Source organism: Manacus candei, unplaced genomic scaffold (genome assembly GCF_025592945.1).
Source record: "Manacus candei isolate 608988 ecotype Guabito, Panama unplaced genomic scaffold, ASM2559294v1 h1tg000005l, whole genome shotgun sequence".
Taxonomy (NCBI): Eukaryota; Metazoa; Chordata; class Aves; order Passeriformes; family Pipridae; genus Manacus; species Manacus candei.
This window is the reverse complement of record NW_026138053.1, coordinates 19,888,847-20,010,742: the sequence shown is the minus strand read 5'-3', so window position 1 is coordinate 20,010,742 and position 121,896 is coordinate 19,888,847. Positions and strand designations below refer to the sequence as shown.

The following is a 121,896-nucleotide window of genomic DNA, read 5'->3' as shown; positions in this document are numbered from 1 at the left end:
GGTTATTTTATATAAGAAAGAGTGAGTGACCAGTAAGCCACTTTATATTTTTGTCTGCCTTTTATTTTGATTGTTTTTAACATAGATCTTGAATTATATGTGTAGAGAAGTTCATTTTTACACACACTTAAGATGACTCTGTTTTCTAGCTAAGCAAACAACACACAAAGAACCACAAAATAATTTATTTGTTCAACTGCTTTTAGATACCAAAAAATAACCTTATATGAGTATGTAGGGGATAAATCTGAAGGAAAAAAAAGGGGAAAAAAAAAGCATGATGAAAATACAGGCAGATCACAGGAAAGGAACGTGCCAACCTAAGTTGCCAGGCTTTTATTTATTTATTCATTTAGCAAGGTTTAGAGAGAGGTGGAAAAAAAAAATACTTGTGTGTTGCAAGAGGTTTAGGGGAAGTGACTGCTGAAATCAGAGTATAAATGGTTTGCAAGGTCAGTCTCCAGAGCAGTTAGTGAGTAAAACAGGAGTGGAAATAACACAGAGTACTCAAAATAAGTAGGGTCCAATACTGAATGTGTTTGGATGAGTTTCTGAATCTCTAGAATGTTGTTCCTGGGCTATGCAGCTCTGCTCTTGTGTTGGATGTGTTGTACTGCACAAAGAGGTAAGCTTTAATGTAGAAAAAAATCAGAGCTCTTTCTTAAAGTGTATGTGAAAATGGTATTTAAAACAATATGCAGAGGCATTGTAACCTTTCTAATGAACTTCTGACAACAGTGACTGAGATTTCTTCTGGCAGTATTTAACACATTTAGTATTTCATATCTTATCATAGGTATTACTTCACCTATTTATTTGGATAACTACTGCTGTTATTAATCTGATGCTCAAATTTTAAACGTTAGAATCACTATAAACTAGAGCCAGATGACTAATTTTTTTAAATTATGTTTGTTAATTATTCTAACTTCTAAAGCCAGTAAACAATTAGTAGAATAAGATAAAAAATATTCCATAAATGTGCATTTATTTCTGTCTGGAATAATCTGTGAGATGATGTAAGAAAGAGAAATCATTACTAAATTGACTGAAAAGCTTATAAAATATCTCTTGACTGATAGACTGTTTTTAGTCTATGAAATGAGATAGATGTATACAAGTATGCTTTTGTACATGTTTAAATAGGTAGCTAATATACTGTATATCTTTTCACAAGCCTCTGATGCTTTTAGTTTCTCTATTGAATTTATTTTTCTTTATTTGTGTTTATATTGTTTAATCTGTCCTCAGTAATTTAATTTTTCTTTTTGCTTTGCACACACTGTTGAGGAAAGGGTGCTGTGTGGTTTTGAGCTAGTGTGTCTTTGCTTGGTTCAACTTGTTTTTAATTTTGGGTGAAAGCTATGAGGACCTTATTAATCAAAACAATCCAATAGATTTTACTTTGAAAAATTGAAAAAAAATCAGGAAATTAAAGGAATAGCTTATCTTAATTAAATATTCTTATAATAAATACTGCCTCAAAGCAACTAATAAAGTCTAATTTGTTTGCAAAGAAGTCCAGAAAAGTCCTGGAACTTGAACTAAAAATTTTCCCTAATTTGCACTATGTTTTCACAGTGCTTTATTTATGCTAGGGAGATTACAAAACAGTGTGAATGTAGCAAAATTTGATTTATCCAGGACAATTATTACCATGGGTCATGCAGGATTCTTAGTTCCAGCTCCATATTGGAAGTCTGTGTGAGTTGTTCCAAGAGCTCAATTTTTGCACAAGGACAGAAAAACACTTCTACTTGGATTTGTAGCTTGTGCTTGACTTTGTGGAAGTTGCTACCAGCATAATGATGATAAGAAAGCAGCTTGAGCTATTTGTAACTGAGGTCAAGTCACATGCAAATCCTGAGTGAATTATTCCAGATCTCCTTGTCTCTCGCTGAAGGATTTGAAGGTATGCATTTAATGCTTTCAAATCTAGAAATAAAACCCTCCCAGTGTTGGTGAGTACATATGGTGAGTGCATGATGTAATTCATATAGTTTTGAAGTACATCCTGTCAGAAAAATTCTTCATCTCAAGCTACTAAGAAACTGCCTTTAAAAATATTATTACTAGCTGTAGTAGTAAATAAATAAGTATAATCTGAGACTTGATGGTATCACATGCCATCAATATCAGGGCAGGAGTGCGAAAGAACAGAGAGAGTTGATATAAAACCCAAATGGAAGCATTTCTTAGTAATGATGAAGAAACTAAGATTATCTTTCATGCTGTTTTTTTTTTTAAATGTAAGCACGGAGGAGTTGTGGCCCCATTCTGCACAACAGACAATCAAAAAATATAATACAACTCGGCAGTAAAGGAGGAACAGAGTAGAGAAGCTCTCCCTGCACTCAGTAGCCTATTTTTTTAAATCTTACATTGCAGTGTGCTTTCTCAGCTTGCAAAGTGAAAGTGCTAATTCAAACAAGGTCTAATGAAAAGTAAGTGGAATTAGAAAAATTCCTTTGCTCATCATTACAAAGAACTGTTTGGGTAAACTAAGCATTTTTAACTCGTTTCAAAGACAGAATTAGCTAGAGGATTCCTGTTCATTTTGCTTATTCCTGCATTTTACAAAACTGTTGTTAGAAAGCAAATGTGTCTTGATCTTGCTAAGTATAAGTCCCTACTTCTTTTTTATGGTAGGGTAGTACCCTCTAGTGCATAGAAGCAATAATTTTTATTCAGATGTAATTATTCAGAGGAGGGAGCAAACTAATTAAAGTAATGGGAAAAAACATGAACATGGGGGCACACTCTTCCTTTAGCACCTCAGCAGTATTGCCAAAACTTGTCTAAGTCCTCTGGCTACTTGAAACAGCCAAACTAAAGTTATCAGATCACACAATTACCATTATTTTCTTTATATTATCAAAATGCCATACAGAACATTTAAAATTATACATGTTTTTCTTGTAACAAATCTTTTTTTCCTGATTTTTACACAATTCTATAAAATTATGCCTCTAATTTGGTAGGTACTCCATTGACTGAAATAGGGAGTGCTCAAGGGTGTGTCTTTGCACAACTCGAGTATAATTCACTTTCCACATTTTGATGTGGAAGAATGAGTGTTTTTCCTGCTCACTTTGTGTCACAAATCCAGGCTACCTACTCTGTGGTTGGGATCTGTGCAGTGTAATTCAGGAAGCTGTAACTCTGCATCCCTCACATGAAAAAGGATTCTAGTTATTTTTCCTGTAGTCCTGTTTTCAAGAAGCACCTGGACAACCTGTAGGAAAGCTTCAGTGAGACTGCTGCTTTCTCAAACCTTTGGCCTTACAGCTAACTGGAGAGAGGACTTCTGTGCCAGGTCTCTGCTGCATAATGAATGTACTCACCAAGAACTTCCTTCCCTGCTGGAGAATTCTTCTCCCATTTATTTTCTATACAGAGATTTCATTTCTTTTCCAAGGCTCCATTTCTCAGTGGTTCTTTTATTTATTCCTGATGAATTCTCACCTTTCATGTTCAGATGGAAACCAGACTTCATTGAGTCTAATTGGCTAGACTGTTCAGGCTCTGTTACTCTGGGTAAAGCTTCAGCCTTCCAAATGAGTACGTTTCAGTCACCCAGGCACTGAAAATTAGTCACTGAAATTAGTTCAATAATTATAAACAACTAAAAAAATTGTTTCTTAACAAAGTCATTTAGTCTTTCATTAACAGCTTCCCAACATTTGTTTCTTTCTGCTTTAGTCTGGCTTTTCTCATTCTCAAGCTGTTGAGGAATTCCTTAATTAAATTGATTCAGGCTCATTTGTTGTAATTCATAATCTCATGGACAAGAGAAAAGAAGTTTTGGAATATCGGGTGATCTGAGCCTGGAGAGAAAGTTTAGGCAATGTAAAGGTGAGAGGAGATTTGAGAGAATTTGATCAAATGACACATGAAATTAATGTCAGTAAAGATGGTGGTGGTTGGAGAAGAAAACAGTTTGAAAAGAAACTCTACCTGGAGTTGTGCATGGAGTTGTTCTCTGTGACAGTGGAAGGACAGGCATGGAGCAGCTTCTGCAGATGGAAGGGTAGGAGGTGTCTGTGGTTAGAACCAGGGCACTAATCTCATCTCAGTCTTTGTAACTAAAATCTGTTTTTGAATCATCACAGTCCGGTGTGGTTTCTTGGCACTTGCTTGGCTATTTTCATGTCCTTCTAAAGGTCTATTCATATTCCTACAAAATGTGGATTCTTGGCAGTTTCCTATTTTGTGGTGATTAAATAGACAACCTATGTTGGTTTGATCACAAATGTCCCCGGGATTTTGTGCTACATTTTCTATTGTAAAATTGTTTTGGTGTTTGTAGCATGTGCTTCAGTCACCAATATTTTTATTTAAAATTTTTAGCTTGTGAAGAACCTCCTCCCAGGAGGGTTAAGGAAGTGCCTACTAAAGTATGGGACAAACCTCCCTATCCACATGGTACTCAAGCAACATACGGTTGTCGGCCTGGATATATAAAACCTGGACGAATTATGTTTAAGTGCGTTGATGGGGCATGGCAGCAGCAGCCCCCAGTGATAGAATGCAAAAGTAAGTATTTATGCAAAATACAAGCAAACATTTGACCTGACAGATCACATTCCTTGCCAGTGATGTCAATGTGAAATTGCCATTGTGTCTTTACCTGTAACTTACTTATTTCTGCCATCTTTAAAATATCCTCCTAAAAAGTATGTATGCATAAGGAAACATTTTTTGAAGTTCCTTTTCTTGAGATCAAAAGATTTTTTTTTTTTTCTTGAGAGAAGATCTTACCCTAGGCCAGCCTTATCAACCCAATTTATGTTATTAAGATCAGTTATTGAATTCTTAGAATCTTGCTTCCAATATTTTACTAAATGTCTAATACTGATGAAACTTACAGTCTAAGCAGAAGAAAGCACTATCCTAGCTTCTGGATGCAGTCAAGAGACAGTTTATTCAACTAGTTCTATAAGTGATATAATTTCTTGAAAGTGGGGTATTATTTTTCCCTGCCTTTTCTTTTAATCTGTAATTCACAATTAGGATGAGAGCTTCTATTTTTTGTCTCTAGTTTACTGTGCTAAGAGTTTAGAAGTATCTCACAACCTCATATAGAATTCATTACTGAAGAAATTGAAGTTTATTATTATTAGTCAGCAGATACTTCTTTTCTGTAATACCTGAGTTTTAAACACAAAGGAATTTTAGAAACATGAGGAGTTTTTCTTGCTTATCTAACATACAAAATTTTTGATAGTAGAATGTAAATGTTTGATTTAATAATATAAATTTAAGTTCCAGGTGTCATTCAAACAGAGATTGATACAAATCATAAGTAAGAGTTAATTAAGAAAGTTGCTGCATTTTTTTTACATTTTTTATTTAGTCACCGTCTCAACTTTTAGATTTCTTTGTTTAACTACTCAGTGAACATGAACTTATACAAAATTTGGTGTAGTTTTAAGTATCATGTTTTAGCAAATACTGCCACCCAGTGAGCAGCTACTGCCACAGGCAAGGTGGGTGGGAAGAGAGAAGGGATGCTCTGCCACAGACTAAGGGAACACATTCCTTTTCCAGGATAAGCCACAGTAGACAGAAAAACTGATCATGAGTTTTCCATTTTCTCTGAATTCCACTGTAGTGGATGTAGGGCCTACTGAAACACCTCTTGGTTGGAAAAAAACCAAGGATGTTGATATGCCCTAAGAAATGAAATTGCCTTGATCAACAGGGACCAGGAAAGACTTCAGAGAAGGGCTGATAGGTTTTAACTGTGCAGTTTATTTAGCAGTTCATATTATAGCATCAAAAGGGGATGAATGAGAGGGATGGTATGTTCATCTCTGCCACTCTTTTGGGAATCCAGGGTAAAGAGTTAAGAATGCCCTATGGGGAACTTGGAGCAAAAAGCACTAAGGATCAAAATACTCCGGTGACTTTAGATCACCTCTCTTTCCTTAGCACATTCCCCATCAGATTTCATTTCCAATCATGGATGGATTCTCTAATGGAAGTTTTGGACAAGTTTATGTCACAAATTGCATAAAACTGTGCCATAAATTTGTCACAAAGCCTAAGATGCACGCAGCCTTTTTAAAGGTATAAAACCAGCTAATTTTGGGGTTGGGTTTGGTTTTTTTTAAAGAAGCACATGCATACTCCAATATGTTCTCATTGAAAATAGTGATAAAAAAGGGGGGCACTAATGAAACTAATGCTGAGCATTTTTGAATTTTTGAAAGGCCTGTACTCACTACTAGTTACTGAAAAAATGCTGTCTTTTACATTTTCACATTCCTATGTATGGTGTAAGTACATTTTTTTTTTCCTCTTCATCATCATCATCTTCTTTTCTTTTTTTTTTACCAGATAAACCCTGTGGGCATCCTGGAGATACTCAATTTGGTTCCTTTGAACTTACTGCTGGAAGTGAATTTGTATTTGGTGCCAGAGTTGAGTACAGATGTAATGATGGGTAATATTTGTTTAATTCAATGTATGGCAATTAACATAAGGTGTTAATTATAGTGTCAGTTATAGATTTGTTCTCTGTAATGCAGCTGTAAAGCATCTTACTGATATTCAATACTTGCTTATGGTTGAATTTGAATTTCTGCCATTACAGTAAATACTAAAGATAACTCGTTCTCTTGTCTGGTGCTACTGGAGTAACTGAACTCATGCACTTGATGCTTCATCCAAAGTGTCTAAAATACGTAAGGCTTTATCTAACTTGAAATCACGGCTGTTGAGTAGCAAACAAAAATAGTGGCCTGTCTGTAAAGCTGCATCATGACTCCATGAGCCAGCCAGTTCAGATGGAAGTGCAGGTCAGTATGCTGGAGTCTGTGCTGTCAGTAGGTAGCCAGGATGCAGTTGTGTTAGAGAAGTCATTAGGCCATATAACAATCTCCTCTTCAGAACCACAACTCGCCAGTCCTACTTCAATCATTTTTTACATTATGAAGTAAAATGTATTGTAAAAAATGTTTGAAGGAAGACATTTCTGGTAGACTCACTAGTGTGTCTGCACTGAACGCTTGAAAGAAATTCTTCTCCCTTCCACCTCTATTTACCTTCTCCAATGAAAACTGCAGCAAGTTGAATACATGGTATTGTGCTTAATTAAGTGTGCCTGTGATTGGGTTCTTTCCTCTTGAAACACAAATCAGCTCTCAGCATGGTACTGTGGTTTAGCCATGATTTTACTGTTGTTATATTACTGGAATCTAGTCTGAGTTTCACAAAGAGAGCTCCATAATCAATATTCTCCTTAATCCTTTAACTTCCATTCCTCACTGTCATTTCAGACTATCTATACTTCCTCTGACTGCCTTTCAGACCAAGCAGAAGCCATGGCATTGTGGCCATATTGCCCTCAAACTTAAGATAATACTTCCTCATAAAAACATGACACATATGGTTTGGATTAAGTCCTATGTGGATGCTGTCACATGGCTTTCAGCCATACTAGAAGAGAAGGAACAGGAGCTTTATTCTCCTTGCTACTGACTGTGCAAATTGCCCCTAGATTATTTATTATGTAGCCAGAGCTTGCTATCTCTGTAATGAAGAAGCCTTCTTACTAATTCTTTTCTACTTTCTGATTTTATTTTATATTTTCACATATGCAATTAAGGGAAAACAAATAGGAGACATGCAGATCAAAAAACTACTCTGTTTTGTCACATTTTGATTGTTCTGTGCTGGAACATCTGACACCTACTTCCTTTGCTTCAAGAACAGCAGCACTGTTGTTTCTGTCACATAATGAAACTGTATTTTAGCATTGTTTACTTTTTGTTGGGTAAGTTACCAGATGCTCAGCCAAAGAAATTACCGTGAATGTCAGGCAGATGGATGGAGCAATGATATCCCTCACTGTGAAGGTAAATGGAGTTTTATTCTCTGTTTAATTCATTTATTTATTTTTTTTTTTTAAATTTACTTATTCGATTGCACTTAATTCTCTATCAGACTGCCTTTTTATCGGTCTGAAACTATCTAGAGCTAGTCTGTGATCATTTACAGGTATTAATTCACATACATATAAATTCAAGTTAGGCAGCAGTGAAACCCTTACAATGACTGCTCAACCAGTTTGGTCCAAGAAGCTTTTGTTAAAAACCATTCACGAAATGGAGTCCTGTTACTTCCAAAATGATTTAAAGCTCTGCCTCACCTAAAGGCCCTGATAGAGTAGCTGCCTGTAAAACATGGCTGCAAAAGATATTTGGGATGCTGTGCTTCAAAGGAGTGTGAAGGCATGTGTGTTTCTAGCTAGTTCCCTCCTCCACCCTTGTGAATATGCTAACCACTCAGATTTTATTACAAGGTCTTCTCCCTGTTATTAGCATACTGTGAAAGATGTTCAGTCAGTTAGAGTGAGAGCAAGGGAGACTCAGACATCAAGACTTAAAAGACTGGATGGCTCAGATGATGCTTCCCTGATGTTTGATGATATAATTTTTAATTGGTCTATTTTTAATATATGTGGGCAGCAATGACATTTTCTCTGATGTCAGGAAAAGGTCTCTAAGTAAAGAATCCTAAAAGAAGGTAGATATCTTTCTCTTGTCTAGAGTTTGTTGTCTGTGTTCTGACATTTCCTTGGATTTAGATACGTCCCATTTAGTGTAATGGATTTTGAGCATCCTCAAAATTAGTCATACAGGTCTATCTGCACAGTATAGAGCAAGGGTTTCCAACTTTTTTTGTCATGTGTCACCAAGATACTGCAATTTTAAAGTCCTCCTAAGATAAATATTTCTTTCATGGTTGACTTGTCACTGAAATACGATTGCCTATGAAAGAAAGTATTTGTATAATGTCCAAAATGTGAGGAACCTAGAAGACAGAATATGGACTCACAAAAAAGGCAGATGACTTACAAGATGGTGAATGCTGTCAGAGAGAAGTGGGAGCTCTGGTAGACAAAACACAAGCCACTTTTTTACCTGCTCAGGGATGTCTATGTGAACGTTTAAGATTGAGTTTTGATAGTAATTTTCCCCCTCAATACAAAATATTTGATGACATATGTTGACTCTTCCTTTTTTCTGCAGGTACAAAATTGGGAGATGCTAGAGGTCTAAATTAGTGGCTGACACTGTGTTTGTTTACTTTAGTAATATAATTTCTCTGATAACCTTAGCTAGGATTTTAGTTAATAGCTGAACTGTTCTAGTCAGCCTGTAATGCAGCACTCTTCCAGATATCTGTCTATAGCAAATTCAGTTTGGCACAGCTCTAAACTAAGTCAACCAATTCTGACAAATTTTAATGGCCCCGTGTGACAGTCAAGGCTCATCTGACCATCCATAGAATGCACGAGCTTATAGTATAATTTAGATTGGGTGTGAGACCCCAGGAGGCCATGTAGTTTAGTGAGTGCTCTGTCTTTAGCCTTCAAGGGCAGACAAGAGGATGATGAGAGACCATCTATAAGCTTCTTCCTGTGTCAGTCTGTCTTTTTCCTTAGGCGGTTGTATTATATCTGCTGAAAACGGTATCTGAATGCAAAACTAAAGAGTATATTTTTTAAATGTGTAAGGAAATTACAGTGAGTTTTCTGTATTTTCACTTTTTTGTGTGTTAATTTATTTTACAGACTAGATCTCAAAATTACTTCTTTTTTTCCTTTCCTTTTGTTTTGTTTTATTATTCCAGTGGTAAAGTGTTTACCTGTACAGGCACCAGAAAATGGAAGAATAATTATGGCTGGTGCATTTGAGCTAGACCAAGAATATGCCTTTGGCCAAGTTGTAAATTTTGAATGTAATGCAAAATACAAGCTTGTTGGAGCTAAAGAAATAATTTGCTCATCTAATGGAAGATGGAGTAATGATGTGCCTCAGTGCCAAGGTAAAAAGGACACTACTTACAATGTGTAATTAAGAAGCTTTATTCTCACAGACTCCTAAGGACTGGTTACCACATGGGAAGCTACAAAGCTTTTACTTTATTTCACAGCAATTAAACATAGTTCGTCTGTAAACAATCTCTGTTGCATATATGAAGAAGAAGTAGGATAAGAAAGAGAAATGTGATAATATTGGATGCTAATATAATCATAATAGACCATCTGTTTGTTCCACATTTTCACTACAAGCTGAATGTTTTGCCAGACTGCAGTCAAATTCTTTGAAAATAACTTTGATATGTCTACCAGAAATTCAATCACTTCAGTGTTAATTTAACCAAAGTAACTAGAAATGATTTTGAATCTATGTGAACCAAAAATAAACAAGTAGGATTTTTAATCTTAGGGTATATAGAATACAAAAAAAGTCCTGATGGGTTTTTTCTTTCTTCACGCTAAGGTGTTTTTACAAGTTAGAAGGTTCATGTTTAGTTTTTACAGAACCACAGAATCACAGAAGAGGCAAGGCTGGAAGGGACCTCTGAAGAGCAATTAGCTAGGGTGAGTTGCTCAAGAGTATGTTCAGTCAGCTTTTGAATATCTCCAGCAACAGAGACTCCACAGCCTCTCTGGGTAACCCATTACAGTGTTTGAACACCCTTTAGTAAAAATATTTAAGTGGTATTTCCTGTATTTCAATTCATACCCATGTTTCAATTCATTGCCCCTTCTCCTAGTATGGCTGGCTGCCAGTGAGAGAGGTCTGGCTCCATCATCTTTACTTCTGCCTCCCCACAAAAGTCAAGAATTTACATATATAAAAAGAACCCTTCCTTGCTCACCCCAAACCTTCTTTTTTCTAGACTCTCTTAAATCTCTTTTAATCTGTCAATTTTTCCAATTCCTTAATTATCTTCACTGGATTTGCTCCAATATGAGGAGTTTGGACCTGGGGAGATGTAGAGGGAAAGCATCACCTCTTTTGATCTGCTGGCAACACACTCCCCAGTGGAACCCAGGATACTGTTTTCTTCGTTTGCTGCAAAGGCACATTTCTGGCCCCTCTTGAACTTGTCCATCAGGATCTTTTTTTTTCCTGCAAAACTACTTTTCAACCAGTGGACCCCACACTGCCCTGCCTGCAGCTTGTACAGGTGGATGGAGTTATTCCTTCCAGTTTGAGGACAGAGATTGTATGGGATTGGATTATCAGTATGTAAGAATGAATCTCAGGAAGATTATGGTAACAAACACTTAAATACTCAGACTATCAAGCTTCTTATATTATTTATATGTTATCTGATCAGGAAGCATGTATTTAGAAGAGCAGAGTATGTCTATCAACATGGCAGATATATGTATGGTTTGTTCACAATTTCAGCGCTGCATTTTGCTGCTTTGAAATCCCCATTTATTATCATTTATAGCATAATCCCAGATCAAAAGTGGAATGAAACATGTGTGCTTGTAACATTTGCAGAATCTAGTGAATTTCATTAAACAATGACAGTTCCAATGAGCTATATTTCATCCTAAATACAAAGTAAATTCAGAAAAGGAATCCAAGAGAACTCTTGGGTGTTCTGCTCTGTGACCGAGGAAGCAAAGTCTTGAATATTTTCTGGTTTTCTGAACTCAGTTTTAGGAAACTGCAAGATCTTGGTGGTTTTATTGGGTTTGGCAAGGAGCTGGCATTGCTGATGTTCTTTCATAGGTAGTTAAGCATTCTAGTGTCAGTTTTCCAGATCCTTTCATTCTTTTTTCCTTTTGATGTAACGATTTAATTAATAATCTTCTGGCTATGGGAGCACACTAGGTTTTCTGGAAACTACAAACAAATTATCTGAAAAAAGGAAAATCCTAAATTTCAGCTAATGTAGTTTCTGATTTTGGAATATATTCTGCATTATATATTGATTCTGGGATCCATTAAAATCCAAAGCAAAGCCCTGCAATCTGTCTCATGAATCAATTTGCACCTGATGCTGTGCTACTTTCTACCTGGAATCCACAATCAGGTCACTGAAGAGCTCTCAAATAAGTTTCAAACAGCTTCCAAATGCAAAAGTTTTTGTGAATTCAAATTTAAAAAAACCCCCAAACCTAAATTTTATTACAATAGGATTTTATGCTTAGCAAGTAAAAATAAACCAGAATACATGGCTTTTTGTCTTTCTCTGTTTCAGATATTAGCTGTGATGTGCCAGAAATTCCAAATGGATATGTACATTCTCCAAAGCAGTCATACAAGGAATCGGAAATACTGCGGTTTGCCTGTAACAATGGATACAGCTTTGGTGACAGATCAGATGCACTATGCACTGAAACAGGATGGAATCCACCTCCCTATTGCACTGGTTAGTCTTGCCTAAAGTGGTTTTACACATTTGTTGGGTTTGGAAGTAATTTCAGAGATTAATCAGTTTATTCGTAACAAAATAAATCCTTCCACATCTAACCAATATCCATGAAGATCTGGAAGGATTAAGTACTAAAGGGACCAAGCAACTGGATAAGAGTTTTCCATGGAGAGCAGTAGCAAAAGAAGTTAGTTCAGGTTTGTTTTTCTTTTTTTACTTGAGTGTAGATTGAGAGGTCCACAAAGCAACAATTGCTCCAGTATTCTACATAATCAAGATTGATGCTAAAATACTTCATGCAGCATTGGTAGCTGCATTATAGTTGTTATTATATTGTATTTTTATATAATTCTGAATTAGTGGGAAGAGCATATGAAAAAGGTTTCTTGAGTTAGAAAAAAATCCTAATTTGGACAGATAGGAAGGATAAAGCTGAATACCTTCTACAAAACACAGTGAGAATGTTTTCTCAAAGGAATAGAAAAAAATCAGACATGAAAAAGAAAATTTAAGCAAGCAGGAAAAAAAGTATTAGTACCAGAGAAATTCAAACTGCCCTAAGAACCATGGACATAAAGTGATGTATAAACAGAGACCAAAGGACCATGGGATGCATGAATCTTGCCCTTGTCGATGACCCTTAGTCTAGGATGAAGACAGCAATATGTTTAATGTCATCAGAGCTGTAATTGAACAGCCACATTATCCGCACCGTTCAAACTTCACAATTGTCTGAGAATCTCTACAAATTAATATATTTACAATGCTAAAGCTCTCTATTGCTTTTTAACTCTCAAATGCCTTCTGGGCAGTTTATGTGACAAATCCGTAATTTTTGAGGCTAGTCCTGTTTGACATCAGCCCTCTGGGTCATGGATTTTACTTTAGTTTAATTCAGTTACAGCATTTACAGACTATATTTAAATCTCTAAATCCAGCAAACAGAAATATGCATGTTATATCCCAACTGAAGCAGTTTGATGTAAATTTTGGGGAAATTATTAGTGCCTTGAGTTGTCTTCAAGAAATTGCCGAACTCTTGAGACTGGAAAAAAATGTTGGCAACAGGGCAACATTGTAGGATCTTATTTACCACCTACCTTCCTGGGACCTCTTCCAGAAAGACTCCTTTAGAAATAAAGACTTGTCAGTTTTGGGGCCCACTCAGTTCTTGACCTTTCTGCTTCAAGATTAGTAATGGTACTAATTAATATGCACCGCCTACATTTGAGCAACATACTGCTTTTGAGGAGTGCCAAACAAACATTCTTCTAGACACCAATATACTGGGCTCTGATACTTGGGGCATATTCAAACAGTGGTTCTGGATCCTACTTGACTTATCACTGAACCTAGATGATTCAGCAGTACATGCATGCAACTGATTCACCCACCTTCACAGCAGGACCAACCCGTAGTCATTCCCTCCCAACCCTGAGAGTGCTGGTGGTTTTTTCTGAATTGGAAGTAGAATACAAGAAATCTAAAGGACAGATTCTGTTTTATAAAGAATACATTTACCTGGCTTCTCTGAGCCTAAGGATACCATGAGTTTTTTAGAATAAGATTCTTGACCTTTTTCAGTTGTCGAAATACTTCCAGTGTCAGTGTAAGTCCCTAATCTTAGTCACACAGCCTTTGAATGATCAGTTCCTAGTTGAGTGTAGATATTTCCCCCTTTAGGACCTGCTAGTGACACTGCCCTACTTTGGGACAGTGTCCATAAATGAGCCCAGCATAACCCAGCTGCAGAAAGACCTCTTGGAAAAAAATAGTCAGATTCAGTTTGATTTCCTCCGGTTCTTCTTTCAGCCATTCCCTTTACAATTTAGTTTTAAGCTTCTACTTAATATGACATCAGTAACAGCTGTCATTCTTCTCTTACAGAACTATAAGAGTGGGACAGGAATGTAATCTTTTCTTTATCCTAAGAAACATCTTTTTAACAACTTAAGCAATACATTTAAACATATTCTTCATTTTTTCTCTTTTTATTTAGAAATTGTATGCTCCCCTCCAGTAGTTCGCCATGGGAACTTTAGACCTGACAAAGGCAGCTACAAAGCAGGTGATACAATCACGATACAGTGTGACCTTGGGTATCATTTTAAAGCATTGACTGGCGGAAACACAGCTGAATGTACCGGGAATGGCTGGGTGCCTGAACCAGCTTGTGTCTGTAAGTAGCTCTCATGGATGAAGACACAAAATGTAGAGTTGTTAGAAGCATCTGAGAGAAAAAGAGGTCAAGAGCAAAACTCAAGGAGCAGTAGGCATGGGAGTAACTCATTTTTTTTCTTTGTGATGTAAAGCTTAATGTGATGGTTTAGAAAAATCACCTATAAAACAATGGTTTAATCAATATTTACATTATGTTTATTAACACAGGTATTATCTATTACTATATTTGTGAATTTGTTAAAATGTGCTATAGTCAGCTCACTTGTGCCCCACCCAAGGAGCATCTTAGTCAAGATAAGAGGACATCATGAGTGTTTAAGTACAAACTATAGGTAATGGTTGGCAGATGTCTTTCCTCTTAGCTGTCAGAGCTTTAGATTTTTACTTGGAGTTGTAAGTTGGCTTTATGAATAGTTGTATGTATTTCTATCTGTTATAACCTGTCAGATAACAAAACAAGGTATTCTTGATGGTTGATGAGTTCTTTATTGTCTTAAACTTCCCATAACTACAATGATAGTTTTGTCCAGTAGGCACGATAAAAAAATTAATATATAATTTAGCAATTAATTTCATAATCTAGCAGTCTTTGATCTTTGGTCATTGACAATAAAAGAAAAACTTAGAACAGATTGTGAGAGAAACCCTGATGAAATCAGTCTTCTAAATAAACCTTTGGATAAGTTGATTTGAGCTGTTTCTGAAAAGTGCTCTGTTAATATCTGTATTAATGTTTTCTCTATATTAGTATGAGTTCCAAAATTCAGGTATCATTCTGAGACCATTTCATTGATTATTGAATGGTCTGTCCAGTGAGTGGTCTGCCCTGCCTCTGCAGGTAGGCTCTGGATCAGAGCATTTCAGGTAAACTTGAATGAAAGCATGTGGGAATCTCCTCCTTCAATCCTTGACTTCTCCCTGAGAAAGGTCAGTTCTTTTGAGGAACCAAGAGAACAAAATTACAATTTTAAAATAAAATTTTAAAATAAAAATGAGAAGAGTAAGGAAGAGCTTTTCGTGCAGGGTCCCAAAAGTTACAAATGGAAGTGGTAACAGGAATCATCTCAATTTTAAGATTGTACAGGTCAGTTTCTATATCTGAACCACATGTCAGGGCTCCCATCATGTTCAACATAGTAAATTTAGTCAAGACCCTCTACAAGGACAATGTCATCTCACTGTAGAAAAATATTTACATTTAGTCTCATGAATCAGCCTTCGGAGTCTGCTGAGAATATTTCCTGGATTTCTGTTGATTGCAATGGAATTGGGGGAAATGACAGAGCTATAAGCACTGCCAAAGACACCAGCAGCACAGTGCGATTGTTCCCACACTCCTGAGGGGTGTGCCAGGGTGGGCAGTCCTGGTTCTGTCTGTTTCTGAAAACACCCAGATGATGAGGCTGAATCTGAATTAATTGTGTGCTAAACTTTTTATCATGCATGTGTTGACATTGTTGCTCTTAAATTCTATTTCAAGCTAAGCCGTGTGACTACCCAGTTATAGAAAACGGCAGGTTAAGTAACGCATATGAGAACCACAGATACTATTACTTTCCAATGAGATTTGGGCAGAGTGTTGACTACTACTGTTTCCAAGATTATTCAACCCTCACTGGAAATACCTGGGGTCGAAGTTCATGTTCTGAAAGGGGCTGGTCTCCAGCACCAAAATGCCTGAGTAAGTGCATTTCCAAGATATACTCAATTCTGTTATAATTATGAGAGGTCTGTGCAGCTGAAATTGTTCTGATGGAACACAAGACAAAACAGTTTCTTAGAGTCGAACTGCTTTAGCTGACCCCTGGAACTGCATCCAGACTGTCATCCTCTCTGCAGAGCTCAAAGTGTCAGCTGGAGACACTCTGAAATGAGTAAGGCTGAAATGATGCTTTTGGATTTGGGAGATTTTTTACTCTTCATGAGATTAAGAAATATATGGGAAATCTTCTCTGGCTTCTGGGTAACATGCAAGCATATACTTTCCTCTGGACACACAGCTGCACATGCAAACAGAGAGTTTCTACTCCTTGTCAATATATTCTCCCTTCCATGGCTTGGGCACTTTGTCTAGACGTTCCTCTCTGAGAACCATTGCCTGGTCCCTTTGGAAAGCTTTTGGAGCTGAAAAGATGTCACACTCTTGGAATAAGCTGAAAGTGATCGTGGCATCAGCAAAAGAACCAGATACACTCCTTAGATTTAAAATGAATTAGACTTCCATTTAAAGCAGCAAGGTGAGATCTCCTCTCAGACAGCTTCAGTCACAGCAAAGTTCCTGCCTACTGGTAGGACTGGAAAGCGGATTACAAAAGGTTGATCTTTCCTTGATGCCCTCAGTGGAGTGGTGCTCAGTGCAGGAAAGGAATGGAGCCCTGCCTGGAGGAAAGGACCAGTTACTCAGATAAAACACTGTAACATTCCTTCAGCCCATGTCTGGGCTCTTGGGGTGCAGGAGGCCATAGAGCCAGCGTGCCAAGCTGTTGCTAAAATCTCTAGACCTGCTTTGAGAGGCTGATACACTTCCACAGAGATGATAAAATCTCCAGGAAGCAAATGCTGAAATTCACTCTGTGCAGACACCAACAGTTTAGAGACAAAGCAGACCAAACTAGAACTGGTGCACATGAACAGTAAGCAAGAGATTGTGGTTACTAGACCAGTTCTTTTTGCTTTATATAGTGACTTCCACTTCTGTTCATGTGATTCATTAACCTCAGGGCAGTGCAATAAAGCAAGCTTTCATTCAGGTTTGCACACAAATGTCTTTTTGGGGAGGAAGGCTACAGAAATGTGCTTGGAGGCCTGTTTCTTAGGAACTGTCTTCCTAAGAATTTTTTTACCTCAGTTCTTGCTGTAGAGATTACTGTCATTAAATGTACTTCCTTCTTCTTTAGAAAAATGTACTTCCTTTCTTCTTTAGAAAAATGTTATACCAGGCAGCTGATAAATGGTTATTTCCCAAGACACCAGATGGATTTTTACAAAGAAGGTGAAACAGCTACATATGCCTGCAACAATGATTACCATGCTGAGCATAAAGAAGTCACATGCACAAGGAGTGGCTGGTCCCCTCATCCCAGATGTATCCCTGAAAGTGAGTGTGCTTGTATTTTGTTGAGATTTCTGTCTAACAGCAGTAAACACATCATCACATGACCCATCACCACGGCTTAGTAACTCTAAGTCAAGGTGCTGTACAATGGAAAGGTAGTGCTGTGATTGTCTCACCTGTCCTCCACAGCTCTCGTGTCCCTGTGCTGCTGAGGTCAGTCACTAAAGACATTCAGAGTGTACCCCTGTAAAACAGCCACACGTGGCTCCTCCAGATACAGGATGTGAGCTCTGGGATGGGAGTCATAATCCCTTTGTCTTCCCTAGAGAAATCTTGTTCTAGCATAGCTGTGCAGTTGTAAATAGCAATCATTTCCCTTGCACAGACTCCTTTCAGCCTCTCGCTGTGCCACCTGATCCTTGTTCCTCTTGCTTTCTTTCCCATTGGCATCATACTGGCAGGTGGGAAGAATAGGAAGGTTACCTCTCCAGTTCATTTCCAGCTTCTGTTCCTGACTTGCACCAAGCCTGAAATTGCTCTAATATCTCAGAAGAGCTTTAAATATTTAGACAATTATTTCCTATGGACAAAGAAATAATTCAATATAACTTTTCTTGGACTGTAAGAATAGATTTTTAGGAAACAATTCCACACTGATAGAGACTCTTACCATCTAATGTTTTGGATTGCCCCCCATTGAGATTTTGACTTAGCATTGAGCAAGAAGAATGAAATTTTCTGATTCCTAGTGTTAGGCAATTCTGGACATCACTGTGAAATTTAAACTTTTGAAGGTGTTGCACTACAGTATCATTAACCCTACTCCCAACGATAAATACATCCTCTAGTGTTCTTCAAAGTGCTTTGGATTTTAGGGGTTTTTATATCTTTGTTTACTTGGCTCTCTAGTATGAAAATATTTCTATTTGTTGTAGGGTTAATTTCTTCAAATGAAGACACTCCTTGACAGAATGATTAAGTAGTAAAGAATTTAATACTCTGTGCATGTTTTCTTTCAGAATACAGGACCAAAACAGCCAACCAAGGCAACTGATTTCCATCCATTGAAAAAATGTATTAAACATTATATATTAACAATGGATCAAACATTCTCTAAAAACAATAGATTAAATTAATGAGGTAGTAAACAATATATTAAACATTAATGGTTAGGTAATATTAAATGGCTTAAAGAATGTATTCCAAGTGACAGGAAACTGGTTACAACACTGGGTCTGTCTGCACTAGTGTTTTATTGTGCAAGAAGGGGGCCTTTGGTAGAGATTTGCTTCGGTCCTGCAGTCTGTGCACTCTGAATGACTTCTCCGTGGCAGGACTGAGGTGACACCTGCCCACTGCAGTGCTGTGCCCCTGCCTTGCAGTATGGACAGGAGGTGCTCTCCGTGCATGCACAGTGCTGTGCAGGCCCAACAGGAGTTTCATTTCTAGTGAAGACCAGATGTGGACATGCAGTTTGGGAAGCTTGCAGGATTGCTGCAAATCAAACCCCTGTCTATCCCCGTTTGTGTCCCCCAAGAAGAGAGCTCAGTGCCAAAGTAAAACTTCATGTGTTCTTAAAATTAAATGGCCTAAGTCCTAGAATGCTGCTGCTTTTGTCTTCCTTCTGCTGTGATTTATAAGCATGCAGTTTAGCAGTATTTCACTTGCAAGAAATTTTGTCTGTCTCTTTCAGAAAAATGCCAGTATAAGTATTTTGAGAATGGTTTTTTCACCTTGTCAAGAAGAGAGTTCCGTTTAAGGGAAGTGGCCCCGTATAGATGTTATCCTGGCTTTGTAACTGCAGAAGGACAAGACGAAGGAGCGACACAGTGCCAAGAAAATGGCTGGACTCCACCTCCAAAATGCATCAGTGAGTACCTAAACGTGTCAGAGCTCCCTACCATTGTCACCGTCATAGAAATGGTGTCCTGTGGACTCAGAGTTTTGCCATCCAGATTGGTGGAGTTTTCTTACTGGGCCGAGACTCCAATCTCTCATCCTTCAGAGGTTAATCATTCTCAGGCTCTAGGATATACAGAGAGAAAACGTAAAGGTATTGAGTAAGGTGGGGGAAATCTAGTGTCTTCTTGGTGACCTATCTTTTTGGATCTCTTTAGCATTAAGTAAATGGTAATCACTGGGTGTTCGGTGATTCTTACCTGATAAAAAGTACCTTTGCCCAAATTTACTCCCAATGTATGAAGAAATGCCTGTGAACCAAGGCATTCTGCCAAGAACTTTCTTTAAATGTGAACCAAACTAGAAACAAATAGGATTCTTTATTTGGAACTTCTTTCCTCTCCTGAATAGCGGTGTAGTATAGTAAAAGACTTTATTTTCCATTGTTGGGATACTGAGGCTCATAATATTGACCAACTTCAGCTGCCATTTTATCTTGTCCTTTTATTTCACACTGTCTTTACCTAGGACTTTGTGGCTTCTTTTCTGACCCCTCACAAATGATCACAAGGAACAGGAGTACAAACCATTTGCTATGACACCAAAAATAATAATAATATGTAGCAGAAGGAAATAATTAAACCTAAGCAAGAAGTATTTATGTTAAATATTACTTCTAGACACATATTTCCGAAGATTAATGCAATAGATAATATGTGAACATACTGCATATTCTACATGAATATTCTGGCAATGCAGAATTAGTAATGCTTCAAATATACCAACGGGGATGATGCTTCCAAAGGGCAATGTTTCTGGATAACAAAATGCACTTTGTTTTACTCTACAGAATTATGTAAAGCACCAGAGGACATTTTGATTCACCATACAAATAAAACTGTGTTCATGCCTGAAGATACAATTGAGTATTCATGTTTGGAAGGATATAAAACTGCAAATAACATGCCAACTGATACCACAAGGTGTGGCATAAATGGTGAATGGAGTCCAGCACCCGAGTGTCTCGGTGAATATTTTTGTGTTTGTTAATTAGCATAACTCTGTATGCACTCTGTGAACCTTTTTTCTTTAAGACTTTCTTTGGTTTTGTTCGAATCAGTAGCATTTCATGTACTTTCTGTAGGGTGTACATTATATATTAAAATATTTTGTCTTTGTAGTAATAGAATGTGCAATGCTGACATTGCCCAATGGAGATTTTTATCCCAAGAAGGGTAAATACCCCAATGGAGATGTTGTGAAATTTACCTGTGCAAACCAATTTGTAAGAGTGGGACCTGCCTCTGTTCAGTGCTACTCCTTCGGATGGTTTCCATCACCACCAGTGTGTAAAGGTAATTCTTCTGTGTGGTAGTTTGGTCCAGGCCTTCCTTGGCGACCAGTTTGTAACCAAGGAAGTGCCCATATTTACCCAGTATTCCCTATGATTTTTACATAAGCCCGGATTATAAGAAGAAAGGAGGAAAGACCTTCGCTCCCTTTCCTTCCGGCGGCTGGGAGGTGTGGGTTTCCCTTTCCCATTTCCTTGTGAAATTGTATATAATTGTATATATATATATATATATATATATATAATATTTCAATTGTATATAACTGTAACATAAGTGTAAATATGTTTATATATATTGCTTTAGCTGTCTCTCTCTCATTTTGGTTTTTCTTGGTTGTTTTTTTCCCCTCTTGTCCCTGAAGTCTGGGGGGGGGAGGACTTCTTGTGGTAAGGTTTGGAGACTTGGCAGCAAGCCAGCTTCAAACCATATCATTCTGTTAACATTATCGTAGTAGGAAATAGAATCATAGAATCAGCCAGGTTGGAAAGGAGCTCTGAGATCATCAAGTCCAACCCTTCATTTTTTTTTGTTTTTGAAATCCGGTTTGTGTTTTCCCCCATTCCGTACTCCAGAAAATGCAGTCCGGGTTTTCCTCCATTCCATACTCTGGATAAAATCCAGTCCGGTTTTCCCCTCCCCAACCCCCCCCAAGCAGCCCCAGGTCCCCCTGACAGAGGCACCTCAAGGTACCAACCCCCCAAGGAATGAGGATGCCTTGGTCCTAAACACTTCTGCAGACACCTTCTATAAGCCAGTCTTGCTCCAAAAGACAACCATCCCGCCTTTATCTCTAAAAGGCCAAGAACTAGGCCTCTTGGGATCATTTCATGGCATTTTTCTATTTTGTGTGAAAGATTCTCAACAGCTGAGCTTTCAGTGTTGGAATTTCTGCTAGCTTTGATTATGCAATATGAAGTTATTAAGTTCTGTAGTAACTGAAAGCCAGTTGGCAAATGGCTTGCACAAGATAGTAATCAGGTTATTGATTGTAATGTTTGAAAAATTATTTATTATACAGAAATACATAAATAATGTGCAATATGGCAACCAGGAGTGATTCATTTGAGTAATGTCCTCTCTTACTATACCCTAAATGTCCTAAGTTTTGCCACTGCCTAATGTTGATACCCTTCAGATATTGTATCCTATGTTCTTTTTTCTAATCACATGATATTGAAGAAAAAAAGCTAGGCTGGAGATGACACAGAACTGGACCCAAGCAAAAGAAATCCAGTGAAGGATTTTCCTGTGAAATTCCTTAGCTTCATCTAGTAGGATGAATAAATTCATGCCAGAGGAAAAATATATACCTCTGTACTTATCCTTTTTAAGGAGGAGTACAACTTACTGGCCTCTGAAAAGAGTTTCTTGTGCTGGTGCTACGCCCTTTCATGAGGCACATGGGCTTTCATGAAGCTTGAGAGGATGAAGGGACCTCATATTTCTGACTTCCCTTTCTTCCCACTCAGTCAATTCCCTTAATAGGAGTTCCATTCACTCCATCCAAACTGAATTCCTTTAATATGCCCTATATATATCACTTGCTATGTGATTTTTAGAACATAGGTTGTTATTACTTGCAGAATGGTCAATTTTTATTTTTTTTTTAAGAATACTGAAGTTACCGTCCTTGTAACACATTTTTTCTCTTAAAACTGGGTTGGTTTTATCAAGCACTTCTTTTATCATAGCTGGCATTGACAGTGCATGGAAGTAAGAGACAAGAGTGAGCCAGGATCACATTTATCTGTTTGTGATCTCAAGCCCACCATGAATCCAGATATTCAAAGGCATAAATCAATGATCTGTTTAACCTGTTCCACTGATTTTTTCTTAACTTTAAACCACAAATTCATTGTGTTTTATGTTGTACTTTATTGTGCTTGAAGTACTGAGTTCAGAGCATAGATTTGACCTCTTGATTTCAGTGAAGGCCAGAGGCTGTGGACCCCCCCCTGAAATTACCAATGGAAATATTGCTGGTGGCTCTGAGGAACAGTATCAACATGGGGACAGAAAGCAGTATGAGTGTAACATGGAATTTAAATTGGTTGGATCAAAGGAAATAGAATGTGTTGATGGACAGTGGTCACCTCCTCCCTCTTGCATTGGTAATCTACTTTAACACTACTTATGAGAAGTCTGTAATTCTCTGTAAGCTAATACGTCACAGATATTTTCACAATTAACATTACATATTTGCAGATATGATATGCTATGTTCAAAATCATGTTGTGAATGAAGAGTCAGGAAAAACCATTACCTTTTCCTGTCACTACCACTGCATGGTAGTGACAGGAACAATGACAGCCCAAAGCAGGAAGTGCTGTTCTCATACAGAGGTGACAGCACTGCAGTCCTCTAAGGGACACTACAATGGATTTCAGTTCTTGTACTAATTCTGACTGAAAGTGTACATTAGAAATGTGTAGGTGCATAATCAATTATAATTTTGACTGATGAGAATCAAGGATTCAGGTGACTTGGATTAATTGAAGGTTTCCTTATACTTTAGGGTTTATGTATCAACAGTTTGGCAAAGTAATGTTAGCTGAAATTACTTGTGGGTCATGCTACAGTGTTGGAAAAGGAGGGGAAAAGACAGAGAGGGATTTAGTAAACTGACTAAAAGATATACACATACTCCAGTTGTGTTCAAGTTTAGTTGTTACAATTAATGGGAGTAGGCTTCGCTCACCAAATGCAAATACAGTTATTTTTAAGTTCTTTCAGCTATTCATATGTAACTCCACTATTATTGTGGAATACTTCTGCTCTTTTCAACAGAAGACAAAATGCCCTGTGAATCACCTTCCTCTATTCCGAACATTGCCCTATATCAGGCAGACCAGACCCAGTTTTCACATGGTGATCAAGTAACTTGTGGATGTAAACCAGGCTCTGGCAATTCTAAGCAAATGAAAATAAAATGTCTTAATGGAGAATGGAAGCCTTTACCTCTTTGTGCTGGTAATCTCTTTCCATGCTATTTTCATAGTATTTCAGATGTGTGTGAGATAGTTCTGTTCAAAATGTCAAGGATTTCAGCAATCAGTATGTAGCTGGACATATTACAGTTTCATGCATCAAAACTAAGTGGGTTTTATTTACTCCTCTTTTAAATGGCAGCATGTTCTTCATCCTGGAAAGACTCTGCACCTACAGCTTTGTAAGCACTATGGCCAGATCAAAGTCATTAAAATCAAGTAATAAAAGGAACTAATGTTAATAGCCACAGTGTGTTAGGCTTATCCCATCCTCACCATTTTTATGTGCATTAGTCCTTTTCACAGAATCCCAGAATGGGTCAGGCTGGAGGGGACCACAGTGGGCCATCTGGTCCAACATCTCTGCTCAAGCACCCGCAAAGTAAAGTTTTTCCTCATATTCATGTGGAAGTTCCCGTGCATTAGTTTCTGCCCATTGCCTCTTGTCCTCTTGTTTGGCACCACTGAGGAGAGCCTGGCTCCCTCCTCCTGATATCCTTCAGATATTGGTAGATCCTGGTAGACATTGCTGAGGTCCCCTTCTCTTTTTGCTCATTTCACAGCCTTTCTATAGTTTTAGGGAATAAAACGTTGGTGAGGTTTTTTATTATTATTATTTGCTGCACTCAGCAAAAGGGATCCTGTCAACATAAAAAAATTGCTTGGGGACTGAGAACAGTCTCTGCTTTAGGTGGCTGGGAAAAAAAGTGTTTGTTTCTGTAATCTAGGAGTCTTAGGCATCACTTCATATTACAGTAAATAAAAACCCACTTTCACATGGACATGCATTAAGAAATTGATGATATCTTCATCAGTACATATTATCTGAACTGAATCTATTTTTTGTTTAGCTCTTTTTGTTTATTTTTTTTCAGATCCATCTCCTCAGTGTGAACTTCCAGTGGGTGTTGAGTTTGTAAGCTCTGGTGGACATTCCATGTCAAAAAGGAGGACTGGGTTTTATAAAGTTATACGTTACAGATGTACATCAACTGACAAAAATATTAAACAGGCAACTTGTGTGTCTGGAAATTGGACACCAGAGATTGAATGTCCAGGTATGTTTTTAGATTTGCATACCATTTCTTCTTTTTATGTAGGAATGATAAATGATTGTTATTAAAGCTTCTTAGTGTTGCTGTATAGTCTGAAATAGAAATGCTTACATGCTTATGTATATGTTAAAGGGTAGTTACAACCATCATTTGAGCAGTTAACCAGGTTTAGAGAAGCACTACTTCAGTGAGGCAGACAATAATCTCTAGTCTGACAATTAGAACAGTTGTCACTGTCACTTCTGATAAATTTAAGCTCAGTTCTTCAAAAGGACTTTACCCTGATGAAAATGAGAGAGCACATAGCTCAAGCTCCAGTCAAAGTTCCTTTATTTCCTGTAAACATTCAAAGCTTTTCAATTCCTGATTTTTCTTTTCTTCCATTTTTTCCAATTGCTTCCTAGTGAAATAATGAGAAAAATGCTGAGTTGGCCGATTCAAAAGCACAGACCTAGAGGAGACTGCCCTCATATAACACACACCAAAGGCTGAATGCCTGCAGGACTGCCTTTATGTATGGCAGAGCAGGATATTACTCATAGAAAGCAGGACTGTAAAACAATCATTGCCTCATGTCCTGCTTTGACTATACCAGATTTATGGGAAAAGATGCATGGAAATGGGAGAAGCACACAGCACACAATCCTCTGGGGAACATTCCCTTTCAAGACCAACTGTCTCTACCTTCTCAGTTTTCTGGAACAACAAGAGAAGCAACAAACCAAGCTCTGCAACTCTCCTCAGATCTCCCTCCTAGATCCACCTACTTCCCTCCTCTTTTCTTTCCTGTGGCAGGAAGAGCCTTTCATTCCTTGAGTGGCAAATTTGAAGCCTATTTCTTTGCTTCTGTTTGTGATTCTCATTTAGCTCTGTCAACTAAGTCTGAAGAAAAACAAAACAAGAATTCCGGAAGTTGGTTCAATATTCCTAAAACAGTTCACCATAGAGAGAGGAACAGGGCAAACACATCAGAGTGTGCAGATGTGTGAAGGGGTAAGAAGCTCCAGCTTAGCTTGGTGTGGGCAACTGTGACAGTCTTTTCTATGACTCTGAAAGCATATGAGCATCTGAAGGCAGCTCTGGTGTTTCTGAAGCAGAACAAAATGGTCGTTTTATTAATTAAAGCTTGAGATAGCTACTGGAGAGTTATCCAACATCATGTTTTCTTGGTTCTTTGTGTTTTAATCTGTGATGAACTACTATACTTTATCTTATGTTCTATTATAACATGAATATATGTCCTTAGCTGAGGAGGGTGTGTGCCCACCTCCACCTCAGGTGTCTGGTGCTCAACAGACAACAGCTGGAAGAAATTACAGGCATGGGAGTAAAATAGCTTTTTCATGTGCCAATGGTTTCCGGCTCATCGGTGCAAAAGAAATAACCTGCATAGAAGGGAAATGGCAATCACCACCTCAGTGTGTGGGTCAGTACTGGGATAATTTTTTCTATTTATTTTATTATGACTAACCATGTTATGCATTTGCAGTTATCGTTAGCAGGAGGATGCTGTTATTTACATAAGATGATCGTGAACAGGTAACTGCAGTAAAGCAATAGAACATAAGTTGCTAAAGAAAGTGTAGTAAAGCAACTGCAGTCTTTTTATTTACACAGACTGATCTAAGATGGCATAGAATACTTTCAGGTAGTCTCTCAAGAGCTGTGTGCTTATTTGTTTGTGTACTATATTGCATAATGGAGTCTCAGTTTTGACTGGAGGCCTTAAATAGTATCCCATAGTCTGTAAATCAGCATTATTTATTACTTAGTTGCAGTTGCAATATTAATTTTCTTGCATTATTGTTTATCTTTGTTTTCTGCATTTTTTAGAAAGACCATGTTTGCCACCACAGCCTGTAGAATGTGCTGATGCTCCCAGGCTGGAAAATCCAAACTTAAAAATTGAAATAGAAGGGAAATCAATTTATCTGACCGGTGCTAAATTTAAGTATATTTCTCGTTCTGGATACATGTTAAATGGAACAACTGAGATAACTTGTTCTATGGGAGAATGGACTTCAGCTCCTGCATGCTTGGGTAATATAAAAAAATACCTTTCTTTTTTTTTAAGTGTATTTACCAATAAAATGGAAAGACTTTTAAACTGAAGCTTTATTTTACTGTGGAATGTCTTCAGAGCAATCCTGATTGGGTGCAAAACTGACTTTCTGGATGTAGCTTAGTTTTTAAATATTCCTTTGTATTCTTAAAATCTTTGTTCAGTTCATATCTCTGCCAGGTGAGTCCTAGGCATATCCTTATAATCCAAGGACCTGTTTTCTCGAGAGTCCAGTAGTGACTAAGAGTTGCTTTGGAGTCTCAGTGGTGGAAATCACTTCAGTATAGTAAGGGACAGAAGCCTGTAGTCAAATTTTCTGACATGTTTAGAAACAGGATCGAAATATTTTGGTGACTGAAATCTGTACCAGTTTAGGGGAATAACTTATTTAGTCTTCACTATGCTATCTTTTATGTAATTATTAGTTAACTATAATTATATAATCCACTGTCAGCAGATGACTATGCTGATGTTAGAAATAGCTCACTAAAGCATCTGTTTGGTGGAAAAAGTACACTCCTTTGATGTGTATCCCATTAGCACAAGCATCAGATTTCTGTTATCTTTTCAGAAATGTCATGTGGAAGTATTCCAAAAGTTGCCAATGCTCAGTTTGAAGGCAGAACCAAGGAAACTTATGAGCCTGGTGAAACAATTCGCTACGAGTGTGATGCAGGGTTCCTGATTGTTGGTTCCCCTGAAATTCGTTGCAGAGAAGGAAATTGGACAGCACCGCCCTTCTGTGAAGGTATAGGTTCTACTTCTAAGTAGTCCTTCTCAATATTGCATGTGAATTAATAGAATTTCAACTCAGGCATGCAGGTGAGTCAGGCCAATAGAGCCAACAGGTGACTTGCTTTGAATGGGCTGCTAAAACACCTATTTTTCTGACTCTTGAGAAACAAAAAGCAGCGTAGATCAGCAAAGCAATAGTTTCCTTGTGGGCTGAAGCTAGTAGCTGAAACTTAGCTGTCTGCTGAAATCAAGCAGGCAGGTGGTTATGGAGGAGTGCATCTTGGCTGCAAAGGAGAAAATTAGTAGGGTAATGTATCTTATTTTCACATCACTAAAAATGTCAGCTGCTGACAGTTACCTTCAAATAGTAAATAAATCTCCTCACTCTCCAGCCCATTGGTACACAATGCCTTACAGCACCAATCTGCACAATTGGCTGATCTCTGTGACTTCTTTTCTCTTTTTAGTCACTTTAGGCAAAAATAATATTGCATGGTGAAGAATTGCAGAATAAAGACCAAATTATCTTCTTTTTCTACCTGTAGAAAATGATCTGCATTACACAAACCATTTTTGTTCATCAGGAGCTCTGGAATGCAATGTTCTATGGTTCTTATATTGCTGTACTGCAGTCTTTACATGCACCTCTCTTTTCAGATGTTAGCTGTGGACCTGTACCTGAAATCCCCAATGGTCATGTTGCAGGCACTCAACAGGAGAGGTATCTGCCCAGTGCCAGAGTGCATTATCAATGTGAAAGCAATTTTCAAATGATAGGTGGAAATTTCGTCACTTGTTTAAATGGTGAATGGTCACAAGCACCAGTGTGCAGAGGTAGGAACCTGTGCTTTCACCTTGCCTGTTAGCATAGAGGGGACTGTTTCTCTACCTAAACACTCTGAAGACTTCACCTTTTCTACTTCTGTTTTCTTTGGGTACCTCAACTTTGTAGTTTCTGTTGCTTGCTTGCACAGCACTTTAATTTAGCTCGATGCTTCTAGAAATACTGGGAATATTTCCATCAACAGCAAAAACGTCTTGAAGCAGCAGGGCCAAAAATGTGCTGTACTGTCATTCTCCTGCATGTTATTGGTATTGCTCCAGTGTCCACCATTTCAACAACCTTCAGTGGAAAGACATGTAAGGGCTCCTGTCTTCTGTTCAAAGCTGTCAGGAAGTTCAAAGGAAGCAGCAGTAGGGGAGAGAAGAAACTCCAGGGCTCCCCTCTGACCAATGCAGATCCCAGCAGAGACCCAGATCTAAACCATGTGAGGTCTGCCATGGCCATAGAACTGGAAAGATTGTTCCTGTGACAAGGAATGGCGATGAGCTGTGCTCCTGTGCCCTGCCGAAATCTGTGGCTGCAGGGTGAACAAGTGCTACTTGGCTTTCACACAGCTCCTTGGAGCTGGCTGCATTCCCCCATCCCTGAGCAGCACAGGCTGACAAGCTCCTCCAGCACTGCCAGTCCTCCAGAGCTCTGCACTTCAGCACAGTGTCAGTTTGGCTGTTACCTCTGCGGTTTCCAGGAATGCCAGGGCTCCCTAGGGAGGGACATGGGCGTGTGGGAAGGCTCCTGCGTCTTCTGTGACATTAAGTGTAGCTACAGAAACATTGGCTTTTTCTAGAAACTCTTATTGACCCTGCCCATCTCCTGAGAGTCCCAGATCATTTTCTGCTGCCACTGTCACACCTCATTGCTTTCTCCATGGTGTGACCCACCTGAGACAGAAAATCTGTACAGAAATTGTAACCAGATTGATTCCTTTAATTTTTGGTTGTATTGATGAACATCTCAACAACTGCAAAGGTGACTGTAGTCGTGTCTCTTTTCAGATGTGACATGTGAACCTCCTCCAGAAATTGCTGGTGGTAGAATTAATATTAAAAAGACAAAGTATCTCCCTGGGGAGACTGCTGACTATGAGTGCTGGCAAGGTTTTAAGATGACTGGGACTTCCACTGTAGTGTGCCAGAATGGGACCTGGACAGAGCTGCCAAAGTGCAAAGGTAATTTCTCTCTCTCTCTCTCTCTCTCTCTCTCTTTCTCTCTCTCTTCATACAGTCGCCTGTCAGAGATTCTGTAATGAGGCTGACTCAGTGGGATTTACTTTTCCAAATTTCAGTACCCTTATCATGCACAATTGCAATGTATATGGCACACTCAGGAAAAAGTAATTTTCCCAGGAATCTGTTCAGATGAGTTTACCAGCAAAGTGACCCAGGTGGCTTCACTCAAGAGGGCCAAATGCCACTCTGTTCTGCAGGACAAGATGAAGTCCTGCAGACAGCTGCAAGCACTTCAGCTGTGGTCAAATGGGGTGAACTGGTAGTTGTGAGCCCGAGGGCTGGAGAAATGGGAAACTCTTGCTCTGTTTCACCTGCCAGGTATTTGATTTTCTCTCTGTTTTCCTCTGGTTCTCTTAGAGTAATGCCAACATTCTGTGGGGTAGCTGGTCACATTTGTGACCAGACCTCCATGGCAGTTAAACTCTTGTGGTTTTTGTCTCTGATTGGGCAATTTCTTTCAGGAAAAGGTGGGAAATGTGGCCCACCTCCAGCTATTGAAAACGGAGAGCTTCTTTCCTTCCCCAGGCCAGAATATCAACAAGGTACAACTCTGGAATACAAATGCCCAAGCCTGTACGTCTTGAAAGGATCTCAGTATATCACTTGTACTGATGGGCAGTGGTCAAGCCCCCCTGTTTGCCTAGGTATGTGGAAGCATGTGCTGGGTGGCCAAAGGCTGTGTGACTGCTCCTCTCTTCTTTTTCTCAGACTCTGAGGGTAGAACTTGTGCAGCAGCATTTGTGCTGGGGCTGTGATGCTGGCAGGGCAGAACAGCAGCGAGTCCTTCTTTTATCCCCAAAGAGTTTCTCTGAAAGTTAGCTCGTGTAGTCCTTTCTGCTGCCAGGAGCTCTGCAAGGAGAGGACTTTGGCTGAACCCCCCTCTGTGAGGGGATCTCCACCTCTGTGCAAAGCTCCTGAGGGCTCCCAAGCTGGGGATGCTGCTACAGGCAGCAGGCTGTGAACAAGGAGGAGTGATCTGAGTGTGTGGCAGTTCTGGGGACATCCAGGCTTGCATCTGTGACATGGTAATGAGAAAATAAATTTAGGGAAGTACAGAGCAGAAGGGAAGGATCTCGAAAAACATGTGGTCAAGTTCATTGGTGCCTGGTGCCTTCCTCACCTGTGCTTCATTCTTGCTGTGTGACTGTCAGACTGAAAAGGCTTCTCCACAGCTGTGTGGCATCTCAGCCATGGTCTTTTTTCCCTTTTAGGCTGGCTGTGAATGTCTTTTCTGTGGCAAGTAACAGAGGATGAGAGCAAATAGCTGGAAGGATTTTTTGATGCAAAGAACTTCTGTAGGCTCTAGGGGCAAAACAGTTACCTGTGGTGTGTCTGTATGAAATGCTGACACTCTTCTCTTCAATTTTTCAAGTGGCCTGTACAGCATCAGAAGAAGATATGGACAGAAACAATATTGAGCCTAAATGGTCCAGAGAAACCAAGCTGTATTCCACATCGGGTGACTATATTGAATTTCGTTGTAAAGCAGGATATGTGAAAGAGCAAGAGCCTTCCCACTTCAGAGTCCAGTGTGTGGAGGGGGTGTTGGATTACCCACGATGCAGGCTGGGCAGTAAGTCATCTCCTCTTCAGCCACAGATTAGCTGCTGTGGTGTTGTATTTTTAGTGCTGAAAGGGAAGCAAAAAGCCTTTCCCTTTCCTGGGGAAGTGCATGGAGAGGAACCAGAGTGCAGAACCCTGTTGTAAGCTACAGGCAGGGAGGGGCAGCAAGAAGCCATTGGCCAGCATTCCTGAGCTGGAAGGACTGCTGGGGAAAGGGCACAGTGGTTTCACAGCATCAGTTGTCCCGTGTGAGATCTACAGGCAAATAATGAAAGTCCTTTTTTGCAGGGAGCTGTACAGTGAATACAAACCATACAGAAAGCAACAATATTCAGCTACAGTCACACCAATCAAGAATTTCCACCTATCGCTCTGGGGATTTTATTTTCTTTGAATGCAAATGGTGGCACAAACCAGTTTCAAGAGCTGAGAAATTTAGAGCACAGTGCCTGGATGGAGTGATTACATATCCTACATGTCAACGTAAGTGCACAGTGCTGAGGACACAGGGTGGGAGTTGTAGGAGGCAGTTTTGATGGAATTGCCTGACCAGTGCTCTGAGGAGCCTCTGTGGTGCCTGAGGATTGGTATTCATGACTTTCCCCCTTTTTTGTCTTTACACTGCAGCGAGGTTTGGATAAATGGAAATGGCATGAAGGAGGCCAGCTGTGGAAATGCAAGAGCCCTCAGCCAACCCAGTGATTTGAGCTCAGTTTTTCCTGGTGTTTCCCATTTTGTTGTGCTCTGTTTGCAGCTTAGCCAATGTTCTGCCTTGGAATTTGTTATATTATTTTTATGATTGGATGATTGTGTTTGCATATTATCCACATTTTATCCATTTTTGTAAATGTATTTACATTTTGTCCATCCAAATGGCTGTGCTTGCATTTTATCCATTCTATACTGATCTCACTGTTATTTTTATTAACAATTGTGTCCTGAAATAGGCTGGCTTTGGTGGCATACTGAGACAAGAATTAAAGCTTGTGAGTAATTTGATTCTCAGCACTTGTCTATTCCTCCTTTCTTCTCCATGTGCTTGCCTGGAAACTACCCTGGGGTCACAGCTGAGGTGAGTGTCCTGAGTACCTGATCAGGAGGAGCAAGTAAGTGGAGCCCACAGCTCCATCTGCTCTTCACAAACAAGGACAAAGTGCTTGTGGAAAGCAGCAGCAGCCTTGCTGTGGTAACTGTGTACTAATGGAGTTCATGATTCAGAGGGGAGAGAGGAAAGCAAGTAGAGTACAAATCAGGCCCCCTAGGAGAGCATGAGTTTGACTGTTTTAGGAGACTAGTAGGTGGGATTGCTTGGGAGTCATAGAGAAATCCAGAGAAGCTTACAGTCTTGAAGGACAGAATCTTACAAGCACAAGAATATTCCAGTTTGGTCTTCAGGAAGAAAAACACATCTACCAGGACTGGCTTGATGAATTTGGGACTTCACATAGATCTCTGAAGCAGAAAAGAAATCGATGTACAGGAGCTTGAGGCAAAAACAAGTGCCGAGCGCCACTTGGCTGGGGGAGCCGCCTCGCCCCCCGAGCTGCCTCCTTTTCTATCACCTGGGGCTTCCTCGGGACCACTTTGCTGCAGGCCCCGAAATTGGAAAAAATGGGGTGTTTTACCTTGGGTAGCCTTTAGGTGGCCTGTGCACAGCCCCCCGTGTTCCTGCTGGTGGCTCATCTGAGCACAGCTGGGTCTGTCTCTTGCTCACCTTTAATCGGGCACACCTGGTTCGTGCCAGCTCTTCTGGAATCCCGGGTGCAGTGTAGGAAGCGTTCGGTCACTTTCTGCGCTCAGTCAGTTGGGGGTTGTTGTACAGAACAGGTGGCGCAGGCCCTGTACGAAAACACAGGGAGGTTGGATTATTCCCATGATTGAGGTTTGTGGGCAATACCTAAAAGTGGGAGACACTCCAGAAAGTATTGTAATTCTGTACATGACTGATGAAGCACATAATGCCAATAGGATTTGATTGATAGTGAATTGTCACAGACAGTGAATAATGCTTTTAGATCTGGTCTTAAAGATCTGCTTTTATCTAGACTGTTGCACTAATCACCTCATGCCCCAATTGTAGTAAATATAAACATTTCTAAATTTTTTGCAGCCTATCTTGATTTGCTTTTGCAAATTAGTGAAATGGGAGCCAAACCTAAAAGAGTTAACTGAGATATCTTGGCCTGCTAAGTAACTCCAGTACCTGTTTTGCTAGAAGAACATTTTAGGAGCACTGGTTAATATCATGTTCTGTTCTGCTCCCTGGACCAAAGGCCTTATTATAGAAAGGAGTTGTATGCACACGGTAATAAATTAGGTAAACTAGATGTTTGAATAAGATATAGAAGGCCCAAAGCCAGGATTTTGCAAGCTTGAAGAATTCAGGCCACCTAATTGAAGAGGTCAAATTGAGGAAGACGTCCATGGCAAGCACCAGCGGGATGAAGGCTTGAGGAGAAGACCCCTACAGTAGAAGACTGCGCACATCAGGAAAGACTCCACCCAGAGACTAGCCTACTTATTAATATGATGTAACCACGTATCCGAAGTGTATAAAATGGCTTAGTTTTGCACTTTCAAGTCAAACAAGTTTGTCCAGCGCAAGCTGGCTTCTTCCCAATGTTGAATAGACAAAAACCTTGCTGCTTAAAGATACAAAAGTCTCTGAGAAGTTCTTCATACTGAGGTTTTTCAGCATCATTAGGTCTTCACCTAAACTCTTCAGTTGTAGCACTCCCTTCCTAGAAAGAAGTCATACAGACTCTTAACATGGTGCAGTTTTTTAGATTCAGATTTTGCTGCATCAGGGACTAAGTGATAAACAAGAATTTATTTCCTAAATGTGGTTTAAATACCACATATTTAATAAGGGGCATGCATGGATTGAAGAGAAAACCTTCTATTTTCTGTTTAATTAGATTTCTGTGTAGAAGGTAAAGCTAGTTAAAAGTTGGTGTGCCACATACAGTATCACCTTAAGTATGCCAGCCTGGAGTGTATCACATTGTTATGTGCCCTGCTGAGAATCCAGCTCTGAGCTTCCTGCTGTGAGGCAAAGATTTCTGTCACCAACAGGTAGTCCAATCCAGGACTAGGATTATCACTGCTGTTGTTACAGTCAATGCATCTTCCCTTGTTCTTTAGCACAGAGCTCTTAAGCATAACTTCTGTGACTGCTGTTTCTTTACAGAGCTGCAATGTAGTTTCCCAGGTCCTGTAAAACGCTGGGATCAGTGGAGTATGATGCTTACCCTTTTTCACAGCTTGCTGCATTCTGCATTTACAATGTGCTTCTCAGAAAGGCTTGTTTAAATGAAGCAAAACAGATGCACATGTATGGCAAGAGTTCAAAGGTAACTTGCTCTTTTTTTGGCTGATATGGGAAATAAATAAAATAGTGAATTATCTTGCCAGTTTTACCATACTGTGTTCTGGGGTCAGAGCTCTATAAAAGTCTAATTAAAAAAAAAAAGTCCAAGATCTTTCTTCTTTAGAATATTTGTTATATACTGCCCATTTTTTTCTTTAATTCTCAGCTGCTTCTCCACTTGAATAGGCTATCTCTTGTAAGAAAGCATTGTATCCTCTCTCTGGCTGGGTGTTTTTTAACCTTGCCAAAATTCAAGGTGGGGTGAAGCCTGTATATTATAATGCTTTGCTATAAAAGCAAAGTAGTTAGGCTACTGTAGTCCTTTTCTGAAATCTACGAATCACAGATCAGTTGGGAAATTAACAGTGTTTCTACTGTATCTTCTAGGAGCCTCATTAAATTTTCCACCTGAATTGTTTAATTTAACATGTGTTTTCATACTTCAGAAACAGTAACAGACTGAACTAGCCCAAAGTGAGAACAAAGTTTTAAGGTCACTGTAAAGCTGCAAAGGTAGGGCAGAAGGAGAAATGGGAGGGATTTCACATTTGATAATTCTTCTGAAAGCATTGTAAGGTTCAGCACAGGCACACATTAAGAAACCACATCTCCTACAGGAGATATGCGTGAGAGGTAGACTGTGTGTATAACCACGTGGTAGCATGTGGATGATTAGAACTTTGGGAGATTAGTGAAGGAAGGTTCTTTAGAAATTTGTTCGGTGCTTAGAAGCATTTTGTCTATTAACAGTGCCTTGTCTGTTGCATTGCTGACATGGAACCTGAATGTATATCCCACTGATTGCCAGTTAATTATGTTCTATTAATAAATCAATAAGCCAGTTTGATTTTGATTTAGTTTAAACTAAGTAAACTGTGCAGTTTTCCCCTCTCACACCTTTATGTTGCGATTGTAGATATTACATGATGTGAAATGCCATTATGAGTTATAGAAGTTGTGTGACAGTGGGAGAAAAGGCAAATGTTGATGATGAAAAGATAATCTTACTGTTAATACAGTGGGACAGCACATTTTCATGAAGATTTTTGGGCAAGACAGTGACTGGTTCTAGAATTCTGTGGGCTCTAATGATATCATTAAACTCAAGTGTAACAGGAAGAAGGCTGTTAGGACATGCTGAAATTATACTGGTCAGAGATGCTATTTCAGCAGTGGCGAATTAAGCTTCTGTTACTAGTCATCATTAGTTCCCTATGGAATACTCTGACTTCCTCAGATCTGTCTTCCTAACACAACATGGCTTCCAAACACTGATCTCCAAGTTATTCAGGTTTGAACAAACACTCTGAATGTTGATGTTAAGCCTCCACACTGAGCAAGAAATTAACAAAAACTTCAATAACTTATTCTGACCTTATACTGATTCTACTTTGTGCAGGAGTATTGGACAAGATAACTTCCTGAGCTCCATTCCCAGCTGTACTTTCCTAGGCTCTTATATCTTGACCTGCACTTTTTCTCGTGCTGATATTTTCTCTGGGGGTGATATTTTGGCTGTCTGGCTGCATCCACAGCAATATGTGAGTGTGGTCACACCAGTTCTCAAAGCAATAGCTCTGCTTCCTTAGATAAAATCCAGCTGTCTTTGGCTGCATAACTACTTTTCTGCCTTTTTTTATGAGTAGGAAGTTAGGGTACTCTAGAGATGGCTTTTTTCTGCCTGCCTTAGAGGTCCTGAGGCACAGTTTGCCTATGCACTCTGTTTTGTTAGAGGCTGAAGATGACTAAACAAAGTCAGACACGATTGAAGACATTAGTTTTAAATTGATAGCCCATGGAAGAGGTAAGGAAGGAAAGCAAGTTTAAGTTCCTGATTTTATTTCCATTTAGTTAGGTAAGTTTAATCAATGGTTTAAGAAGATCACAAACACAAGACCAGAAGGGACTGAGTCTGGTCCCTTGATTTGTGATTGAAGATGATTTCTTTGTATAGGCCTACATTACATCCATACAAACATTGCTTCACTAGGTTAGGTGAGTCTTCTAATTTTTAGCTTAAATTTATTCATAGGAGTTGTGGTTTTGCATGCTGATGCTCAAAGAGTTTTAGCATTGCCTGTATTTGTAGACAGCAGTCAGGAAAGTTAAAGTACCATTTTAATTCCAATTGTGGTTGAGCTGTAGCTGAAGTTATCTTTGACTGTGTTTCAAGCCCATAATTATTTGGCAAGTGGTTTAACGACCCAAAAACAGTTTGACAAGACCCGAAGCAGTTAGAGCTTCATGACATCAGAGGATAAAACATTTAAAATTGCAGAAATTTTAGAACCCATGCCTCCAGTAAATATTTTTACAGCTAATTGGTTTGAGCCACTGTGTCTGGGTTGAAATCCAAGCCTTTTTATGCTGTTTCAATGTTTTTCCAGCTCTCTGAGCTTCCCATATGAGTTAAGGAATTGGAAAGCAGCAGTGTCACTGTGCTGCTGTGACAGGGAAGGTAAAGCCATCCTAAGTTCCTCACCAGTGCAGGCTGCTGCAAGATTTTGCACCGGTACAGAAGCATATGAATACCTATGGTAATGTGGTAAGATTGGTGCAGAGGGACAAGTGGGACTGTCCTGGTGCTGTCAGAGCACGTCTGTCTGCAGCAGCAGCACAGGCTTCAGTGCCACAGAACAAAAGGAACTATAGATCTGGGCAGTGAATTTCTGTGAGGAGCTGTTTTCTTGGAGCTTGACTTAGGTGCAAAAAATATCTTTTCAGTGGTCAGGTATTCACCAAGAACTGCAAAATGGATGCAGATCGATCCTCACAGGGTCATGGAGCAGGGTGAGAGTTCATTTTCCACATATGAGTCATTTGTCTAGGAAAGGGGAAGGAAGAGATATTATGCTGCCTAAAGAGTTCTTGTGGGTGAAACAGCTGAATGCCAGTTTTCAGCAAGACCAAGTTCTTAGAAACACAGCCCAAGTTAAAAAAATAATTCCAGCTGCATTTTAAGAAGACAAGAAGTTTTAACTGCTTTAAATGCTTTGGAATTCAGGTTTGATTTGAGATCTGCTCTGTAGACACACTACATTTATCCTAGAGCAGTACAGCAACCAAGCCAGTCATTTTAAGGATATGTTGTGTGTTTCTTTGGGAGCATATACAAGACAGATCTGTGTATACTCCATGCCAGTCAGACATCACCACTGTGGGGTACCTGGTCTGCAGCTGTTTTATGTCCATCTCATATAGGCACTTCTGTTACATATTTTTCCCTGAATTCTCAGTCTCAAATAATTCTCTTCATCTGATCAACATTTCCAATGGAGTGCACTTATAAAGTCAAGACATATCATGAAACTATTAAGAAGACTGTTGCTTCTTTTTGCATAATCTTTATATTTCTCTTTGGAAAGTCCATTCTCTATCTTGCAATTCATTCACATCTTCTCCATCTTATTTCTCATGTGAAACTGAAACAAGTGCTTCAGCTTCACCTAAGTTTATTTAATCAAGAATTTGATCAAGTATATTTCCTTTGCTCTGGGCAGTTGGTTATTTTATATAAGAAAGAGTGAGTGACCAGTAAGCCACTTTATATTTTTGTCTGCCTTTTATTTTGATTGTTTTTAGCATAGATCTTGAATTATATGTGTAGAGAAGTTCATTTTTACACACACTTAAGATGACTCTGTTTTCTAGCTAAGCAAACAACACACAGAGAACCACAAAATAATTTATTTGTTCAACTGCTTTTAGATACCAAAAAATAACCTTATATGAGTAAGTACGGGATAAATCTGAAGGAAAAAAAGAGAGAAAAAAAAAAGCATGATGAAAAAACAAGGAGATTGCAGGAAAGGAATGTGTCAGTCTAAATTGCCAGGCTTTTATTTATTTTTTCCTTTGGCAAGGTTTAGGGGGGGGGGTAAAGAAATACTTGTGTGTTGCAAGAGGTTTCGTGGAAATGACTGCTGAAATCAGAGTATAAATGGTTTGCAAGGTCAGTCTCTGGAGCAGTTAGTGAGTAAGACAGGAGTGGAAATAACACAGAGTACTCAAAATAAGTAGGGTCCAATACTGAATGTGTTTGGATGAGTTTCTGAATCTCTAGAATGTTGTTCCTGGGCTATGCAGCTCTGCTCTTATGTTGGACGTGTTGTACTGCACAAAGAGGTAAGCTTTAATGTAGAAAAAAAATCAGAGCTCTTTCTTAAAGTGTATGTGAAAATGGTATTTAAAACAATATGTAAAGGCATTGTAGCCTTTCTAATGAACTTCTGACAACAGTGACTGAGATTTCTTCTGGCAGTGTTTAACACCTTTAGTATTTCATATCTTATCATAGGTATTACTTCACCTATTTATTTGGATAACTACTGCTGTTATTAATCTGATGCCCAAATTTTAAACATTCGTATCACTATAAACTAGAGCCAGATGACTAATTTTTTATTAATTATGTTTGTTAATTATTCTAACTTCTAAAGTGAGTAAACAATTAGTAGAATAAGATAGAAAATATTCCATAAATGTGCATTTATTTCTGTCTTGAATAATCTGTGAGATGATGTAAGAAAGAGAAATCATTACTAAATTGACTGAAAAGCTTATAAAATATCTCTTGACTGATAGACTGTTTTTAGTCTATGAAATGAGATAGATGTATACAAGTATGCTTTTGTACATGTTTGAATAGGTAGCTAGGATACTGTATATCTTTTCACAAGCCTCTGATGGTTTTTGTTTCTCTACCGAATTTACTTTTCTTTTTTTGTGTTTATATTGTTTAATCTATCCTCAGTAATTTAATTTTTCTTTTTGCTTTGCACACACTGTTGAGGAAAGGGTGCTGTGTGGTTTTGAGCTAGTGTGTCTTTGCTTGGTTCAAACTGGTTTTAATTTTGGGTGAAGACTATGAAGACCTTATTAATCAAAACAAACCAATAGGTTTTACTTTGAAAAATTGAAAAAAAAATCAAGAAATTAAAGGAATAACTTACCTTAATTAAATATTCTTATAATAAATACTGCCTCAAACCAACTAATAAAGTCTAATTTGTTTGCAAAGAAGTCCAGAAAAGTCCTGGAACTTGAACTAAAAATTTGCCCTAATTTGCACTATGTTTTCACAATGCTTTATTTAGGCCAGGGAGATTGCAAAACAATGTGAATGTAGCAAAATTTGATTTATCCAGGACAATTATTACTATGGGTCATGCAGGATTCTTAGTTCCAGCTCCATATTGGAAGTCTGTGTGAGTTGTTCCAAGAGCTGAATTTTTGCACAAGGACGGAAAAACACTTCTACTTGGATTTGTAGCTTGTGCTTGGCTTTGTGGAAGTTGCTACCAGCACAATGATGGTAAGAAAGCAGCTTGAGCTATTTGTAACTGAGGTCAAGTCACATGCAAATCCTGAGTGAATTATTCCAGATCTCCTTGTCTCTCGCTGAAGGATTTGAAGGTATGCATTTAATGCATGCTTTCAAATCTAGAAATAAAACCCTTCCAGTGTTGGTGAGTACATATGGTGAGTGCATGATGTAACTCATATAGTTTTGAAGTACATCCTGTCAGAAAATTTCTTCATCTCAAGCTACTAAGAAACTGCATTTAAAAATATAATAATTAGCTGTAGTAGTAAATAAATAAATAAATAAATATAATCTGAGACTTAATGGTAATGCATACCATCAATATCAGGGCAGGAGTGGGAAAGAACAGAGAGAGTTGTTATAAAACACAGATGGAAGCATTTCTTAGTAATGATGAAGAAACTAAGATCATCTTTCATGCTTCTTTTTTTAATGTAAACACAGAGGAGCTGAGGCCCCATTCTGCACAACAGAAATATAATTATAAAAATATATATAAAAATATAAATATATATAAAATTCACTTTCTACATTTTGATGTGGAAGAATGAGTGTTTTTCCTGCTCACTTTGTGTCACAAATCCAGGCTGCCTAGTCTGTGGTTGGGATCTGTGCAGTGTAATTCAGGAAGCTGTAACTCTGCATCCCTCACATGAAAAAGGATTTTAGTTATTTTTCCTGTAGTCCTGTTTTCAAGAAGCACCTGGACAACCTGTAGGAAAGCTTCAGTGAGAGTACTGCTGCTTTCTCAAACCTTTGGCCTTACAGCTAACTGGAGAGAGGACTTCTGTGCCAGGTCTCTGCTGCATAATGAATGTACTCACCAAGGACTTTCCTTCCCTGCTGGAGAATTCTTCTCCCATTTATTTTCTATACAGAGATTTCATTTCTTTTCCAAGGCTTCATTTCTCAGGGGTTGTTTTATTTATTCCTGATGAATTCTCACCTTTCATGTTCAGATGGAAACCAGACTTCATTGAGTCTAATTGGCTAGACTGTTCAGGCTCTGTTACTCTGCGTAAAGCTTCAGCCTTCCAAATGAGTACGTTTCAGTCACCCAGGCACTGAAAATTAGTCACTGAAATTAGTTCAATAATTATAAACAACTAAAAAAATTGTTTCTTAACAAAGTCATTTAGTCTTTCATTAACAGCTTCCCAACATTTGTTTCTTTCTGCTTTAGTCTAGCTTTTCTCATTCTCAAGCTGTTGAGGAATTCCTTAATTAAATTGATTCAGGTTCATTTGTTGTAATTCGTAATCTCATAGATAAGAGAAAAGAAGTTTTGGAATATCAAGTGATCTGAGCCTGGAGAGAAAGTTTAGGCAATGTAAAGGTAAGAGGAGATTTGACAGAATTTGATTGCAATGGAATTGGGGGAAATGACAGAGCTATAAGCACTGCCAAAGACACCAGCAGCACAGTGCGATTGTTCCCACACTCCTGAGGGGTGTGCCAGGGTGGGCAGTCCTGGTTCTGTCTGTTTCTGAAAACACCCAGATGATGAGGCTGAATCTGAATTAATTGTGTGCTGAGCTTTTTATCATGCACGTGTTGACATTGTTGCTCTTAAATTCTATTTCAAGCAAAATTGTGTGACTACCCAGTTATAGAAAACGGCAAGTTAAAATATGACATCCGCTTTCACTTTCCGAAGAGAGTTGGACAGAGTGTTGACTACTACTGTTTCCAAGATTATTCAACCCTCACTGGAAATACCTGGGGTCGAAGTTTTTGCTCTCTAAGGGGCTGGTCTCCAGCACCAAAATGCCTGAGTAAGTACATTTCCAATATATACTCAATTCTGTTATAATTATGAGAGGTCTGTGCAGCTGAAATTGTTCTGATGGAACACAAGACAAAACAGTTTCTTAGAGTCAGACTGCTTTAGCTGACCCCTGGAACTGCATCCAGACTGTCATCCTCTCTGCAGAGCTCAAAGTGTCAGCTGGAGACACTCTGAAATGAGTAAGGCTGAAATGATGCTTTTGGATTTGGGAGATTTTTTACTCTTGAAACTATTCATGAGATTAAGAAATATATGGGAAATCTTCTCTGGCTTCTGGGTAACATGCAAGCATATACTTTCCTCTGGACACACAGCTGCACATAGAGAGTTTCTACTCTTTGTAAATATATTCTCCCTTCCATGGCTTGGGCACTTGGTCTAGAGGTTCCTCTCTGAGAACCATTGCTGGTCCCTTTGGAAAGCTTTTGGAACTGAAAAGATGTCACACTCTTGGAATAAGCTGAAAGTGATTGTGGTATCAGCAAAAGAACCAGGTACACTCCTTAGATTTAAATTGAATTAGACTTCCATTTAAAGCAGCAAGGTGAGATCTCCTCTCAGACAGCTTCAGTCACAGCAAAGTTCCTGCCTACTGGTAGGACTGGAAAGCGGATTACAAAAGGTTGATCTTTCCTTGATGCCCTCAGTGGAGTGGTGCTCAGTGCAGGAAATGAATGGAGCCCTGCCTGGAGGAAAGGACCAGTTACTCAGATAAAACACTGTAACATTCCTTCAGCCCATGTCTGGGCTCTTGGGGTGCAGGAGGCCATAGAGCCAGCGTGCCAAGCTGTTGCTAAAATCTCTAGACCTGCTTTGAGAGGCTGATACACTTCCACAGAGATGATAAAATCTCCAGGAGGCAAATGCTGAAATTCACTCTGTGCAGACACCAACAGTTTAGAGACAAAGCAGACCAAACTAGAGCTGGTGCACATGAACAGTAAGCAAGAGATTGTGGTTACTAGACCAACTCTTTTTGCTTTATGCAGTGACTTCCACTTCTGTTCATGTGATTCATTAATCTCAGGACAGTGCAATAAAGCAAACTTTCATTCAGGTTTGCACACAAAGGTCTTTTTGGGGAGGAAGGCTACAGAAATGTGCTTGGAGGCCTGTTTTTTATTAACTGTCTTCCTAAGAATTGTTTTACCTCAGTTCTTGCTGTAGAGATTACTGTCATTAAATGTACTTCCTTCTTCTTTAGAAAAATGAACTTCCTTTCTTCTTTAGAAAAATGTTATACCAGGCAGCTGATAAATGGTTATTTCCCAAGACACCCGATGGATTTTTACAAAGAAGGTGAAAGAACTACATATGCCTGCAACAATTATTTCCAGGCCGAGCATGATGTTGTCATGTGCACAAAGAATGGCTGGTTCCCTCATCCCAGATGTATCCCTGAAAGTGAGTGTGCTTGTATTTTGTTGAGATTTCTGTCTAAAAGCAGTAAACACATCATCACATGACCCATCACCACGGCTTAGTAACTCTAAGTCAAGGTGCTGTACAATGGAAAGGCAGTGCTGTGATTGTCTCACCTGTCCTCCACAGCTCTCGTGTCCCTGTCCTGCTGAGGTCAGTCACTAAAGCCATTCAGAGTGTACCCCTGTAAAACAGCCACACGTGGCTCCTCCAGATATAGGATGTGAGCTCTGGGATGGGAGTCATAATCCCTTTGTCTTCCCTAGAGAAATCTTGTTCTAGCATAGTTGTGCAGTCGTAAATAGCAATCATTTCCCTTGCACAGACTCCTTTCAGCCTCTCGCTGTGCCACCTGATCCTTGTTCCTCTTGCTTTCTTTCCCATTGGCATCATACTGGCAGGTGGGAGGAATAGGAAGGTTACCTCTCCAGTTCATTTCCAGCTTCTGTTCCTGACTTGCACCAAGCCTGAAATTGCTCTAATATCTCAGAGGAACTTTAAATATTTAGACAATTATTTCCTATGGACAAAGAAATAATTCAATATAACTTTTCTTGGACTGTAAGAATATTTTTAGGAAACAATTCCACACTGATAGAGACTCTTACCATCTAATGTTTTGGATTGCCCCCCACTGAGATTTTGACTTAGCAGTGAGCAAGAAAAATGAAATTTTCTGATTCCTAGGTTAGGCAATTCTGGACATCACTGTGAAATTTAAACTTTTGAAGGTGTTGCACTACAGTATCATTAACCCTGCTCCCAACGATTAATACATCCTCTAGTGTTCTTCAAAGTGCTTTGGATTTTAGGGTTTTTTATATCTTTGTTTACTTGACTCTCTAGTATGAAAATATTTCTATTTGTTGTAGGGTTAATTTCTTCAAATGAAGACACTCCTTGACAGAATGATTAAGTAGTAAAGAATTTAATACTCTGTGCATGTTTTCTTTCAGAATACAAGACCAAAACAGCCAACCAAGGCAACTGATTTCCATCCATTGAAAAAATGTATTAAACACTATATATTAACAATGGATCAAACATTCTCTATAAACAATAGATTAAATTAATGAGGTAGTAAACAATATATTAAACATTAATGGTTAGGTAATATTAAATGGCTTAAAGAATGTATTCCAAGTGACAGGAAACTGGTTACAACACTGGGTCTGTCTGCACTAGTGTTTTATTGTGCAAGAAGGGGGCCTTTGGTAGAGATTTGCTTCGGTCCTGCAGTCTGCGCACTCTGAATGACTTCTCCATGGCAGGACTGAGGTGACACCTGCCCACTGCAGTGCTGTGCCCCTGCCTTGCAGTATGGACAGGAGGTGCTCTCCGTGCATGCACAGTGCTGTGCAGGCCCAACAGGAGTTTCATTTCTAGTGAAGACCAGATGTGGACATGCAGTTTGGAAGCTTGCAGGATTGCTGCAAATCAAACCCCTGTCTATCCCCGTTTGTGTCCCCCAAGAAGAGAGCTCAGTGCCAAAGCAAAACTTCATGTGCTCTTAAAATTAAATGGCCTAAGTCCTAGAATGCTTCTGCTTTTGTCTTCCTTCTGCTGTGATTTATAAGCATGCAGTTTAGCAGTATTTCACTTGCAAGAAATTTTGTCTGTCTCTTTCAGAAAAATGCCGGCCAAACTATGTTGAGAATGGTCATTTCACCTCGTCAAGAACCGAGTTCCGTTTAAGGGAAGTGGCCCCGTATAGATGTAATACTGGCTTTGTAACTGCAGTAGGACAAGAAAAAGGAGAGACACACTGCCAAGAACATGGCTGGGCTCCACCTCCAAAATGCATCAGTGAGTACCTAAACATGTCAGAGCTCCCTACCATTGTCACCATCATAGAAATGGTGTCCTGTGGACTCAGAGTTTTGCCATCCAGATTGGTGGAGTTTTCTTACTGGGCAGAGACTCCAATCTCTCATCCTTCAGAGGTTAATCATTCTCAGGCTCTAGGATATACAGAGAGAAAACATAAAGGTATTGTATAAGGTGGGGAAAATCTAGTGTCTTCTTGGTGACCTATCTTTTTGGATCTCTTTAGCATTAAGTACATGGTAATCACTGGGTGTTCAGTGATTCTTACCTGATAAAAAATACCTTTGCCCAAATTTACTCCCAATGTATGAAGAAATGCCTGTGAACCAAGGCATTCAGCCAAGAACTTTCTTTAAATGTGACCAAACTAGAAACAAATAGGATTCTTTATTTGGACCTTCTTTCCTCTCCTGACCAGGTGTGTAGGCCTGGTTTTTTAATAACTGTCTTCCTAAGAATTTTTTACCTCAGTTCTTGCTGTAGAAATTACTGTTGTTAAATGTGCTTCCTTTCTTCTTTAAAAAAATGTACTTCCTTTCTTCTTTACAAAAATGAACTTCCTTCTTCTTTAGAAAAATGTACTTCCTTTCTTCTTTAGAAAAATGTTATACCAGGCAGCTGATAAATGGTTATTTCCCAAGACACCCGATGGATTTTTACAAAGAAGGTGAAACAGCTACATATGCCTGCAACAATTATTTCCGGGCCGAGCATAATGTCGTCCTGTGCACAAAGAATGGCTGGTTCCCTCATCCCAGATGTATCCCTGAAAGTGAGTGTGCTTGTATTTTGTTGAGATTTCTGTCTAAAACCAGTAAACACATCATCACATGACCCATCACCACGGCTTAGTAACTCTAAGTCAAGGTGCTGTACAATGGAAAGGTAGTGCTGTGATTGTCTCACCTGTCCTCCACAGCTCTCGTGTCCCTGTGCTGCTGAGGTCGGTCACTAAAGACACTCAGAGTGTACCCCTGTAAAACAGCCACACGTGGCTCCTCCACATATAGGATGTGAGCTCTGGGATGGAAGTCATAATCCCTTTGTCTTCCCTAGAGAAATCTTGTTCTAGCATAGCTGTGCAGTCGTAAATAGCAATCATTTCCCTTGCACAGACTCCTTTCAGCCTTTGGTAGAGATCAAACCCCTGTCCATCCTTGTTTGTGTCCCCCAAGGAGAGAGCTCAGTGCCAAAGCAAAACTTCATGTGCTCTTAAAATTAAATGGCCTAAGTCCTAGAATGCTGCTGCTTTTGTCTTCCTTCTGCTGTGATTTATAAGCATGCAGTTTAGCAGTATTTCACTTGCAAGAAATTTTGTCTGTCTCTTTCAGAAAAATGCCGGCCAAACTATGTTGAGAATGGTCATTTCACCTCGTCAAGAACCGAGTTCCGTTTAAGGGAAGTGGCCCCGTATAGATGTAATACTGGCTTTGTAACTGCAGAAGGACAAGAAAAAGGAGAGACACACTGCCAAGAACATGGCTGGACTCCACCTCCAAAATGCATCAGTGAGTACCTAAACATGTCAGAGCTCCCTACCATTGTCACCATCATAGAAATGGTGTCCTGTGGACTCAGAGTTTTGCCATCCAGATTGGTGGAGTTTTCTTACTGGGCAGAGACTCCAATCTCTCATCCTTCAGAAGTTAATCATTCCCAGGCTCTAGGATATACAGAGAGAAAACATAAAGGTATTGAGTAAGGTGGGGAAAATCTAGTGTCTTCTTGGTGACCTATCTTTTTGGATCTCTTTAGCATTAAGTAAATGGTAATCACTGAGTGTTCAGTGATTCTTACCTGATAAAAAGTACATTTGCCCAAATTTACTCCCAATGTATGAAGAAATGCCTGTGAACCAAGGCATTCAGCCAAGAACTTTCTTTAAATGTGACCAAACTAGAAACAAATAGGATTCTTTATTTGGAACTTCTTTCCTCTCCTGACCAGGTGTGTAGGCCTGGTTTTTTAGTAACTGTCTTCCTAAGAATTTTTTACCTAAGTTCTTGCTGTAGAAATTACTTTTGTTAAATGTGCTTCCTTTCTTCTTTAAAAAAATGTACTTCCTTCTTCTTTAGAAAAATGTACTTCCTTTCTTCTTTAGGCATATGTTATACCAGCCAGCTGATAAATGGTTATTTCCCAAGAGACGGGACGGATTTTTACAAAGAAGGTGAAAGAACTACATATCACTGCAACAATGATTACCATGCTGAGCATAATGTCGTCACGTGCAAAAGCAATGGCTGGTTCCCTCATCCCAGATGTATCCGTGAAAGTGAGTGTGCTTGTATTTTGTTGAGGTTTCTATCTAACCGCAGTAAACACATCATCACATGACCCATCACCACGGCTTAGTAACTCTAAGTCAAGGTGCTGTACAATGGAAAGGTAGTGCTGTGATTGTCTCACCTGTCCTCCACAGCTCTCGTGTCCCTGTGCTGCTGAGGTCGGTCACTAAAGACATTCAGAGTGTACCCCTGTAAAACAGCCACACGTGGCTCCTCCACATATAGGATGTGAGCTCTGGGATGGGATAATCCCTTTGTCTTCCCTAGAGAAATCTTGTTCTAGCATAGCTGTGCAGTTGTAAATAGCAATCATTTCCCTTGCACAGACTCCTTTCAGCCTCTCGCTGTGCCACCTGATCCTTGTTCCTCTTGCTTCCTTTCCCATTGGCATCATACTGGCAGGTGGGAGGAAAAGGGAGGTTACCTCTCCAGTTCATTTCCAACTTCTGTTCCTGACTTGCACCAAGCCTGAAATTGCTCTAATATCTCAGAGGAGCTTTAAATATTTAGACAATTATTTCCTATGGACAAAGAAATAATTCAATATAACTTTTCTTGGACTGTAAGAATAGTTTTTTAGGAAACAATTCCACACTGATAGAGACTCTTACCATCTAATGTTTTGGATTGCCCCCCACTGAGATTTTGACTTAGCATTGAGCAAGAAGAATGAAATTTTCTGATTCCTAGTGTTAGGCAATTCTGGACATCACTGTGAAATTTAAACTTTTGAAGGTGTTGCACTACAGTATCATTAACCCTACTCCCAACGATAAATACATCCTCTAGTGTTCTTCAAAGTGCTTTGGATTTTAGGGGTTTTTATATCTTTGTTTACTTGGCTCTCTAGTATGAAAATATTTCTATTTGTTGTAGGGTTAATTTCTTCAAATGAAGACACTCCTTGACAGAATGATTAAGTAGTAAAGAATTTAATACTCTGTGCATGTTTTCTTTCAGAATACAGGACCAAAACAGCCAACCAAGGCAACTGATTTCCATCCATTGAAAAAATGTATTAAACACTATATATTAACAATGGATCAAACATTCTCTATAAACAATAGATTAAATTAACGAGGTAGTAAACAATATATTAAACATTAATGGTTAGGTAATATTAAATGGCTTAAAGAATGTATTCCAAGTGACAGGAAACTGGTTACAACACTGGGTCTGTCTGCACTAGTGTTTTATTGTGCAAGAAGGGGGCCTTTGGTAGAGATTTGCTTCGGTCCTGCAGTCTGTGCACTCTGAATGACTTCTCCGTGGCAGGACTGAGGTGACACCTGCCCACTGCAGTGCTGTGCCCCTGCCTTGCAGTATGGACAGGAGGTGCTCTCCGTGCATGCACAGTGCTGTGCAGGCCCAACAGGAGTTTCATTTCTAGTGAAGACCAGATGTGGACATGCAGTTTGGAAGCTTGCAGGATTGCTGCAAATCAAACCCCTGTCTATCCCCGTTTGTGTCCCCCAAGAAGAGAGCTCAGTGCCAAAGCAAAACTTCATGTGCTCTTAAAATTAAATGGCCTAAGTCCTAGAATGCTGCTGCTTTTGTCTTCCTTCTGCTGTGATTTATAAGCATGCAGTTTAGTAGTATTTCACTTGCAAGAAATTTTGCCTGTCTCTTTCAGAAAAATGCCGGCCAAACTATGTTGAGAATGGTCATTTCACCTCATCAAGAACCGAGTTCCGTTTAAGGGAAGTGGCCCCGTATAGATGTAATACTGGCTTTGTAACTGCAGAAGGACAAGACGAAGGAGAGACACACTGCCAAGAAAATGGCTGGGCTCCACCTCCAAAATGCATCAGTGAGTACCTAAACATGTCAGAGCTCCCTACCATTGTCACCGTCATAGAAATGGTGTCCTGTGGACTCAGAGTTTTGCCATCCAGATTGGTGGAGATTTCTTACTGGGCAGAGACTCCAATCTCTCATCCTTCAGAGGTTAATCATTCTCAGGCTCTAGGATATACAGAGAGAAAACATAAAGGTATTGGGTAAGGTGGGGAAAATCTAGTGTCTTCTTGGTGACCTATCTTTTTGGATCTCTTTAGCATTAAGTAAATGGTAATCACTGGGTGTTCGGTGATTCTTACCTGATAAAAATACATTTGCCCAAATTTACTCCCAATGTATGAAGAAATGCCTGTGAACCAAGGCATTCAGCCAAGAACTTACTTTAAATGTGAACCAAACTAGAGACAAATAGGATTCTTTATTTGGAACTTCTTTCCTCTCCCGAACAGCGGTGTAGTATAGTAAAAGACTTTTTTTTCCCTTGTTGGGATGCTGAGGCTCATAATATTGACCAACTTCAGCTGCCATTTTATTTCACACTGTCTTTACCTAGGACTTTGTGGCTTCTTTTCTGACCCCTCACAAATGATCACAAGGAACAGGAGTACAAACCATTTGCTATGACACCAAAAATAATAATAATATGTAGCAGAAGGAAATAATTGAACCTAAGCAAGAAGTATTTATGTTAAATATTACTTCTAGACACATATTTCCGAAGATTAATGCAATAGATAATATGTGAACATACTGCATATTCTACATGAATATTCTGGCAATGCAGAATTAGTAATGTTTCAAATACATCAACAGGGATGATGCTTCCAAAGGGCAATGTTTCTGGATAACAAAATGCACTTTGTTTTACTCTACAGAATCATGTAAAGCACCAGAGGACATTTTGATTCACCACACAAATAAAAATGTGTTCATGCCTGAAGATACAATTGAGTATTCATGTTTGGAAGGATATAAAACTGCAAATAACATGCCAACTGATACCACAAGGTGTGGCATAAATGGTGAATGGAGTCCAGCACCCGAGTGTCTCGGTGAATATTTTTGTGTTTGTTAATTAGCATAACTCTGTATGCACTCTGTGAACCTTTTTTCTTTAAGACTTTCTTTGGTTTTGTTCGAATCAGTAGCATTTCATGTACTTTCTGTCGGGTGTACAGTATATGTTAAAATATTTTGTCTTTGTAGTGTGCAATGCTGACATTGCCCAATGGAGATTTTTATCCCAAGAAGGGTAAATACCCCAATGGAGATGTTGTGAAATTTACCTGTGCAAACCAATTTGTAAGAGTGGGACCTGCCTCTGTTCAGTGCTACTCCTTCGGATGGTTTCCATCACCACCAGTGTGTAAAGGCAATTATTTTGTTAACTTTATCGCAGTAGGAAATATAATCATAGAATCAGCTGGGTTGGAAAGGAGCTCTGAGATCATCAAGTCCAACTCTTCATTTTTTTTTAATGTTTTCTTTTTTTTTTTGGAAATCCAGTCCGGGTTTTCCCCCTTTCCGTACGCCGGAAAAATCAAGTCTGGCTTTCCCCCCATTCCATACTCTGGCTAAAATCCAGTCCGAGTTTTCCTCCATTCCGTACTCCAGTGGAAATCCAGTCTGGCTTTTCCTCCACCCCCCCAAAGCAGCCCCAGGCCCCACCCCCCACAGAGGCACCTCAAGGTACCAACCCCACAAGGAATGAGGATGCCTTGGTCCTAAACACTTCTGCAGACACCTTCTGTAAGCCAGTCTTGGGCCAAAAAGCAACCATCCCGCCTTTATCTCTAAAAGGCCAAGAACTAGGCCTCTTGGGATCATTTCATGGCATTTTTCTATTTTGTGTGAAAGATTCTCAACAGCTGAGCTTTCACTGTTAGACTTTCTGGGAGCTTTGATTATGCAATATGAAGTTATTAAGTTCTGCAGTGACTGAAAGCCAATTGGCAAATGGCTTGAACAAGATAGTAATCAGGTTATTGATTGTAATGTTTGAAAAATTAGTTATTGTTCAATGATGCATAAATAATGTGCAATATGGCAGCCAGGAGTGATTCATTTGAGTAATGTCCTCTCTTACTATATCCTAAATGTCCTAAGTTTTACCACTGCCTAATGTTGGTACCCCTCAGATATTGTATCCTATGTTCTTTTTTCTAATCACATGATATTGAAGAAAAAAAAAGCTGGGCTGGAGATGACACAGAACTGGACCCAAGCAAAAGAAATCCAGTGAAGGATTTTCCTGTGAAATTCCTTAGCTTCATCTAGTAGGATGAATAAATTCATGCCAGAGGAAAAATATATACCTCTGTACTTATCCTTTTTAAGGAGGAGTACAACTTACTGGCCTCTGAAAAGAGTTTCTTGTGCTGGTGCTACGCCCTTTCATGAGGCACATGGGCTTTCATGAAGCTTGAGAGGATGAAGGGACCTCATATTTCTGACTTCCCTTTCTTCCCACTCAGTCAATTCCCTTAATAGGAGTTCCATTCACTCCATCCAAACTGAATTCCTTTAATATGCCCTATATATATCACTTGCTATGTGATTTTTAGAACATACGTTGTTATTACTTGCAGAATGGTCAATTTTTATTTTTTTTTTAAGGATACTGAAGTTGCCATCCTTGTAATACTTTTTTTTTTCCTTGCAACAAACGTGGGTAGAGCCCTTCCCAAATCTTCGTTTGCAAAGCCTAGCCATGATGATGATGAATACTTTTTTTCTCTTAAAACTGGGTTGGTTTTATCAAGCACTTCTTTTATCATAGCAGGCATTGACAGTGCATGGAAGTAAGAGACATGAGTGAGCCAGGATCACACATATCTGTTTGTGATCACCAGCCCACCATGAACCCAGATATTCAAAGGCATAAATCAATGATCCGTTTAACCGGTTCCACTGATTTTTCTTAACTTTAAACAACAAATTCAATGTGTTTTATGTTGTACTTTATTGTGCTTGAAGTACTGAGTTCAGAGCATAGATTTGATCTCTTGATTTCGGTGAAGGCCAGAGGCTGTGGACCTCCCCTTGAAATTACCAATGGAAATATTGCTGGTGGCTCTGAGGAACAGTATCAACATGGGGACAGAAAGCAGTATGAGTGTAACATGGAATTTAAATTGGTTGGATCAAAGGAAATAGAATGTGTTGATGGACAGTGGTCACCTCCTCCCTCTTGCATTGGTAATCTACTTTAACACTACTTATGAGAAGTCTGTACTTCACTGTAAGCTAATACGTCACAGATATTGTCACAATTAACATTACATATTTGCAGATATGTTATGTTCAAAATCATGTTGTGAATGAAGAGTCAGGAAAAGCCATTACCTTTTCCTGTCACTACCACTGCAACAGTACTATTTATTTTATTATGACTTACTGTGTTATGCATTTGCACTCATCATTAGCAGGAGGATGCTGTTATTTACATAAGTTTATCATGAACCGGTAACTGCAGAAAAGCAGTAGAACATAAGTTGCTAAAGAAAGTGTAGTTAAGCAACTGCAGTCTTTTTATTTACACAGACAGATCTAAGATGGCATATAAAACTTTCAAGTAGTCTCTCAAGAGCTGTGTGCTTATTTGTTTGTGTAGTATATTGCATATTGGAGTCTCAGTTTTGACTGGAAGCCTTAAATAGTATCCCATAGTCTGTAAATCAGCATTATTTATTACTTATTATTTATTACTTAGTTGCCTGTATGTCTTGAAAGGATCTCAGTATATCACTTGTACTGATGGGCAGTGGTCAAGCCCCCCTGTTTGCCTAGGTACGTGGAAGCATGTGCTGGGTGGCCAAAGGCTGTGTGACTGCTCCTCTCTTCTTTTTCTCAGACTCTGAGGGCAGAACTTGTGCAGCAGCATTTGTGCTGGGGCTGTGATGCTGGCAGGGCAGAACAGCAGCGAGTCCTTCTTTTATCCCCAAAGAGTTTCTCTGAAAGTTAGCTCGTGTAGTCCTTTCTGCTGCCAGGAGCTCTGCAAGGAGAGGACTTTGGCTGAACCCCCCTCTGTGAGGGGATCTCCACCTCTGTGCAAAGCTCCTGAGGGCTCCCAAGCTGGGGATGCTGCTACAGGCAGCAGGCTGTGAACAAGGAGGAGCGATCTGAGTTTGTGGCAGTTCTGGGGACATCCAGGCTTGCATCTGTGACATGGTAATGAGAAAATAAATTTAGAGAAGTACAACGCAGAAGGGAAGGATCTCAAAAACATGTGGTCAAGTTCATTGGTGCCTGGTGCCTTCCTCACCTGTGCTTCATTCTTGCCCTGTGTGACTGTCAGAATGAAAAAGCTTCTCCACAGCTCTGTGTGGCATCTCAGCCATGGTCTTTTTTCCTTTTAGGCTGGCTGTGAATGTCTTTTCTGTGGCAAGTAACAGAGGATGAGAGCAAATAGCTGGAAGGATTTTTTGATGCAAAGAACTTCTGTAGGCTCTAGGGGCAAAACAGTTACCTGTGGTGTGTCTGTATGAAATGCTGACACTCTTCTCTTCAATTTTTCAAGTGGCCTGTACAGCATCAGAAGAAGATATGGACAGAAACAATATTGAGCTGAAAGGGTCCAGAGAAACCAAGCTGTATGTCTCATCGGGTGATTATATTGAATTTGACTGTAAAGCAGGATATGTGAAAGAGCAAGAGCCTTCCCACTACAAAGTCCAGTGTGTGGAGGGAGTGTTGGATTACCCACGATGCAGGCTGGGCAGTAAGTCATCTCCTCTTCAGCCACAGATTAGCTGCTGTGGTGTTGCATTTTTAGTGCTGAAAGGGGAGCAAAAAGCCTTTCCCTTTCCTGGGGAAGTGCATGGAGAAGAACCAGAGTGCAGAACCCTGTTGTAAGCTACAGGCAGGGAGGGGCAGCAAGAAGCCATTGGCCAGCATTCCTGAGCTGGAAAGACTGCTGGGGAAAGGGCACAGTGGTTTCACAGCATCAGTTGTCCCGTGTGAGATCTACAGGCAAATAATGAAAGTCCTTTTTTGCAGGGAACTGTACAGTGAGTACAAACCATATGGAAAGCAACAATATTCAACTACAGTCACACCAATCAAGAACTTCCACCTATCGCTCTGGGGATTTTATTTTCCTTGAATGCAAAAGCGGGTACCGACAAGTTTCAAGAGCTGAGAAATTTAGAGCACAGTGCCTGGATGGAGTGATTACTTATCCTACATGTCAATGTAAGTGCACAGTGCTGAGGACACAGGGTGGGAGTTGTAGGAGGCAGTTTTGATGAAATTGCCTGACCAGTGCTCTGAGGAGCCTCTGTGGTGCCTGAGGATTGGTATTCATGACTTTCCCCCTTTTTTGTCTTTACACAGAATCGTGGTTTGGATAAATGGAAATGGCATGAAGGAGACCAGCTGCAGAAATAAGAGAGCCCTCAGCCAACCCAGTGATTTGAGCTCAATTTTTCCTGGTGTTTCCCATTTTGCTGTGCTTTGTTTGCAGCTTAGACAATGTTCTGCCTTGGAATTTGTTATATTATTTTTATGATTGGATGATTGTGTTTGTGTATTATCCACATCCAAAAGGCTGTGCTTGCATTGTATCCATTCTATGCTGATCTCACTGTTATTTTTATTAACAATTGTGTCCTGAAATAGGCTGGCTTTGGTGGCATACTGAGACAAGAATTAAAGCTTGTGAGTAATTTGATTCTCAGCACTTGTCTATTCCTCCTTTCTTCTCCATGTGCTTGCCTGGAAACTACCCTGGGGTCACAGCTGAGGTGAGTGTCCTGAGTACCTGATCAGGAGGAGCAAGTAAGTGGAGCCCACAGCTCCATCTGCTCTTCACAAACAAGGACAAAGTGCTTGTGGAAAGCAGCAGCAGCCTTGCTGTGGTAACTGTGTACTAATGGAGTTCATGATTCAGAGGGGAGAGAGGAAAGCAAGTAGAGTACAAATCAGGCCCCCTAGGAGAGCATGAGTTTGACTGTTTTAGGAGACTAGTAAGGTGGGATTGCTTGGGAGTCATAGAGAAATCCAGAGAAGCTTAGAGTCTTGAAGGACAGAATCTTACAAGCACAAGAATATTCCAGTTTGGTCTTCAGGAAGAAAAACACATCTACCAGGACTGGCTTGATGAATTTGGGACTTCACATAGATCTCTGAAGCAGAAAAGAAATCGATGTACAGGAGCTTGAGGCAAAAACAAGTGCCGAGCGCCACTTGGCTGGGGGAGCCGCCTCGCCCCCTGAGCTGCCTCCTTTTCTATCACCTGGGGCTTCCTCGGGACCACTTTGCTGCAGGCCCCGAAATTGGAAAAAAGGGGCTGTTTTACCTTGGGTAGCCTTTGGTGGCCTGTGCACAGCCCCCCGTGTTCCTGCTGGTGGCTCATCTGAGCACAGCCGGGTCTGTCTCTTGCTCACCTTTAGTCGGGCACACCTGGTTCGTACCAGCTCTTCTGGAATCCCGGGTGCAGTGTAGGAAGCGTTCGGTCACTTTCTGCGCTCAGTCAGTTGGGGGTTGTTGTACAGAACAGGTGGCGCAGGCCCTGTACGAAAACACAGAGAAGTTGGATTCTTCCCATGACTGAGGTTTGTGGGCAATACCTAAAAGTGGGAGACACTCCAGAAAGTACTGTAATTCCGTACATGACTGATGAAGCACATAATGCCAATATGATTTGATTGATAGTGAATTGTCACAGACAGTGAATAATGCTTTTAGATCTGGTCTTAAAGATCTGCTTTTATCTAGACTGTTGCACTAATCACCTCATGCCCCAAGTGTAGTAAATATAAACATTTCTAAATTTTTTGCAGCCTATCTTGATTTGCTTTTGCAGATTAGTGAAACGGGAGCCAAACCTAAAAGAGTTAACTGAGATATCTTGGCCTGCTAAGTAACTCCAGTACCTGTTTTGCTAGAAGAACATTTTAGGAGCGCTGGTTAATATCATGTTCTGTTCTGCTCCCTGGACCAAAGGCCTTATTATAGAAAGGAGTTGTATGCACATGGTAATAAATTAGGTAAACTAGACATTTGAATAAGATATAGAAAGCCCAAAGCCAGGATTTTGCAAGCTTGAAGAATTCAGGCCACCTAATTGAAGAGGTCAAATTGAGGAAAACGTCCATGGCGAGCACCAGCGGGATGAAGGCTTGAGGAGAAGACCCCTACAGTAGAAGACTGCGCACATCAGGAAAGACTCCACCCAGAGACTAGCCTACTTATTAATATGATGTAACCACGTACCCGAAGTGTATAAAATGGCTTAGTTTTGCACTTTCAAGTCAAACAAGTTTGTCCAGCGCAAGCCAGCTTGTTCCCAACATCGAATAGACAAAAACCTTGCTGCTTAAAGATACAGAAGTCTCTGAGAAGTTCTTCATACTGAGGTTTTTCAGCATCATTAGGTCTTTACCTAAACTCTTCAGTTGTAGCACTCCCTTCCTAGAAAGAAGTCATACAGACTCTTAACATGGTGCAGTTTTTTAGATTCAGATTTTGCTGCAGCAGGGGCTAAGTGATAAACAAGAATTTATTTCCTAAATGTGGTTTAAATACCACATATTTAATAAGGGGCATGCATGGATTGAAGAGAAAACCTTCTATTTTCTGTTCAGTTGGATTTCTGTGTAGAAAGTAAAGCTAGTTAAAAGTTGGTGTGGCACATACAGTATCAGCTTAAGTATGCCAGCCTGGAGTGTATCACATTGCTATGTGCCCTGCTGAGAATCCAGCTCTGAACTTCCTGCTGTGAGGCAAAGATTTCTGTCACCAACAGGTAGTCCAATCCAGGACTAGGATTATCACTGCTGTTGTTACAGTCAGTGCATCTTCCCTTGTTCTTTAGCACAGAGCTCTTAAGCATAGCTGCTGCAAGATTTTGCACAGGTACAGAAGCATATGAATACCTATGGTAATGTGGTAAGATTGGTGCAGAGGGACAAGTGGGACTGTCCTGGTGCTGTCAGAGCACGTCTGTCTGCAGCAGCAGCACAGGCTTCAGTGCCACAGAACAAAAGGAACTATAGATTTGGGCAGTGAATTTCTGTGAGGAGCTGTTTTCTTGGAGCTCGACTTAGACAGGTGCAAAAAATATCTTTTCAGTGGTCAGGTATTCACCAGGAACTGCAAAATGGATGCAGATTGATCATCACAGGGTCATGGAGCAGGGTGAGAGTTCATTTTCCACATATGAGTCATTTGTCTAGGAAAGGGGGAGGGAAAGGAAGAGATATTATGCTGTCTGAAGAGTTCTTGTGGGTGAAACAGCTGAATGCCAATTTTCATTAAGACCAAGTCTTAGAATCGAGGACTGAAAACACAGCCCAAGTTAAAAAAAAAATAATTCCAGCTGCATTTTAAGAAGACAAGAAGTTTTAACTGCTTTAAATGCTTTGGAATTCAGGTTTGATTTGAGATCTGCTCTGTAGACACACTACATTTATCCTAGAGCAGTACACCAACCAAGCCAGTAATTTTAAGGATATGTGTCTTTTTGGGAGCATATACAAGACAGATCTGTGTATACTCCATGCCAGTCAGACATCACCACTGTGGGGTACCTGGTCTGCAGCTGTTTTATGTCCATCTCATATGGGCACTTTTGTTCTGTTACATATTTTTCCCTGAATTCTCAGTCTCAAATAATTCTCTTCATATGATCAACATTTCCAATGGAGTGCACTTATAAAGCCAAGACATATCATGAAACTATTAAGAAGACTGTTGCTTACATGAACCTGTGACAAGTTCCTCTGTTAGCCCAGTTTGCCATATACTTCTTTTTGCATAATCTTTGTATTTCTCTTTGGAAAGTTCATTCTCTATCTTGCAATTTATTCACATCTTCTCCATCTTATTTCTCATGTGAAACTGAAACAAGTGCTTCAGCTTCACCTAAGTTTATTTAATCAAGAATTTGATCAAGTATATTTCCTTTGCTCTGGGCAGTTGGTTATTTTATATAAGAAAGAGTGAGTGACCAGTAAGCCACTTTATATTTTTGTCTGCCTTTTATTTTGATTGTTTTTAACATAGATCTTGAATTATATGTGTAGAGAAGCTCATTTTTACACACAGTTAACACCACTTTGTTTTCTAACTACAAACAAAGAACACACAAAGAACCTCAAAATAATTTATTTGTACAATTGCTTTTAGATACCAAAGAATTAACCTTATATGAGTATGTAGGGTATAAATCTGAAGGAAAAAAAAGAGAAAAAGAAAAAAGTATGATGAAAAAACAAGCAGATCACAAGAAAGTAACGTGTCAGCCTAAATTGCCAGGCTTTTATTTATTTGTTTATCAAGGTTCAGAGAGGGGAGGAAAAAAAAAAAATGAAATACTTGTATGTTGCAAGAGGTTTAGGGGAAGTGACTGCTGAAATCAGAGTATAAATGGTTTGCAAGGTCAGTCTCTGGAGCAGTTACTGAGTAAAACAGGAGTGGAAATAACACAGAGTACTCAAAATAAGTAGGGTCCAATACTGAATGTGTTTGGATGAGTTTCTGAATCTCTAGAATGTTGTTCGTGGGCTATGCAGCTCTGCTCTTATGTTGGACGTGTTGTACTGCACAAAGAGGTAAGCTTTAATGTAGAAAAAAATCAGAGCTCTTTCTTAAAGTGTATGTGAAAATGGTATTTAAAACAATATGTAAAGGCATTGTAGCCTTTCTAATGAACTTCTGACAACAGTGACTGAGATTTCTTCTGACAGTGTTTAACACCTTTAGTATTTCATATCTTATCATAGGTATTACTTCACCTATTTATTTGGATAACTACTGCTGTTATTAATCTGATGCTCAAATTTTAAACGTTAGAATCACTATAAACTAGAGCCAGATGACTAATTTTTTTAAATTATGTTTGTTAATTATTCTAACTTCTAAAGCGAGTAAACAATTAGTAGAATAAGATAAAAAATATTCCATAAATGTGCATTTATTTCTGTCTTGAATAATCTGTGAGATGATGTGAGAAAGAGAAATCATTACTAAATTGACTGAAAAGCTTATAAAATATCTCTTGACTGATAGACTGTTTTTAGTCTATGAAATGAGATAGATGTATACAAGTATGCTTTTGTACATGTTTGAATAGGTAGCTAGGATACTGTGTATCTTTTCACAAGCCTCTGATGCTTTTTGTTTCTCTACCGAATTTACTTTTCTTTTTTTGTGTTTATATTGTTTAATCTATCCTCAGTAATTTAATTTTTCTTTTTGCTTTGCACACACTGTTGAGGAAAGGGTGCTGTGTGGTTTTGAGCTAGTGTGTCTTTGCTTGGTTCAAACTGGTTTTAATTTTGGGTGAAGTATATGAGGACCTTATTAATCAAAACAAACCAATAGGTTTTACTTTGAAAAATTGAAAAAAATCAAGAAATTAAAGGAATAGCTTACCTTAATTAAATATTCTTATAATAAATACTGCCTCAAACTAACTAATAAAGTCTAATTTGTTTGCAAAGAAGTCCAGAAAAGTCCTGGAACTTGAACTAAAAATTTGCCTTAATTTGCACTATGTTTTCACAGTGCTTTATTTAGGCCAGGGAGATTGCAAAACAGTGTGAATGTAGCAAAATTTGATTTATCCAGGACAATTATTACTATGGGTCATGCAGGATTCTTAGTTCCAGCTCCATATTGGAAGTCTGTGTGAGTTGTTCCAAGAGCTGAATTTTTGCACAAGGACGGAAAAACACTTCTACTTGGATTTGTAGCTTGTGCTTGACTTTGTGGAAGTTGCTACCAGCACAATGATGGTAAGAAAGCAGCTTGAGCTATTTGTAACTGAGGTCAAGTCACATGCAAATCCTGAATGAATTATTCCAGATCTCCTTGTCTCTCGCAGAAGGATTTGAAGGTATGCATTTAATGCATGCTTTCAAATCTAGAAATAAAACCCTTCCAGTGTTGGTGAGTACATATGGTGAGTGCATGATGTAATTCATATAGTTTTGAAGTACATCCTGTCAGAAAATTTCTTCATCTCAAGCTACTAAGAAACTGCATTTAAAAATATAATAATTAGCTGTAGTAGTAAATAAATAAATAAATAAATAAATATAATCTGAGACTTAATGGTAATGCATACCATCAATATCAGGGCAGGAGTGGGAAAGAACAGAGAGAGTTGTTATAAAACACAGATGGAAGCATTTCTTAGTAATGATGAAGAAACTAAGATCATCTTTCATGCTTCTTTTTTTAATGTAAACACAGAGGAGCTGAGGCCCCATTCTGCACAACAGAAATATAATTATAAAAATATATATAAAAATATAAATATATATAAAATTCACTTTCTACATTTTGATGTGGAAGAATGAGTGTTTTTCCTGCTCACTTTGTGTCACAAATCCAGGCTGCCTAGTCTGTGGTTGGGATCTGCGCAGTGTAATTCAGGAAGCTGTAACTCTGCATCCCTCACATGAAAAAGGATTTTAGTTATTTTTCCTGTAGTCCTGTTTTCAAGAAGCACCTGGACAACCTGTAGGAAAGCTTCAGTGAGAGTACTGCTGCTTTCTCAAACCTTTGGCCTTACAGCTAACTGGAGAGAGGACTTCTGTGCCAGGTCTCTGCTGCATAATGAATGTACTCACCAAGGACTTTCCTTCCCTGCTGGAGAATTCTTCTCCCATTTATTTTCTATACAGAGATTTCATTTCTTTTCCAAGGCTTCATTTCTCAGGGGTTGTTTTATTTATTCCTGATGAATTCTCACCTTTCATGTTCAGATGGAAACCAGACTTCATTGAGTCTAATTGGCTAGACTGTTCAGGCTCTGTTACTCTGCGTAAAGCTTCAGCCTTCCAAATGAGTACGTTTCAGTCACCCAGGCACTGAAAATTAGTCACTGAAATTAGTTCAATAATTATAAACAACTAAAAGAATTGTTTCTTAACAAAGTCATTTAGTCTTTCATTAACAGCTTCCCAACATTTGTTTCTTTCTGCTTTAGTCTGGCTTTTCTCATTCTCAAGCTGTTGAGGAATTCCTTAATTAAATTGATTCAGGCTCATTTATTGTAATTCATAATCTCATGGACAAAAGAAAAGAAGTTTTGGAATATCAGGTGATCTGAGCCTGGAGAGAAAGTTTAGGCAATGTAAAGGTAAGAGGAGATTTGACAGAATTTGATCAAATGACACATGAAATTAATGTCAGTAAAGATGGTGGTGGTTGGAGAAGAAAACAGTTTGAAAGGAAACTCTACCTGGAGTTGTGCATGGAGTTGTTCTCTGTGGCAATGGAAGGACAGGCATGGAGCAGCTTCTGCAGATGGAAGGGTAGGAGGTGTCTGTGATTAGAACCAGGGCACTAATCTCGTCTCAGTCTTTGTAACTAAAATCTGTTTTTGAATCATCACAGTCCGGTGTGGTTTCTTGGCACTTGCTTGGCTATTTTCATGTCCTTCTAAAGGTCTATTCATATTCCTACAAAATGTGGATTCTTGGCAGTTTCCTATTTTGTGGTGATTAAATAGACAACCTATGTTGGTTTGATCACAAATGTCCCTGGGATTTCGTGGCACATTTTCTGTTGTAAAATTGTTTTGGTGTTTGTAGCATGTGCTTCAGTCACCAATATTTTTATTTAAAATTTTTAGCTTGTGAAGAACCTCCTCCCAGGAGGGTTAAAGAGGTGCCTACTAAAATATGGGACAAACCTCCCTATCCACATGGTACTCAAGCTACTTGGACTTGTTGGCCTGGATATATAAAACCCGGACAAATTTTGTTTCAGTGCCTTGATGGAGCATGGCAGCAGCAGCCCCCAGTGATAGAAAATAGTAAATTTAGTCAAGACCCTCTACAAGGACAATGTCATCTCACTGTAGAATAAATATTTGACACTATACCGAGTCTCCCGTAGCCTCAGCTGAGCCAGAGGGGCTCACTGGCCCCCTGCCTCCTCGTGGCTCAGATCATAGCTACCCTCCTTCTACACTATCTTCACTGCCTTCTCTTCCGTTTCTGTGGGCATTTAATTTCCGTAGGGCGCACGTGGACTATTGATTGGTCCAGTAAGAGTATTATCAGTGGGGCAAACCATTACTACCTCAAAAAATTCAAACCACCACAGTTTCAAACAGTTTCCAAATGCAAAAGTTTTTGTGAATTCAAATTTAAAAAAAAAAACCCAAACCTAAATTTTATTACAATAGGATTTTAAGTTTAGCAAATAAAAATAGACCAAAGAACATGGCTTTTTGTCTTTCTCTGTTTCAGATATTAGCTGTGATGTGCCAGGAATTCCGAATGGATATGTACATTCCCCAAAGCAGTCTTACAAGGAATCGGAAATACTGCGGTTTGCCTGTAACGATGGATACAGCTTTGGTGACAGATCAGATGCACTATGCACTGAAAAAGGATGGGATCCACCTCCCTATTGCACTGGTTAGTCTGGCCTAAAGTGGTTTTACACATTTGTTGGGTTTGGAAGTAATTTCAGAGATTAATAAGTTTATTCGTAACAAAATAAATCCATCCACATCTAACCAATATCCATGAGGATCTGGAAGGATTAAGTACTAAAGGGACCAAGCAACTGGATAAGAATTTTCCATGGAGAGCAGTAGCAAAAGCAGTTAATTCAGGGTTTTTTTTTTTACTTAAGTGTCGATTGAGGGATCCTCAAAGCAACAATTGCTCCAGTATACTACATAATCAAGAGTGATGCTAAAATACTCATGCAGCATTGGTACCTGTTGTTATTATATTGTATTTTTATATAATTCTGAATTAGTGGGAAGAGCATATGAAAAAGATTTCCTGAGTTAGAAAAAAATCCTAATTTGGACAGATAGGAAGGATAAAGCTGAATACCTTCTACAAAACACAGTGAGAATCTTTCATCAAAGGAATAGAAAAAATCAGACACAAAAAAGAATATTTAAGCAAGCAGGAAAAAAAGTATTAGTACCAGAGAAATTCAAACTGTGGAAGGAATCTGAAATTTTTAATGGCATGGAAAAATTAAATATTGAAACCACCTTCTTGGAAAAGTGGTAAAAAGTCCTATTTCTTTACCTAAAATCTTGATACCTTCTTAAGTGTGTTTAACATGGACACAACTGGTACAAGTCAGAGACTGTGCTGTAAGTTGGAAGATTGAGTAAAGAAATATTTGTTTGATACCATAGGAATAGCAGCAGTATGAATAAAAGTGAGAAAAGCTAATAGTCCTAGCTTGATGACCTCCTAACGAATCACAAGCAGTTCTTTGAGGGAGAGATAGAGGTTAATGCATCTTCAGGTCTTCCATGTTCAGGTATTTGAGATGCTGTGTCACCATAACCAAGACTCTGCTCCTTGTAATCAAAGGACTAAACACTCAGTAAAAGACCACTCAGCATCTCTGTGAACATTTGAGACAATAGAAGTTTGCTTGACTTACTGAACTGACCTTTGCATTTTTTCTGAGTGTCCTGATGAGTGTTACTCACGAGCAAACTGAGCACCTGGTTGCCAGTCATTATTCCACTCTTTAAAATCCCAGACTACTAGTTCTGATCAGCCAGTTCCAACCAAAGAGAAACAATTTAAAAAAGATCCGTAATTCACTAATGGACCTTCAGTAAGAAGTTGTTGGTATACTGTGCAACCTTTCAGAAATGACTGGCAATTACAACAGTAAACATCTTGCAAAGTATGTTTCAAATTAAAATCCTGACTGAAGTTTGTAAGCTGCCTTTCAAGAGCTATTCTGACATAGTAGGAACCTAGGTAAACTTGAATGAAGGCTTCTGGGAGTCTTCTCCTTCTATCTTTGACTTCTCCCTGAGAAAGGTCAGTTCTTTTGAGGAACCAAGAGAACAAAATTACAATTTTAAAATAAAATTTTAAAATAAAAATAAGAGTAAGGAAGAGCTTTTGGTGCAGGGTCCCAAAAGTTACAAATGGAAGTGGTAACAGGAGTAATTTCAATTTTAAGATTGTACAGGTCAGTTTCTATATCTGAGCCACATGTCAGGGCTCCCATCATGTTCAGCATAGTAAATTTAGTCAAGACCCTCTACAAGGACAATGTCATCTCACTGTAGAATAAATATTTACATTTAGTCTCATGAATCAGCCTTTGGAGTCCGCTGATAATATTTCCTGGATTTCTGTTGATTGTAACGGATTATCAGTGTGTAAAATGAATCCCAGGAAGGTTATGGTAACAAACACTTAAATACTCGGACTATCAAGCTTCTTATATTATTTATATGTTATCTGATCAGAAAGCGTGTGTATAGAAGAGCAGAGTATGTATATCAACATGGCAGATACATGTATGGTTTGTTCACAATTTCAGCGCTGCGTTTTGCTACTTTGAAATCCCCATTTATTATCATTTATAGCATAATCCCAGATCAAAAGTGGAATGAAACATATGTGCTTGTAACATTTGCAGAATCTAGTGAATTTCATTAAACAATGACAGTTCCAATGAGCTATATTTCATCCTAAATACAAAGTAAATTCAGAAAAGGAATCCAAGAGAACTCTTGGGTGTTCTGTGACTGAGGAAGCAAAGTCTTGAATATTTTCTGGTTTTCTGAACTCAGTTTTAGGAAACTGCAAGATCTTGGTGGTTTTATTGGGTTTGGCAAGGAGCTGGCATTGCTGATGTTCTTTCATAGTTAAGCATTCTAGTGTCAGTTTTCTAGATCCTTTCATTCTTTTTTCCTTTTGATGTAATGATTTAACTAATACTACACTGGCTATGGGAGTGCACTAGGTTTTCTGGAAACTACAAACAAATCAAATTATCTGAAAAAGGAAAATCCTAAATTTCAGCTAACGTAGTTTCTGATTTTGGAATATATTCTGCATTATATATTGATTCTGGGATCCATTAAAATCCAAAGCAAAGCCCTGCAATCTGTCTCATTAATCAATTTGCTACTGATGCTGTGCTACTTTCTACCTGGAATCCACAATCAGGTCACTGAAAAGCTCTCAAATATGTTTCAAACAGTTTCCAAATGAAAAAGTTTTTGTGAATTCAAATTTAAAAAAACCCCCAAACCTAAATTTTATTACAATAGGATTTTAAGTTTAGCAAATAAAAATAGACCAAAGAACATGGCTTTTTGTCTTTCTCTGTTTCAGATATTAGCTGTGATGTGCCAGAAATTCCGAATGGATATGTACATTCCCCAAAGCAGTCATACAAGGAATCGGAAATACTGCGGTTTGCCTGTAACGATGGATACAACTTTGGTGACAGATCAGATGCACTATGCACTGAAACAGGATGGAATCCACCTCCCTATTGCACTGGTTAGTCTTGCCTAAAGTGGTTTTACACATTTGTTGGGTTTGGAAGTAATTTCAGAGAATATTTCCTGGATTTCTGTTGATTGCAATGGAATTGGGGGAAATGACAGAGCTATAAGCACTGCCAAAGACACCAGCAGCACAGTGCGATTGTTCCCACACTCCTGAGGGGTGTGCCAGGGTGGGCAGTCCTGGTTCTGTCCGTTTCTGAAAACACCCAGATGATGAGGCTGAATCTGAATTAATTGTGTGCTGAGCTTTTTATCATGCACGTGTTGACATTGTTGCTCTTAAATTCTATTTCAAGCAAAATCGTGTGACTACCCAGTTATAGAAAACGGCAGGTTAAGTAACGCATATGAGAACAACAGACACTCTTACTTTCCCATGAGATTTGGGCAGAGTGTTGACTACTACTGTTTCGAAGATTATTCAACCCCCACTGGAAATACCTGGGTTCGAAGTTTTTGTTCTGAAACGGGCTGGTCTCCAGAGCCAAAATGCCTGAGTAAGTGCATTTCCAACATATGCTCAATTCTGTTATAATTATGAGAGGTCTGTGCAGCTGAAATTGTTCTGATGGAACACAAGACAAAACAGTTTCTTAGAGTCGAACTGCTTTAGCTGACCCCTGGAACTGCATCCAGACTGTCATCCTCTCTGCAGAGCTCAAAGTGTCAGATGGGGACACTCTGAAATGAGTAAGGCTGAAATGATGCTTTTGGATTTGGGAGATTTTTTACTCTTGAAACTATTCATGAGATTAAGAAATATATGATAAATCTTCTCTGGCTTCTGGGTAACATGCAAGCATATACTTTCCTCTGGACACACAGCTGCACATGCAAACAGAGAGTTTCTAATCTTTGTCAATATATTCTCCCTTCCATGGCTTGGGCACTTTGTCTAGAGGTTCCTCTCTGAGAACCATTGCTGGTCCCTTTGGAAAGCTTTTGGAACTGAAAAGATGTCACACTCTTGGAATAAGCTGAAAGTGATCGTGGTATCAGCAAAAGAACCAGATACACTCCTTAGATTTAAATTGAATTAGACTTACATTTAAAGCAGCAAGGTGAGATCTCCTCTCAGACATCTTCAGTCACAGCAAAGTTCCTGCCTACTGGTAGGACTGGAAAGTGGATTACAAAAGGTTGATCTTTCCTTGATGCCCTCAGTGGAGTGGTGCTCAGTGCAGGAAAGGAATGGAGCCCTGCCTGGAGGAAAGGACCAGTTACTCAGATAACACACTATAGCATTCCTTCAGCCCATGTCTGGGCTCTTGGGGTGCAGGAGGCCATAGAGCCAGCGTGCCAAGCTGTTGCTAAAATCTCTAGACCTGCTTTGAGAGGCTGATACACTTCCACAGAGATGATAAAATCTCCAGGAGGCAAATGCTGAAATTCACTCTGTGCAGACACCAACAGTTTAGAGACAAAGCAGACCAAACTAGAGCTGGTGCACATGAACAGTAAGCAAGAGATTGTGGTTACTAGACCAGCTCTTTTTGCTTTATGTAGTGACTTCCACTTCTGTTCATGTGATTCATTAATCTCAGGACAGTGCAATAAAGCAAACTTTCATTCAGGTTTGCACACAAATGTCTTTTTGGGGTAGAAGGCTACAGAAATGTGCTTGGAGGCCTGTTTTTTATTAACTGTCTTCCTAAGAATTGTTTTACCTCAGTTCTTGCTGTAGAAATTACTGTCGTTAAATGTACTTCCTTCTTCTTTAGAAAAATGTTATACCAGGCAGCTGATAAATGGTTATTTCCCAAGACGCGGGACAGATTTTTACAAAGAAGGTGAAACAGCTACATATGCCTGCAACAATTATTACCGTGCCGAGCATAAAGAAGTCACATGCACAAGGAATGGCTGGTTCCCTCATCCCAGATGTATCCGTGAGTGTGCTTGTATTTTGTTGAGGTTTCTGTCTAAAACCGGTAACTACTGGCAAATAAAATCGTCACATGACCCATCACCACGGCTTAGTAACTCTAAGTCAAGGTGCTGTACAATGGAAAGGCAGTGCTGTGATTGTCTCACCTGTCCTCCACAGCTCTCGTGTCCCTGTGCTGCTGAGGTCGGTCACTAAAGACACTCAGAGTGTACCCCTGTAAAACAGCCACACGTGGCTCCTCCACATATAGGATGTGAGCTCTGGGATGGGAGTCATAATCCCTTTGTCTTCCCTAGAGAAATCTTGTTCTAGCATAGCTGTGCAGTCGTAAATAGCAATCATTTCCCTTGCACAGACTCCTTTCAGCCTCTCGCTGTGCCACCTGATCCTTGTTCCTCTTGCTTCCTTTCCCATTGGCATCATACTGGCAGGTGGGAGGAAAAGGGAGGTTACCTCTCCAGTTCATTTCCAGCTTCTGTTCCTGACTTGCACCAAGCCTGAAATTGCTCTAATATCTCAGAAGAGCTTTAAATATTTAGACAATTATTTCCTATGGACAAAGAAATAATTCAATATAACTTTTCTTGGACTGTAAGAATAGTTTTTTAGGAAACAATTCCACACTGATAGAGACTCTTACCATCTAATGTTTTGGATTGCCCCCCACTGAGATTTTGACCTAGCAGTGAGCAAGAAAAATAAAATTTTATGATTTAGGCAATTCTTGACATCACTGTGAAATTTAAACTTTTGAAGGTGTTGCACTACAGTATCATTAACCCTGCTCCCAATGATAAATACATCCTCTAGTGTTCTTCAAAGTGCTTTGGGTTTTGGGTGTTTTTATATCTTTGTTTACTTGGCTCACTAATATGAAAATATTTCTATTTGTTGTAGTGTTAATTTCTGTGTATAGTGGACGTCCTAAGCGTCCCTCTGCCCTAATTGGCCACAAACTGTCACATCTCGGCACCGACATTGCCCACGAACTGTCACGTCTCAACACCGACATTGCCCACGAGCTGTCACGTCTCAACACCGACATTGCCCACGAGCTGTCACGTCTCAACATCGACTTTGCTGCTCTCAGTGGAGTTCGTCGCCATGAGGAAGGCAGCGGCAGAGAACATGGTGCCGGTTACACACGCTTTTCATCAGGTAAACCCAGAACCAAAAGGCATCTCTCAGGAGTTGGCTTCATGATTAAAAACTCTATTGTTCCTAAACTTGAAAATCTGCTGACAGGTCACTCTGACAGCATTATCTCCCTACGCCTTCCACTACACAACAAGCAACATGTTGTCCTCTTTAGTATATATGCCCCAACTCTCCAAGCTGACCCTGATGAAAAAGATAAATTTTATACCAACCTGTGCCACCTTACCCAAAAGGTTCCTGCAGATGATAAGATCATTGTCCTTGGTGATTTCAACGCCAGAGTAGGAAAGAACTCTGAAGCCTGGAAAGGAGTATTAGGCAAGCATGGTGTTGGAAACTGCAACGATAATGGTTGACTTCTGCTAGAATTCTGTGCAGAGCAACAGCTCACCATCACTAACACTATCTTTCAGCACAGTGAAATAGTCCGAAGACAACCTGGATGCATCCTAGATCTAAGCATTGGCACCTCATTGATTATGTCTTGGTGCAACAGAGAGATGTCCGCGATGCCCATCACACCCGCGTGATGCCTAGTGCAGAATGTCAAACAGACCATCAACTTGTGCGCTGTAAACTTAACTTCAATCTTAAATTCAAACCAAAAATGGGCAGTATCCCAAGGAGGAGACTCCAAGTTAACAATCTTCAATCAGCCACGGCGAGAGACAGATTCCAGGTAAATCTTCAAACTAGGCTCGAAAATCATTCTACAGATTCTGTAGATCCCTCTCCTGAAACGCTTTGGCACCATATTAAAACCAGCATCCTGCAGTTCTCTGAAGAATCCTTAGGGTTCTCCTTCAGGAAGAACAAGGACTGGTTTGATGAAAACAATCAAGAAATCCAGGACTTGTTGAGGAAGAAGAGATCTGCTCACCAAGCACACCTTGCACTGCCATCCTGTCATGTAAGAAAAGCAGCTTTTCATCTTGCACGCAGCAAGCTCCAACAGAAGCTCCGTGACATCCAGAACAAGTGGTGGATCGATCTAGCTGAAAAAACTCAATTATGTGCAGATACAGGTGATCACAGAGGATTCTATGAGGCCTTGAAAACAGCATACAGGCTTACATACCAGGTCCAAAGCCCTCTACTCAGCGCTGATGGTCAAACACTTCTGACAGACAAAATCTCCATTCTGAATTGTTGGTCTGAATACTTCCAGACTCTTTTCAGTACCAACCGTGTAGTCCAAGACTCAGCAATTCAGTCTATCACACAACAACCGGTGAAGAATGAATTGGATATTGCCCCCACTTTGGGCAAAACTCTCAAGGCCATACAGCAGGTGAAAATTGGCAAGGCAGCTGGGGTTGATAGAATTCCACCTGAAATATGGAAACATGGGGGCCAAGCACCCCATGCTAAATTTCATGAGTTTGTGGTGCGCTGTTGGGAACTCGGTGAACTACCATCTGACCTTTGTAATGCAGTCATCATCACTTTGTATAAGAAGAAAGGAGTTAAATCAGACTGTTCAAATTACCGTGGCATTACTCTGCTCTCCATTGCTGGCAAAATCCTGGCAAGAATATTTTAAACAGATGAATTCCCGCTATAGCAGAAGGAATTCTACCTGAAAGCCAGTGTGGTTTCAGAGCCAACAGGAGTACCACAGACATGGTGTTTGTTCTCAGACAACTGCAAGAGAAGTGTAGGGAACAGAACAAAGGTCTCTATGTAACCTTTCTTGACCTCACCAAGGCTTTCGATACTGTGAGCAGAAAAGGTCTATGGCAGATTTTGGAACGTTTAGGATGTCCCTCCGAGTTCCTTAAAATGATCATCTCACTTCATGAAGATCAGCACAGCCAAGTCAGATATGGTGATGCACTTTCTGAGCCCTTTCTAATAACCAATGGTGTGAAACAAGGCTGCGTTCTTGCACCAACCCTATTCACACTCTTTTTCAGCGTGATGCTCCAAAGGGCCACTGCAGACCTCGAGGATCAGGACGGTATCTACACTTGATATCGTACTGATGGAAGCCTTTTCAACCTAAGGCAACTGAAGGCCCATACTAAGACCTAAAATCATGTTATCTGGGAGCTGCTTTATGCTGATGATGCCACCCTTGTCGCCCACACAGAAGCAGCTCTGCAGTGTTTAACATCCTGCTTTGCAGACGCTGCTGAGCTCTTTGGACTGGAAGTCAGCTTAAAGAAGACTGAAGTTCTCTATCAACCGGCACCTCAGAAAGTATACCACTGGTGAATCAGAGCTCAAGTCAGTCCAGCAGTTTAATTACCTAGGTAGCCTCATCTCCTCGGATGGTAAGATTGATGGAGAGATAGACAACAGGTTAGCAAAGGCATATAGTGCTTTTGGAAAACTCCATAAAAGAGTTTGGCAAAATAAACACCTGAAAAAAAGTACCAAGATCAGTGTTTACAGAGCCATAGTGCTGTCTACTCTTTTATATGGATCTGAATCACGGGTCATCTACCACCACCACCTGCGTCTCCTACAACGCTTCCATCAGCACTATCTCCGTACAATCCTAAACTTCCACTGGTCAGATTACGTGACTAATAAGTCTGTTCTAGAACAAGCAGCAGTCACAAGTATTGAGACCATGTTGCTGAGAACACAGCTGCGTTGGGCAGGACACATCTCCAGGATGAAGGACCACCGCCTCCCTAAGATCCTGCTCTATGGTGAACTTGCCACCGGCTGCGGCAAGAGAGGAGCCCCGAAGAAAAGATACAAGGACTCCCTGAAACATCCTTGGCCATATTGATCACCATAACTGGTCTACTCTGTCCTCCAATCAGGAGGCCTGGTGACACACTATCTATAACTAAGCTGATGCTTTTGAGAAAGCACGCAGGATCACTCTTGAGGAGAAAAGACAATGCAGAAAGAATCGAGTCTTGCAGAACTGGACGTGCCTGTCTCGTATTGGCCTTTTTAGCCACCAGCGCTTGTAACAAAAGAGGGTAGAGCCCTTCCCAAATCTTCGTTCGAGAAGCCTAGACATGATGATGAGTGCTAATTTCTTCAAATGAAGACACTCCTTGACAGAATGATTAAGTAGTAAAGAATTTAATACTCTGTGCATGTTTTCTTTCAGAATACAAAACCAAAACAGCCAACCAAGGCAACTGATTTCCATCCATTGAAAAAATGTATTAAACATTATATATTAACAATGGATCAAACATTCTCTATAAACAATAGATTAAATTAACGAGGTAGTAAACAATATATTAAACATTAATGGTTAGGTAATATTAAATGGCTTAAACAATGTATTCCAAGTGACAGGAAACCAGTTACAACACTGGGTCTGTCTGCACTAGTGTTTTATTGTGCAATCTTTGGTAGAGATTTGCTTCGGTCCTGCAGTCTGTGCACTCTGAATGACTTCTCCGTGGCAGGACTGAGGTGACACCTGCCCACTGCAGTGCTGTGCCCCTGCCTTGCAGTATGGACAGGAGGTGCTCTCCGTGCATGCACAGTGCTGTGCAGGCCCAACAGGAGTTTCATTTCTAGTGAAGACCAGATGTGGACATAGAGTTTGGGAAGCTTGCAGGATTGCTGTAAATCAAACCCCTCTCTAACCCTGTTTGCGCTTCATGAGTTGGTAACTCTGAACTCTGATTTTTTGCTTTCCAGTTTTCCCCCAGGAAGAGACCTCAGTGCAGAAGCAAAACTTCTTGTGCTCTTAAAAATGTTCTGAGTCCTAGAATGCTGCTGCTTTTGTCTTCCTTCTGCTGTGATTTATAAGCATGCAGCTTAGCAGTATTTCACTTGCAAGAAATTTTGTCTGTCTCTTTCAGTAAAATGCCAGTATGTGTATTTTGAGAATGGTCATTTCACCACATCAAGAAGAGAGTACCGTTTAAGGGAAGTGGCCCCGTATAGATGTCATCCTGGCTTTGTAACTGCAGAAGGACAAGACAAAGGAGAGACACAGTGCCAAGAAAATGGCTGGACTCCACCTCCAAAATGCATCAGTGAGTACCTAAACGTGTCAGAGCTCCCTACCATTGTCACCGTCATAGAAATGGTGTCCTGTGGACTCAGAGTTTTGCCATCCAGATTGGTGGAGTTTTCTTACTGGGCAGAGACTCCAATCTCTCATCCTTCAGAGGTTAATCATTCTCAGACTCTAGGATATACAGAGAGAAAACATAAAGGTATTGAATAAGGTGGGGAAAATCTAGTGTCTTCTTGGTGACCTATCTTTTTGGATCTCTTTAGCATTAAGTAAATGGTAATCACTGGGTGTTTGGTGATTCTTACCTGATAAAAAGTACATTTGCCCAAATTTACTCCCAATGTATGAAGAAATGCCTGTGAACCAAGACATTCAGCCAAGAACTTTCTTTAAATGTGACCAAACTAGGGACAAAAAGGATTCTTTATTTGGAACTACTTTCCTCTCCTGACCAGGGGTGTAATATAGTAAAACACTTTATTTTCCATTGTTGGGATACTGAGGCTCATAATATTGACCAACTTTAGAATTTAATACTCTGTGCATGTTTTCTTTCAAAATATAAGACCAAAACAGCCAACCAAGGCAACTGATTTCCATCCATTTAAAAAATGTATTAAACATTACATATTAACAATGGATCAAACATTCTATATAAACAATATATTAAATTAACAAGGTATTAAACAATATATTAAACATTAATGTTTAGTTAATATCAAATGGCTTAAACAATGTCTCTGTGGTGGAAATCACTTCAATATAGTAAGGGACAGAAGCCTGTAGTCAAATTTTCTGGCATGTTTAGAAACAGGAACGAAATATTTTGGTGACTGAAATCTGTGCCTGTTTAGGGGAATATATTTATAATTTATTTAATCTTCCCTATGCTATCTTTTATGTAATTACTAGATAACTATAATTATATAATCCACTGTCAGCAGATGACTATGCTGATGTTAGAAATAGCTCACTAAAGCATCTGTTTGGTGGAAAAAGTACACTCCTTTGATGTGTATCCCATTAGCACCAGCATCAGATTTCTGTTATCTTTTCAGAAATGTCATGTGGAAGTATTCCAAAAGTTGCCAATGCTCAGTTTGAAGGCAGAACCAAGGAAACTTATGAGCCTGGTGAAACAATTCGCTACGAGTGTGATGCAGGGTTCCTGATTGTTGGTTCCCCTGAAATTCATTGCAAAGAAGGAAATTGGACAGCACCGCCCTTTTGTGAAGGTATAGGTTCTACTTCTAAGTAGTCCTTCTCAATATTGCATGTGAATTAATAGAATTTCAACTCAGGCATGCAGGTGAGTCAGGCCAATAGAGCCAACAGGTGACTTGCTTTGAATGGGCTGCTAAAACACCTATTTTTTCTGACTCTTGAGAAACAAAAAGCAGCATAGATCAGCAAAGCCATCATTTCCTTGTGGGCTGAAGCTAGTAGCTGAAACTTAGCTGTCTGCTGAAATCAAGCAGGCAGGTGGTTATGGAGGAATGCATCTTGGCTGCAAAGGAGGAGAAAACTAGTAGGGTAATGTATCTTATTTTCACATCACTAAAAATGTCAGTTGCTGACAGTTACCTTCAAATAGTAAATAAATCTCCTCACTCTCCAGCCCATTGGTACACAATGCCTTACAGCACCAATCTGCACAACTGGCTGATCTCTGTGACTTCTTTTCTCTTTTTAGTCACTTTAGGCAAAAATAATGTTGTGTGGTGAAGCATTGCAGAATAAAGACCAAATTATCTTCTTTTTCAACCTGTAGAAAATGATCTGCATTACACAAACCATTTTTGCTCATGCATAATTGCAATGTATATGGCACACTCAGGAAAAAGTAATTTTCCCAGGAATCTGTTCAGATGAGTTTACCAGCTGAGTGACCCAGGTGGCTTCACTCAAGAGGGCCAAATGCCACACTGTTCTGCAGGACAAGATGAAGTCCTGCAGACAGCTGCAAGCACTTCAGCTGTGGTCAAATGGGGTGAACTGGTAGTTGTGAGCCCGAGGGCTGGAGAAATGGGAAACTCTTGCTCTGTTTCACCTGCCAGGTATTTGATTTTCTCTCTGTTTTCCTCTGGTTCTCTTAGAATAGTGCCAACATTCTGTGGGGTAGCTGGTCACATTTGTGACCAGACCTCCACTGCAGTTAAACTCTTGTGGTTTTTGTCTCTGATTGGGCAATTTCTTTCAGGAAAAGGTGAGAAATGTGGCCCACCTCCAGCTATTGAAAATGGAGAGGTTCTTTCCTTCCCCAGGCCAGAATATCAACAAGGTACAACTCTGGAATACAAATGCCCAAGCCTGTACGTCTTGAAAGGATCTCAGTATATCACTTGTACTGATGGGCAGTGGTCAAGCCCCCCTGTTTGCCTAGGTACGTGGAAGCATGTGCTGGGTGGCCAAAGGCTGTGTGACTGCTCCTCTCTTCTTTTTCTCAGACTCTGAGGGCAGAACTTGTGCAGCAGCATTTGTGCTGGGGCTGTGATGCTGGCAGGGCAGAACAGCAGCGAGTCCTCCTTTTATCCCCAAAGAGTTTCTCTGAAAGTTAGCTCGTGTAGTCCTTTCTGCTGCCAGGAGCTCTGCAAGGAGAGGACTTTGGCTGAACCCCCCTCTGTGAGGGGATCTCCACCTCTGTGCAAAGCTCCTGAGGGCTCCCAAGCTGGGGATGCTGCTACAGGCAGCAGGCTGTGAACAAGGAGGAGTGATCTGAGTGTGTGGCAGTTCTGGGGACATCCAGGCTTGCATCTGTGACATGGTAATGAGAAAATAAATTTAGGGAAGTACAGAGCAGAAGGGAAGGATCTCAAAAAACATGTGGTCAAGTTCATTGGTGCCTGGTGCCTTCCTCACCTGTGCTTCATTCTTGCCCTGTGTGATTGTCAGAATGGAATGGCTTCTCCACAGCTCTGTGTGGCATCTCAGCCATGGTCTTTTTTCCTTTTAGGCAGGCTGTGAATGTCTTTTCTGTGGCAAGTAACAGAGGATGAGAGCAAATAGCTGGAAGGATTTTTTGATGCAAACAACTTCTGTAGGCTCTAGGGGCAAAACAGTTTCCTGTGGTGTGTCTGTATGAAATGCTGACACTCTTCTCTTCTCTTTTTCAAGTGCCCTGTACAGCATCAGAAGAAGATATGGACACAAACAATATTGAGCTGAAAGGGTCCAGAGAAACCAAGCTGTATGTCTCATCGGGTGATTATATTGAATTTCGTTGTAAAGCAGGATATGTGAAAGAGCAAGAGCCTTCCCACTTCAGAGTCCAGTGTGTGGAGGGGGTGTTGGATTACCCACGATGCAGGCTGGGCAGTAAGTCATCTCCTCTTCAGCCACAGATTAGCTGCTGTGGTGTTGTATTTTTAGTGCTGAAAGGGGAGCAAAAAGCCTTTCCCTTTCCTGGGGAACTGCGTGGGGAGGAACCAGAGTGCAGAACCCTGTTGTAAGCTACAGGCAGGGAGGGGCAGCGCTCCCAAGAAGCCATTGGCCAGCATTCCTGAGCCGGAAAGACTGCTGGGGAAAGGGCACAGTGGTTTCACAGCATCAGTTGTCCGGTGTGAGATCTACAGGCAAATAATGAAAGTCCTTTTTTGCAGGGAACTGTACAGTGAGTACAAACCATATGGAAACCAACAATATTCAACTACAGTCACCCCAATCAAGAACTTCCACCTATCGCTCTGGGGATTTTATTTTCCTTGAATGCAAAAGCGGGTACCGACAAGTTTCAAGAGCTGAGAAATTTAGAGCACAGTGCCTGGATGGAGTGATTACATATCCTACATGTCAATGTAAGTGCACAGTGCTGAGGACACAGGGTGGGAGTTGTAGGAGGCAGTTTTGATGAAATTGCCTGTCCACTGCTCTGAGGAGCCTCTGTGGTGCCTGAGGATTGGTATTCATAACTCTCCCCCTTTTCTGTCTTTACACAGAATCGTGGTTTGGATAAATGGAAATGGCATGAAGGAGGCCTGCTGCAGAAATAAGAGAGCCCTCAGCCAACCCAGTGATTTGAGCTCAGTTTTTCCTGGTGTTTCCCATTTTGCTGTGCTTTGTTTGCAGCTTAGACAATGTTCTGCCTTGGAATTTGTTTTTATGATTGGATGATTGTGTTTGCATATTATCCACATTTTATCCATTTTTGTAAATGTATTTACATTTTGTCCATCCAAATGGCTGTGCTTGCATTGTATCCATTCTATACTGATCTCACTGTTATTTTTATTAACAATTTTGTCCTGAAATAGGCTGGCTTTGGTGGCATACTGAGACAAGAATTAAAGCTTGTGAGTAATTTGATTCTCAGCACTTGTCTATTCCTCCTTTCTTCTCCATGTGCTTGCCTGGAAACTACCCTGGGGTCACAGCTGAGGTGAGTGTCCTGAGTACCTGATCAGGAGGAGCAAGTAAGTGGAGCCCACAGCTCCATCTGCTCTTCACAAACAAGGACAAAGTGCTTGTGGAAAGCAGCAGCAGCCTTGCTGTGGTAACTGTGTACTAATGGAGTTCATGATTCAGAGGGGAGAGAGGAAAGCAAGTAGAGTACAAATCAGGCCCCCTAGGAGAGCATGAGTTTGACTGTTTTAGGAGACTAGTAAGGTGGGATTGCTTGGGAGTCATAGAGAAATCCAGAGAAGCTTACAGTCTTGAAGGACAGAATCTTACAAGCACAAGAATATTCCAGTTTGGTCTTCAGGAAGAAAAACACATCTACCAGGACTGGCTTGATGAATCCGGGACTCGACATAGATCTCTGAAGCAGAAAAGAAATCGATGTACAGGAGCTTGAGGTAAAAACAGACTGTAAGCTGAGCTGTCCATGGCATTGACTTGGCATGTATGGATAATGTTAGGAAAGCTGCAGCTGACCTAGTGACACCCACAGGGACATCAACGGTCAGAAGAAGATATTCTACTGCTACACTAACATTAAAACAATAAATACAAAAAAGGTGGTGTGTTACTAAAAGGGGTGATTTAGTGACAGCAGGCTCACATGAAGCTCAAGTACTCGAAGCATTCTCAAACTTCAGTAACAAGATGCTGTCTTCATGTCTGCAGTCTGCCTCATCCTGCCCTCTGCTAACAGATGCACATTTAGCCTATTCAGAGGAAGTGGCAGGCGGGGGTAAAGGAATTCTGCTTCCAAAAGACGTTCCAGCAACTGACTTTTAATCCCTCTCTCTCTCTTTTCCCCAGTTTGCTCTTTAAAGAGAAGGGTATTTTTACATTTAGTAAATATTCTTATGCTTCATCCAGAGCTTCTCAAAAGAAAGGAGTCTGGGTATCAAGCCCACCAACTTCATTACATGAAATATTTTAAAGCCAATATAAGTTGTTGAAACTTCCCTGGGACACAAGCTTACCTCGGTTAAAACAGGCCAGTCTGAAGCAGCACATCCAACACTCAAAACTTGAACTGTTACAGGAATTGCCCTGATCTATGAATTTATACCAAGACCAAAGTCAGATTCCTCAGTTATGTACCACAGAAATGAGAACTTAACTGGAAAACAGAAATTACAATCTATACAGGGTTTTGATTAAATAAGCAGAATTTATCTATTTCTCAAATGCTTTAATTTCTTTTTTTGTTTTATTTATTCATGTAACACTTGGAAAAACCTTGGAAACCCATACAGAACACTATGCATGCACTGATTTCACAGACAGATGGAGTTTAGACAAAAAATACAGAAGAAACCCTTATAGTGGCTTTTTTATTAAAACCAACTAAAATGGATGCAAGGCAAACATTGTCCACATTCCTGAATTTTCTTCATATCTTCAGTCACACATGTTCACAGGCAGAGCCTTAAGGATACCCATATTTAAGTGTCATAGGAAATCATACAAAGTAGTTGGATTGGATATTTTAATATTCTTAATTATCATTCTTAATATTTTAACAACTCAGTAAAATATTATTATGTTTTAAATGGTTTTATAGATCCCTTAAAGAATTTTTTTTAATACTTTCTGGTTTATCTTGTTCCTCAAGCCTTGTCCTTTAGAGGCTCCTTACCTGTGAAAGGAGACATGGGGTGCTGTTAAGATGTACAAAGTAACAAGCCTCTCCTTTCTCACTGTCAAAGTACAGCTAAACATACATTTGAAGGGCATGAAATTAAATCTCCATTTAGGCATACTCTGTAGTCACAAAATTGCTCATGCTATCAGTATCCTCACAAAGGGCACTACTTTGCTCAGTGTCTTCTTGTCATGGCTCAAGTCCTGCAGATTGTGATACATCCCCAAGTTGAACACTGTAGGGCCTTGTAAAACTCCTTCATCCCAAATTTTCCACGTGTATGCCAATCTTGCATCCTTCTGCTGCACTGCTAATCCTCACAAAGCACTTGCACTTCCCCCCCCTTCAGCTCAGACCCAGCAATGCCACTGAACACTCATTTCTCAAAGCTGACTGTAGTGTTCTTGAAAATATAGGCCATCTTAATTCAGCTGGGAACAGTAGAAAAAGAACATGTACATACCTTTCCTATAGGCTTTCCTGGAGTCCAGACTTATTTCCCTCTTTCAACACACCTCGGATACGTCAGCTGTCCTCTCTTACACTGTACTTGAAATAAAGTTGTACCAGATTCTGCTCCAAAATGGTTCTGTTTACAGTAAAATCCAACATAATCCCCATGATAAAAGTAAACCTGATTTGCATAGAAGCCTTGCAGCAGCACATTATTTTTCTCCATTTCATTTTTTGACAAAGTACATGGCTCTAAAGGAAGAGAGATGAAGACAGACTTTTTAGTATGGGCTGTAGCAATAAGACAGAAGGTAATGGTTTTAAACTAAATCCAGCCTAGACATAAGGAAGACATTTTTACAATGAATGTTGTAAAACACTGGATCAGCTTTTCCAGAGAGGTCGTTCCCCATCCGTGGAAACATTCAGTGTCAGGCTGGACAGGACTCTGAGCAACCTGATCCAGCTGAAGATATCCCTGCTTATTGCAGGGGGGATGGACTTTAGGGGATGGCCTTTACAGGTCACTTCCCACTTCTGAGTCTATGAATTATATAGAGAAATAGGAGCTGATTTATCTTATCGCACCTACCTATACAAACTGGTGGCAAAGTCCACTGCCCTTTAGAACAGTAGATTCTCTCAGATCCTTCCAAAAAATGATAGTCAGAGCAACTATACTGAACTGAGGAACCACTGTCATACTGGGTCAGTGGTGGGAGAGTAAGAGCTCCATTTGCAATAGATGGTGGAGAGTCACATTTCTCTGTAGGAGCTGGAATAACGTGAAAAACAATTGAGAAACATTCAGCATAAGAAACTAACCAAGCAGCAGCTTTACCAGAAATTGGGGGCACACAAAGGATTTCTTTTTATAGTTGTCTTTCTACAGAGCTTTCAGTCCTCTGGGCTTGAAGAAGAGGTTCTCCCCCCTTTCCACAGCCTTGCCCATCACAGGAATGTGTATAATTTTCCCATGCTTGGATGTATTAAACAACAGAGTTGTCTTGTGCAAGATATCTGTTCATATCTGTGTTGTTGAAGCCTAAACATGTATTATTTACAACAGACTGTAGGCCTGCACTGCCAAAGCAAATTGTTTCTAAACAGAGCTAAGACTGATTCATTAAAAGGGAAGGCAATAAAAAATTATTGTTTTACCTTGCATAACACATTTTGGATATTTCAGTCTGCCATGGTCACACTGTGTCCTCCCAGGAGACAGAATGGTAGTGTGGAGAAAATTATATCCCTGTTTACATTCAAACTCTATGAGATCTCCATGTAGGAAAATTAACTCTTCCTGTCTCCATTTCAACTCTATGTTGTTGCTGTCCATATCAGTTACATTAAGAGTGCATGGTTCTAGGAAATAAAAAACAACCTTTAGTGATTTCTTAGCTCCGTTTTGGAGGAGCAAAGAAAGAAATCCAGATAATTGGTTCTAAAATGTTTCACAATCTTGCAAGAAAAAGAAAAGAACTATTGATGCATAAAAAATACAAATCTAAAGAAATGGGTTGATGTAGCAAAAAAAAACCCATGCAAAAGGAAGTCTAAACTGGGAACAGTAAATCACAGAAAACACATGCTTATGACAAAATTTGGATTTTACATACATTTGTAAAGATATGGCAGCATAGGTTTACCATTGAAAAAGAAAAGATCTTTACTGTAATTGGAAAGGACTTTTTATATGAAAATAGCCGTCCATCAAAATTAACCTCTCAGATTTGGCTGACAGGTTTGGTAAGCCCTTTCAGGATAGTAGTACCTGATACACAGTAAGTTTACACTGCTACCCTAAAGAAGTGATTTGACAATTCCCTTTTCTTTGCTTTTTAATTTGTCTTGTCTCCATGAAAAGAATTTAGAGATCTTCCAAAAATATTTTGAAAATTTTGTGTTCTTCTTTGGGCTTTTTCAGGTTATTCAAGGTCAATATTGCTTTGGGTACTTTCTGACAGGTTTCTTAAAACTTAGTGCCAGGATCACATCAGGATGACATCAGCTTCCCCTTAGATGGTTAACCTCGTTCACTTCTGAAACCACTTCAATAAAGCCTGACAGAGGGTCACTTACAAATTTCTACAAGTTCCATGAGAATCACTGGCTGATGGAGGCCCTTACTAATGCTTTGCTGAGGAAAAGGCAAGGAGAATTCAGGTATTAGGCGGTCTGGTGACTGCACCGTAAAAATAAACTGGAATGGATATTTTCCTGAACCTAACTACAGCATGTGCTCTTTCTGGGCTGATTAGGTGAGGGTTGAAAAGAAATCTCAGAAAACATGGAAAGGATGATGTGGCTATTTGGATGCTTAGGAGAAAAATAAGGCTCACAGGATTTCGTTATTTCACAGGATTTGTTAAATTTGAGTCTTCAGATTAAAAATGCTGACCTGGGCCTTTCAATCAAGACAAGGTAAATTTTATTCATTTAGAAATAAGTAATTAAAACTGAACTGGTTGTTTATTTTCATTTTCCCAGTAGATTGCAAATGTAAAAGGGAGACAATTTAACAAAGCATGTTAGTAAAATAGAATTATTTCACTACAGGAGGGAAGGAAAGATAAACAAACAGCTCTAGTATATCACCAGAAGCAGTATTCCTGCTAGCATTGGTAGATTTCTAGTGGGAGTTCTAGACATTGTTTTGAACAGCATTGAAAGACAGAAAGAAATTAACTGAATGAAGAATATGGAAGAAAGAAATTGGAAAATCCTCCTAGGTAACAGAGATAGTTGTGTTCTAGAAAAGCTCACTCAGGAAAACAGGGGAATCTATTTTAGTGGGGGTTTTAAGAACAGGCCAGAGGACACCTTGCATGAGACACCTTGGTATATTTGGTTTGGTTCATCCCTCTATTTCTGGAATCTTTATTAACCCAAATAAAAGAAAAAAGGCGGTAATGAAAAGATTATTTAGAGGTTCTTTCCAGTTTTCCATTTCTAAATTACGTGTGACAAAATTTGCTTTTTCTTACAAGACTTACCTAAGCAATTTGGTTGTTCTGTCCAGTTTCCTTGATTGCAGTAAACAGTTCTAGGTCCATCCAAAAAGTGGTAATACTGACAACCATATTCTACTGAGGAACCATTTTTGTAACTTGCCAATAATGGACCAAGAACAGCACCATTTTTAATCACAGGTGGAGAGGTACAGTCTTGCTGCATTTCTGAGATGAGGTAGGGAGATAAGCAATTAGATCTTGGTTAGATTAGAACAGTGTTAACACTGGTAAAAGTATTAGACCAATACTAGAGTGAGCCAAAAAACTGCATACAAGTAAAATGTAAAGCAATAAAATTTCTTTTCCAAATTTCATTTTCAGAAAGTCTGAACTTGCATTACTGAATTACAGACATGCATTTTATTTCCCTCTGCACGCTTCATTTATGTCTGCTTTTGACTCTGCCTGATTTACATTCAATACGGATTAGTTCTTTTTCTGTGATGAGACCATCTATTTGTAACTTGAAATGTTTCACCCATGTGTGGTTCAAAATGAATAAAAGAAACCCCACCGGAACTGTTAATCAAAGGAACACCAAATTTGCATGTTCAAATAATATTAATGGGTAAAAAAATTATTGAAAGCAAATGCTAATGTATGAAATAAAATTACAAATACAGAACAGGCTTATTGTAGTTTATAATCATTACAAACAAGCAACAATTTAATTAGTTGAGACTGCTACACTGACAGCTGTAGCACATGCAAGCATTTTCAAGACCGAAGAATTGTCTTATATCAAAAGAGTAGTGACAGTAGTCATAAAATGCCTATAATAGCATTGGAGAGTCCTTTTTGAATAGAAAAGCAATGTTCACCTACTCATTTCTCCATTTCCATATGTTTTGTTTGCCCTTATTGCTGCATCTGACTTCAGTGACGGTGGGGCCTCAGACTCCTGTTTATCCATAGCTCCTGTAACCAGAGCAGAAGCACAGAACCAGTTTTCTCAGAAACAACTCATTTTCAAGTACAAAAACAGAGAGACACTGATGCCTTGTAAAATGTAATAAGCCAAATCTTCCAGGGAGGTTGTCACAGATGTCAGATGAATTCACCTAGCTCATCCTTTCTCTGTAACCTGGGAACCACAGACTAACTGCAAAATATGCAGCACTTTACCTCTCAAGCCTTTTAACAGAGGAAAACAAACAGTTTTGCAGATATGGAAACTGGGGCTCTCCAGAAAATTAAAGCACTGTTTGAAGAATCATTTCTATTCAGTTGTCATTCTTTCACAAAAGTACTAACCAATACAAATAGGGGGTGGTGTCCATTTTCCTTCTTCACACCGGATTTCCTCAGATCCTCTTATTTCAAAGGTCCTTTGGCACTGTATACGAACTTTGTCTCCATTATGATATGTTCTTCTAACTGTGGTGATATGGCCATGAGGAGGAAGTGGGGGTGGAGGACATTTATTTTTTACATCTGAAAATAAAAAATGCATATTCTTTTCTCACCAAAACCATGTACACAATCAAGTTTACTAAACACCATACAAGCCGATCACTCAAATGGCATTTTTGGCTGATCCAGAGTAATTTCTTACTCCCATTTTCTTAATAAAATGGGAGACCAGACCAAAAAAGTAATTTTATGCTCAACAAATATAAAATAGAGGTACTATGCTATTGTACTGCTATAAAGAAATTTGTAATTTCTCTGCATAGACTTAATAAAAACGTTCTTTAAAGGACTTCAGGAAATAGAGATTTCCTTTACTCTCCATTCATATAATATTTAAAGCAGGTTATGTATTAATTCTAATGCTACAGGAGCAGCAATAATCATAGCCCATTTCCTATCCCCAAATTAAGTTTTCAATTACTGTATCCTCACAACTAGATTTAGGCCTTGTTTTCTTCCTCCTGAGCATCCCTACCTTCTCTGCACTCGCTCAGGAAAAGTTCCTGCTGTGTCATCAGAATAAATACAGGGCTGGGGTCTAAGCTACTCTAAATGTTGATTTCTACTGCTTTCTGCTTTATATCTCATCTGGTTCACTAGATCTTTCATTCTTTTGAAAGTTTCTTTTCTGAGACTCCATTATCTCCCAATGACTGGAGAACTGATAGCAATTGCTAAAGGTGTGTTTCTGTCTTCAGAACAAATGATCTTTTAGTCAATTCTGTTGAAAACACGTAAAGTTTGGTGAGGCTGTACAACTCTGAAAAGTACCACAACCTAAGGAGGAACTCGTTATAAATTTTATTTTTAATTCCTCTTTAGAGGCATGTTCCCATCCCACAGGGCAGGATTAAGCATGCTTGGTTAAACCTTCATGTAATTTGAACACAGTTAAGTGAGCTTCAGGGCTAATAAATTCCCTGTAATTGTTGGTTCCTGCTTCTCCAGGATATAACATAGAGAAACAACAGTGAGAGGCAGTATCTGCTGGGTTGCTAGAGCCCACTGAAAAGTAATTCCAGTTATCACTGCTTCCCTTCCTACTACCCTGGCTCCCTGCCCTTTGGCCAAAACTTGGTTTATATTTAGGCTAGGAACTGGTACAAAACCCGTATTTTTATTTTGGATTCATAAAGCATCTCATGTAAGAAGGTGTTAGTTTTTCATAGTAAAACTATAAAAATAAGGTACCTTCACATACAGGAGGGTCTGGATGCCACCCAAAATAATAACATTGAATTAAGTCAAATTCAGTGACAGAATAATGTTTGTCACAGAAGAAGTGAACTACATCTCCCTCTTCATAGATTTTCTTCACAGGATAGAAACCTCCATGAGCTACTGCACTCAAAGAGGAGCAAGTTATTCCTAGGAAGAAAACACAGCAGTGAAAACCAGCTGAGGAAGGCTTTCCACCTCCAACGGCTGCTAAAACAAGTCTCTGTTGTTAACTTGTAGAATAAATCACATTCCAAACCAAATTATTTTGCAGGCCATGACCTACTGGTGCAGTTTGGAGTAAGGGCCCACCCATATGTCAGACACACTGCTGCCTCTGTAGCGCTCCCTCCCGCCGTACGATATCCCTCGTCGCACCGGTACAGCAGCGTTTCGTTCACTCGAAGCTCCTTCTGGGCTGTGAAGTAGCGGCCGTGACGTAAATTGGGTACTTGACATGACTCTTAAATAAATAAAGCATATGCATAAAATTACTTGCTCAAATCGTTTCAAATAATTAATCTAAAATTTTTCTGAGATACGCTTTAAAAGGAGTCATATCCCACGCGAAATCTTGGCAAACAATAACTACAAATGCAGTTGTTTACACGAGTTTTCCAGTCATCATTTGGAAAGAAAGTTTGTAGGGCAATGGATTTATTTGAAACAATGTGATTTCATCTATACCGATTCCATCCACACATAATTGTATCTAAACAAATTCACAAAACTAGCAGCATGTGAAATCTGACAGCTTCTTTCCAAGAGGTACAGCTGAGAACTTGCTTTAGTACTCCAATGACAACCTGATACAGGCACTTTGACCCTGCAGCTACAGCAAGGACAGCGGAATTATATACATCTACAACTGATTATATAGGAGAAAAAATGCAGAATCCTACCCAATTTTTCAGTACAGCTTGGCTGGAAGGACCATCCTTCTGGCTGACACTGTACTGTATCTTCAGTACCACCACTTGGAGTGTGATAGCCTGGATTACATTTGTATTGTAATTTCTCATGGATTTTGAAGTACATTTCTGTGCCATAAAAAAAGCCATTTTCCAAAAGAGGCTTGCTGCATTTTCCTGAATGAAAGACAACAGCTTGGTTAGAAAGAAAGAATGGAACATCTTTCTTCTCTGGTAATGAAAAGGAGGGCTTTCCAGCTATACTGAGCTGATCTTGTTCTCTTGATCTATTGAAGAAACTCTGCTTTAATCATCAAACAACACATCAAACCAATAGTAATAACATGGAATACAATCAAGGAATCTAGAGGTAGGAAAGCCTCGAAAGGATATACATCTAAGGGACAACTATTTATTAGTTTTCCAAAACTAAGGAAACTGGGCATCTTTCTTGATGTTCTTATAGAACATAAATGGTTAAAAGCCCTTAAAATATATATTATTGTAAAAATATTCCATATATAAACTTATGTAGTTTGTATACACAAAGGTTTGATTTCACCTTGTCCTAGCTTTTACAAATTATCCCTTCTGCTATGTGGCTTCTGTTCCTGTATTTTCCAGGAAAACCAGCAAGAAAATTTTCCTGCCAGAAGCACGAGGAGGTGAATAAAGCTAACTCACTGTAGCATCGTGGCACTGGAGACCATCCTTTTGCTGTACAGGTTATTCTTCCATCTTGAGTCCCGGTTTCAGTTGTGTAACCCACCATACAGGAATAGGAAAGCTTTTTGTCTTTATGCATAGGGAAATAATAACTTTTGAAACTGTAATAGTACTGGGCAATCTTCCCATTTTCTATGTGTGGCAAATCACAAGGTTTACCTGCAAAATGATAAATATATTTCTCACTAAATATTGCAGCCCAGATATTAAATAAGTTAATGCAAAAATGTTCATATCAGTTTGACTGATTCGGGCTTTCAAACAAGGGGAATGAAATTCTGAATACTTACAAGAATGAGGAGCCTTTTAAGACTTGATGAAATTAAGATATATTACAGTTTTATCAGCTTTTGTTCTTTAGGTTCACAGGAATATCAGCTGTAGATTGAAACTTCCTAATGTGAACTGGGCAAAACTGATGCAGGACACATTTATTTTATTCTTTATTTCATCCAGAAGCATGAGTATCCTTTGCTGCACAAACATACCAATGCCTACTGTAAAATCCAGTGAGACCAGCGTCGAGATTAGCTGTGCCCTGGCTCCTCAATTCTGCAAACATTATCAGAAAAGTAGGACAAAGTGCCAGGAGACAATACAGGAGTTAAACATGCTTAAGAAAGGGAATTTAAGAACAGTCAAGAGAAAAGAAAGAAGTGGAGAGTAAGCAAAGAACAAGCAGAATGGCAATAAAAAAAACCCCCAAACTGGTAACAGAAGAAAACCTTTAAAAAGAATAGTGCTGAATATGACATTAAGATACTTAAGAAAACCAAAATAATGAAACCAAAGCAACCAAACAACAACAAAAACTAAACCAAACAAATAAAACCTCCCACCAACCAGAAAACAAACTAACAAACAAAAAAGAACAAAGCTAAACTTACAGATTTCTCAAAATTTTTTCCTCTGGGTCTCAAAAATTCTCTCCAAGGCAATATAATCTAAAGAATTCAGTTTTAAAAACGGATTTGCCACCTATGAATCTCATCGTAATTGAGTAGAATTTTCCCACAAGTTCCCACTGCTACATTCACCTGACACAGAACCAAAAATAAAAAACTATTGCTCCCTCACTCAATGCCACTTGAATTTACTACATTTGTTAGAATTTTCTGCAAATTTAGTGGTTTTAATAAATAGAAAGTGCCCAGATAATTTTTTTAATAGTTACTTTCCTCACACAGCCACAGCATCACATCTAAATTAAAAAAAAAAAAAAAAAAAGAAAAAAAAACCCTAACCTGAGGGTAATTAAGATCTGCACATAATTAAAACAGACATGGTTGCTACCTACATACCTTTTGACTTTCTAAAGGGCATCAGTTTAATTTCAACTGCTTTGCGTAAGCACAAAAATCTGGTGAAGAGAGGTAATTGCAACAAATATGTTGCAGTTCAAGTGGCACGTAAACTATATAAACCCAGGAATCTTCATCAATGCTGTAAAAAGGCATAGGAAATGTAGAACCACCCCACATTAACTTCTGCATGTTCCCTTTAACTTCCATTGGTTTGCTTTGTGGCAAAGGGAGAACACTTCAATCACCCAGACACTTTGATATACAAAATGTTTTAATAGTACAGAATTCAATTTTTGTAAGTGCCTCAGAACAGCTCAAAGACATTTCAAAAGAAACCTCTTCTGAACTAAAGTCTGAACCTTTCAATATTACAGCTTTGAAGCTTAGGTAGGAATCAGCAACAGCTGAATTGCGATCATCAGCCATGTCACAACACTGCTTTAAAAAGCAGTGTTTACTCAGTAAAGAGATGAAGGATACTGCACTTAAGTTACCTAGAATGCATATTCTAGATTCAATGTATTTTAATAACAATAGAATTCAGTGTATTTACCTTCTGCAAAGAGTTTGCCTGAACATATCGTGACTAGGATGAAAAAACAGCTTTTAAATCTCATCTTCTTCACTGTCTCTATCAACAGTTTCTACTACCTGTGAAAACTCCCTAAGTATTACTTTTGTAAATAATTAACTGACTTTTCAAAGGTATTCAGCAAATACCTTAGTGTCTATGGTATTTTGCAACAAGTTAATTCGTTGAAAAAAACAGTTTTCATTTCTTTTAGTTCTCCAAACACAATAACGCTAGACTTGCAGGATTTTACTTTCATTTGACATAGTTTACCATCAGTAAAGAGAGCAGAATTTATCATTTTACAGTGAAATCAGGCAACAAGCTTATGGAACAATTTAAACTTATTGAACACTGTTCCCCTCACAAACTCCTGAGTTCCAAGTTTAAAGGGCATTCTGTTATCAGATTATTTACCTTGGTTGAAATAAGAGGAACTAGACAATTCCGCCATCCTCCAGCCTACCCCCCTGATAAACCAGACAATTGTATTCTATAGATATTATTAATTCTGGAGTCTCTTACATTAAGAACATAGCCACTATCATTATCTGTCTGTTGAGTTTTGTTGTACACAGCTAGCCTTTTTCAAGTATTTTTTAAAACAAAATAAAAAAAAAATAACTTCATTTACAACGCATTATCACGTGACTGATTAATGGCATTATTGGAGATACGATGCTTAAATTTGGGAGTGAGAGTGTATAATTTTACAGTTTGCATTTTCTTAGCCTTTCTCTAAGAAAACACAATTCCAAGGCAGAAGTGAACAGAATTAAAAAGGATGCTGTGATGAACACCATCTCTTCAGCCAGACGAGATGCATGCCTGTATGTATTGTGCACTTGATAGGAAGAACAAACTCACAAATCACCTCCCTTAAAATATCAGGTCAGAATTTCTAAATTTACCCTTAAAACATCCTATTGTTCCATCACAATCTTGCAATGTTTAAAAAAAAGAGGAATTATAATTTTTTTCCTGCTGTCATACATGATCCCTCAAGACCTTACAAAAAAATAGACTCAAACTCACCCAAAACAGCCAGTTTTGAAATTCTGTGCCTGTGCCTCCCTTCTTACGCATGTCTCTAGATCAGACAAGACATTACTATCCCACACAAAAATTTGTTTTTAATAGAATTCTACAATACTTATTCAGAGTGAAGAATCCCATGCTATTTGTAATATCCACAGTTGTGTAACAATGTATTACTGCATTAATGAATCTTCCAGTAAAATCCAGTAAATGATTTTATTGCAAAATGGCTTTTGGTAGTACAAAACAGGGTTTCAAAACTGTATACAATACAAAGAGTTACCAAAATACTAACCACAATTTGAAAATACATTTCCAAGGACAGCTTGACACTTATTTGCTTTCTTTTAAAATCATTTAGCCAACTACTAACACATACATACTGTACAAATATATTTTCCTATACATCATTTACATTTCAGTAGCAGGCAATACCAAGTGTGTCCATCACCATCAGAATTGCTTGCAGAGGATCCACGATTTCTCGCATGTTATCTTTCCTCAAGACCCAATCCGGTTTAATTCTGTGAAAACATTAGCGGCTTGTCAATAAAATATTACATTGCCACAGCAGAAACAGAAGACTAAATTTTTTAAGCACTTACTTTGAAACTGTTTTTATTCTTAAAGGAGTTACTGGAACATAACAACTTCCACCTAAGACAGTGTTTGTTTTCTGCTTCACGAGTGTTCTCTCTGCATCCATTCTGTGTTTCCGAGCTGTAAGTTTATACAGGCTTTGAATGCAAGGAACAGTTCTTGGCATGCCTCGGATTTCCTGAGAAGAGGTGAAAACAGCACACAGTTACCACCACAAGTTCAAAAGCAGCTTCACAAATCAAGAAAATATGAGTGTTTTCACCATCTTGGAAAAGCTTTTTTTTTTCTTAAACCAGAGTTTAGTTATAATAGCCCTAATAGGTATGGCAGAGAGAGAAAGAAAAAAAATTACAAATACCACCAAAAATATGTAGGAAAAGTATGTTAAATCAAACCATTAAACCCAAAGCATTTAAGTCTTACCAAAGCTCTTTTTGAGTCCTTCGAAAGGATGGCCAACAAACAACAGGTCTTTGTGAAAATGCTTCCTCCTTTCTCTGAAACTTTGTCCCCAGCTTTCCCTCTGTACATTTGCAGGAGGTCTAGTAAAGTATCTATAGAATTTTCTGCATCATAAACTGCTTGAGTAGTTCTTTCATACTGTTATATAAGAAAGAGACAAGAAAACTTATATAGACAGACCTCTAAAACATCTTTTTAGAAGTTAATAATTAGAGGTTAAAGAAAAAAGTAAAGTCCATATTCTCCCCTAGAATAAATTTGTAGTTAATCTGGCATCCAAGCAATAAAAATCACTTCTGTATGTTACACAATTGTAACATGTTATAAGAAGGTACCTTTCCCAAGTACTACGATAAATAAGCCTACTGCTTATAACTCTGCAAAAGAAAATATTAAATTACCTTTGAAACATTAAGTAGAACCTGAACTGAATATCTGATCACATCCATGCATGGAACACTCCGGTTGCAACTTCGAATCAGAACAAAAATACTGAAGATTGCTCTGCTCTGGGCCATATTTTCACAACACAGTGAGGACAACCTAGTAGCCACCTCTGTGACAATTAAAGGGGAAAAAAAAGTAAAGAAAACTCTGAAGTTCAAGCAATTTAATTGGAAACCAAGATTTTCTCTATTTTTAAGTAGAAGTGCAAAGAAGTAAAAACTTCACTTATTGATTTAAACAAGTATTTCTAAATCAATAGTTTTGATATTCCAGACTAAAAACTATGCAGACAAAATGATCCACAGAAAACATACACTGATAGTAAACATAATAATAAACTTATGTAAGGTATAGCATTACTAGGACTGACAGGAAATTAGAGCAATCATACAGGATTTCCTTTTCTGCATAGCCATTTAAATATTGTTATGAAATTAATAATCTAATTTCAGACTGGAAAAAGCCCCCATTATAGTCTCAAACATGTTCACATTTTAGAATCATGCAGAAAGCCTAAATATCATTATGAACTCTTCTCAGTTGAAAAGCTCTAGTGCCTATCATCCTGGAAATCTATCAGTTATTAAGACAAAATACTGACCAAGATGCTTTAATGCTGCAAGAATGTAAGAGAGATGTTTGTATTTTAGAAGGTATTCAATTGCAGTTGCAGTTCTGTTGCACAGTTTGTTTTCTTCTCTGCTCTTTTCATTAGCCTTTTCTAAACTGCGCCGTAAAGCTTTAGTTTTTGCTGTGTCATTAGTCTTTCTCCAAGAATATCCTCTCCACAATGCCTACAGAAAAGGAATTTCCCAAAAAAGAAAAAAGTAATGAACAAGAGACAATACATGAGAACTTCCATTACCACTTCAAATCAGTTTTACACAAGTCTGACAAAGTATTTCAATGATCTTGGGTATTGAAATTTATGCAATTACCACTCAGTGTTTAATCGTTCAAATACTGGATTTTCAAGACAAAAGGCAAAAAAACCCCTGTTTATATACACTCCACACACATTCCCAGCAAAAGCACTGCAACCAGTATCTGCTTAATATTACTTAATAATCTGTTTGCCTTTAGCTTTCATGTCTAAACAGAAGCTAACTTGGCTTGCAATTTAACTGATAAATTCATCAACCAAAGTAAACGTTTTTTCCTCTCACCAAAAACCCACGAGAGAAAAATCAGAAAATAAAAACAAGAATTACATAAGTGTCATTTTCTTACAGGAGGTATTTACCTGAAATTTAATTATTCCAACTGCAAATTTTCTCCTACGTCTGCAAGCAAGGAATCTTTGCACATTTCGCTGGATTATGGTTGCTGCATCGTGTCTGTGATTTAACCAGCCTCGAATGGCACGTTGTAATAGAATGATTCTTTGATAATCTCTTAGAAATCTCTTCCGTTGCATTTTTGCTCGGAACCATCTCTGTTTAAAATGAAAGTACTTTTTTTTTTTATTTATTACTTTTCCCCTAAATCCCCTTTTCCCATCCTAAATGAGCATTGATAAAAACTGAGGAAGTGTTTTAACATGAGCTTTGGCAGATGCAGGCACTACAAATGTCCCTAGCACACATATAACCTCTATGATTCTGATTGGCCTTGGGGTAGCTGAAATGCAAGACTTCAGAATGAAATCTTAATTAGGAGCTCTTAGGGAAGAATTCTGAGGAGAGAAAGGTAGAGAAGGAAGGGTAGAGATGTGGATAGCTGGAATTGTTTTCAGTTAGAAGGGACCTACAATCATCATCTAGTCCAACTGCCTGACTACTGCAGGGCTGACAAAAAGATGAAGTATGTTATTAAGGGCATTGTCCAAATGCCTCTTTAACACTGACATGCTTGGGGCACCAGCCACCTCTCTAGGAAGACTGTTCTGGTGTTTGATCACCCTCTCAGTAAAGAAATGCTTCCTAATGTGCAATCTAAACCTCTTCTGGTGAAGCTTTGAACCATTTCCATGTGTCCTATCACTGGATTACAGGGAGGAGAGATCAGCATCTCACCTTTCCACTTCCCCTCCTCAGGAAGCTGTAGAGAGCAATGAGGTCAGCCTTCTTTTCTCCAAACTAGATAAACCCAAAGTTCTGAGCTGCTCCTCAGAGGACATGTCTTTCAGCCCTTTCCCCAGCTTCACTGCCCTCCTCTGGATGCATTTGAGTACCTTCACATTCTTCTTTACTGAAGAACTGCACATAGTACCCCAGGTGAGGCCACACCATCACTGCACACAGCAGGGCAATCAGCTCCTCTGAGGGCTGTCATGCTGTGCCTGATGCACCCTGAGATGGGGTTTGTCTTCTGGGCTGCCAGGGCACACCCACACTGAGCAACTGTCAACCAGCCACCCAGATCCCTCTCTGAAGAGCTGCTCTCCAGCCACTCCCCTCCCAATTTATGCTTGTATCCAGCATTACTATGACCTAGAAGCTTGCTTTCTCTTGGTTACCTTTTAAAAACATCACTCCACTTTACTAATTTACAAAGAAGGGAGACAGGGTTCCCTGTGCCAAATCAGAGCAAAAAAACCCTCTTCCACCCATTTTCTCTAGCCCTAAAGGGAAAATCTAACTTATGGGGAGAGATAACAGATTTGTATATATGGAGGAGCAGTGGGGCAAAGTTTGCCATAAGATCCTAGACTAGAGAACAGCTATTTCAGGGTTCCCATTTCAGCCTCTCCATTTAGCCAATGCTAACCTTCCAGTAGTGGAACTATGCTAATGGTCAGTTTGGAGACATGAAGATAATTTTTACAATTATATAGTGCTACAATACAGACCTGATTTTTGATCTCGTTTTAGATAAGTAAAACATGGTTATATTAAAATGCTGCAACAGGCTTTGGTAGCCCTAGAAGATGAGAAACATCCAACCAAATAAATCATTGTATCCCAGGGGATTGTTCACGTAAAGAGATGCTCTGCATTTCCCAAACCTTACAGGTTGTTGTGTCTGATCTTTCCTACTTCCAGTAGGATGTAAAGAAATAGGCTAAGACAGCACTCAGATTCCTTTAGCAAGCTTGAAGGTCTGAAGGAAAGAAACTTTCCAATCCATCCTTAGCTTTAAAGTGCTGCAGAACTTGCTGAGACCCATCCTAATATGGTTAGCTCGGTATAAGCATCATTATTTAATAATAATTATTTAGTAACTCCATAACTTAGCTTTATGTTCACGTGCAAAGGAACTACAGTGTCTTAGTGTTACAGCTTAGCTCACAGAAAAGAAATTAGACTACATTACAGAAAAGCATTTGGCCTTAGACTAACCTGTATTATAAGAACAGATGAGATCTGGTTTTGTGCAAGTTTTAAGGTGAGATGAATCCTATATGCCCTTTGAATTTTAATTGCAGAGAGATGATGATATGCAGCTGCTGTAAAATGAAGTAGTCTCTTTTTTTGTTTCTGTTCTGAAATCTGTAGAAGGAAAACAATACAAGGATTATTAATTTTTATACTCTGAGGTAGCTGATTGCCTATACAAAGAACATAGTACACAGCAATATACTATTAGATGCTGGAAAATCCCCTTGGAGATCATTACCTCAGAACTAAAGCAAGCTAGCTTTCTTCAGTACTAGATCTCTAATCTAAATGATAACACAGAAGGGATTGTAAGCAATAACATTAATACATAGCAGAGAACAATTTCGTTGTAAGCCTGTATGTGCAGAAGTATCAGTTATAGGTAAGCCACAAAAGACCCAACAATGAAAACCTACTTTAGTTCTAAAGGATTGTGAGAAAAGGATCAAACTGTGTTTTGATCTATTTTGATGCACCCAATACTCAAAGCAGCCAATAAGAACTCGATTTCAACAAGAAATCAGGTTTTCCTCTTCTTGCCAGTCAGAATTAATGCTGCTCTAGAGGTATTTTACATCAAAAGCACAGTTTTAATTTGAACTATACCAACCTTTTTTCTGACCAAATAACCCCGTATAAATGCTTGCAGTTTAATGACAGCTCTTCTAGTCTTATTGTATTTCATTAATTGAAGCCGGCCTTCCTGCCAAGCCCGCAGATGTTTTTGGATAATTACAGCAGCAGTTTTTTGTTGAACAAATTTCCTTCTTGCCTTGAAACCTCTATATGCTTTTTGGATCAAACATGCAGCCTGAAGCTTCTGAAAGAGATTTTAAAGAACGAGTTGATGATTAAACTTCTGTTCATTTGTGTCATGATCAATATATATATTTATTTTTAGCTCTGTTTCTTTTTTTCCCATCATAAGAACAAAAATGGAATAAGAAATACCAGCAAACACATAAAGTACTGGTTCATATCAAAATACACTTTCACAATTTGGAAGGTCTTCACCTAAATGGGGTCAAATATGAGCAACTGAACTTAATCCTTTGTAAATAACAAAGCCAGCAAAAATTTTGGCATTTTATTTTGGTATCAGTATAGTAAGGGGTAATTCAACAACTGGTACTGTTCAAAACCAGGAATCAACCCTGTTACTTAATACAAAAAGGATATTTAATATTTTGAAGATTGAACAGTTTTGGTTTGAACAATCTTTGTTCTGGTCCCAACTTTTCTATTATTCTGCACATCATTGACAAAAATCACTCAAATATATGGAAAACTTTTAAAGCAACCATGACATATCAGAGTGCAAGTGAAAACATACCTTTCTTAGTAGTTTTCTAGCCCTGTACTGTCTGTATGCCAGCTGAATCTTAACTGCAGCATTCTTAGTTGCCAGAAAGTGATGCCGAATCACTCGTGCCGTGAGGGTTGCTCTCCATCTTCTTTGGATGGTAAGCACACAGAATTTCATTTCCAAAAACCTAAAACAAAAAATGCAGTTTTAAATAAGAAAACAGTGATGGCTTACAAAATCATTAAGATAGATATTGTGAAAGCAGAGCCATTATCAACCAAATCTTAGAACACCAAAAACCAGGGGATACCTAGAAATGTTGGCAGGAAGACTGATTTTGAATAGAAGATACTTTCAATTTTACCAGGTAAAATTTATTAGGTACTTCTGTAACTTGCTTTCAAAGGAGACAGCAGCTTGAAAGCATTGGACAGACTACATACTACAGGTCTATGAAAGAATAATAGGCAAGGATGTTTAAGAAGCAGGGATGCTGAGGGAGGATCTGGGAAAGCAGAAAGTGGTCAGGTTAACATATCCCTAAACAGCATCCTCTGCTGCTACTGGCATGGGACATGGTTCAAAATGAGATGAGCTGTCAGGCTGATCTAGTAGAGCATTTATCATAAAAGCATCTCACAGCAAAATAAACATAAATTGAACTATTCCATTATGGAGTGTACTGAAAGAGCTTTTCAACTTATTAGTTTTATGCTGGAATTTTAACAACATTCAGAACATCCTTCTTGAGAAAGAGAAGTGAAAAAAAAAAAAATCAAGGTCTACTCTTTTCTAGATCCACAATAAACAAAATTTAAGTTTGTGAGGGAGCTTCCATTCCAGAAAAATAATTAAACATAATGAAAATCTCGCACAAGAGAATAACTCCACCTGCACCAAGAGGTGCAATAATTATATAATAAAAGCTTTGAAAGTAGAGAAATTGATATCAAATTCAGTGTTACCAAGTCCGCAGCTGCTTCATCCTGAAGTGACTCTGAATAACAAGTGCAGCTTTTACCACAGCTGCATATTCCTTTCGTGCTTTGCGACCTCGAAACCAGGCTTGGATTACTTGTGCTGCTCTCATTTTGTTAACCCACTGCCTGGCTTTATATCCTCTATATGCTGCCTATTAAACATATAAAAAGAAAAAAAATATATTCAAAACTTGAGGGTTTTATTTGTTTAAGGGAACAAACAAGATTAAAAGGAAAAAAGTCACGGCACTGTGAACAGCTTTCGGGATTCTCATTTCTACAGTATTATAAATATCTAATTTCTCACAACTAGATGACTTTGAAAGCAAGTGAAACACATTCAGGGAAAATCCACTAATGCAACTCTCTTAAATGTCGGCAAAAATAATTATATTGTGAAGAAACAAATACGAGAGATTTAAAAAAGAAAAAAAAAAAACAACCAAACCAAAACCCAACAAAACCTGCTTTTATGATTACCTGAATTCTAGTGGCAGCTCTTTTCATTTGATGGTATCTTTGTTGTTCAATATGTCGCATCCGGTGGGCTCTGTAGTGCTGCTGTATTAGTACAGCAGAAAACTTGCACCGAAGGTATTTCTTTCTCTCAAGAAATCCACGGAAAAATGCCTTAAAAGAAAAAGACATAATTCTTAGAATATTTAACCACTTGCATGGTATTGACTGGGAGCATTTTCATATTTTTAAGTAGAGCTGTACTCAATGACTTGTTAGAAAAACATTATAATACATTTCTGATTTCACAATGGTTTTTTTTTTTACTTTTTAAGCAAAGTAATCATATTTACATTGTTCAGGATACATAAGTTAAACATTCAGAAAAATAAGCAAGATGCTACCAATTTCCCCCAAAACATGGAGATAAGGAAAGCACACCTGTTTTCTTACCTGTTAAGCACAGCATGTGCTTTCCAACAAGATAATAATAGCAACCTAAGAAACTGTCAGAGAATTATTTCGGTTGGAAGGGAACTTTAAAGATCATCTACTTCCAACCCACATACCATGGGCAAGGATGCCATTAGATCAAGTTGCTCAGAGCCCCTTATTATTGTTATCATCACCATCATTTCCCTTTCCTCCCTGATTTGAGGGAATTTCTGTCCTTAAATTCCTCTTCAGAATGTTACCTAGGCACTCAAATTAGTCTAGGGACATTTAATAAACCTAGAAGGACTAACATGATTGATTCATGTCTTTCTAAAGGGAAGACATGAAGTCTTAAAGAAGACTAAGTCTTACAGAAAGTCTAAAGTAAATTTTTGTCATTTACTTCACTTTATACTCACTACCAGTACCTTCTCATTTCAATACATCAAGACAGCTTTCATTCATATTCTAATCAAATAAAACATTCCCTAAGCTATCAGTATACAGGGGAAAGTCAGTTCTGACCTAAAGAACCTTATCTCTGTGCACTGTGGCAGTAAGCTTTATACATCTGTCATGTAGTACACTTCAGAAATTGATTCTTCTTGAGCTTTAAACTGTGGTTTGCAAGAGCAGTAAATCTTAAAAGCACCCACAAATTAAGAAAACCACACCCAAACCCCATGACTATTCATTCCAAAGTACCTGAATTTTTATTGTGCTTTCTTTAACTTTGTGAAACCTCTTCTTTTCAATGAATCCTCTGACTCTAGCCTGCACAATGATAATGTTCCTCCGGGTTTGTAAGTAAGCCATTCTTTGGTGTTTCACAGTCAAGTGGGATCGGTAGCCCCGTTGTAAGACAACTGCTGCTTTTTTATAGCTTGTATACTGTGATTGAGTTTTACGCATTAAGTAATAGGCTTGTAACGTAATAGCTGCTCTTCTAAGTTGAACATATTTTCTACGTTGCACAGTCATCCGAAGAAAAGACTGGACCTTTCTTGCAGCTCGTAGTTGCCTTGCTATTTTTCTTGCTTTCAAACCACGGAAGGCAGACTGAATAATGACTATTGCTTGTCTTTGAGCCAAATACTCTGCTCTCTGTAAACGAGCCCTGTGACACGATCTGTACCACCTCTGAATAGCAATTGCTGAACTCCGGATCAATTTATAGCGAGTCCTTGTTCTTTGGCATCGGAACATTGACTGGATCGTTATTACTGCTGACTTCTTTTCAAGAAAACGTCTCCTGTCTCTGCACATTCGTAAGAATGACTGAATGCACTGTGCGGCAACATTGGCTTTATACAACTGCCTGGCTTTTTTAGCGCGAAAAGCAGCTTGAAGGCAGATGACAGCCTTTTTCATTTTTGCGTAGTTTTTCACGTCAGCTTCTTTTGCCATTTTGGCTCTGAACCTCTGCTGTATGACTCTGACAGCCTGGCACAACTGTTTGTAATGCCTATGCTGTATGTACATGCGATAACTAGACTGTATTACAGTGGCTGAAACATGCATGACTTTCAGTTTCTGCCGTGCCTTCATGCCTCTGTATGATGCTTGAATAACAAGAACAGAATTCTTCATTGTCAGATATTCCTTCCGTTGGTTCTTTCCTTTCATGTAGGATCGATAGTAGCTCTGTATAACAATAGCTGCAGTTCTCATATTTTGATAGGACTTTCTATCCCTGTGCATTCTATAGGCTGACTGTATTGCACTGGCAGCTGAATGCATGTGCTTGATGCTGTTCCGCACCCTGATACCTCTGTACACAGCCTGTATACAAATAGTTGCTCTACGAAGAGAACGATATTCTGAAGTATGCTGTCTTGACAGAAGCAAAGCTCTATATCTTCTCTGAAAGACAAGTGTAGCTGCTTTAAGAGAGAGGTATCTCTGACGTTCTCTAAAAGCTTTAAAATTTTTCTGAACAACAGTAGCAGCACGGTGCATTTCTTGCTGTTGTTTTCTTGCTCGCATGGCTCGAAAGGCCTTCTGGATACAAGCTGCTGCTTTCCTTAATGAAGAGTAACGCTGTACTGCAACTTTCCTTAGCTTATTGGCTCTGTATCTTTTCTGTATTAGCTGGGCTGCCCACTTAAGTTTTCTGTAATGACAGCACTGCCTATACATTCGGTAGTTTCTCTGTATTGTAAGTGCTGCCTCATGTCTTTTCCTCAAGAAGCATCTTGTTTTCATTCCTCTATAGGCAGCTTGAAGTACTAAAACAGAATTGTACAGTTTTAAATATCTTTCTCTCACATGCTTCCCTTCCCTGTAAGCTCGATAATGTTGCTGTATGATTAGTGAAGCACGTTTGACTTCTTGATAAGAAGTGTAAATTTTATGCATTCTTAACATTGCTTGAATAACTGTAGCAGCTTGATGCTTTTGCTGCATTTTTTTCCTTACCACAAATCCTCTATAAACAGACTGTATGATAACAGCAGCATTAAGGAAAGAGAGATATTTTTGATGCTGAATTTTTGCCAGTTTTGTTGCTCTGTATTTTCTCTGAATTACAACAGCGGCTGCCTTAATGGAAAGAAAACGTTTCCTTTCAAGAAAAGTTCTAAATCTTCTTTGAATAATCACAGCTGATTCACTCATAGTTCTGATAAGTCTTCTTGTTTTCATACCACGGAACGCAGCCTGGATGCGTAGTACAGCATTTTTCACCATCATATACTTGTGAACTTGTGCATTTCTCTCCTTACAAGCACGGAACCACTGCTGAATCTGCTTAGTTGCCAGCAACAATTTTCTGAAATCCCTCTGTTGTCTGTGCATTCGATAATAAGACTGTATTACTGCTGCTGACTGATGCATAGTTTTTAAGTCTTGTCGGACTTTCATGCCTCTGCAAGCAGCCTGAAGGATTATGATAGACTTCTTTAGTTCCAAGTACTTTTTGCGCTGTACTTTGCCTAAACAAAATGCCCTATACTGTCTTTGAATTCTAATTGCTGCCATTCTCATTGACCGGTATTTTATGTTCATCTGATGCATCTTAAACGTGGCTTGGATGCAAACAGCTGCTTGATGCATATGCTGCACTTGTTGTCTGACTCTTACACCTCTGTAAATCGCCTGCATTTTGACTGTGGCTCTTTTTAAAGACAAATATCTCTGCCTTTGACATTTAGCATAAATAACTGCACGATAACGCCTTTGCATAGCTATAGCTGCAGATCTAAGTCTTTCATATTCCTTCTTGGCCAGGTAAGATCTGAAGGCAACTTGTATAGTTGTAGCAGCTTTGTTTAGTTTTTTCAGTTGTTTTCTCACAGTCATTCCACGGTAAGCAGACTGCAAGACTAACACAGCTGCCTTTGTTTTTAGATAAATTGCACGTTGGGTTTTTTTCATACAGTAAGCTCTGAAGTATTTCTGAATCACTAGAGTGGCTTGTCTTAGTTTCTTGTATTTTAGTTGATTGACATGCATCCTGTAATAGGTCTGAATAACTGTTGCAAGATTGTTCTGCTTCTGAATTGTTTTTCTCACAGTTTTCCCCCTCCATATTGCCTGAAGACGCATTACAGAGTTACGCAGCTGAACGTATTCTTGCCGTTGTTTCCGGCCCATAACACTGGCCCTGTAACGCCTCTGAATAGTTAGCACAGCATGGCTCACGAGTCTGAACTTTTTCAGAGCCATGAATTTCCTGAAGGCAGACTGTATCACAGTAGCAGCAACATGCTGTCTTCGAATCTGCTTTCGAACCTTCCAGCCACGAAAAGCTGCTTGTAAAGAAAGCACTGCAGCTCTTGTCATTAAGAAGTTCTGTCTTTGCCTGTTACCAGTCCTACAATTTCTGTACCACCTCTGAATCACAACGGAGGCTTGAACCACTGCTTTGTGTTTCATTCGTGCAGCATGAACTCTAAAAGCAGTCTGAATTTTAATAGCAGCTCTATATTCAAGTTTAAGCTTTTTGCGTGTTTTATAACCCCGGTAGGCTGCCTGTAAGCACACAGCTGCTTTTTTAACTCGCAAGAATTCCTGCCTCTGACACCGTTGTTTTTTGTATGCACGATAATGTTGTTGAATGACAATGGCAGCCCTATAGATGGTTAAGTACCGTTGCCTGTCCCTTCTCATTCTGTAGCAGGCCTGAAGAAATACTGCAGTCTCCCTCCACCTCTGTATTTGTTTCCTGACAAGATAGCCTCGGACTACAGCCTGAATTCTTAAGCAAGCTCCCTTCAATTTCATAAAATCTTCTTTAAGTTGAAGAGCATATCTATGAGACCGATACCTTCGCTGGACGTAAAGTGTTGCCTCCCTTAAAGCGCAATAATATTTACGTGCTTGCCACATCTTTACAAAAGCTTGAATCTTTACTGTCGCACCTTTCAAGTTTTTAAATCTCTTCTGGACGACATAAGCACGGTAACTTGCCTGAATTTTGATCACAGCTCTCAACATGCGAGCCTCTTTCCGAGCTTCCATCCCTCTGTAGGCAGACTGGAGAACAATGGCAGCCAGGCGCATTCTCTGGAAAGAAGCAGCTGCTTTTTTAGAGGCGATATGTGCCCTATACCGAGTTTGAATTACAGAAACAGCATTTTTAATCTCTTTGTATCTTTTCACTTGCTGGTATTTCCTCACGTGTGACTGCAATGTAGTAACAGATTTTTTTAATCGCAGAAATCTTTGTTTCTCTTGTTTCATTCTCCACAGAGATTGAACAACACAAACTGCTTTTGTTTGCCTGTACAGCTTACGTGCCTTCATGCCTCTAAAAGCAGCTTGGAGAACTATCACTGCTGCATGCTTTTGTAAATAGTGCTCTCTCTCAGTTTTCCCTAGTTTATAAGCTCTGTAATACCGTTGAATTATCACTATCTTTGCCCTGTGTTCCCGGTAAACACGTCTGGCCAGCTGACACCTGTACCAAGCCTGAATCTTGATAACATTTTGCCTAATAAATAGATATTGTTTCAGGTCTCTGTGCATCCTGTACCAAGACTGTATGACAAGGGCAGCCCTCCTTCTCTTATCCAGTTTTGAAGATTGCCATTTTCGGAAGTAAGTCTGAAGTACTAAAGTTGCTTTAATTTTCTGTTGAATTTTGTGTTTTCTCCATCTTCTGAATGCAGACTGAATAGTAAGTGCTGAGGACTTTAAGATTTTGTATCTCTGTCGATCTTTTTTTGCCAACTTAGATGCACGCAGATGACTCTGAAGTGTAACAGTAGCCCAAACAATTCGCTTATATGCAGCAACAGACTTCACCATCCTTATCCTTGCTTGTACAAAAATGACATAGTATCTTAGCTGTAAATATCTTTTCCTAGCAGAGTATCTCCTCCAATAAGCCTGCAGGAAAAAAAAAAGAAAATTTTGTATTTTCTTTATAGTATCTCAAGTTAAGCCCGAATTTGAGGACAATCATCTTCAGACTTTTTAAGATTTCTTTATTCCTACTTAATCCCTAGGAAGGTAAACCCAGAAATCTACATTACAAACAAAACAAACAAAAACCAACCAAACAAAACCACCCCAAACAAAAACAAACAAAGATCCAAAACCAAAAGCCACAAAACAAAAAAACAAACAAAACCTCCAATAGTAATAATGATTTAAAAAAACCCCACACCACATCAAAACAAAAAGCAAAAGCCAAGTGCTTGAATCATTGGGTTTTTTTAAAGCATCTTAAATTCTCAGAAAAGACTAAATTTGCCCTGCCAACACTAGATTCCCTTTTAAACTATTTGATATATCAGTGTTTCTTTTAACAACCATTCTAAAAAGTCTTAAGAGTGTAGTGTTTAGCTTTGGGTAATAGTGGTAAAAGTATCTTGAGAAACTGAATTAGCTGTCCAACTACCATTGGTAACTATTGTCTGCCAGTCTGAACATGCCCACTGCAGGTAACACAACACTAGGAGAGCAATTTTTAATTTTCTGTAAAACCCCGTTTAAGTAATGTTCAACAGCTGCAAAGAGGAAAGCCAACACAACCTGATTAGTCCCTTGACACTGACTAGTTTAAGGCCCAGTGTTTTAATGTTTACGGTGTTCCAAAATATTCACTAAGAAGGAGCAATTTTTAATTTAATGACATATTACTATCTCTCCCTGAAGAGAGAAAGTTATTAAAACATCTCAAAAGTAGAGGGGGGGGGAAGTAAAAAAAAAAATATTGCACTTCATGAAGGCATCAGTTGCTGCAAGCTGAACAAATGGTCCTCAGCAAGACTCTTTCTCAGAAGTTTCAAAGAGGTTTCCTTGTTGTGTAGCTGTGAAATCTAACTTTAAATTGTATTACCTGAATGACTGTGGCAGATTTACTTCTGGCTTCCTCCAGTTTTGCCTTTTTCAGATTGAATAAAGTCATCCTGGCCAAGTATCCTCTCCAGTGCTTCTGGATGGAAACGGCTGCATTCACTCTCTTCAGGATGTGTCGACGAGACAAGAAGTTTATTGCAAATTTCTGAATTATCCGAGCAGCTCTGTCTCTTTCCTACAAAGAGCCATTTCCACCGAACAGTTAGGATTGGAATTTTCACTCAAATTTTTGATGTGATTAACAATCTAGAGCAATCTCTTAAAAATTAGGCTTGTTGATACACAGTTTTACTTCACTATAGTAAAGGAATATTTCTGAGACAGAACATTTTATTTTGATAATTGTAAAAGGCTGGTATCGCTTAAATTTGCATCCTCCTGCCTTCATCATTCTTCTTTACAAAACAGTTTTTAAGCATTCCTATGTAACCCATTGTTAAGCCTCAGTTTTAGTTCTCATTCATAACAGTTTAAAATACCCTCAGTAATGGAACATGGCGGAGTGCTCTCTAGCTATACTTAAATAATATAAAAGAGTATAAAGATAGTCAGACTGGCTCATGTCCATCTACCCCAGAGTTTTGTTTGCTCAAACCAACCAGCATTTTTGTTGTAACCCAGAGATTGCAGTAACAAACTGGTGCACATCAAAGTAAAAGAAGCAACTAACAAATGTAACACATCAATATTTAGATCATTCCACTACTAGCCTATCCTACCACAGTGCAAAGCATATGTGAGTACACTGTAAGATTATTTTAAAAAAATAATGCTGTCAATGCCTAAGTGGTTTTTATTCCTTCTCCCCCTACCAGCATCTTTACTATTAGTTATTTCAAAAGACTTGCAAAGGGAATGTTCTGTCATCATTATTAAGGTTGTGTAGATTTTAAAAAGTAAAAAAAAAAATAAAATACCTGGAGATGAAAAAGTCTACATAAATACAACCTTTATCCCCTGCTACACCAGAGATTCTTAGAATATTTCACTTCAACACTTTTCCAACATCAAATAATATCTATCTCAGTAAGACACAGAGGTGGCACTTATCAATCTTAATGGCGTCATACTTTTAAAAGCCTCAGAAGTTCTGATATAACTATCAGAAAAGCAAGAAACAAAATACCAGAACTCATGAAATTCAATTCAAAACACTGGTGAAGTTTAGCTCCTAAACAAATATAGTAAATCCATGTAGAAGTTTAATTACTCTTCTCATCTTGTAGACATGAATAGGAATTAAAAATTAACTACTCCCTTTTTTGTGTTAGTAATTACACCACCAAGAAGGCCGCATGTTTTGATGATAAAAATGGTACTCATTCATTTAAATGCCAATATTACTCCAATAAACCTGTATATCCCAGTTAACTTATATCCTTTATTTATTATTTCTCAAAGTAGAAGGTATGAATATTGCACAAGCAAAGAGTACCTGATAAAGTTTCAGTTCCCTTTTCAGCCTGTAATTCCTCCAAGCAGACTGAATTATTCGTGCAGCTCGAGTTTCGTGCCGCAGATCAAGAAGCCGCGAACACAGGAATGACAGGTAGGTAATAACAATCTATACAGACACAGAACACAGCAAGTTAAGGGCTATACAGAAGAGCAGAACATGTTCACAGGAGGGCAGAACACATTTACATCAACTCTAAAAGCATTTTACCTTCTCATCAGGAATTGTATTTGACATGTCTGAGTGATGAATCATTGCTGGTATTCCGCCTAGGTCAGAAACTGCAGCATTGATCAGTTGGAAGTTTTTCTTTTCGTTGTCCAGGAGTTCCTTGTATAGGACTGAGGGAGTTACAGCTTTGTAAAGAGAAAACATAAGCCAAATCAAAATTGTGCATAAACCAAATAGATTTAACATGAACTTCTGTGCATCAAATAACTCACTTTGATCAAACATTTCTTCCATAACATTTAGAGAAGTATCTGACTCTGATGAGGAGGAAGAGTTTAGTCCCACTCTAACAGTTCTTGAGCATTCCACTGTTTGAGTTGTTCGCTGGCACACAGCTTCCAAAGGCACGTAACATGGATGATAATGATGAATCAAATGACATAATACTCTCCCATCTGAGAAACACACTGTGAAATTTTCAACCTATTAAAATAAAATATAGCAAGATACAAATTCCTTCAGTTTCTGTTACCAGTAACCGGAAATAGAGTTTGTTCTTTGTACCTTTGAAGGTGGCTAAGTGCAAATTATCTTTGACCAAAAAAAAATTTGGAACTAGTGTTTCCTTTGAACATTTGCTGTACCATAACATACAGCTGTGAGAAACCAGAAACAAAATAGATGTGAATCATTATATAGTAAATCTACAAGGGAAACATTTAAGAAACCAAAGAGAAACCAATCTTTCTAGAGAAGCATTCCCAATAGACTTCTTTAGATACCTTTACACTAGGTTTTTAATGCAGAAATAAGTTCTGAACTTGCATCAGTCCTAAGTGCTCTGTTTTACCCTTTATTAAAACTAGCAGCTGTGACTGTATTCCCATCAGAGACACGTGTCCGACCAGTGCTTCCCTTCTTGGAGGAAGTAAACATGTCCTTTCTAAACAAGTATCTCTGAGGAGAGGAATTGATCTTATCCCTAACATCAGTTTAATTCTCATAGTTCCTATAAACAGTGAACATTCTATGAACAAATACTTGTACAACAAATACTTATTAAAAATACACAAACAACTCTCATTCCAGCAAAAAACCTTCTAGTTTTAAAAGGTAATTTTATGCATAAGACTAACTGGAAGGGGAAATCCTTTTCCTCAAATTTGTTTAAAAAGAGAGCTGCAGCTAAACTCACAGAATGATGGTTATTTCAAATCAGATTAAACAAAGTCCAGAATGATATTTAAAACTAATTATTATTGGTTGCTACTACGTATTTGATAGTTTGAAGAACTCTGTTCTGTGAAGAATTATGACAGCACAGGATGTACTTGTTGAAGTACACACAAAACTACTTACCTTGATATTGTAAAATCCACAAACGGCATTAACCCATGCCATCAGGAGCTTTACATTTTCACTGTAACTCTGAGGTGAGGAGTTATCATTGCCTTCTTGTATTCTAACAGAGTTTGGAAAAGTCTTGAGAGCACTTAATTGTGCTTTTCTCTTGTGTGAGTTATTCAAAAACTCAATTTCTTCTTTTAACTGTTCCACATTCAGAAAAACATCCACCTAATAGAAAGAAAAAAAAAATGACACGTCAGCAATCTGACATGTCAGGCATTGCAGCTACTGGATGCAGAGGCTTCAGCCGGGGGATTGTAAAGAGAAACCACGCTTCCTACTTAGCAGTACTTGCTACACAGAATCAGCAGAGGATAATCTGGACTTTCCAGCATAGATGGCAGCAAAAAAAAGCCCTAGAATCTAGCCTCCCACTGTTCTGTGGGAGAACAGTTACTTCATTAGTTAATAGCTGGGAGAAACAGGGGAATTTTCCCTGAAACAGCCTGTGTAATTTCACCAGAGTCTCAGAGGAAACAACAATTTCAGAGTCTCATCTGCAATTCCACTGAGCCCACGCACCACTCCTCCTCATTTAAGGGATTCTGAGAGGACTTCAGCTGGTGTTGTAAGGGTGTGAGAAGATTTGGAGAACAAGTGGCTTTATCCACAGGGCTTGGATAAAGCCACTACTCACTGAAATTATTTCTTCAATCAAAAGCAATTCAACTATGAGTCATGCATCAGGAGAACTAACTCAAGGAAGGTAACTACTCAATAGTGTAAAAGTAGTTAAGAAAGAAAATAATTACATTTGATTTTTATGATGTTGTCTGGCTTACTGATAGTTCTGTGTCTATACTCTTTCATATTCTTGTTTTACATATAGTTAATTGCACTTATATTTCTAAATACTTAGTGGTGAATTTCTACCTCAACTTCTATCTTATTTTACCTTCCATATGTTATGTTCCTTCCAGCTGGATTTGTCAGCTGCATACTTATTTTTAAAATACCATCCAACACAAGTTAACTCTTAAAACAGTTTAAGAAAACTATTTTTGCTTCCTCTATTATTTTTTGTCAGTGGTTTTGAAATGCCATTGCAGTAATGCCTAAGGAATCTTCGCTCTTATTTCAAGAATGTTTTATATGAAACAGTCAATTTGATGAATGAAAAAAAAAGCAGAAGAGCTATAGCTTCAGAGTTTACTCTATAAGCTCAAAATGTCCTTTTCAGTTAGTAGGAGTTTACTAGCACTTTGAGATTAACATTATTTTACTTTTAAGTATCAATTTTGCTAGTATACAGCATAAACTCAGAAGTTCATCTTTTTTCCAAAAATTGTATGAATGTATACAAGAAAAACCACAGCTAAAACGTTATCCAAGCTGTACTGTTAGGGAACACTTAGCAGTTCAGCCAAAGCTTGCATGGAACTTTGAACATTTAGAGCAAATAATTTCAGTCTAAAATTTGATTAGTAGAGGTTTTCACAGACAATAAATACTCCTGAAAGACTGGTTGTTTTCATTATTGCTTGTTTGTAACTGGTACCAAACAAACAAAATAAGTAATTGAATAGTACCTGGAAGGCAAAGACAATTTTCCACAGGAGTGCTAATGTTCGTTCTCTGTGTCTATCCACAATATCCCTGGAGTCAATTGAAGCACCTGTCAAATAAACAAAGGGATTGGAATGTGCACTAGTTGCCTGATGCACTTGGAATAACCCTGATTTCTAGGCCTTACCATTTTCATCTTTCAAGTGTATTCCTTGCTCTTTAAGGACATTGAGAACAATATCAACGTTATGCATTTTCTGTAGACGACTTATTGCAGGAACTCTCAGTTGTTTTGAAAGATTCCAGTTTCTGGTCAGAAGCTCCACCGTTCTCCTAACAAAGGTAATTTCACAGTTTAATGCCTTTGCTGAGCTCACATTCGGTATTTTATATAAAAGACAATAAGTATTTCAAAATAATTCTGTATCAACGCACACAAGACGGATGCCACACTGTAAGTCCACAGCCAGATTTGTTACAGCAAAATCAAATTCATCAAGTGGAGTTTGAATATGGCAGACAGGTAGTCCTAGGAAACCGAGATGGCGGGAAAGGTCACCTTCACCACTCAGGAAGTCCCGGGAAAATGCAAGCAAAAGGTCTTTGCTAGCCTAAAATTAAGAAAAAAAAAAGAAAAATAAGATAACCTTAACACTGTGATATTTGTCAAGCAGAATTTCTCCCAGACTGCATTTCATGTTTCCTTATCTAATACTTAAAATTATATTTAAAAAAAAAAATCTATTTTTGGCCAGTTCACACAGCTTTAATTGTCATCATACCTGGCTGCCATGTCACTAAAGCACCACCAAATTCAGGAATACCTTTTTCTCCGTCTGTCTGTCTACACAGTACAAATGTAACATTTGTTAATCAAAGCCTTTGTATAACAGATGTTCCATAGTCTTTCTTATCACAGCAAAATAACAGAAAAAACAAAGAGAAGAGTCCATCAAACTGACTTGCAGCTTAAGGTCAGCTGCAGCATCCTAGAGTAATATTTAAAAATAATGCAGAAGCTCAGATTCAGAGAGGGAAGTTGAATAATGCAGGACAGTGGAGTCCTTCCTACAGAACCAATACCTCAGAATTTTCTTGGGAATTCCATTACATGACCATGAGACGGTATGTTGAGAATGTTCATGCAAAAGGCTGAACAGTCAGGACTTGTTTAAGTACATAGTCAGATTAAAAAAAAAAACCAACATTCTACATGGAGTCTTAATACAATATTGGAGGGAGATACCAAATCACAGCTCTCTTACCTTGAACTCTGCATCCTTACAAAAGAGGCAAGGGTCATGTTCAATCATCCTGGACCGTTTGGCACAATCCAGAAAGCAAACTAACAACAGCAATTTTTTCAGTGTGAATTTTGACAAAGCTTCCTCATGACCTAAAAAGACATAACCCACTAAGTGATGGTTTAAAAACTAAATGCTAAAAATGAATTATTCTGGAAGCAGTAATTACCCTCTCGGTAAAGGTGAGGCACAGTGGGATGTCTGTATTCAGCTGCAATGTCAGGGTTCCAGAGCAGGCGATTAAGGATAAATATTGCTAAACCCGTAACATCACTATTACTCTCCAATGCTATCAGTTCTCCATAAACAGTCTAATAAGAAAGGAGGGGAAAAAAAGCAGAAATTACTAAAATTATGTTAAACACTATGGAATTTTTTTAATAATATATATTATTGAAATTCAGAAGTAGTAAATGGTAATTAGTCTCTAAAAATCCAACAGTTTTCAAATGAGTCACTGAAGGGTAAAGCCAAAGGACATTTCAGAAGATCAAATCTTATTTCAGAGTATGTATAATCATCTACATCTTAGGAATCAATCAGGAACTTCTTTAAGACAACTCCACTCTTCTTCAGTTTAGTAGACTGAAACTGATAGGGAAATGCTTTTGTGTTATTGGTCAGGGAATTAACGTCTACTTTCCTTGATTAAATATTTTCCTTCCTAATAAGGTAAACACTTTTTCAAAGCAAGTATCTTGTAACACTTTAAAAGATATGTAAATAAGCTATAACTGAATTGAACCTACCTGAATTAGTAAGAGAGAAAATACAAAGAAACCCAAACCAACCCCAATTGCTAGATGTCCTTTAACTTAGATTATAGACTATACACAGTGCACTGACCTCCAGACCTATACGCAGCCATAAAGGGTTGTAAGACAAAAGCCAGTTGAGCACTTTCTGCCTCTCTCCTGCAAGAGAGCATCTTGTAATATTAGATTCAGCAAACATTTCGTATTAATGCAAAAATTTCTATTAATCAATTTTAATTTAAATCAAATTAATGTGCAAATAATCCTTTTTCTACTTACAAGAAAAGAGAGAATGCCAAGCTGTAGTACTCCTACCTATATCTTTCCAGAGGTGTCTGTCTCTACGAACTAGCAAGCGTCTAGTTTCAATCTCAACTTCCAGTTTCTTAATAGCTCTGACCATTGTTTCAGAGGTGAACAAACGACAGGCTTCACGGCGCAGCTTATTCAGCTTCCGACGAGCCGTATAGGCCTTTAGAGATGCTTCATCTTTTGTTGGTGCTTTAGGAAGGCTCATTTTGTGATGGTTCTCTTCTCCCAAGATAAGAGCGGCTGCATTTACTGTTTTAACACACACAAAACGTATGTATTTACATCTCAAATAAAGGTAGCTTTTGCCCACTTCTCAGTAGACTTTTTGCTATTTTCCTTCTGACTAATGATTTATCCCTCAGAAAGCTTGTCAGCTGTTGCACTAAACATATACTGCCATGTACAAGTGTACTAGTCAAGTATTTAATATAACTGCTTATTTCATAAGTGAGCAGTGCTAGAAATTCAGTTTTAAGATCAATGGTATACTCTTAATTTTCTTCAATTAAAGCTAAAGATAGAGGAAAAAGTAGGTTACCATTATTGTAGTAAAGTGTCACCTATAATGTTTGCCAGCAGGGAGGATTCCTCACCCAACATCCACTGAGGAGAGCTGCAGCCACATATTCCAGTGCATTCTCCTTGCAGAGCACACTCCCCATGCAGGTGTGTGGTGTGCTGTGCTTGCCATAAGCAAGTGTGCCATCCAGTTATAAGAAGGGGAAAAATATGACTCTGAAAAGGTTTAGTGTGAAGCGTGTACTACTACTATTCATCAATATTAATAAAGTATGTTATATAATGTTTAAGAATATTAAAAGAAAAAATGAAAATTCTTGTACTCTTACCTTGTGAGGTATTTGTTTTTACACTGAAGTCATCTGGGGTAAGTACAAAATTTAACCACCAAGTAAAACCTCGTTGTTGCTTCTCCTTCCAACGTTCATCATAAAACATGTTTTTAGCTGCAAAAGGCATTGGGTGCCTAGGGATGACTTTAAAAAAAACAAACAAACAAACTGTAAGTCTTTGCAGTTCTTGAAATATTTGATAACCAATGTACATTTCATTGTGGAAAGGATTAATGTTTGACATTCCATTTAGCACTATAGCAGAAAAAAGTGGATTCTTGGAATCTTTGGTGACTGCAGAACAGCCACTATTAAATAAATTTCAGCCAAAAAATGTGGATTGAGTTATTAAAGCACTAGAACTAAGACAAGATATCTAGAACCCAGGCCATTTGTAATGGGGCAAATCCAAATTGAGCTGGCTTACAACCAGGAAGAACCATTGTATAGATGCATTTTTCTCATCAGATCAACTTAATATTAACTTAACTCTGAAAAATTATTATCTTGCTGGTAAGAAATTTTTTCCTCTTAGGTATTCTGCTGTTGTCTTAAAATGTTGTCAAGTATGGAAGAGGCATTTAATTGATAACCATCAGTAAGCTGCAATGTAGCTTTTAGATTTACAGGCAGAACTGGAAGAAAGTAACATTTACCTTCAGCTGGCTGTGTGTTGCAACCAATTTTGAGTAGTCAAAACAGATCACAAAAGGTTACATATATTATTCTACTAAATATTGATTGATTTTAGGTACAATCTTCCATTTCATCTCAACTGTAACCAGTTAGGTCTTACCAGACATTAGCAGTACCACAACTGTGACATTTGGTTCAGTATATACTGTTTTACTAAATACCAGGAGTCTGCCTACCTGTTTTCTGTGGTTTCACAAATGTCAGGTGAGACTGGGCCAATCCAGTGACAGGTTTACTAATTCTCTTGGTAGTTTTAGATGCTTTCTGAAGTGAATAACCTACAAGCATTAACACACAAATATCAACAGCCAGTATGTCTGTGAAAGTTACTGTATTAAAGTTCATGTCACTTCTAAAGCACAGAACTAGAGCAATTCCCCATGAACCCACTCAAAATACCAATAACCTCCTGTTATTGGTGGAAAGTTAGACAAACCAGTTTGGCTACAATTAAAAGGGAAAAACGGTTAAGAGTAAATAAGTGCTCTTGTATGTTCTTCCATTTACTAAGGAAATGTACTGCTTGAATTTCATTACCAGGTCTAGAAAAATCTACACAAGGCTGACAACAAGCTAATTACAGACAGTAAAAAGCACGTAGAGTGAACAAGACATGGGAACTACTTCACTGAAAGGTTGGTCAGGCATTGGGACAGGCAGCCCAGGGAAGTGGTGCAGGCACCATCCCTGGAAGTGTTCAAAAGGCATGTGGATGTAGCACCTGGGGTTATGGTTTAGTGGTGAACATGGTGGTGCCAAGATAATGGTTGGACTTGATAATCTTAGAGGTCTTTTCTAACCTTAACAATTCTATATTTGAAAACATGGGACAACAGTAATGGAGTCAAATATTCACAATGGTAAGTGTACATAAGACAAATACTGTGCAGTAAGTTTCTAGTAAATTAAAATTACATAACAAGGGCTCTGCTGAAGAACTGCCAGATACTTTTCCTGTTATTGTCATCAACAAATTTACACAGGAATAAAGTAAATTTGAAGCCAATGACATAGCCAAAACTCTAACCTACTTTTCAGATTTTTAAAGTGCAGATGTCTAACAAATTGCAAAGACCCACATTTCAGAGATATAAAATATTTCTGACTGTTACCAGACAGTTCAGTTTGCTATACACATTTCATAATCAAAGGCATCTTTCAGAAAATGGTAAATGAAAGAAATACTGCTCACTCGCTTTCTTTCTCTGCCCTGTTTTCTCTCGGTTTGTGGGTTTGAAGGCTGATGGTCTCACAGTCGTATATGTCCGATTGCCCGTGCTAGATGTAAGAGCTCTTTTTCTTTCCACTTCTTCCACATACACTGGAGCTGTGACTCTGCTATTTTCTACATAGGTTTCACTTTTCCTCTTACGACACAAAGAAGTTGATCCAGTAGGAGATGAATTTACTTTGTCATTGTGACACTTATTTTCAGCTGAAATGGGACCTGCAACTGGCACGTGTTCAGATATTTCTGCTTCTGTACGTACAGGCACCACATTAGCACATTCTATTATTGCTTTATTAAGGCATTTTTTAGATTTTGGTTGGCAGGTTTCCGCTCTCGTTTCTTCAGTAGCACCAGGCTTACTTTTTATGACAGTGGCAGAAAGAATTGGACGTTTTTTTGTTTGTTCTCTCCGAGAAGAGTTATCAGTCTGAGGTTCCTCTGCAGAATGAGAACTGCAGTGATTTTCTCTGGGTTTATCATCATGAAGTGATGTTACATTATGTATCTCAAAGACTTCATGTAAGTTGTGTTCTATGCAAACATGAGTTTCTGTCTCTACATCTCCATCCTTTCTCCATTTTGAGGGTAGAAATCTCTTTACCACATAAGTCTCTGTGGTAGATGATATTAATGCTGCCTCAGGTTTAGGAGTCTTTGATTCCTTATCTGACAAACTGTCTTTCACAAATTGCTCAGGTGACAGAATTGTAAAAGGTTGCTCTATTGTGTCTATATCCACTTGATAATTCCCATTTACAAAAGCATCTGGACTTAAAATCCTCCTTGTACTTAAAGCAGGTGCAGATGCTGAGTGTTCTGGAGTGCAAACTGGTGAGAGTGTACAATTAAGAACTTCTGCATTGTCTGAAATTGGTAGTTGTGCTAATCCAGCAGAACTGTAGACACTTTCAGATTGCAATTCGTTGTGCTCATTAACACATCTCTTGACATTACGGCTGTCTATCTGAGGCAATAATTCCTCATTTACAGAGGCAGCAATATCTGCAAATGTAGTAGATCTTCTCATTGCAAGGGGTGTGCTAACAGTACTACGATGTTCCTCTGGCACTGGTGCAATAGGAGATGGAGGTAATTGATTTTCTGAGCCAAGAAGAGTGTCATTTCCTGGGGACATATTATTTTGCACTGTGCTCTGATTTTCACACGCCTGAAGTGGATGTCTAAGTCTATCCACCTTCTGAGAAACTTGAAATGTTTTATCAACATTTTTTATTTCTGAAGTACTCTTTGTAACTTTTATTGCAGCAGAGGTTTCTGAAGAGTTTTTCTTTTTTAATTTATCCCAAAGACTCCTCTGAAAAAGAACCATAAATAAAAGTTAGTGTGCTGACTTCCTAAATACTTCTATGTGTAAAAGTGAACATTACTAGCATATTTATTCAAAGTTTAAAAATACTATAAAAAGAACACCTAATACAAAATTCACAATATGTTATTTCCAGCCTTGAAAGCAGTTTATTTGGTCATGTTTTAGTTTTATTCTCTAAGCTGTAATGCATAAGCACCTACTTTCCAATCCAGCGGAAAAAAACTGAGAACAATGGGCATTTCCACAGACAGCATTATTTATCAATTTTTAATTCTCCTTCACTGAATTTTCTAGTAATAAAAAACAATATCTGTGTCAGCTATGCCAAAGTAACAGAATTAAGACACCATAAACTCACCTTTTTCTTCGGGGGCTGCTCAGCAGCACCGAGGAGCACAGCTTGGTGTTTTACAATGCCATTAACAACAAAAGTTACCAGCTCTCTGACTTTTCCTTCTTCTAATGGTGTCCATGTCACAGAAACAAAGATTCTTTGTCCTGACTGTTAGAGAAAAAGAAATGTTCAGTACCTAGCATTTAGGTACACTTACATAACACTGAAGATCAAGTAATCAAACGAGGAGCAATATATAGAAGTAACATATATTTTGACAACATGAAATGATACACAACTGTTAAATGTTTAAATACCAGTTTTCCCCCTCTGACATGTAAATTTAAGCAATCACTATCAAAAATTTCATATAACTAAAAGGACATATGCCTCTTAATGAAACTGCAGTAGAGAAGAAGCAAGAATATGAATAAATATAACACATAGAAAGACAAGATTTGAGTAAAGGTAAGTAGAAGAAACTACATAATTTTTTTGCATATATTAACCAAATAAGTCCTCTAGAGTAATTCTGAGAGAATTATAGTGGGACTAATAATCGGAGGTTAATTTTGAGGACCTTAGCTGGCCCTAAATAGAAGTGTCAAATTTTTTAGTCAAATGACGTGCAAAAATGAGATTTGACATACAAGCTCTTTGAATAAAGAATAAATAAAGACACTGCAAATGATCAAGGACCTTACTATTCATTGATTACTACAGGAACCTGTTACTTAAAAATTCATACCAAGACTCCAGCCTGGTTTTATAAACCCCTTATTGCAAGAGATCTCCAAAGCGTTTCTTCCTCTCTCATAGACTCTGGACACCTAGGTGACCGTAGGTATATGTTTGTCTAAACTGTCCTTTTAAAAACTGGCACTGATTGGACTAACCACATAAATATTTACGATGAGAATCGTAAATATTTATTCCTAGCTTAAGCCTGCTTTGCTCTCTATTGTGTCATTTAATTAACGTGCAGAACAGTGTATTAGCATCCTCTTCAAAAGCTCTCTCAGCCTTTTTCCTAAACATGTATCCTCCAACTTTTTGACAGGTCACTGTTTAAGCACCTCTAATTCTTCCGTCTCTGTCTTTAAAACCAGATTCCCGGAGAACAGTTAATTTCACTTTGTTTTTCGCACCTTGCCGCACACATCCCTCTACTGAGCCGGGATGCGACGCCTTCGCAGCCTTGACAGCCCCCCCCCCGGCTCCGAGGGCTCGAACTCCTTTTGGGGCGAACCGCGGGACACGATCGCGGTACCCACAGCCACCACCCACACCGCCACCTACAGCGGGGCGCAGCTTTCGGGTACCGGCTGCCCAAAAGCCCAGGAGACGCGTGGATCCCCCCGGGGGCAGGACACGCCGCAACCGGCGCCTGCCCCGCTCCTCCCTCGCCCCCCGCCCCCGCAGGGCACGGCTCGGGGTCCCCCCGCGTGTCCCCGCTCAGACATCCGGCCCCGGCCCCGCACCTGCACAGCGAAGCGGCGATGCTCGATGCTGAAGCCCTTGGCCGGGAAGCGCTCGACCACCACGTCGGTGTGCTCCTCGTTGGGGTTCTCGACTCCCAGGAGGAGCGTGCGGGAAGCGCCCACCCGCAGGCGGCCGAAGCTGAGGAAGGGCGGCCGGGAGAAGTGGCTCAAGACCAGCACGGCTGGGCCCTCGTCCGCGTCCTCCTCGGCGCCCCATCGTCGCCGCCGCCCGGGGTTGGCGGCGGGGCTGCACTCCCAGCGCGCCGCTGCCGGGACGGAGCCCGCGGCCATGGCCGGGCAGCGGCTCCCGCACAGGCCGCGCTGCGCCAACCGCTGCGCCCGCCGCGCGCCCCTTCAAACCCGCGGCTCCGCCAATCGCCGCGCCCGCCGCGCCCCGCCCCCCGGCTTCTCCGCCAATCAGCGCCCGGCGCTTCATTTAAACGCCCGAGCTCGGGGCGCACGGCCCGTGAGGGCTCGGTTGGGCTGCGAGATGAAATAACAAACAACGGGCTTTGGCGAAGCTCCATGTCCCGGAAATCTCTTCACATTAAAAAAAAAAAACCAACCACCAACTAATAAATCAAGCAAAACCAAGTTGTCGGCTTTTTTTTTCCTAAATAAATTTAATTTACAAAATATTTTAAACTCAAAAGCAGAATGAGACGCACAAATTTGATCAAAACATCGCCTCGTCTGTTTCTCTTTCATGAGCTTTAAAATTGAGAGGCATACAGAGTACTGTGTTTCCATGCTGTTTAAAAAGAGAAAAAGGGTGGGCAAAAATCAAAACTTATCGCAAGCAGCCCTGTAGTAAATCCTGTGAAGCACACAATGTTAAGACAAAAGAACTTTACTTTTCCATAGCAAACAAAATTACACGTAGGACTGAGTACTTCTACATTTACAGTACACTTCCTAGCTTTTCCTTACAGCAAAGGATTTCCCCTAAAAAGACAACTTTAAAGACTCCCATCTAAAATACCAACCTGTACAGATCACATTTAAAACACATTATCTCATATACCAGTGACAAAATATTGAGTTCTTTTCACCTTATTCTTTCATATAAAAGGACCAACATTTAAACATGATCAAAATGGTTATGGGGGTTCAAAAAAATTTTGCCATTTTTACCTTTAATCCATCAAATAATTTTAAACCAAAACATTTCTTATGAACCATGAAAAAGACCGTATATGGGCTTAAGCAAAATGACTGCCCCGCATTACATTCTGCCAGTGACATTCTTCAATGCACACGATGAAACAACCAAATCACTGAGACCATATTGTAGAGAAAGATCCCACGTGACAGCAGTCACAAGGACCTACAGATAAATGCACTCTATTTCCTTTTAGCTTCAGGCATATGGGGAACACACTCTGCATCAGGTAGGCATGTTATGTTCAATATTTCACATCTTTTATATTCTCAGGAAAAAAACCCATATTCATCTACAACAGCCTTCTCACAATTCATTCATAATTCTACATTCATGAACTCCTACACAGGAATTATTTTAAATTTAAAAACTTGAGGGTTACTTATTTCATTTATTCCTTAGCAGTCCATAACACATTTCATGTTCAATCAAGCACACTGTGAGGCGACTCCTTGGAAGCATTCTTCAGTTCTGGATACTCTTTGACATTCATTACTAGGGAAAGGAGCTTAGCTCTTTGATGATACCAAATAAATCTTTTGTCATTATGGTCTGGCACAACCCATCTTTAAAAACAACTACCCAAATTATAGTCCAGACTAAAGTAGCACTATAGTTTTAAGGAAACCACAGCCTTACACAAGATATATCATCACCATTACAATGACTGATGTTCAGTGTGAAAAGAATCCATGAGAGACATACCTTTTTAAGAAAAGTGTCAGTGCTCAAATAAATAAACTGAACATAAAATTCACTAAAAGAATTAAAGGCAGTAACCCAGAAATTTGTATAGCAAAAAATACAGAATTCAATGTTTAAACAGAATGAGTACAACAAGTTCTCAGAACCACACACAGTTTGGAGTACCAACATGGACTCACTCTTCTTTCCAAAGATCAGCATGTGGTAAAGACCAACTTTTTGCAATGTGCCACTAATCATCCTTTAGAAATATTTTTAAGAGACACCTCCTTCTTCCTTCTTTGGCAATAAATGCTCAACTGAGCCAATGACTGCCAGATAAAACATAGCCTTTGTTGTAAATGCATCCTCCAGATCAACAGGACATGCATTCTCCCATGAGTACACAGACATATTAAAATGGAGGTGTCAGACATTAAGGAGTTTTGACCCAGGCAGGTGCAAGGTGCAGATCTCTGCCCTTCAACTCAGTCCTCTTAAGAACTATCCTCCATCAAGCTGAAACAAGATACTTCTACCTACCAAATGAAGTACCAGTCCATGAAAATTTACTTTGCTTATATATGAATTTTAAATAGATGTAAAGCCATAAGAATTATAGCTCATGATATTAAATAAAAATAAAAACTATGTATCTAACACATAAGCTTTCCTATTTTCTTTCACTGTCAACTGGCAATGATCCAGCCTGACCAGCAGGTAAAAACACTAACTACTAGGGTTATCTGCAAACAAAAGAACACCAAAGAACTAGTAGGTCATTTTTTCCAGGAATGACTAGTAATTCTGGTCACCCAAACAAAGAGAGTGCTCGTTTTTCTGAAAAACGAGTCCTTTTATAGTCTGGTTCTTGTTGGGCACCCAAGAACATGAAGCCCTTTGGAAGTTATTGACCTTAATGTTTTATGAATAAACAACTGAACTAGAGAAAAAGCCATTATTCAGAATATATATAAAAGGCACAAATATGAAAGAATTTTTAAAAGGACATTATCAAGTAAACACGATCCAATTTCCATTTTCAGATTTTCCTGGAGTGCCTTCCAAACAGACTGGACTTTAAAAGAAACAATCAGTTACCGACTATTCTTAAGCCACTGTTTTGTCAAAATCCTACAATACTTTTTTCTACTGTAGGACAGAAAAGACAAGAAATAACAAAGAGTTAGACTTTTTAGTCTGAGCACTGCACTGACAGCATTGATGTTGGGTTATTTTTAACAGTACAATTACGAATGCATTAGAAACCATGTTCCATGTGCACATGCGATAATATGAATACGATACACACACGTTGACTTGAAAACTTCACATAAAACAGCCATTTTCAAGCCATGGAGTGTAAAGACGACAGAAACAGTTTTATTTTGAAAGAAGATGAAGGTGGAGTTAGAAAGCAGGAAGGGTAGTACTTGATAGCGTCCTTTCAGAAGGTGGCATTCAATGGCCTTGTTATTGCTGTGTATTTGCTAGTCGTCAGCTTCTTACCAGATATATTTACAGCATGTCAGTCTGAACATTCCCAGAGCACAGCTCTAAATTTTGCTTTAGAGATACAAAGACAGAACAGTTAAACATATGTAGTCCTGTTTTAGAAACTAAACTTTTAAAGTTTAGGACTTCTATTGTGCTTCTTTGGCTAAGTCCTATTTAAATATTGATAACACTTACAATTCTATAACTCTGCCACTATTTAACAGCTAACAGAAATCTTTGGTGTGTTTAGGTTAAGAATCCATTAGGGTACAAGCTTCAAAAAAAGAACATTCAGGCAGTTCTGGCCCCTCTCCTGCAAACTGCTCCATACTGAAGTAGATGAGGATTAACAGAATTTAACACCAAAGTATCTGAATATGATTGAAAATGATCCACACCACTTGAGAGTTTGTAGAACTGTGATGACAAGAGAGCTCTTCACCACAGCTCACTTATGTTCAGGTCATTGAATAAATTTAACAGTTACAATTATACATATAAGTCCAGTTTCCCATTTTAAAGGTTATTTGAGATAATAATTTATGACTAGGGAAAGCTGGGGGGAAATTTGAATCTTAATTCTCATCTTAATGAGAATCCGATGTAATTCTTGCGAGTAATTATGAAATTACTTCAGATACTTTCTTTGGCATCATATTCACCAAAAAAAACGCAGAACAATTATTTTTAAAGAAGGCTTAAAATAGAAAGCTTGATGAGGTTAAATTATACTAGATTTCATGGTAACACCAAACTTGTAGTTCAAAACGGTTCTTTTGGAAAAAAACCCTTATGTTTAGTAAATAAAAAGCTAAAAATAATTAGATATAAAATACTCTCAAGAGTTTGACTTTGGTTTTATAAACACAGTACAAGAAAGTGAGAAACAAAACAATTTAATTAGCAACTCACAAGATATTTATAATTACTGATTAATTGTTTTTTCTTAAATAGAAATTGAGTACTGTTTTGGAACAGTTTTTAAATTTCTCCTCTATCAGATAACCTGAAAATGGGCATGTTAATGTGGGACTCTGGTTATGACTTATGCTCTAACAAGGATGAACCATGTCAACTCTTCATGACTGTTCATAGATTAAAATGACCTTGCAAATACTTCCTTTCCTTTCAAAGTCAGAGTGTGGGGTACACTTTATAAGACAAACAAGATTGAAAAAGCAAGAAAAAATGCATATAAAATTATATAGAACTAAGTGTAGAAAATTAGACAATACCATTGTCTAGATCTTCCCACATTACTCAATATTAGAGATCAAGGAAGAACCAAGAGGCCAAATTTAGGCAGCCTAACTGTACTCAGGGGGTCATCAAACACCCTGTTTAGTGTCTTCATAAAATATCACAGAATCCCTTTTCAGAAGAACCTAGTGCCTGTGTTCACTGGCTAGGCTTCAGTCCACATGACTTTAAAACCCTCCAAAAATGCCTGAGGGTTCAAGTAAAATTATATATTAATTTCTGTGTGAAACATAATTCAAAGTTTCTGTTTTATAGCCCTGTCTGCCCTTACAAATTTTAATGAATTTGATATAGTCCTTATTCTTTCAGAATACTTTCTATTACACTTAAAACATTAACTTAAAGTGAGATGCAGAAAGGCAATTTTTTTAAATTAATAGCCAGATATGTAATGACATTTTTCAGCCACTATCCTTAAAAGATATTTAAGAGCATTATTTTTAAAAGACCATCTATAAGATTCTTAAAAACTCTTAAAATCACAAGAAACACTCTTTCAGTATGCATTAAAATGTGCCTAAATGTTCAAATATTATGTAAACAAATTGTTTCTCCAAAACTATGCAGAAGACTTATGAGTCCAAATAAAATATAAAATATAAATCTTCATTGCCATATCAGCCTTCTGGTGGCGTAAATTAGGTGGAATGTTATGGTCTGATCACGAATGTTCATTGTTTGAAATATTCTGTACAGTAGGAGTTGTATCTAGCCCCAGTAAAGTTCCAAGATAGGACTGGTCTCTGGGATCCAACATTTGCTCAGGCCTTACAGGATGAACAATATTTGCAGGTTGTGGAGTAAGAGTGTATTTCTCTAGAAATGCCAGATCTGTGGCTCGTTGATACTCTGCCTGCTCAGGCTGTGGAGGCAGGATGCTGTGTGACTGAGCAGGATGCTGCACCAGGTCTGCTTGTGGGTCAGACATCGGAACTGGTACCAGAGTCACAGGCACACACACTTCCGTGGATACATTCTGTAGTAAAGTTTTGGCTTCAGATTGATATGCTTTGGACTGCTCCACAAATTGTTTAGCCTCAGTTTGGAACACTTTGTCATCAGAGGTGTACTGCACTGGTAAGGAGACCAGCTTTTCCTCTGGAGAAGATGCCAATGCCTCTTCTGCAGCCTTTGATCCATGAACATGATCAATATGATATTTCAGCTTGTCTTTTCGTTTAAATGTTGCATTGCAGTGTTGGCAATTAAAAGGTCGAGCATCTGAATGAATAACCA

General features: G+C 38.9%; 4 protein-coding genes across 10 annotated transcripts in view; 1 reads left to right on the top strand and 3 right to left on the bottom strand.

The window, feature by feature from the left end:
* Positions 1 to 419: 419 nt before the first annotated feature.
* On the top strand, positions 420 to 76,537 carry CFH (complement factor H). The gene is made up of 48 exons (XM_051797709.1): positions 420 to 625; positions 4,351 to 4,536; positions 6,343 to 6,448; positions 7,786 to 7,862; positions 9,643 to 9,837; positions 12,022 to 12,192; positions 14,195 to 14,374; positions 15,857 to 16,057; positions 17,300 to 17,473; positions 19,125 to 19,301; positions 20,181 to 20,357; positions 20,512 to 20,685; positions 22,611 to 22,793; positions 23,470 to 23,652; positions 24,545 to 24,727; positions 25,971 to 26,150; positions 26,558 to 26,764; positions 27,358 to 27,534; positions 28,179 to 28,355; positions 29,358 to 29,531; positions 30,053 to 30,235; positions 30,964 to 31,164; positions 31,443 to 31,637; positions 41,437 to 41,625; positions 42,870 to 43,043; positions 44,691 to 44,867; positions 45,487 to 45,660; positions 46,220 to 46,396; positions 46,990 to 47,163; positions 48,810 to 48,986; positions 49,852 to 50,028; positions 50,483 to 50,665; positions 51,953 to 52,113; positions 52,636 to 52,765; positions 53,496 to 53,696; positions 53,975 to 54,169; positions 61,563 to 61,637; positions 62,185 to 62,355; positions 65,059 to 65,229; positions 65,534 to 65,734; positions 66,959 to 67,126; positions 68,023 to 68,283; positions 72,069 to 72,245; positions 73,288 to 73,464; positions 74,430 to 74,612; positions 75,344 to 75,544; positions 75,829 to 76,023; positions 76,165 to 76,537. Coding segments are annotated over exons 1-48 (8,193 nt in total). The 5' UTR covers positions 420 to 564; the 3' UTR covers positions 76,167 to 76,537.
* On the bottom strand, positions 42,288 to 88,193 carry LOC127478572 (coagulation factor XIII B chain-like). Of its 5 annotated transcripts, none has more exons than XR_007907277.1 (14): positions 87,856 to 88,193; positions 85,957 to 86,157; positions 85,264 to 85,449; positions 84,648 to 84,824; positions 84,335 to 84,511; positions 82,985 to 83,164; positions 82,556 to 82,648; positions 81,713 to 81,895; positions 79,878 to 80,081; positions 79,309 to 79,491; positions 78,727 to 78,968; positions 77,599 to 77,738; positions 72,254 to 72,400; positions 42,288 to 42,325 (listed from the first exon to the last, which is right to left on the bottom strand). XR_007907277.1 is itself a non-coding variant. In XM_051804473.1 (13 exons), exons 3-12 carry the CDS (start codon positions 86,075 to 86,077, stop codon positions 78,757 to 78,759), a joined length of 1,716 nt encoding a protein of 571 aa, XP_051660433.1. In that variant the 5' UTR covers positions 86,078 to 86,157; positions 86,289 to 86,472; positions 87,856 to 87,950; the 3' UTR covers positions 77,810 to 78,257; positions 78,727 to 78,756. The 5 variants fall into 5 exon arrangements, 2 of the variants coding, with proteins under 2 accessions (XP_051660433.1, XP_051660415.1); XR_007907276.1 differs by lacking the exon at positions 72,254 to 72,400 and adding an exon at positions 44,876 to 45,022; XR_007907275.1 differs by lacking the exons at positions 42,288 to 42,325; positions 72,254 to 72,400 and adding exons at positions 43,322 to 43,484; positions 47,601 to 47,697.
* Positions 88,194 to 88,237: 44 nt separating this feature from the next.
* On the bottom strand, positions 88,238 to 116,755 carry ASPM (assembly factor for spindle microtubules). Its single transcript, XM_051804250.1, has 29 exons — positions 116,058 to 116,755; positions 114,601 to 114,744; positions 112,874 to 114,227; positions 111,858 to 111,959; positions 110,983 to 111,129; positions 110,138 to 110,383; positions 109,914 to 109,981; positions 109,237 to 109,378; positions 109,029 to 109,159; positions 108,199 to 108,374; positions 107,951 to 108,096; positions 107,787 to 107,872; positions 106,210 to 106,425; positions 105,123 to 105,333; positions 104,890 to 105,035; positions 104,659 to 104,787; positions 103,204 to 103,398; positions 97,623 to 102,248; positions 96,507 to 96,656; positions 96,012 to 96,178; positions 95,074 to 95,233; positions 94,351 to 94,560; positions 93,702 to 93,851; positions 91,664 to 91,855; positions 91,022 to 91,214; positions 90,375 to 90,529; positions 89,935 to 90,111; positions 89,517 to 89,689; positions 88,238 to 89,435 (listed from the first exon to the last, which is right to left on the bottom strand). Exons 1-29 carry the CDS (start codon positions 116,346 to 116,348, stop codon positions 89,330 to 89,332), a joined length of 10,389 nt encoding a protein of 3,462 aa, XP_051660210.1. The 5' UTR covers positions 116,349 to 116,755; the 3' UTR covers positions 88,238 to 89,329.
* Positions 116,756 to 119,264: 2,509 nt separating this feature from the next.
* ZBTB41 (zinc finger and BTB domain containing 41) overlaps positions 119,265 to 121,896 on the bottom strand; it is a 19,178-nt gene continuing 16,546 nt past the window's right edge. For all 3 annotated transcript variants that reach the window (XM_051804415.1, XM_051804413.1, XM_051804404.1), the window contains one exon: positions 119,265 to 121,896. This exon is cut by the window's right edge and continues 69 nt beyond it. In XM_051804415.1, coding sequence (XP_051660375.1) covers positions 121,322 to 121,896 — 575 coding nt within the window. In that variant the 3' untranslated portion in view covers positions 119,265 to 121,321.

Bases quoted from the DNA above. Each gene is read 5' to 3' on its own strand.
- CFH (XM_051797709.1), top strand. From the start codon at position 565: ATGTTGTTCCTGGGCTATGCAGCTCTGCTCTTGTGTTGGATGTGTTGT. The intron at 52,114-52,635 runs GTTGGATCAAAG...AGCCTTAAATAG, and splicing joins GTAACATGGAATTTAAATTG to TATCCCATAGTCTGTAAATC. The intron at 54,170-61,562 runs GTAAGTGCACAG...TAAAATTTTTAG, and splicing joins TACTTATCCTACATGTCAAT to CTTGTGAAGAACCTCCTCCC.
- ASPM (XM_051804250.1), bottom strand. From the start codon at position 116,348: ATGGCCGCGGGCTCCGTCCCGGCAGCGGCGCGCTGGGAGTGCAGCCCC. The intron at 105,334-106,209 runs GTAAGTAGTTTT...TTATTTTAATAG, and splicing joins GTGGATTTTACAATATCAAG to GTTGAAAATTTCACAGTGTG. The intron at 93,852-94,350 runs GTTGGTATAGTT...TTCCTTCTACAG, and splicing joins GTTATTTGGTCAGAAAAAAG to ATTTCAGAACAGAAACAAAA.
- LOC127478572 (XM_051804455.1), bottom strand. From the start codon at position 87,919: ATGAGATTTAAAAGCTGTTTTTTCATCCTAGTCACGATATGTTCAGGC. The intron at 86,158-87,855 runs GTAAATACACTG...ATCATTTTGCAG, and splicing joins AGGCAAACTCTTTGCAGAAG to GTAAACCTTGTGATTTGCCA. The intron at 84,825-85,263 runs GTAGGATTCTGC...TATTTATTTAAG, and splicing joins AAGCTGTACTGAAAAATTGG to AGTCATGTCAAGTACCCAAT.